Source organism: Myotis nattereri (assembly GCF_964212035.1).
Source record: "Myotis nattereri genome assembly, chromosome: 8".
In the NCBI taxonomy this organism is placed as follows: domain Eukaryota; kingdom Metazoa; phylum Chordata; class Mammalia; order Chiroptera; family Vespertilionidae; genus Myotis; species Myotis nattereri.
In genome coordinates, this window is record NC_138083.1 from 32595868 (window position 1) to 32718752 (window position 122885).

The following is a 122885-nucleotide window of genomic DNA, read 5'->3' on the forward strand; positions in this document are numbered from 1 at the left end:
TGGCTGCCTGTCACTGAACCTCTCCTATGGTTGGTAGTGGCCCACAAGCAAGCATGTTTTATGAGAGAAAGCTGAGGATATGAATGTGTGTGTGTGGGGGGGGGGGAAAGGGGGGTGTCCTTCCTCTTCTTGGTGGTGGGGCCTGTCTTTATTGGCACAGCACCAAAGTAGACAAGATTAGAAGGTGACATTAACTGTCCCACACATTCTAATTCTCCTTCTCTGAAGAGAGGCATGGATCAGTAACAGAATGTCACCACGACAGGAGAAAAGGAAGCCGTGAGAGAAGCTGAGTTCCAAAGAATGAGGTTGTGTGGAACTTGCTACCGTTTTTTAACTATGTATCCAGCAGGAATATAAAGTCTCCATTTTTAACATAATACATTGGAGTCAGGGTCTCCAGAGACTCATGACTTCATAATGGAGGTTGACACAAGCTCATGACTGAGTAGATGATGCAATGAGAAACACAGCCAGCTCAAAACTGGGAGGAGATAAGACGAGAAGGTGGGGATGTGGGGGCTGCCAGGGATGGTAGTACAGTGGTCTATGGCACTTCACCAAAAGACAGGATTTGGAATAAGACCTTTATTTCACTTGTAAGCCACCAGATAAACAAAGTTCAAACCAAGTGACAGTGAGGCCATGAGTGTCACTAGACCTGGAAAGGTCAGGGAACTTACCTGCGGACAGCACCTGTCCAATTCACATCCAGCCCAGAACCTTCCCCAAAATTCAAACCAATTCTTCTGTGGCTCACCAGCCATGGCCATCCCAAAGTGGTCATTACCAAAGCCATGGTCTGCTCCCCAAGGGGGACTGGCTCTGGTCTCTGCCTTATTTAGCCTAGGTCAAAATTCTTATTTAAAAAATTTTCATCCTCACCAAAGGATCCTTTTTCCATTGATTTTTTTTCTTTTTTTTTAAGAAGGTGTAGAGGGGAGGGAGAAGGGGGGTGGGGAGAGAGAAACAACAATGTCAGAGAGACACATCAATTGGTTGCTTCCCATTTGTACCCCGACTGGGGGCAGGGATTGAGTCTGCAACTGAGGTACATGTGCCCTTGACTGGGAATTGAACCCATGACCTTTGGTCCGCAGGCTGACACTCTAACCACTGAGAAAACCGACCAGGGCAAATTTTTTTTTTTTTTAAATAGAGGACAAAACCACAATGAGATACCACTTCACACCAACTACGAGGGCTATACACAAGAAGACTAACAAGTATTGGCAAGGATGTAGGGAAACTGGAATCCTCATATCCTGCTGTTGGGAATGTAAAATGGCATAGCCACGTTGGAAAACAGTCTGGCAGTTCCTCAAAAAGTTAAGTATCAAGTTATATGATACAGCAATTCCATTCCTAGGTTTATATCCAAGAACATTAAGAACATATCTCCACACAAAAACTTGTACACAAATGTTCACAGCAACAGTATTCATAACTGCCAAAAAGTAAAAACAATCCAAATGTCCATCAACTGATAATGGATAAAGAAAATGTGGTATATTAATACAACAGAATATTATTCAGCCATAAAAAGGAATGATGCACTGATACATGCTACAACATGGATGAACCTTAAAAACATTAACTGAAAGAAGCCAGGTGCAAAAGGCCACATATTATATGATTCCACTGATGAGAACTATTCAGAATAGTCAAATCTTTAGAGACAGAAAATAGACTAGTGGTTGCCTGGGGCTGGAAAGGAGTGAATGGAGAGTGGCTGTTAGTGGGTATGGGGTAGTTTTTTTTTGGAGTGGTGAAAATGTTCAGGAATTAGGTGTAGTGATGGGTGTACATGATGCGGACACACTAAAAACCACTTAAATGCACACTTTCAGAAGGGTGAACTTCGTTAAGTATGTGAATTATATACAAAGTTATTTAAAAAAGAGAACTAGGTTATTAAGTGCTGATATTTATTAAGGCTCCAACCTTCAGGTTCCAAAAAACAAACCCGAACCATTCCCATTTGCTGCTTGGCAATTACTTATGGCTGGAAGCAAGGATGTGGCCCGACTACAAGCACAGACAGCTTGACCTAGAAGTTCCTAAAAGCCCCTATGGAACTAAGACATCATCTGTGTTACTCAATGTCCTTGATGCAAGGAGACCCACACACAAAAATGGCTGATTCTTCAGATGAATCACTAAGTTTCTGTTTTCAGAAAACAGAGTTATGTATTGGACTATCCTTTCGACCTTTGCTACTAGTAAAACTAAGTGGCAAATTTACTGTTTTGATCTTGTCTTTTCTTTGAGTCAGGGTCCAAAAAGTGATCTACCCCCCTTCCCTGCTTGTCAGATGGTCTCTGCTCAGATGTTCCTTTAAGCCTCCTTTTAGAGTAAAGGATGCTTTTATGAGTAAATTGCCTATGTCGTTCTGGTAGCAGGTATGCGCCAATTGCAAAACAAAAACATTCCATCTTTGCTGGCCCCTGGGGAAGCAAACTAGGATTGATGACTACATTTGCAGCTCTGCCTGACCCTGGGCCCTTCTCCAGAGCACACGTGTTCTAAAGGACCAAGCTGGTCTTTTACTAGGTCAGTGCTAGAGATGGGGTCTGCCAGAAATGCCCAGAGAGCCCACTCATGCTAGCCTCTCCACCCTGGCCCAGCCTCCACATCTTAGGTTGACCTTGGGCCTATGGGCCAATTTATTTTACCCCTAACCCACTCTCCGGCAGGGCAAACAGGGAGTCCCAGGCTATAGCACATTAGCAGATACCTCAGAAAGGCTCTGGTAGCCCCTGCCCACAGAGAAATAATATGTCCTAATTTAGGGGAAGGAACCCAAGGAGCTGAGAAGTGAAAGGACCCAAACATGGCTGAAATGCTAGTTGTGGAGCCAAAGTGACTAGTGCTTTGATGTCTTGCGTCTGAGCCTGGTGCTCTATGGTGCATTCTCCACTCCAGCATAAGGTTCATCACTGACCACATCTGTCAGGCCTCGGGCTGAAAAGGATCCGGAGAACACCAAAGGTCAGGCGGGCCTGGACAGAGGGCACAGGCTCCCAGGGGTGGGGCTCCCTCGGGGTGACTGCCTTCCTGGGCTGTTTCTCGTGCTTGCCTAGTTCTTCCATTCACCCCGGCCAGTGGCTTTGAGGCTGGCCTCCTGCTCCTCCCGGAGTTCCACACTGTGCTTACATGGAGCCTGTGCTCGGCTGGGCCCCACGGAGGGTGAGAGGCACAGAGTCAGACTCTGTAAGTACCACATAAAGCCTTGAACCTTCATTCTTTTCCTTCTGCCCCAGTTCCCAGGGGTCGGCATACATAGCAGACATCAGAATGGGAAGGGCACCTCAGATTTCATAGGTGGCACAAAGCCATGGGAGGGGAAGGGACTTAGGGTCACTCAGTTAGTTAGTGGTAAAAAGAGATTAGCGCTCAGGTCTGTTGTTTGTAGGCTGCCACTGCCCAGGCACAGACTCAGGACTGGGTCAGGTAAGGCAGAATTGGAGGGTTCTGCCCTCCACAGAAGCACGCAGTCTCTCTGCAATGTCCCTGCCAGTGTGAAACCATCCTTGTGACCTATGAGGTTTCCAGTCACTCATTTTCATGCATGCAGCCATACTGGGACCCATCCTGGTGATGTCAGGAGCCAACAGCAATTTATGAAGGGAAGGTGCCTGAGAAGTAAGAATGGGCCCTGGGAAGGAAAAGTCATTTAGCCCCACAAAGATTCAAGCTCATAACTGGAAGGAACTGTGCAGTAAAGAAAAATGGAAGACGGCAACATGACTTCTGTATTGACATTTGGTTCTTAATAATAACATCCAAAATGCATTTTGTTCTTAAAGTGCTGCACTAGGTGGAGGGTGTATGTTGCCGGAGTCTCCCTTGGGAAGTGGGGAGGAGCTGGTGGTGAGAGAGACTGACTTCCCTTTGGGACCTATGTGCAGCCAAGTGGAGAGCTGCAGCAGGTGCTGTGGCTCTGACACGGAGCAGGGAGGCGATCCCAGCCAGCCTGCCAACACATGGGCAGAGTCCCTTGCCCCCAGCCCGTAAGAACACGGTTGCTGATGGGGCCAGAGGTGGTAGCTCCAGGAGAGTGGAGGGAAGGCTGGGATGTTACATTCTTGAGGCGCTCACAGGTACATGTCATCGTAGCCCGGCGGGGGGAGATGGTCTGGGTTAGGTCTGGAATGGAAAGAGGGGCTGGTGAGTTGGAGTGATGGAGGGCCAGGGGCACACAGGCGGACAGGGCCCTGAGCTGAGGGAGCCTGTACTCCAGAACGATGGGGTGGTTCGTGCAGTTTAAGAGCACACGTGTACTCCAGAGCCAGACAGCCTGAGACTGAATCCTGATTCTTCTGCCTTGGCTAAGTTACTTCATCCTTCAAGGCCTCGATTTTCTCTATCTACTAAATGTGGACAGTAATATCTATCCATGAGTGTTGATGAGGATCCAGTGGGTTCCTGACACAGCTCAACACAGCAAGGGAGTCGCTCCTCCTCCCCTGGGTCCTCTCTGAGGGGAACTGAGAGGAGAGAGGCACTGAGGAACGGGGTGTTCCTGGAAGCTTCGGGGAGAAGGGGGGAAGGCATCTGGCAGGGCCTGGAGGAGGCTCCACTCTCTTGCCAGTGGGGGATGGAGCTGCTGGCATCTGGGCCTGGTGTGACGCCTTTGTTCCTGCAGCACTGAGATGAGCTGTCATCAGGTCCTACTTCTCAGCATACCTGAGTGAATACCTACCCAGCTGGGCTGGTCCCAATGGGTCCAAAGGGGTCAAAGCGCGCTCCTGGGGGCACAGCGCCTGGAGGAAGCCGGTTTGGGAGGCCCGAGGATGGGTCAATAGGTACTCTTGGGTAGCCAGATCTCAGAGGATCCACAATCATGCCACCTCTCCGATACCTGAGGCAAGAAGGAAAAATGGGTCTGCAGGTATGGCAGGAAGCTATTGGAGAAGAGGTGAGAACAGACTAAGAATGCCTGGACTTCTGCATGGTGGCTCAAGCAGACACGCGGGGATGGCTGCCTGAGCACCAGCAGGAAGTGGGCAAAGAACATAAATAGCACAGTCTGGACCTTTGGCTCTCCAGGGTCCCTGAGCGTACAAAACTGAGACTCCTGCCATGACCTGTACCCAACGGGAGCAATTTGATCAAGAACAGGTGCCAGAACTCGCCAAGGTCAATGCAGAACCATCACGAGGCCCTGCAGGGCACTACTTAGGTCTAAGGACTAAGGATAACATTGAGACAATCCATGCTGCTAGCTTCTCTGCTGTTCATTTAAAGAACCTCAGGGCCATCTATGGACGGCCTGTGGGGTCTTCCATCTGGCTTCTGACAGCATCTCTCTCATGGAGTTCCATGGACCCAACCTCATGTGCTCAAACTAGGACACATGTGCTGACGTTCCCTAAACTTTGAGGTCACTGTTCAAGCTTAACTGTGCACTTCTGTGACTTCATCACTGTCTAAAAATCAGAAGGTCAGGCTGGGACACTTTGCAGCACAGGTTAAAATCTAGTGTGACTCATTCAGAGAAGAGAGTGCATAGCTGAGGCTGTAATGACTTCAGTGGGTGTGTGACAAGAACCACCCAGAGCTTATTGGGGATTAAAGACTCCCCTTATCAAGCAAGGTGACCTCTGAGTAGCCCTGAGATGTCCTAAGGCCTGTAGCCCACACCCGATAAACCCACCTGGTATCCTGCCCTCCTAGGAGGGGGCTGCTGTCCTGCACAGCACAATAGGGGCCAGAAAGGACAGAGGAGCTGCCCGCAGTGCTGGCTTAGCCCCTCCCCCACACTCAGAGCTCTCCTGCACGCTCCAGGCAAGGCAGAGCAGAACAATGGCAATGACTTTTCAGCTCCTCAGCAACAGACTGGCTCCTTCACCCCAAAGGAAGACTGATGAAAAGCTCTAGAGCAGTGGTTCTCAACCTTCCTAATGCTGCGACCCTTTAATACAGTTCCTCATGTTGTGGTGACCCCCAATTTCACTGTTATAAATTAAACATAATTAAAGCATAGTGATTAATCACAAAAACAATATGTAATTATATATGTGTTTTCCAATGGACTTAGGCGACCCCTGTGAAAGGGTCGTTCAACCCCCAAAGGGGTTGTGACCCACAGGTTGAGAACCGCTGCTCTAGAATTAGAAGATGAGCTGGGCTGAAAAGCCAGGAGAGCAAGCTGTATTGCTGCCACTTCCCCAGCAGTACTCACCCAAAGGGGTCTAGGTCCTCTCCCCCGACAGCAAATGGGCCCAGGGGATCACACCTGAAACAAACAAGGGACAATTACTATAAGTCCCAGAGCAGCCAGGCACCTGGGCTCCTAGGAGCCTGAACCTGACTCCCAGGCTTGGGGACAAGGGAAACCCCTGCATGAACCATAACACAAGGGATATTTCAAAGTGGCCCTTGGCAAAGACTAACACTGCTAATGTTACAATGGCTGAATACAAAGCCACAAAAGATGGAGAATCCCAATCTATAGAAAGAAAAATATTAGCAGTGGTAACCACCACATAAATTTTATTTTATTCACACCCTTCTCAAACTCTTAAACTTTGGATAAAGAACTTAGACCAGAAGGTTATTCTAAAATGCAAAACCAAAAGCTAAGATTTAAACGCTTCCAAGGGTAGAGTGAGATGTGTACTCACATACAGCGAATACAGTGCTTCTCAACCTTTTTTTTCCTGTTTATGCACTGTAGCCCACTGGAGGGCCACAAACCATTGTAACTGCTAAGATTTTTTTTCACCCCTCTCCCATTACCCTCATTGACAATGCATGAGCTAGGAGAATAAATGGAGATTCTGTATTATATAATATATATGCCCACAAAATAGATCTCGCTCTCAAAAGCTTTTTGTATCTTTACTATATTCTTTGATTCAACAATTTTATGTCTAGGTAGCAATCTTAAAGAAAGAACACTTAATTCAAATTAAAATATCTCCATACAAACTAATCAAGGGAAATGGGTCAGCCTAATTGGGGACCAGTTAGGAACATTAGGGCATATCCCTAAATGTGGCCAAGGAAACAATGCTCTTAGAATGTTTTAAAATGATGTGTAAAAATGTTTATGTTCAAATGTTAACTGTGGGAGAAAAAGGGATTATCAATAGCCTAAGAAATCAACTGTGAAAAGCATGGGTGGGTGTGGATAAATAAAACTGGAAAGAAGCATACTGAAAATATAAACAGTGGTGAGTTTCTTCTATTTCTTCTATAAAGAATATGGATATGAATGTAATAAAATAAAAAAGATTTAGTATTTGAACAAGTGGTCTTTGGAATTCTGTTCTTTGTTACTAATGTTGTGGCTCCACCCCATAACAAAGAAACAGAATTTCCGGAGGATGAGGCCCAGAAATCAGGATTTTAAAAAGATTCCCAGGTGATTCTAATGTGCAGCCAAGGTTGAGAACCACTGATTTAGATGGACTATGTTTCCAAGGGAAGTTCTTGTTCCCAAGCTGTGGCTCATGGAGCTGGCAGTCTAAGTCTCCGGTGCCTCCCACCAGCCTGCCTCACTGGTCAGACCAGCGGGTGCCAGAGGGCAGCAAGCATTTCACCTATCCCCACAAACTGCTCCCTTCAGAGCAGCAGGCAGAGGGGCTTCTAGTGGCTATAAAAATGCCTGGGAGAACAGTCTGATGGCTCCTGAAACATGCAGCCATCTCCATTTCTCTCTCCTGGGCCACAGAGGAGGAAGGGGAGAGAAAATGGAGAACAATGGGGTCTAGAATGGCAGCCGCAAGGCCAACCCCAATAATTTGTGTACTTGAAACTGTTACAACATATCCTTTAGGCCAGTGGTTCTCAACCTTCTGGCCCTTTAAATACAGTTCCTCATGTTGTGACCCAACCATAAAATTATTTTCGTTGCTACTTCGTAACTGTAATGTTGCTACTGTTATGAATCGTAATGTAAATATCTGATATGCAGGGTGGTCTTAGGCGACCCCTGTGAAAGGGTTGTTTCACTGCCAAAGGGGTCGCAACACAAAGGTTGAGAACCGCTGCTTTAGGCTCACACTCAACACATGCACCCTTCAGTGAGCTCATTATGGCACATGCGCAGAATCCATTTTAAAGTAGTCTCTGTCCTGGAGGTGCTGACTGAGGCTCTAGGGCAGGGGTGGGCAACCCCTGGCACGTGTGCCAAACATGGCACGCCAGTAACTTTTGCTGGCACGTGAAACCCTCTCTTATAATCTTCCATTTACAATTTTTTTCTTAATATCGACTTTTTTATTTTTCAGATAAATTCAGTGTAGGTGCATCTTAGATAAATAAATAATTTTACATAACAAGTTATCTTAAAGACCATAGACATGGATTGACGAGAGAGGGGAAGAGCAATTCCAAAGGTGTCGAAAATGAACTATGAGGACTTGGGATGCCATTCCAGAAAATATTTTCTGTTTAAAAAACTTTGCAACAGCGTTACTCTCCATGTTTTCATCCACATACGCTTGTGAATCTTTGATCTCAGTGATGAATTTTGTTAAGTCTCGTAATAGGAGTAGCCTGACGGATGAAAGTAGTAGCTTGTGCATATCTCTGAAGGTCACGAAATATAAACCTGATGTAAAATCTCTGTCATCAGTGATGCAGCAGCAAAAGTCCCACTGATATCAAACAGAGTCATAAAGTTTTCTGTTGGACTATCAGTGTACATGTATACATTAAAAAATAAATGTATTTTTCATCATCATCATCATATACTGTGTTTTTGTCACTTGAATGAATTTTATTATTTCTTCAAGGTCCTTCACAAACGTACACCTTAAGAGATATCAAGTAAGTGTAACATGTTCTCAAAAAATTAGGGTTGGCATGCAGAAGAATTTTGAGTCAGAGATTTTGCTGGTTTTGGCACGCACTCACAAAAAGGTTGCCCACCCCTGCTCTAGGGCTTAACATAAGAAAGTAACTTTTGCACATGGTCCCTGAAATCCAGCCCCCGCTACTTCATCTGGTAATCAACGGAAGGAAAGAGTGTTGTATAATTAACCCGTAGGCACTTCTTGGCTGGCCCACAGGACAGTATGTCCCAGCTCCAAAAGGGGCCCCTTTAAAGGATTTGAGGTGAGTCTAGCCCAGCCGTGGGCAAACTACGGCCTGCGGGCTGGATCTGGCCCGTTTGAAATGAATAAAACTATTGAAAAAAATAAAACTATTGAAAAAAAAGACCGTACCCTTTTATGTAATGATGTTTACTTTGAATTTATATTAGTTCACACAAACACTCCATCCATGCTTTTGTTCCGGCCCTCGGGCCCAGTTTAAGAACCCATTGTGGCCCTCGAGTCAAAAAGTTTGCCCACCCCTGGTCTAGCCACAGTTTCCTTCTTATATGCTCCCCCTCCTCTCAGACACACAACACTCCTCTCCTGGATACACAACTCCGGTGGGTGCCATGCCAATGGCTGAGGTGCTCTGGGGAACTGGAGCGGCCTCAGGGCTGGGATTAAGAGATGGGCTCTGGGCTCTGGGTGGGGAACTATCTAGCTGGTTGGCAGGGGTCTATCACCAAACCTCTGCATCCCCATCTTCTATGATGTAAGTCTAAGTAGTGACATTCACAGGGGCTGCTATTATGGTGAAACAGTGTGGCCATGAACAGATTTGCTGGCAGTTCGAAAGGCCTAGAGGGACGATTAACAGCAGCCACCATTTACCGTGAGCTTGCTTTGTGCTAAATTTAGTTTTTAGAAGATTAAAAATTTTAATTTTCGCTCTGGCTGGTTTGGCTCAGTGGATAGAGCATCAGCCTGCGGACTGAAGGGCTGCAGCTTTGATTCCGCTCAAGGGCATGTACCTTGGTTGTGGGCACATCCCCAGTAGGGAGTGTGCAGGAGGCAGCTGATCGATGTTTCTCTCTCATCGATGTTTCAAACTATCCCTCTCCCTTCCTCTCTGTAAAAATAATCAATAAAAATATATAATTTTTTTTTTAAATTTTCTGAATAGGTAATGCATTCACCAGTTTCAAAATTCAAGAGTAAAAAAGGATACACACATCCATAATCTTAGGCTAGCTGTGTTTTGGAATTCAGAACTTTTCGTATTTTAGAAAGGCCAGGTAAGTACTGTATATTGTGCAATGCTCCCAGGCAGCACCCTGTCCCCAATACCCTAATATTTCTGCAAAATAAATGAATAGTCACAAATGGGATAAATGAAAATATAAGGAGTTTCATGACACTTTAGGTCAGGTTTTCCTATCAAATAAGGTTCAGGACCAACCTGATTTTGGGGGAAAACAAACAAAACAACATACCATGGTTTTCAGATTTCTTTTGATTTCAGAATTATTGTTAGGAGATTATGGACTCTGTAAAAGTAAAAACCTCCTTCTCACTCTCCGCCCTCCCCAACCTACCAAGTCTTTAGTTTCTTGTATGTCCTTCCAAGACACTCTTTGCAGCAGCCCTCTGACTATGTGAACTTGTTAGTTCAGAAAAACAACTGACAATATATGTTGCCAATGATAAAATTCAAGCTTTTAAGTGAAAATTAGCAGTTTGGAAATATGTATTTATCACTAATTTGATGGCTTCCCAATAATGATGCTGATGAGATTGGTAATATTAATGAATGTGATTTTTTTATATTGTGTAATAAAATGTATCAACATTGAGCAGATCTGCACATCTCAGTGAACCAATATTTTCAAACAATTGATACATGATCTAATATCATGCATGGGTAAAAGATCCACTCAAAAGCATGAAAGAGCAGTGGGATTTAAATGTAATCTATATATATAAAAGCCTAAGCAACCGTTCGACCATTCGACTGACCACCAGGGAGCAATCAACTTGGACAGATGAAAAGAGAAACAGGCGATTGAGTCTATGAAAGATTGCAAGCAGGTGGGGCTGAGCTGCAGTTCGCATTGGGCGGCCAGGCCATCAGCCCAAATTCTGCTGCTCCCCAGGCACCACTCGGGAGGTGCAGCGCCCCCGACCCCATCAACACCTCTGGTCGCATCCTCCCCGGGCAGCAGGAACCAAGGGATGGAGGGAGGGAAAAAAGAGACCACAAACTCCATCCCTAGTGCCCACCTCCTCCTATCAGACCGGAGCTACCCCAGGACTTGCAGGATGTGCGCGAAGTGGGTGTCCTCGCTGCACAGCTACTGCGACTCCCTGGTCTGCCCTGGGTGACCCTTGGGTACTCACCCCACTTCTCTGAGCCTCAGTCAGCTCCCCTAGCGAGGCCATGGGAGCTCCACCCTAGGGACCCACTTCTCCACAGCTGGGTGCAGCAGACCAGGAGATGCAAGGGGTGGCGGTAGAAGACTTGAGGGGGTGGGGATGGGAGGGGCAGATGCTCAACTGACCAGGGTGAGCGGGGCCGGGATGAGCTGGAGAGGCTCCTTCCCAGCGCTTCGCGCACTACTACATCCCTTGGGGGATGTTGGATGCTGGTTTCAGCACTATCCACGCCGAGGGACCCCACCAGTGCACAAATCTGTGCACTGGGCCTCTAGTAATGTATAAAGCGTTCACTGACATGGATTTGGATTCTAAATTACAACTAACCCTTAAAAAAACTATCACATGTCAAGTTCTGGTGAAATGCAAAGAACACCCATGATTATTTGAAAAGCTTATTAAATGATTTCTCTCTTCTCCAACAACCTTTAACAAAAACATTATCACTTACTAACTACAGAAGCAGAAATGAGAATCTGTCTTGTCTTCTATGTTAGATATTAAAGAGATTTGCAACAATGTAAAACAATGTCATTCTTCTCACTAATATTTTCTGTTTTGGAAAATGTAGTTATTTTAATAAAACCTCTTACTTATTTTAACATATAATGGGTTTATTACTGTCATTTTTAAATTAAATGGCAAAATGTGTATTTTGAAATGTTGGGCTGTAATTTCTAACATGATAAACACTGACAGACATACCTCAGACAAGAGCTCTTTGGGGTCCTCAGTAATCTCTGAGAGTGCAAGAGGGTTCCTAAGACCAGAATGTTTGGGATCTGCCAGCATGGGAAATATACCTCAAGGAAGTTAAAATATATACACACACACTATATATATAATAAAACCCTAAGATGCAAATTGACCAAACAACCAGTCACTATGACGTGCACTCAATGCAGGAGCTGCCCCCTGGTGGTCAGTGCACTCCCACAGGGGGAGTGCTGCTCAGCCAGAAGCTGGGCTCACGGCTGGCAAGTGCAGCAACAGAGGCAGGAGCCTCTCCCGCCTCCGCGGCAGTGCTAAGAACCCCTCTGAGGGGTCCCGAACTGTGAGAGGGCGTAGGCCGGGCTGAGGGGAACCCCCCTCCCCCAGTGCACGCATGTTGTGCACCAGGGCTCTAGTACACACACAAACACACACACACACAAATTTTCATAGTGTGCAATTTAAAATGAAATACTGGAATGCTAAAAATACCCCACCCCCCCGAGGTTAGGCAAATGATAACATAGCTGTATTATATAATATCAGATGCTAAAAACCATACTTAATACTTTAGTCAATGAATTATGAAATTAAAAAAATATAGAACACAAAATATTGGGAACATAAAAAATATGTAAAGATACAGACTGGGATTAAAAATGAATTTTGAATGACATAAGAGCTTTATAGCTAAGGATTTATTTTTAGCAAAGCTGGTTAAGCATGGGAAAAATTGTTTTTTCAAAATGGGGAACAGGATTTGGGACAGAGTCTCCTGACTGATGGAGGACAGATGGAGCAAAGGGAAATGGATTAGAATTGTAAATATTAACAACAAAAAAGTTAGGCTTATATGAAAACAAACAAAAAAAATCAACAACCTCCCTTACAGATGGGCTGTTTTCAGTAATTCTCCCTAGAGATCTCAGGAGTAGATCTACTTTTCACCCTCAATTCTCCATCACAATGGAATGTCCTCTCCATCTATACCAACATCAAACCTAGCATCAGTCCAGCAGACACAGTAGCCTTTGATGAGCTCTGACATACCTCAACACACGGTTGGAGAAGCAACTCTCTTTATGCACTAGGGCAGATATCCCAACTTCGGTTTGCATTTGGAGGTTTATGGGATAGGCAAGATGAGGGTGTGGAAGGTGAGGGGTGAGACACAGAACTATGTCCTATGGGAAGAGGCAGAGGCTGCTATATCCCACTGGAAGCATATGCTAAGCTTTTCAGGGATGGGGTAATTATCACCCTGCAGTACCAGATGGGTCTGCTGCTGTGTTGCTCTTTCTCTACTCCCCAATCTAAAGCCCCACCCCCAAATTAGGCATTTGAGGGAAAAACAAAAAGGTGAAAGTGTGAGTGCTGGGCTGCCCAGCAACGTGGTGGTAGTGGTGGCTATAATAAAGGAATGGATGTCATTACAGACATCTGGGCTATAAAGAAAGGGGGTTGGTAAAGAGTGGGGGTGGAGGGAAAAGGGGGCTACAGAGAGAAGACCTGACAGGTTCAACTCACTAGTGGCTGACCAAAAACCTCCTACACATCCCGCCTCCTCTTCCAACGATCTGTTCTAGTTCAGTGTCCTAGTCCCGGAAACAGGCTCGCTTGAGAAAAACCTAATGGGGCGGGGGGAAGGAGATGGGTTTCTCCATGTGCTCCGCATTGAACTTGTACACAAACTGATTACATGAACTAAAACTGAAGGGTGCAATGAGGAAAGCATAAGCTGAGCCGGACCCACAGAGGAGCAAACCTCATTCTTCAACCTCCCAGTTAGATACTTCAGGGAGGTTATGCTACTGCCCTACCACTGTCTCCTCCCCTTGTAAAGTAGGATTGCACTGATCTTCTTGTAGGGCTGTCTGGAAGATGAGTAACCACAAATGAAAGCCAAGATCTGGCCTTTACTCCTGTCCTCGATAAATGGCTGCCAGTGCTGATGTAAGGAAACAATGTCCATAAGAGCCTGGGTCTAAACACAGTCACTAAACACATCCTCTGGGTCAATTCCCTCACACCAATGTGGCTCCACTGCCTCAAATCCTTTTATGGGGGGAGGATACTAGGTATTTAAAAACATAAAACAAGGTTCTCTCTGGGGAGACCCTCTACTCATTACACCTTCAGTCTTGTTCTCATCTCTACTGTTGTCTGAATGGGACCTGCTAAGTATTTATTCAACATTTACTATATTCTGAGCAATGAGCTCAACATGTGACATTCATCAAATTCAATCCTAAGAAACCTCTGAGACAGGAATAATGACCCCAAAGTGCAGATGAGAAAACCAAGGCTCCGAGAGGCTACATGTGCTGGCAGGTAAAGCTACAAGGTTAGGATTTGAACCCAGCCGATCAGCCTCCAAAGCTTGTTCCTAACTGCCATGTAATACTCTCCCCTTGACACGGGGGTTGGATGGGAGGCAGAAAGAAGGGGAGTAAGTCCTGCCTGCCAAGGGTGGTGTGCAGGTGTGGTGAGGCTCGGCCTTCTGCCGTACCCCCTCCAACCCACCAGGCTCTTTAGCCAAAAGCACTACTGCCAACAGGATCCTTCAGTGGTTTCCACCTGCCCCTGGGGAGAGTCATGTACTCCACACCAGGGGCCTTCCAAAACCCACCCCATCCTCCACAGCTGTTGTATCCTAGGACTCCAGGCACAAACTCTTCCTCTAGTTTCAGGGACAGTCCCATGCATCTGGCCTAGTGTTCCCTCAGTATGAAACAACCCCTCAAAGAAATGCTATGAAATAGTTCAGACACATAAAAGAAAAGAAAAGCAGCTTTAAAAATACTGCTCTTCCCCAGAGAGACACAGCAGAGGTAGCACCTCCTCCAAAGCCTTTCCCAGGGTACCCATGAAGGATCTCTGCACTGACCTCTGTTAATGGCGGCTATCACTTTAATTTACTCCCTTGTTTTCAAAGCCAGAGGAAGAGTGTGTGCCTCCAGGGTCGGGGTCCAGCCCTAGGGATCTCTAACCCACAGGAAACATTTGCAGAATAGAGAACTCATCAAGTATGTGCAAGGCATAGTAAGTCCAGATGATGGAGCTACAACGAGTTGAAAAAGTCCATACTTGAAAAAAAAAAGCCAATAATCTTGGGATTAGACAAAAATAACTGAGTGGGTCAACCCCAGGCTAGGGGCCCGGGGTTCTGGCTAACAAAACACACAAAGGGCAGGAGAGTGCAGAGCTGGCTGTGCCTGCAGCAGGCTGATTGGCTGACACCATTCCCAGGCTCTCTTCTCCATCTTGTGGGCCTAGAACAGTGGTCGGCAAACTGCGGCTCGCGAGCCACATGCGGCTTTTTGGCTCCTTGAGTGTGGCTCTTCCACAAAATACCACATGCGGTGCGCATGTACAGTGCGATTGAAACTTCGTGGCCCATGCGCAGAAGTCGGTATTTTGTGGAAGAGCCACACTCAAGGGGCCAAAGAGTCCTATGTGGCTTGCGAGCCGCAGTTTGCCGGCCACTGGCCTAGAACAATGCCCACATCTTCCCTAAAGCCTTTCTCAGCCCAAAGACCAAGAGCCTTCACAGAGGCCCATGCCACTCGCTTGGTAATTATCCACCTTGATAAAGAGTATTGTATCTTGTCCCTTCCCTGGGTGGGGAAGCCTGCTGTAGGCTCTCAACCACTCACCACCACCACACCCCTACTCCATCTGCACCAGCTCTAGCTACCCTACCTGTCCTTCTAGGGCTCTGCAAAGGACAACCCTTCAGGCTGGAGCACCCTTTCTCTCCTGTTTAGAGGTCAGTTCCTTCTTGGGGAAGCCTTGCCTGAGCACAAGTATGGTTCAGGTTCTGCTTCTTATGTGTTCCCAAGTACCCTGCTGTTCCCCTAGGAGATGAAATGAGAGCAGAGCCCAGGTGCTGTCACTGGCCTTAGTGACTCACCCAGGGCTAGATCTAGTGAGCTCAATGAATAGCACAGACTTAAGAACCTAAGTGGCTCCTCAGCCTCTACATTTTAAAATAATTATCCATGAATGTCTGGATTATTTCTGGACTCTCAATTTTATTCCCTTGCTTTATATGTCAGTCCCACAGTGTCTTAATTACTGTAGTTTTGTAGTAAGTTGAGAAGTATAAGTCCTCCAAATTTATTTTCCCACAAGACTATTTTCACTATTTTGGTTCCCTTGCATTTCCATATGAATTTTAGAATCAGTTTGCCAATTTCTAAAACAACAACACTAACAAACAAAACCTTCCAACAAAAACACTCTGGGATTTTGATTTGGATTATATTGAATATGCAGATCAATTTGGGGAGTATTGACAATATTAAGACATTTTACCCATGAACACGGATGTCCATTATTTATATCTTCCTTAATTTCTTTCAACAATCTTTTGTAGTCCTCAATGTATAAATCCTATACTTCTTTTGTTAAATTTATTTCTAAGTATTTTATTCTTTGGGGTATTACTGTAAATGTGATCATTTCCTTAATTTCATTTCCAGGTTGTTCCCTGCTAATGTATAGAAATACAAACAATTTTTGTGTATTGATCTCGTATCCTGTCATATTGCTGAATTTGTATATTAGTTCTAAAAAGTTTTTTTTTTTTAAATTTCCTTATTCTACATATAAGACCCCATGTCATTCGCAAATAGAGATTGTTTTACTCCTTACTTTCTAATCTGGATTCTTTGATTTCTTGAGTGATTGCCCTGGTACTTGTTACACAACAAGTACTATGTTGTGTAAAGGTAGCAAAAGCAGATACCCTTGCTTGTTCCTGATCTTAGGGCAGCCATGGCCAACGTATCCGGCCCGTTTGAAATTGAAAAAAAAAGACCGTACCCTTTTATGTAATGATGTTTACTTTGAATTTATATTAGTTCACACAAACACTCCATCCATGCTTTTGTTCTGGCCCTCCGGTCCAGTTTAAGAACCCATTGTGGCCCTCGAGTCAAAAAGTTTGCCCATCCCTGTCTTAGGGGAAAGCACTGAATCTTTCTCCATTACATTGGAGGTTAGCTGTGGGCTTTTTACAGGTGTTCTTTATTGGGTTGAGAAAGTTTCCTTCTACTGCTGATGGCTTTTACCATGAAAGGGTGCTGAAATTTGCAAATGCTTTTTCTCTATTTGAGATGAACATGTGGGTTTTGTCCTTTGTTCTATTAACATGGTATATTATATTGATTTATTTCCAGATGTTAAGCTAACCAATTCTGGAATAAATTTCACTTGATCATGATGTATACTCCTTTTTATATATTGCTGGATTTGTTCTGCTAGTATTTTGCTGACGATTTTTGCATGTATATTCAGAAGGGATACTGGTTTGTAGTGTTCTTGTGATATCATTGGTTTGGTATCAGGATAATACTGGCCTCACAGAATGAGTTGGGAAGTGTCCCTTCTTCTTTTATTTTTTGAAGGAGTTTGTGAAAGATTGGTATTAATAAAAAAATAATTATTAAGGAAATTTTCAAATGGCCCCAAATAGTACAAATGGTAAATTTATGAATCCCCATGCATCCTTACACTCGTTTCAATAATTATCAATATTCTACCACTCTTGTTTCACTCTACTTACTTCCTAATGCCTGATTCTTTAGAGGGTGAAATTACTTTAAAGAAAAAGACTTCATTATAAATATTTGTAAAATATATATCTTTAACAGATAAAGACTTCTTTTCTTTTAATATAACCAAAATTTAATTGTTTCACTTAACAAAATTAGCAATAATTCCTAATGTTTTCTAATACCTGGTCTATGTTCAAATTTCTCCAAATGTTTCAAAATAATTTTTAGAATTACTATGAATCAAGACCCAAAGAAAGTCCAACACTGTATTTGGTTGATATGACTTTTATTAACTGTCCTCTCTCTCCCTTTCTCCCCCATGCCATTCATTTATTTGATGAAAAAAACAACAACACAAAACAAGGTCAATTTACTGTGTAAAAATTTTTCATGTTCCATGTTTGGCTCTATCCTCATGTGTCTGTTTAACTCATTCTTCTATCCCTTATGCTTCTCTGAAACTGAAGGTTCGATCTAGATTCAGGTTGCTAGGAACTTACTTATAGAAGACACAATGTCTGGCTGTCCTACTTTCAGTGTTAAGATTGATCTATGGTTTCAGGTGCTATCAGTCTGATCCATCTATACTAATAAAAGAGTAACATGCTAATTAGACCAGACGTATTCCGGACGACCGACCATCTGGAAGTCCTTCCTGACAAAGCCTGCAGGGTGAAGCGGCCCTCCAGCAGTCCCCAGCGCCAGCGCCAGCACCTGCGGCTGGCTGCAGCCCAGGAAATGGAGAAGCCGCCCACTCTGCGGTCCCGGGCCGCAGCCAGCCAGAGAAGCCACCCACCCACCCTTGGTCCTGGGGGAGACGGAGAAGCCTCCCGCCTGCAGTCGAGGCGCCAGTGCCTGAGGCTGGCTGTGGCCCAGGAAATGTAGAAGCCGCCCACCCTGAGGTCCCAGGCCGCAGCCAGCTGGAGAAGCTGCCCACCCCACAGGCCGGGCGCCAGTGCCTGCTGCTGTGGCCAGGGCGAAGCCACCTGCCCACCATCCTCTGAAGCTGCAGCCGGCCTGGGTGAAGCCGGCCTGGGTACCTTTGGCTGGCCGGAAGGAGGGAAGCCTGGTCCTGGGTGCCTGTGGCCGGCTGGAGGAGGGAATTCTGGGTCCCGGGTGCAGGGCTGAGGCAGAGGTGGTTAGGGGCGATCAAGCCAGCAGGGGAGCAGTTAGGGGCGACCAGGCTGGCAGGTGAGCAGTTAGGAGCCAGAGGGGTCCCAGATTGGAGAGGGTGCAGGCCGGGCTGAGGGACACCCACCATACCCCACCCCGCCTCCCCGTGCATGAATTTCATACACGGGGCCACTAGTCTATTATAAAATTCCCCATCAACCTTTTATCTAATGGTTTTAGCAACTACCGACAATGTGTATGACAAAGTTTGCCACATGGTAATTTTCTAATTCTTCCACTTCCTCTAAGGATAGGATTTTTTTACTTTTATAATTCTAGACTCTAGGTCTATGATTCCAAAATTAGGATGGCACAGCCTTCAGGTGCCAATTGTGGAAGCTCTGGGGTGTTTTTGCTTGTCATAGTGTCTGCAGAGTCCTCGTGGCATTAACAGACAGAGGCCAGATGCTGCCTGCTCTACAATTCACAGAATCCTACATAACAAAGAATGCAATGCATCCCACACAACTTTTGAAAGTTGTTAGACATTAAAGGAGATGTAAAGCCTACATAAATTATCTGAGTCCAAGACTATTTTACATATGAACACAAAATATTTTTCATACTGGTCTAATACAAAATTTTCCAGGAATATAACTGATGTAATTAAGAAACACTGTCCATCCATTATTTTGTTTGCCATTCTCCTATGGGCTGTTCACCATTTCAGAAAAGTCATGTTAGCAATAGCAACACAGTTTATATACTCAGTTGCTGACACGACTCATCTGTATGCGCCAGCTTTTGTTGCTGTCAAATTCAAGATAATTCCACATACAACAGCAAATATCTGACTATGTTTTCCAGTGAAATCTTGCTCAGGCATCTAAACAATGAAATACACATTATCTTATTATTAACCAGAGGCCCGGTGCAGGGGAGTAGGAGAGGGGTGGGGAGGGGTCCCTCAGCCCAGCCTGCACCCTCTTGCAATCCAGGACCGCTGGCTCCTAACTGCTCACCTGCCTGCCTGCCTGATCGCCCCTAACCACTCTGCCTGCCTGCCTCATCACCCCTAACCACTCTGCCAGCCTGCTTGATCGCCCCTAACCACTCTGCCTGCCTACCTGATCACCCCTAACTGCTCGCCTGCCTGCCTGCCTGATTGCCCCTAACCACTCTGCCTGATTGCCCCTAACCACTCTGCCTGATTGCCCCTAACTGCTTGCCTGCCTGCCTGATCGCCCCTAACCGCCTCTGCCTTGGCCCCTGGTGCCGTGGCTTCATCCAGAAGGACATTCGGAATGTTGTTCGGCTATCCGGTCTAATTAGCATATTACATTTTTATTATTATAGATTATTCTCTTTTTATTTCTCATTTATATTATAGTTAGAATTTTATACCAATTCTATTTGAAACTGAACATTTGGTAAGTAACAATATCTATGAATTCCACTTTGAGAGAGTAAAGGAGATTTCACAGAATATTTATTTTGAAATGGGCAGTGCGTCCAAAATAACTAAATTATTATCTACTTAAGGTCTAAAAATCTCCTCCAATTTGACTGCTGCCCAGGCCTTATTCTGAAATCTTGCCACCATATTCTGGTTACATCACAGCCAGAGTATTGTGCTGGGTATGAGGATACCTGGACCCCAGCCCTGGCTCTGCCTCTTTACTAGTGGCTCATGACCTTACAAAGGTCATCTTACCTCTGTTCCTGTCTGTAAAATAAGAATGTTAGACCAGATAAGCTGTTACAGCCTCTCAACCATTTTTTATTGTTCTTTACTCTCCCACAGGACCCAGTATTTCTGAAGATTGCCAAAGAGACTGCCAATTATTACTTACTACAATAATTAAATCAATTTCCCATAAAAATCTAATCAAAAGTATATTAATTGCCAAAGAGAATAAAATAACAATGATAGTTAGCACTTAATGAGTGTGTATTATGGCCTCAAAGTGAACCTTCCTCCACCCTGCCAATCCTACTATTACTACTACATTGTGGATTCCAAATTGGAAAGTGCGTCTCAGCCAGAGACTAGTCTCCCTGGTCCTCCTCTCTGCCCTTGGAGCAGAAGTCTCCCAGCCCTGAAGGCTGCTATGCTCATCTGCAAAGGTCTTGGGCATGATTCGTTCACACACCATGCTGTTTTGGAAAAGTTCTGAAGTTGTCAAAGGGGTCAGGGGACTCCAATAAACTGAAATAGGCAAGATACTGGGACTACATCCTCTATGGGACAGTACTTCTGCATCTTTGCACTTTCCCAAAAAGCCTGTCCAGGGCCCTGCACACACCAAGAGCTCTGGCATCAATAACTGAAGCACCTTGGCAGCGACGTAGGAGTATGCACACAAGCCCCATGGGCACTGACCCTTGGGCTGACTCAGAGGCTCTTTGTGGACTCCATAAAGGGGCAGGCAGCCTTAAGATGCTGGGTAGTTAGGTGACTAGTGGCAGCGCAAGAACTCACTGCTCTACTTATGTCTTCTATCTCCATACACTAGGACTCTGACAAATCTGTTGAAGACACATAGGGGCCAGTGAGGAGGTCATGGCTGGAATCCTTCTACAGAAGCATGGCTGCCCACTGGGGGCTCTATACTCACCAGGAAGGAGGCCGGCTAATGTGTGGGTGCTGTGGGTGAATCCGGAGTGGGTCCACCTCCCTGGCAGTGGCAGGCGGAAACTCCCGATGGGGACTGCTTACACTAGCCTTGTCCCAAGGCTCGTGGAGAGGTGTGATGATTTCAGATGCAATACGAGACCGAAGTTCCTCACTGTTCCTGTAGGTCCTATAGGAGGTAGATGAGGTGTTAACTGCTCGTTGCTGCTTGGCAACCCTTAATACAGTATTTTGGTGGCTGCGACGGCCTTGACAGCTCTTGAAAGTACGCTTAGACTGTTTGCAAGGGTGGGAATGGGCCGCCCAGCGGGCCTGGGCGAGGGGGGCAACAGCCCGAGGTTGTCTACGAGATTTGCGCCTAAGCCTCTTAGGCATCTGAGTTGTCCCTCCTCATTTACCACCCCATTAGAAAGAGGTGAGAGTGTAGGGGCACAGGTCCTGGACTGGCTACTCCTCTGTACCCACCCCATCCCATCCCACCCTCAATTATGTGTTCATCATGTGTCATGGGAAGGATCATGGAAGGCAAAGGCTCTGAGGGGAGGATAAACTTGGTTCCTGGTCCAAGTAGGCAGGGCTCTGGGGGCTCAAGGTCTAGTTCTGTCACTAACTCAGAGGCCCTTGGAAGGTTCCTCTGGGCCTCCCTTCTCTGCCAGTGAGAGAGAAGCAATGTGAGCTATAGATGAGGTATTGAGGCAGAGTTGGGTAACAGGTGTTTTAAAATGAGCCATATCCTAGGTCAAAAAGCAAACCTCACAAATGTTAAAAACTGAAATAATATGTTTTCTGACCATATGGAATAATATTAAACATCAACACAGAAAGGAAGTCTCTAGATACATGGAAATTAAGCAACATTAGTCTAGATAATCCATGGATCAAAGATGAAGTCTTGAAAAAATACAAAGTATTGAATAAAAATAAAACATATTAAAATATGTGTGATATAGCTAAAGCAGTATTGAGAGGAAATGTCATAGCATTAAATGCTTACATTGGAAAAAGTGGGGGAAAACATCATAATAAATCTCAGAGGGAAGGTGGGGGTGGGGGGTTAGGAGGAGAGATTAAGGAAAATTCTGACTTAAGAACCTAGAAAAAGAAGATCAAATTAAACCCAAAGCAAGCAGTACGAAATAATAAAGAACAGAAATCAATAAAACAGGAAAGTAGTAGAGAAATTTAATTAAAAAGCTAGTTCTTAAAAAAAATGAATACAATTGATAAACCTATTGCAAGATCAGCAAACATAAAAAGAGAAGACACAAATCACCCGTATCAAGAAAGAAATGATATTTTACAACAGCTCTGTTGCTAATGAAAGAATAATAAGAGACTACTAAGAATAACTTAATTCAACAACTTAGACCAATTCTTTAAAACCACAAACTGTAACAACTCAGACAAAATGAAATAGATAATTTGAATATAGTAACTAAATCCATACTTAAGCACCCCCAAAAAGAAATCTCCAGGTCCAGATTATTTCAATGGATAATTCTACCAAACATTTAAAGAATTAATATTTTTTAAAAAGAACATCAATTTATAGTCACTCCCAGAAAAATACAAGAGGAGGAAACATTTCCCAACTCATTTTATGAGGCCAGTAATACCCTGACATCAAAACCAGACAATGAGTACAAAAAAAGAAAACTACTGACCAGTATTTCCTATGAACTTGGATGCAAAAAATGCTCAAAATATTAACAAATTGAATTAAAAATATATAAAAAGAAATATACACCACAGGATTTAGTGTAGGTATGCAAGACTGGTTCAATATTACCATATCGATAAGTTAAGAAAAATCAAATAATTATGTCAATTGATACAAAAAAAAAATATGACAAAAGACAGTATAGTAAATCTATTCATGAGAAAAACTCTCAACAAACTAGGAACAGAGGAGAACTTCCTCAATTTGATAAAGAGCATCTACAAAAAAAGCCCATAGCTAGCAATATATTTAGTAATGAAAGTCTGAATACTTTAGGAGCAAGGCAAGCATATCCTCTCCCACCACTCTTATTTAGCATAATACTGGAAGTTCTAGCTTCTTCAATTTTGCAACTTAGAAATTCACACATGAAACCTACATGTGCATGTTGACCAATGTCACCCCAGTAAAATTTAATTAAAAAAGCACATTCAAACCTGAAAAAAAAATTAAGCAAGAAAAAGCACACAGATTAGAAAACAAGAAATAAAACTGCCCCTATTTGCAGATGACATGATAGTCTACCTTGAAATTCTAAAGGAATCTATAAACTCCAACACTGTGAGCTCACCAAATATTTAATATACAAGACAGCATATAAGAGCAATACACAAAAATAAACAGTATTTCTCTATACAAACAATGAACATTTGAAAATCAAAATTAAGAAAGAGCTCCATTTATGATCACCTCTATTCCTGCCCCCCAATAACAAAAACATGTTCAGATTCTATGTTTAAAATTACAAAATGATCATGAAAGTAACCTAATTAAGACCTAAGTAATTGGAGCCATACTATGTTCATAGTAAAAGTGTCAAGTTTCCCCATCATAGGTTTAACGATCAATAGGTTTAATGCAACTTCTATCAAAATTCCAGCAGGTTTTTTTTATAGACACAAACTTATTCTAAAGTTTATACAGAAAGGCACAGACCCTAGAATAGCTAAAACTATCTTGACAAAGAAGTGAATGGAGGAATCATTCTACTCAATATTGAAGTTTACTATCTATCTACAATAATCAGTATTGCGTGATAGGGGCAGAGGGATAGACACAAAGATCAATGAAAAAACAAAACAAAACAGAGAACCCAGAAATAGACCCACACAAGTACAGACTACTGATTTTCGACAAAGTTGCAAAAGCAATCCTATCTAATAAAAGAGAAACATGGTAATTAGCGTACAACCACTACCCTTCGCATTGGCTAATCAGGGCGATATGCAAATTAACTGCCAGCCAAGATGGCGGCCGGCAGCCAGGCAGCTTGAAACTAACATGAGGCTTCCTTGCTTCAGTGACGGAGGAAACCAACGTTCCCTGCCTGCCTTGCCGGCCTCTGAGTCTGCAGTTTGAAACATTGTAACAAATACAGAAGCTAAACAAAACCCCAGAAACCTGCTTTCAGTGAGCCGGGATCTCAGAGCTGGAGTTATATATTGTTTCAATTATAGAACCCAAACAAACCAGATACCTGCTTTCAGCAGCAGAGGCCTCAGAGCTGGAGCCAGAGCTAAAGCTGGCCCAGAATAAAAAAAAAGAAAAAAAGGAGCAGTTGGGAGCTTCAGCCCTCAGCCCCTCACCCAGACTGGCCAGGCACCCCAGTGGGGACCCCCACCCTGAAGGGTGTGTGACCAGCTGCAAAAAGCCATCATCCCCTCACCCAGGCTGGCCAGGCACCCCAGTGGGGACCCCCACCCTGATCCAGGACACCCTTCAGGGCAAACCAGCCGGCCCCACCCATGCACCAGGCCTCTATCCTATATAGTAAAAGGGTAATATGCCTCCCAGCACCGGGATCAGCGTGACAGGGGGCAGCGCCCAAACCCCCTGATCGCCCTGCGGCTCTGTGTGTGACAGGGGGCGGGGCCACAACCTCCCTATCCGCCCTGCTCTGTTCGTGACAGGGGAAGGCACCCCAACCTCCTGATCAGCCCTGCTCTGTGCCTGATACGGGGGAGCTCCCCAAACCCCTGATCGCCCTGCGGCTCTGTGTGTAACAGGGTAGAGCCATAACCTCCCCATCGGCCCTGCCCTGAGTGTGAGAGTGGCGGCGCCCCAACCCTCTGATCGGCCCTGCTCTGTGGGTGATAGAGGGCGGCGCCCCAACCCCCGCCCCCCCCCATGGGCCCTGCTCTGTGTGTGATGGGGTAGAACCATAACCACCCCATTGGCCCTGCCCTGAGTGTGACAGTGGCGGCACCCCAACCCCCTGATCCGCCCTGCTCTGTGTGTGACCGGGGGCGGTGCCCCAACTCCCCTATCGGCCCTACTCTGTGAGTGACGGGGGAGCTCCTCAACCCCCTGATGGGCCCTGCTCTGTGCGTGACGGGGGGAGCTCCCCAACCCCCTGATGGGCCCTGCCCTGTGCGTGACAGGGGGGAGCTCCCCAACCCCCCTGATGGGCCCTGCTCTGTGTGTGACAGGGGGGAGCTCCCCAACACCCTGATTGGCCCTGCTCTGTGCGTGACAGGGTAAGGAGCCCCAACCCCCCTGATGAGCCATGCTCTGTGTGTGACGGGGGCAGAGCCCCAACCCCCGGATTGGCCCTGCTCTGTGCGTGACAGGGGGTGGCGCCGCAACCTCCCCATCGACCGTGCCTTGAGTGTGACAGGGGGCGGTGCCCCAACCCCCCAATGGGCCCTACCCTGAGCGTGACTGAGGGTGGCATCGCAACCTCCCGATCCGCCCTGCTCTGTGCATGACAGAGGGCGGCGCCCCTACTCCCCAATCGGCCCTGCTCTGAGCCCGACCAGGGGCTGCACCTAGGGATTGGGCCTGCCCTCTGCCACCAGAGAGCAGGCCTAAGCCAGCAGGTCGTTATCTCCCGAGGGGTCCCAGACTGCGAGAGGGCACAGGCCAGGCTGAGGGATCCCCTTCCCCCTAAGTGCACAAATTTTTGTGCACCGGGCCTCTAGTCCTATATAATAAAACCCTAATATGCAAATTGACTGAACGTGGGAATGACTGCTCGCTATGATGTGCACTGACCACCAGGGGGCAGATGCTCAATGCAGGAGGTGCCCCTTGGTAGTCAGTGCACTCCCACAGGGGGAGCACCACTCAGCCAGAAGCCGGGCTCACGGCTGGTGAGAGCAGCGGTGGTGGCGGGAACCTCTCCTGCCTCTGCTGCAGGTGGGCAGTAAGGAACGAGAGGTCCTGGACTGCGAGAGCCCCAGACTGCGAGGGGGATGTTTGACTGCCAGCTTAGGCCAGATCCCCGGGGGAATCAGGCGTAAGCCAGCAGGCGGACATCCCCTGAGGGGTCCCGGACTGCCATAGGGTGCAGGCTGGGCTGAGAGACACCCCCCGCCCCCCATGACTGAGTCTCGTGTACTGGGCCTGTAGTTCAATATAAGAGCAAATGGTATTGAAGCAATGATATCCACAGGCAAGAAACCTCACATCTTACACAAAAGTTAACTTAAGCCTTGGCTGGATGCTCAATTGGTTGGAGTGTCATCCCGTACACCTAAAGGTTGTATGTTTGAATCCCAGTCAGGGCACATACCCAGGTTGCAAGTTCGATCCCCAGTCAGGGCGCATCCAGGAAACAACTGATATTTCTCTCTCTCTCTCTCTCTCTCTCTCTCTCTCTCTCTCTCTTTCTCCCTCCCTCCCTCCCTCCCTCCCTCCCTCACTCTTTCCTCCCCTCCCTCTCTCCCTCCCTTTCCCCTCTAAAATTCAATAAAAACTTATCCTCAGGTGAGAATTAAATTTTTTAAAAATTAATCTATAATAATAAAAGCATAATATGCTAATTAGACCAAACAGCTGAACGACCTTCCAGATGTCCTTCCGTAGTGGCGGGGGCTGAGGCAGAGGTGGTTAGGGGCAATCAGGCAGGCAAAGTGATTAGGAGCCAGTGGTCCTGGATTGCGAAAGGGTGCAGGCCGGGCTGAGGGACAACCCCCTCCCATGCACGAATCTTGTGCACCGGGCCTCTAGTTTAAAATAAATCACAAACTTAAATGTAAGACAAAACTAAAATGTTTAGAGAAAATATTTGGGAATCTAGGGCTAGACAAAGAATTATTACACTTAACACACTAAAAGCAAAAATGATAAAATAGATATTTTCAAAATTCAAAACTTATGTTTTTTGCAAAAGTCCCTGTAAAGAGAAGGAAAAAACATACTACAGAATAAAGTAATTATAAACCCCTATCTAACAAAGACCTTGCATCTGAAATATATACTTGTATAAGGAACTCTCAAAATTACAACAGTAAAAAAAAAAAATTAGAAAACGGGCAAAAGACATTTTGCCATAGAAGATGTACAGATGGTAAATACACACATGAAAAGATGCTCAACATCATTAGTCATTAGGAAAATGCAAGTTAAAACCATAATGAGATATCACTACATATCTACCAGAATAACTAAAATGAAAAATAGTGATAACAACAAATGTTGGTGAAGATACAGAGACCACTCATAGACTGATGATGGAAGTGCAAAATGTTATATGTACTCTGGAAAATTGTTTGGCAATTTCTTAAAAAACTAAACATGCAATTACCATTGTACTCTTGGGCATTTACTGCAGAGAAATAAAAAATCTGTCCACACAAAAGCCTGTACATGAGTGTTCATAGCACCTTTATTTGTAATAGCAAAAAGCTGGAAATAAAACTCAGATATCCTTCAATGAATGATTAAACAAACTGGGTATATCCATACCACAAACACTACTCAACAACACAAAGAAACAAACTATTGGTGCATGCAACAACTCGGATGGATGAGAAGTCAACCCCAAAAGCTTACATATTGTATGATTCCACTTATATATTTTTGAAATGAGATAATTTTACAAATGAAGAATAAGTAATGGTTGCCAGAAGGAAGAGTAACTGTGGCTATAAAAGACATCAGGAGCCCTAGCTGGTTTGGCTCACTGGATGGAGCATTGGCCTGGGGACTGAAAGGTCCCAGTTTGATTCTGGTCAAGGGCATGTACCTTGGTTGCAGGCACATCCCCAGTAGGGGGTGTGTAGGAGGCAGCTCATCGATGTTTCTCTCTGATCGATGTTTCTCTCTGATCGATGTTTCTAACTCTCTATCCCTCTCACTTCCTCTCTGTAAAAAGTCAATAAAATATATATTTTTTAAAAAAGGCATCAGGAGGGATCCTGTGGTGGCTTTGTATCACTGTATCCAAGTCAAATTCTGGTCATAATGTCTAGTATAGTTTGTACAATGTTATCATTAAGGTAAAAAGTATAAAGGACACAAATGGTCTCTCTGTATTAAAAGTTTAATTAAAAACACATTTGTTGTATAACCATAAAATAAATGGAGGTTAGACTAGATCAGTGGTTTCAGGTCTTTAGCAAAGCATAGAAGGGGGAGCCCAGGGAGGGCAAGAGAAAAGCAAGTGGATGGGGCACTTGGCATAGGGGACCTCCATTTCCTGCTCTGCTCCCCTTTCCACTAGAGCACCTCTGCTTTAACCAGTTTAATATCAATCCTGAAGAACACTGTGCTTGAAGGAGTTCATGGTTAGAAAGTGGTAATACCTGCAATGGCCTGAAAGTGCTAAGGGCCTGTGCGGTCCATACATCCCTACAAAGAATAGGTTTCTACTTAGAACACAGAACTCTGGGGACTTTACTGCTTCGCTGACCAAGTTGGTTGGGAGGGATAAAGGAATCTAACTCCTCTTTCCAATCAGATGAACGATGTGTGGTGCACGTAAGAAGACCTCTGATATCCCCATGTAAAATGTTCACATGTAGAACTCAGGTCTGATTCAGAAACTACCAAGAGAAGTTCTCACAATTTCCAAGTCTCAGTAAAACTGCCACTTTGGTAGTAGCAAAAGAGCTTGTCATCCTGTCTAACATAGAAAGGGCATGGCAAAAAACACATAGCAGGTTTATACTCCTTGGCAAACCGCAATTTGCTCACAAAGGGGCACAAATAACTAACTAAAACAGACAAGACATGCCATAGTGACCTCACAGGGCCACATGGGGATAAGGGACTAGAAGCAGGCAGCTCAGTGCTACGCCCAGTAAGGCAGAGGGAGGGTGGGCCTTATGATTAGGAGGCAGATCCCATTTCCTAGCTCTCAAAGCCTCTGTTTCCATGGAGATGATTCCTAGTGATCAGATTTCCCCCCTTCGCTATTTACTAAGAGCTTGGGCCCAGCACTAAGCACTCTGCGCTGACATCTCATTCAATTCATTCTCAGAACAACAACTGAAATAGTACTATTGTATCCCTCATTTCACAGTAATCAAAAAAACAAAACACCCACACACATAAGACCTAGCAACAAATGTACTTTAAAAAATAAATAAACATTATTACTATTTCTTTCTCAGTATTGCTGAGGCAAGGAAACGTCCTAATGTGCATGAACAGTTTAATACAGGCCTGGATTCTTACCACAAGTTTTGTCAATTTCTCTCCCAGAGGAATGCCAGAATGAAGAAGTCTAGTGAGACCACACTCCAAATGTCCTTCCCTTATATCTTGTTAAGCGGTTTAGTGGGGTCATGGTGTGGGCAGCTCTCCAAAGGCCAGGCCTGGCCTCACTTCACTCCTTGATTCCTTTGTCTACTATAGTGATGTTCAACCTTTTTCATCTCATGGCACACAAATTACTAAAATTCTGCAGCACACCAAAAAATATTATTTTTTTTTGCTGAACTGACAAAAAAAAAGGTATAGTTTTGATTCATTTACAAATGGTTATTGTGTTGACGGCTGTCATTTTTTTTTAACCCTCACCCGAGGATATGCTTTTATGATTTGAGAGGGGGAGAGGGAGGGAGAGAGAAAGAAACACCGAATGGTTGCCTCCCATGTGTGCCCCAACTGGGTATTGAAATCACAACCTAGGCATGTGCCCTGACCAGGAATCGAACCCGCGACCCTTTGGAGCAGGGAATGATGCTCCAACTAACTGAGCCACACCAGGATGTTGCTCATTTTTTTATTTGACAATCTAAGGGAAAAGAGGTCAGTGTGCCTGACTAAACAGTCAATTACTGCATGTTTTAAAAATTCTTGTGGCACACTGGTTGAAAATTGCTGGTCTACATGCAAAATAGACCCAGGACTTGCTCTCAAGGAGATCACATGCTAACAGTGGAAACCAACTCTAAAAAGTTAATCGTAAAATACCAACTTATTACATTTTTAAAAGGTTGTTTCAAAACACCAAATGTGGGGTGGGGCAGGGAAGGCTTCTCCGAGGAGCAGACATTTAAATGGAAACTGAAAGAACAGGAGTTGGCTATGGAGGTTGCTGGGGGCGAGCATGCTAGGCAGAGGGAAGAACTCTGAAGAGGGAGGAGAAGCATGGCACCATGGCTAAGACAGGGGCAACACAGGATGAGGTTGGAAGGCGTAGGCACGAGGCTTTAGGCCTCAGCAAGGATTTTGTTCTTTATCCTCAGAGAAATGAAAATTCACTGAAGGGTTTTAGTCTTTTTCCCCCAATTAAAAAATACTTAAAACTGTATCAATACAACATTTTAAGTGTACAGTTCAGTAGTGTTTAAGTACATTCACATTACTGTGTAACCCACCAACAACAACCATGTTCAGTACTCTTTTCATCTTGCAACACTGAAACTCTACCCATTAAACAGTAGCTCCCTGTTCTGTCCTCTCCCAGCCCCTGGCAATGATTATATCACTTCCTGTGTCTATGAATCTGACTGCTCTAGGTACCTGATATAAGTGGAATCATACAATATTGCTTGCTTATGATTGGCTTATTCCCTTAGCCTAATGTCCTCAAGGTTCATGCTGAAACCCTCCTTCCTTTTTAAAAATGAATAATATTCCAGTGTATGTATATACCACATTGTGTTTACCCATTCACCTGTCCTAGGTACTGATAGGTACTTATGTTGCTTCCACCTTTTGACTACTGTGAATAATGCTTCTCTGAACATGGGTGTACAAATATATCTGTAAGATGCTGCTTTCAACTCTACCAAGTGTAGGCCCAGAAGTGGAACTACTGGATCATGCAGTAGTTTAATCATTTGAGGAACCACTTTCTATAGTGACTGCATCATTTTACATTTTCACCAATAGTGTACAAAGGTTCCAATTTCTCCCCATTATCACTAATACTTATTTCCTGATTTAAGAAAAATAGTAGCCATTCTAATGCGTGGAGGATTTCACTGAAGGATTTCAAGCAAGGGTTTTTAACCATGATTTAATCTATGTTTTAAAAATGCTGGTCTGACTGCTGTGTGGTAAATCGACGGGAAGGTGGTAAGCAGGAATGGAAGTTGGGCTCTCCTCACATAGTGGTTGTATGGAAGAGGGGAGCATACAAAGAGGGGTAGCCAGAATGATGGAGGTGGGTGGTGTGGAAGTCTGAGCGGTGTACTGAAGATTTAAACTGGTTATTGCTGATAAGATACAACTAAATGCAACAGGGTTTCTAGGCAGTTCTGATGACTGCCGATTTATAGTGATGCCAGGCTTCCTCCAAAACCCCAAGAGGTCAATGAAAATGGGGAAAAAGTCCCTAAATGGAATAAAGTGGAAGTAAATGGGACAAACTGTATAGTAAACAGATCATTTCATTATACTGGAAAGACAAGCATTAACTTAAGTACCTTTTGAACACAATACTCTTGACTTTATACATCCTCAGTGGATACCCACAAAGGACAAAAGACCTGGGAAGAAATCATATTTGAAACTTTACTTAGTAGATTTGTTCTTGGTGGGTTCTGATGTAGCCGTTCAGAAACCATTTGTGTATATTTTAGGATCAAACAAATACAAACAAGTAAATATATTGGTGGTGCTGGGCACCAGAGTTCTCACCACAGAAGGAGATAGATACAAGGATGGAATAAGAGAATAAGAATCCCATGGACTTAGATAAAAAGTAGAGGTATTAGCTTGAAATTTAAGACAAACAAACTTTAAGGAAAAAGCTGCCTACCTCTCTTCTCTGAGAAGACCTGGAAGCAATGACATCCTTAGTCTTAATGAACATACTCAGGGTGAAGATTTTGCTTTTCAAATAATATTCCCTATGAACAGAAATCATGGTTCCTCAGAAAAATGGCTAATTTCAAGGCAGGGGCAAGGAACGTGCAAGATGAGACTAGAACTCTTATCGTGCCAGAAAGTGTGAAAACACTCAAAGAAGGATGAGGACATGTCAAAAGGACAAAGGAAGCAGCTTGAAGAGGTTCCTGCTGTCATCTCTGGAACAACTTGAGCAAAGAATGACAGAAATGGACTATAACTCTGGAAAAAAAAAAAAAAAAGAACCCGTAAGTCTGCACTGATATTTTAAAAGTTAAAAATAAAGGGGACAAGAAGAATAGAAATTTTTTTTAAAAAATTGCTAACTAATAAATGTAGAAAGAATAATAAAAAATAACTATTTTATAATTATCACAATAATAATAGATTCAGGCAAGAATCTTTGATAGATGCTAAAACCACTGGGTGAAAGACCAGTGGGAAGCAGATTATTTAGTCTGCTAGCATAATCCCACAGATCACTTATTAAACACAAGCAAAAACAAATGCCTCTATTGCAAAGAAAACTGGAAAATAGTATCCTAACCAAGCGATCAACTGAACAAAATCAACTGAGACAGACGTCATGACATGCCTGATGGGAAACACTGAGAACACAGCCTCACCCACGTACAGCAGGTCCTCGGGTTACATCGCAGATCCGTTCCTACGGCGCGACATAGCGCGATTTTCGCCACAAGTCGGAACCCACCTACATAAGCACCCACGTCACTCACATGGAGCACATACACACCAGTAATGAAGTCAAACAGTAAAAAAATTTAAAAGATAACAATTCCTGACCTCTACCTGTGGTAAATAAATAATAAAAAACATAAAGCACCTATGTACATACGTCAAAATGACGAACTTTTTTTTTAATAAATAAGTGGGAGATGGCGACGTAACCACGAAACGACGTACGTTGAGTCCAACATAACCCGAGGACTGTCTGTAGTGTCCTTGTGGAAAATGTTCAACCTACATCACATGATGAGGAAACAATCTGATCAATCCAATCCTGAGGAAGAAATCTGAACATTCTACACAACAACTGACCTCAAGTCTTCAAAAATACCAATGCCACACACAAAAAGTCTAAGAAACTGCCTAGGTTAAAGGTAATTAAAGAGACATGAAAATAAATGCAATGTGTGATCTTGTTTGGACAAGAAAAAACCCTCAAACCCAAAACCAAAAGACTAGCTAGCTTAAAGGGACACTGCTGCGCTGAATGCAGAAATGTGACCGTGAGCTGTGCAGTAAATGACACTAATGTATCAATGTTACAGCTCCTGAGTGTGATGACCTGTATTAAGGTTACAGGAGCATGCCCTTTTAAGGAGATAAATGCTAAAATATTTAGGAGTTAAGATCCATAAAGTCTGGAAATAATTCTCAGATGGTTCAAGAACAAAAAAGCATCTAAAAATTAAGCAAATAGGGCAAAATGTTAAAAACATTTGGTGAATCTAGCTGATGGGTATATGAGTGTTCACTGTAATATTTCTGCAACCATCTTTTCTGTAGGGTTGTAAATTTAAAAATAAGAAATTAAGAGAATGAGAAGACAAGACTAGGAAAAAATATTTGCAAAACACATACTATATGATAAAGGACTGTTATCCAAAATATATAAAGAATTAAAACCCAACAATAAGAAAACAATTAAAAATGGGCTGAAGACCAGAAGAGCCTCACCAAAGAATATATACATATGGTAAATAAGCATATGAAAAGATAGTTAACATCATATGTTATTAGGTAACTGCACATTAAGACAAATAATGAGATACCATTACACATCTATTAAAATGGCCAAAATCTGAACTGCTAACACCAACAAATGCTGACGAGGATGTGAGACAATAGGAATTCTCATTTATTGCTGCTGGGAATGCAAAATGGTACAGTCACTTTGGAAGAGAGATGGCAGTTTCTTATAAACCTAAACATACTCCAAAGAAAGCCCACTACGTGGGAAAACATATTTGCCAATGTCATATCTGATAAGGGCCTAATCTCCAAAATTTATAGGGAACTCATACAACTTAACAAAAGGAAGATAAACAATCCAATCAAAAAATGGGCAAAGGATCTAAACAGACATCTTTCAAAAGAGGACATTCAGAAAGCCAAGAGACATATGAAAACATGCTCAAAGTCACTAATCATCCGAGAGATGCAAATCAAAACAACAATGAGGTACCATCTCACACCTGTCAGACTGGCTATCATCAACAAATCAACAAACGATAAGTGCTGGAGAGGATGTGGAGAAAAAGGAACACTTATGCACTGCTGGTGGGAATGCAGACTGGTGCAGCCACTATGGAAGACAGTATGGAGTTTCCTCAAAAAACTGAAAATGGAACTCCCATTTGACTCTGTGATCCCACTTCTAGGAATATATCCCAAGAAACCAGAAACACCAATCAGAAAGGATATATGCACCCCTATGTTCATAGCAGCACAATTCACCATAGCTAAGATCTGGAAACAGCCTAAGTGCCCATCAGTAGATGAATGGATTAGAAAACTGTGGTACATCTACACAATGGAATACTATGCTGCTGTAAAAAAGAAGGAACTCTTACCATTTGCAATGGCATGGATGGAACTGGAGAGCATTATGCTAAGTGAAATAAGCCAGTCAATGAAGGAAAAATACCACATGATCTCACTCATTCATGGATAATAAAGACCATTATAAACTTATGAACAATAATAGATACAGAGGCAGAGCTGCCTCAAACAGACTGTCAAACTGCAGCGGGAAGGCCAGGGAGGGTTGGGGGGCAGGAGGGAGGGGGGTAAGAGATCAACCGAAGAACTTGTATGCATGCATATAAGCATAACCAATGGACATAAGACACTGGGGGGTAGGGGAGGCCAGGGGATTGTCAAGGGCGGAGGGAAAAAAAAGGACACATATGTAATACCCTTTGTAATACTTTAAGTAATAAAATAATAAAAAAAATAAAAAGAAAAAAAAATAAACCTAAACATACTCCAACACCACCAAGGGTGAACTCTGGAAGTAAACTATGGAACTTGGGTGATAATGTGGATCAGTACAGGTTCATCCATTTAAAAAAATGCACCATCTAGTGAGGAATGCAGATAGTGAAGGAGGCTGTGCGTGTTGCGGGGTGGGGGGGGTGAGGGGTGTGGGTGAGGGGGGAGGAGGGGACAGGAAGTACATGGGAAGTCTGAACTGCTCTAAAAATAGTCTATTAAATAAATAAGTTGGGCCCTGGACGGTGTCCTCAGTAGTTAGAGTGTCTTCCCATGCACTGAACGGTCATAGGTTCTATTCCCTACCTGGTTAGGCAAATATCCAGGTTGTGGGTTCGATCCCCGGATGGGGCACATGCATGAGGCAAACAATTGGTGCTTCTCTCTCACATCAATGTTTCTCTTTCTCTCTCTCTCTCCCCCCCTCCCCCCCCTAGAATCAATGAAAAAGCATATCCTTCAGTGAGGATTAAAAAAAAAATGTTGGGGGTGGAATGGAGACCTGATTAGGGACACTTTTTCTCAGGAGCCTACTCTAAATGACTCCCTTGGCCCAGCCCCATCTCTACTCCACAGCCACTATAGCACTTGTGGATTCTTGATTGCATAATTTTATTTCACGTAACATTTCCCATGAGTCTTCTTTTCAAATAAATTAAAAATAGGAAAAGAGAACTGAGAAGTGACTGTGCCCAGGAGTGAAAGATCCTTCTGTTAACCTTCCTTAATTTTCTGGATCTCTCCACGCCATTCCTTATATCTGGCCACTGGCTCTCTCTCTCTCTCTCTCTCTCTCTCTCTCTCTCTTCCTCCCCTCCTCCACCCCCCAGGAAAAGCTATCACTTAGAAGTACCTGTGGAAGTCAAGCAGGTTTTCTGAATCGATATAATCATCCAAGTTGAGGGTCAAATCTGACACTTGCTGTGAGCCATATTCCTAGGGAAAAAAAAGAGAGACGGACTATTTCTGGGCGAAAGAAACATGTATGTGCACAAAGAGACATAGATAAGGACTGTTTATAATACAAGAAATACCCTTCTAATGATTGGGGACTTCTCTGATTTAGGAATATCATTTTTTTGAGGCAGAGCCCAGAAAACCTACTTCCTAGGCTCTTTTGCAGCCTGGGCACAGGCATATAACTGAGGAGCCAAAAAGATGCACAACTTCGACATGGAGGTGGGCAACATGGGGAAGCAGGCTGAGCAAGAGACAGACATCTTACTAAGGAGGGGCTCCAGCATCAGTGGCTCAGGAGAAGCAGCACCAGGCCAGGCAGTACTGGCCAGTCCCTACCACCCTTGTGGTGGCCACAGCAGGGGTTTCAGTGGCATGGTTTGGGTCACTACCCTGGAGCCCAGATGTGAACCTGTTTTCTAGCCCTTCCAATAATTCAAGGAAACTATCCCAATTCTTCCACAAACCCAATCTGTAAACTAACCTGAAGGGATTTTGTTGTTTGAAACTAAGAACCTTGTCTGATACAAGATCTAAGTGTTCATCAAAAGGATAAATAAATTATGGTATTATGGAATATGGCATAATAAATTAATGAATAATTATAGCTACTAGTATATGCATTCCTATGTAAAGACCTCCAAAATATACTTTTCCATGAACACACACAATCAGAACAAAAAGAAAATCACTGCCTTCATGGTGCTCACTGTCCAGTGATAGAATACAAACATTAACCCAAAGCATGAATAAGTACATAAAGTACACATTGTGGTACCAGGCAGGAAAATGAAAGGATCAAGTAGAGAAGTACACTTTAGATTTTTCTGGCAGGTGAGAGTAGGTAGTCAGGACTGAGCTTTCTGAGGAAGTGAACTAAGAGAGAGCGTAGGCCTGGCTAAAGAAAGGGTGAAGAGTGTGTATGCCTGTGAGGCCCTCACAGGGGGAAGAGCTTCCCAGCACAGGAAACAAGAGAGGTAAAGGCTTCAAGGCAGCAAGAAGAGAAGCTTAGCTAAAGAACTAAAATATCCCCCAGGGCAGGGATCCTCAAACTACGGCTGGCGGGCCACATGCAAATACAAATATTGTATTTCTTCCCGTTTTGTTTTTTTACTTCAAAATAAGATATGTGCAGTGTGCATAGGAATTTGTTCATAGTTTTTTTTTAAACTATAGTCCAGCCCTCCAATTGTCTGAGGGACAGTGAACTGGCCCCTATTTAAAAAGTTTGAGGACCCCTGCCCCAGGGGCTATGGTTTTTCCTCCCAGATTGTCACCGAATGGACTTATCTTAATTTACTTAACCATTCCCCTGTGATGGAAAGCCCTCCTCACCACCACCCCCACCCTCGCCAATACCAGTGGTGAAAATCTTTGAGCACAAAGCTTTCTATCTTTAGGGTTCTTGCCTCAGGATAAAGATCCAGAAGTAGGATCAATGGGTAAAGGCTTCACAAATATTTAGGGTTCTTCATCCATACAGTTAAATGGGTTTCACATCTACTCTCATCACCAGATCCCTCCTTGTCTCAGACACTCACCAGCACATTGATGATCATGCTCTTCTCCACAGTGACAGCCTTCATAAGGAGCTTTCTGGACCCCTCCTTCGACTCATACCGGAGGACGTACAGGTCTTTATTGTTGTTCCATCCGACAGGCAGCAGTTCTGATTTCTTATCACTGGGAACTGGCTGAGAAGACACCAGGGTTGAGAGGAGGAAGGTTACAACCTCAGAACACAGCTATGAAGGATTTATAATCTAATCACATTGCTTGCTTCACAGATGAGGGCATAGGGTCAGGAGCTCTGGGACTCAGGTCTCTGGACTCACGCTCCTGCTCCTCTCTCGTCTCTGACTGCCTTTGTCACACAGCACTGGAACCTGTCAAGAATCTGCCTTGCTTCAATAATCTCCTCGCCATCCCTCTGCCAAGAATAAGGCCAATCATTTCAAGGAAATCTGTGAAATTCTAAGGTAGTGTTTTTAAAAGTCTGGAACGTGGGCCATCTACAATAGGATCACTAAAGTGTTGACTAAAATACAGATTCTAATGTACCCCCCTCCAGATTACTGTAGTGGCTTAACAAAAATTATGAACAATTTCATACACATACGAAATATAGCATATGTACAAGATAAAAAAGAACTATAAAATGGACACCTATGTATCTGCCACCAGATTAAGAGATAGAATATCACCAATACTGCTAATGCCTTGAGTAGTGTACCCCCAATGAAGCTCTCCTCCTCCCCCTCATGGGTTATTACTACTCCGTATTTCTAAAAACTTCTTTGCTTTTCCTTATAGTTGTATTACTATGCACACAACCCTAAAAATAAAATTTTCAAATGTTTTTGAATTTTATATAGATTGTATCAATTTATCACTTGCCTTTTTCATTCAATGGTTTTTTGAGATTCATCCATGTCAATGCATTTCATTATAGTTGATTCACTATACAGCATTCCATTGCTCTCAGTTCACAGCTATATAGCATACCATTGTATGAATATCATACAAGTTACACTTTCACTTGTTGGTAGGTATTTGGAGTGTGTACAGTTTATCTGTTTAGCTATTATAAAGACTGCTATAAACATTCCTGTACACATCTCCTACTACACATGTGGATAAATTTCCATACAGTATGTCTGGGGGAAGGACTTTTAATTTATAAGATAAAGTGTAATTGTACCCCAAAGAGATACTGATTTATAATCCCATCAGCATAAGAGTTCCTGTTGTTCCGTGTGGTCAGCAACGTCGCTATTGTCCAATTTAAATATTTTTGCCAACCTGGTGGGTGAAAAATGCATCACTGAGAGTTGTGATGTCTTCCTTCCTTTTTTTTTTTTTTTTTTTTTTATCAACCCTAGGACTTTCCTTTTATACACTAGAGTTTGAAAAACAGTTCTCAAACTATTTCTGTAGTAAGAACTAATATAGTGACTTCCAGGTGGGGAAAGATTTCTTAAACAAAACTGACAAAAGAAAAAAAGTGCTGCCTTTGAGACTATTCATAATTTAAAGCTTCTCTTCAACAACAGACACTACAAATAGGCAGCCACAGGTTAGGATGAGGTATCTGCCATGGCTACAAATGAAAAGAATTAATAATTAGCACATAAAGGGAATGCTTGGAAATGAATAAAAGTTGTGAACCCACTTGAAAAACTAGCAAAAGATATGAATAAGCAAAAGATAAGAGCAGCTAACAGTGTATAAATGATTGTTTAATAGCACTTAGAGAAGCACTGGTTAAAATAATGAGATACCAGGTTACACTTCAGATTGGTTATTATCCATATTTCTACTTTTTGTCAGGTGTTTGTGTGGGTGTGGGGAGAATAGGACCCCCCAGACACTGCTTTCTGGTAGCCACTTTTACAACCACTTTGGAGGGCAATCTGGTAGTATTCAGTGCAATGAGGCGAGCTGACACGCCATGACCTCCACTCCTGGAAGAAAACCTGTGCACAGAGGCACAGAGGACATGACAAATAATTTTCATCACCAAAGTGGAGGGGAAATAAGACATCTCCACATAGAGGAGCATGATATAGCAGTGAGAAGGAACAAACTAGATCTAAAAATCTATACTAATAATCTATACTCGTGGTCGGCAAACTGCGGCTCGTGAGCCACATGCGGCTCTTTGGCCCCTTGAGTGTGGCTTTTCCTAAGCCTTAGGAGTGCCCTAATTAGGTTAATAACAATGTACCTACCTATATACTTTAAGTTTAAAAAATTTGGCTCCCAAAAGAAATTTCAATCGTCGTACTGTTGATATTTGGCTCTGTTGACTAAGGAGTTTGCTGACCACTGATCTATACTAATAAAAGGGTAATATGCAAATTGTTAGGATGCCCTCATGCAACAACCGAACAGCAGGCTGTGTGGGGCGACTAGGCCAGCATGGGGGGCAGTGAGGGGTGACCAAATGACCGAACAGCAGGCTGTGTGGGGCAATCAGGCCGGCAGAGGTGGGCAGTGAGGGGCGACCAGGCTGGTAGCGGGGGTCAGTTAGGGCAATCAGGCCAGCGGGGGGTGGGGCAGTTTAGGGGCGACCAGGCTGGAAGGGAGACAGAGAGGGGCGACCAGGCTGGCAGTGGGGGCAGTTAGGGGCAATCAGGACAGCAGGCAGAGGTGGTTAGGGGTGATCAGGCCAGCAAGGGGGGCAGTTTGTGGCGATTAGGCAGGCAGGCAGGCAGAGGCCGTTAGGGGCAAACAGGCAGGCAGGGAGGTGAGTGGTTAGGAGCCAGCGGTCCCGAATTGTGAGAGGGATGTCTGACTGCCAGTTTAGGCCTGATCCCTGGGATTGGGCCTAAACTGGCAGTCGGACATCCCCTGAGGGGGTCCCAGATTGGAGAGGCCCCCCACCCCATGCACTAATTTCATGCACCAGGCCTCCAGTGTGTGTGTGTGTGTGTGTGTGTGTGTGTGTGTGTGTGTGTATGACAAAAAAGGTTAAGAAAAAATGAGATTTATAGCTGGGTGACATTTATGCACACATTTTAAAAATGCACATAAAATATTTTTTTTCATGGATGCATATTTATACAGCTGAATATGGAGAAAGTGGACTGGGAAGATCTGTATTCATGAGAACATAGTCTGAGAGAGTGGGACCAAAGATGAAGAACAGGGCAAAAGACAAAGGTCCAGCAACCCCAAGGGCAGCGGGAAGCCAAGAGTGGAGAATTGGGGGCCTCTCTGATCACCCCTGAAATTCAGGAATCCAATGGGGGGAGAAGTTCCAAATAAAAGTCAAGATGTTGCAACTGGCATGGTTTAAAACCTGGATGGCTGACAAGGAAACTCACAGGCTTGAAGCAGAGAAATGAGGGTAAAAGAAACCAAAAGTGAAACTAATCAAATCACTCTGCTAAGTGAGTAAGAGAAACTCTCCCTTCATCCCAACTGCTAAGTTTCCTGTAACATGGTTAGCATTGTGGATTTACGGTTTATTTTGGAAGCCAAGAATTTGATAAAAATCTGTCTTTGTTCTGTTAAGGGCCTCTGAATATATGTCCTCCATCTATAGCAGTGATGGTGAACCTATGACACGCGTGTCAGAGGTGACATGCGAACTCATTTTTTTGGTTGATTTTTCTTTGTTAAATGGCATTTAAATATATAAAATAAATATCAAAAATATAAGTCTTTGTTTTACTATGGTTGCAAATATTAAAAAATTTCTATATGTGACATGGCACCAGAGTTAAGTTAGGGTTTTTCAAAATGCTGACACGCCGAGCTCAAAAGGTTCCCATCACTGATCTATAGCAACCCATCAGAATTTTTTCTTAGAATATAGGTAACTCAGTCTGTTCACTGTCCCATAACCTCTGGCTTCCAGAATAAGAGAATCCTGGGGCCAAGTGAGGTGATGCCTCTCACTGCAGTGGAACCGATGTTCCTCAGCCCACGGGCTGCCTCGATATGGGGAAAACAGGTGGGACAGAGAGGGACTGGCCCCAGTGATATCAGTCCAAATACAGAGGGCATTCACTGCCCTCTAGGCCCTGACAGCAAATATCAGGTCTCCCAGAAAGCTACAACTGGAAAGTAGCCAAAGTGCAATTGTGTAGTTTACTTCCCTTGGAGGAAAATCTAAGAAAGGGCTGACAGGGCCTGAGAATTGCCCAAAGTCACGGTAAGTCAGGGACAGAGCTGGATTTGGTAGTCAGAGCTTCTGGTTGCCCTGGCTATGGCTGGAGAAGATTTTTCCCCCGCCAGAACCACCAGGGTGACTTCAAGAAAGGAAATGCAGTTGTCCCCTTAGGCAAACTGCTGGGGCTGGATGCCTTCTTTAATGGTCTTGAGTTCATCCCAGTGCCTCTGGGCTAAAATGTGCCCAAAGAAACTCAAATTGATCATTCTGGGCATTTTCTCTCTTTCACCATACTACAACACAAAACAATATTTCTAACTAAATCTATGACCATCTCTATCCCTTGCCACCTAAGCCACTTGACAACAGCTGTAAAGCTCTTATGAGGCATGGCACTGACTTCAAGAAAGAAATACAAATTCAAATATTGGCTTTTTATTGAAGCCAGTGAATGCATTGTTCTCCTAATCAAGTATTATGTACACAATTCCCCAGTACCAAAGGAGACAAAACCAAATAGAGGAGACAATTTAGCTTCTCATTTAATTGCCAATATATTATATAATCAAGCACATACACACTTTTGGGACCTTCCTCTCTCTTTTATCACCCAAGAAGGGTGGGGAGCAGGAGGTGGCTAGATAGGCAACACACACACACATCCTCTGAGTTTGGCAGACACTACTGGTCTCTGCTGAGTCTCCGGTCCCAGGCCAGAAAATTAAACTCCTCTTAAATAAATTACTAGGAAAGATGCCTCAACTCTGAAGAAGTAGACTCAGCAGAAGTGAGAGGAGGACACATGCAACCTGAGCTCCAATGACAGTTAAAAAAGAGGGGCCAAGAACAGCAGAAATATACTCAAACGTGCAATACACACACCCACCCCCTCCCAGAGCACGCACACTTTAGCACTGGGCAGTCATGTGAACAGTGGGCAGTGCCTTCCGAAACCCTCATTCCCACTCTCCCCGGCCTCCCCGATGATGTGTGGAGCTGAAACATTTTCTGTATGAACTCAGCACATAGCACTATGAATAGAGTGGAACTAGATGGACCTTCGGGAATTAAGGATCTTTTATTTACTTTCTAAAACCAGTATTAAAATGAGATCATATTCTTTCTGATCATTTCACCTGAAAATTTTGGGGTCCAGAGTATATGGCAAAGGGGATGGTGCTGGCTGGAAGGAGGCAATGACCTAAGCTGTCGAAGTGAATCAGAGTTGCTGACAGGATGCGAGAGGTAGAAGTGGTAGAAGCAGATCTGCAGTGTTGACATGTCTTTTTAGCGCGGGGAGAAGAAAAGGGAGTCCCACAGGCCCTCTGTAACAAAAACCTGCTCCTGGGGAGAGAGGTTCTGACAGTGCATTAGAGAAGCAGTAGCTAGCTGGCAGGAGATAAGGAGAGTAGGGCAGGCATGTTAGATCTGAAAGACAAGCAAAGAGGTGGGGGGAGCTCCAAGGTCATGACCAAGTCTAACTCCCCTCTCCCATCCCACTGTTCCTTGTGCTATCCCACACATCAGCTTTCTGGGAGAAGTTTCCAGGAAAGACTGAAATGAAATGATTAGGGCAAGTGAAAGTGTTAAAGATGAGAAAGCTGGAGTGGGGCAGGTGAGGAGATGCTGGGGAGACTATACACTGAACGGGGAAACGGGACTCTTGCGAGTGGGGACTGTCTCCACCTTGTCCCAAGGTCTGAAGTGCAGGGTAAACAGGCCACAAAGGCGTTTGGGAGGGAGAAATGGCTCGTGTGTGTGTGTGTGTGTGTGTGTGTGTGTGTGTGTGTGAGAGAGAGAGAGAGAGAGAGAGAGAGAGAGAGAGAGAGAGAGAGATTGGCCCTTCTTTTCCGTTGTATCACCAGTCCTAGAGTCCACACGAGGGATGAAGTATGTGTGAACCTAGAGGTGGGAATAAAGGAAGCTAAGTGTGTATTGGGGGGCCGTGAGAAACTTGAGATCTGGTGGTAGAGTGGGGGCGGAGGGGGGGGGAGGCCCAGAAACCCATGACAGTTCTTGTGCTTCTGCTCCCTGTCCTGGGAGTAAAGTGTGAGAGGAGGGTGGTGGTCCTGGCCACTAGTTCTAAGAGACAGCAGATGGGGCGGCCAGGGATGTGAGGAAGGATCTGGCCCCACGTGCTCAGGGCGGATAAACCATCTTCGAGGAAGGATTCCCGAAGCTCTGGGCAGAGAGGAAAGGTTCAAGACTCTGGATGTACATCTGGGAAATAAAAAGGATTAGCGAGCTCGAGAACTGAAGCAGTGAGAAGTGAGCGCAGGGCCAAACATCGCACTGTTGGATGCAAGAGGGGAGGGGCCCTGCTCCCAGAGCTGGCGTAGGTTCTGCTGGGAGAGGAGCGGAACCGGAACCAGGGAGCGGTCTTGGAGTTCTGAGTGTGTGTACCTGGGAAGCCCGGCAGCGAAGGTGTTCTCTCTGGTAGAGCAGAAGGAAAATAAAGGGGCAAGGAGGGGGCCAGGCCCAGGTCTCACAGGAAGCTGATGTGCCGGAGGAGAGTCACAGGGGAGGGGCAGGCGACGCGAGTTAACCACCAGGGGCTCTGTGGGGATCACGGCCCGGAGGCAGAGGGGAGGGTGGGAGAGCAGGAGGGGCTGGTCCTGTAGGGACAGCTGTGGGGAGGAACCCTTCCCTGGCCCGCGCGCGCGTGTGTACGTGTGTGCGGTGCTGGTTTTCCAGAGCCTGAGCTGGGGACGACAGCAGCGAGTGGTCTGCAAAGGATGGAGGGTGTGAGCTCTCTGGGCCCTGGCTGAGGCGTGAAGAAAGGGCCCTTGACAAGGGCTGAGTAGGTCCACGCTCACCCCGACACCTGTGCTTGGATCCCGCCATCCGGTGGGGACCCCGGTACAGTATGAGGGCAGCCTCCCCGCCCCGACTGTGTGGGAAGGAACTTAGCGGACACTCCAGGTGGGTGAGGCGTGCGCCGGGGAGCTACCCCCGTCTCGGTGCCAGGCCCACACAGTCTTGGCCTCGGAGACTGGCAGGCTGTGCTGAAAGCAAGTTTCTGACCGTGGGTTTTCCACACACTGTGTTGTGAGGTGCTCTGAGCTGAGCTGGGGCAGCAGAGCCCCTCCCCAGCCGCAGTCAGTACCAATGGTGCCGTGAAACCGAGACCTGGGAGAGGGGAAGGTCAGAGCCCTGCACCAGGCCTTCGGTCCTATGGGTTTGGGCCGAGAGCACCTCCGCCCCTCCGCCCTAGCTCCAAGCCGCTCCGAGGCGTACCTGCTCGCCGGCACCCACGCTGTAGTAGCCGCGCGTCACCAACTCCCAGTGCAGGAAGCAGACCAGCGCGTCCTGCGCACAGGTGATCGCCGGCGCCGCCGACGCGAACAGAACCTCCAAGCCCGCCATGCGTGCCCCCGGCTTCTGCGGGCAGAGGAAGGGAGTGAGGAAGTGCGGTGAGCCGATCGGCCCTCCGGGAACTGATGACTCCGCACCGACAATTCACTCGCACCGGCTGCTTCCACCCACAGCCAAAATGGAGACGCCCTCGGGTAAGGGGGCGCGGCTGCCGGAAGTAGCTCTAAAGCGCGGCGCAGCCGCGCGAGCGCGTCCGGGCTGGAAACATGAGCGCAACACATAAAGGTTCCGCCAGGCAGTGCGCGGGCGGGGCGGGTGGGGTCCCCAGCTGGAATCCCGACCTTCCCAGGTTGCTAGCAGGACCGCTGCAGGTAGGGTGTTGCGTCCTGGAGGAGAGGCCCCCTTACTCTAAGCCACAGACTTCCCATCCTCAGAATGGGGTAGGCGCATACTAATGGGGGGAGATGTTATGAAATATGGCAAAAATAGACTATTAATAGTAATGGCCTCTTAGTCATTTCTTGCTACGTGCCACATTATTCGAAATGCTTCACTACTTGTATTTATTTATTTAATCCTCATGACCCATATAAGGTTGGTATTATAGCCCATTTTACAGATGGGTAAACAAAAATGCAAAGGATTAAATTTGACCAAGATAACACAGCCATACAGTGAGTATGGCAGAGATGGAATTAGGACTTAGCTGACTGGCTCCTAGAATAGCATTTTTATTATTTTTAATCCTCACCTGAGGATATTTTTTCCCATTGATTTTTAAAGAGAATGGAGGGTAGGGAAGAGGGAGAGAGGGAAAAACATCAACGTGAGAGAGACACATGTTTTGGTTGCCTACCCTATGTGCCCGGACCAGAGCAGGGGATCAAACTTGCAACTGAGGTATGTGCCCTTGACCGGGAATCGAGCCCACAACCCTTCCATCAATGGGCTGAGGCAACCACTGAGCAATCGCCTGGGCTAGGATAGCATTTATTAAATGTTTATTGTGTACTAGATGCTGTGCCAAAACCTTTACATCACCCTAACAACAATTCTGAGGTATGTTCCATTATCACCTCCATTTTTCAGCTGATAAAACCAGCTCAGAGAATCAAGGCCACTTCCCCCAAGAAAACAGCTGCCTGCCACAGAGCTGAAGTTCCTGATCTACTACTAAATTTCTATAGTTTATTTGCCTGTCTCCTTCATGATTTTTACCACCTATTATTTCTTCAACAGGTTTCTTGAAATCTAGTTTCCCATCCCAGTCAGCAATTGGCTGCAAGCCATTGTCATCTCTCATGTTGATGCCTATGCTACCCTCTGAACTGCCCTCTCCTGAACGTCTCTCCTACGTTCTGCAACTATAGATTATGTTAGAACATACGCTAGCTCACATCCCACCTCTGCTCAAAACTCCCAGGGCTCCCATCACACTCAAAGGAAAAGTAAAGTCCTCCCTATGGTCTGCAGGAACCTGCATGTGGTCTGCACCCCCATCCCTCCCTCAACACTTAACTCTCTCTGACATTAGCTACTCTAACTCTCCCCTCATCACCTGCATTCTTGGTTGCAATAATCTTTTTTTTTTTAAACCAAAAAATATTTATTTACAAAAACGGGCAGTGGAGCAGATTTGGCCAACCTGCGATTTAGATGGAAGTATTTATCCAATAATAACAAAGGGACTACTAATACGTTAAAGGCCAATTTACCTTTTACCAAGGAACCAATATCTAATATAGTGTTCTTGGGGTCAATTATACATTTTAAAGATAAAGATATGTAATATTGATCTTATGAACATAGAATAACCTCTACTAAGGATTTAAAAATTTATTACAAAAATCCAGGGCACAAAATTTCATTTTGAAATGTTGCATTGGTTGCAATAATCTTGACTCCCATCTTCTCTCACACCCACATTTGCTTCAACAGCAAAGCTAGTCGATTTCCTGACTGCCTCCACCTTGATCTGATTCTCTAGCCTGTCATACTTGGACTATTGCAGTAGCCTCCTGCCCAGTCTCTCTCTTTCATATGTTCTATTCTCCGGGCCTTTCTCTGCATGTACTGCTGTCACTGCCTGGAGTGCTTTCTCTCCAAACATCTGCATAGTTCATTCCTTCCTTTAAGGTGACTCCTTCCCTCATCTCCTACTAGCCTCAGCAGAGGGCTTCCCTGACACCCATCCAAAACCTCCTCCTTCATGCAACCACTTTTTTTTCTTTCCTGAAAAGTATTAATCATAACCTGATATTATATTAGGTATTTGTTTGCTTGTTTATTTAATGACTGTGTTCCCACTAGACTGTGAAAAGGAGCAGAGACCATGTTTGTCTTGGATACAGGTATGCCTGAGTACCTTCCCAGTTCAATATATACTTATTGAAGGAATGTATGGATGAATGCATGCATGCATGTGTGAATGAATGAATGATGAGTGAATGAATGAATGGATGAATGAATGATTGGGCTAGTCTCACTCACCCTTTTTGCAGTCCACCACTCACTTTGTTAGCTGGCCTTGTATCTCTCAAAATTTTGTGTTCTTGAGGTAACCTTTGGATGCCCAGATTCTTACACCTCATCTGTGGAGATTCTAGATGAGCAGGTCTAAGATGGAATGCGGGTATGTTGACCACACTCTGGGTGATGCTACAGCTGGGGACTGTGGAACTCCTGAGATGTATTGTGGGTGGCATAGGCTATTTGCTCTTTCCACCAAGATTCTCTGCATTTTCAGGCATCCCTGATTTTACTTGCTGTGTCTCTTCTGCTCCCAATCTCTTTCACCAGTTATGGAAAATTCCACCAATTCATTCATTTAATCATTAACTAAACCTCCATAGGCTGGGTTGCCCTGGATGGTGATGCAGGCTATGTACTGCACAAAGGTGCCCACCCCAGTGGCAGCCCTATCCCTAAGTGCCTACTGTGATCCAGGCCCAGACGAACAAGCCATAGTTCCTGCCACTATGGAGCTCACTGTCTAGTGGTAAAGAAAAGGAACCCCAGTGTGAAAACCATTATGGCAGAGGGACACTTGGTGGTCTGTGCAAGCCCAGAAGAGACAGCTAATTCAGGGTAGGGGTCATGGAGGGCTTCTTAAAGAAAGAGATGCCCAACTGCACTGAACTGTAGTGGAAGATAGGGAGGTGAAGGTGTACCAGAAATAGGGAGCAGCATATGCAAAGGCTTGGACGTGTGAAATGCAGCCAGTACTCTGTGATTAGAGGGTCAATGCTGTCTCCTGAATGAGGCCTCCCTTCATCTCCTCTGCCCAAAATTAATTACGCTCTCCTTAGTGCCATTGGCCAGTGGGGGTGCCAAAGGGCGGGCACGGGACAGAGAGAGCTAGCAGACTCAGTGGGGAGGAGAATTTTATCATTCCAGATGATTAAAATGCCTGGTTCATGGTGATAATAAAAAGTAGACTGGCTGTTGATCAGTTTTATTATTGCTTTAAGGTTTTTTGTTTGTTTTTTTTAAATAGACAGTGTGCCCCCACCCTTGCCTGCACTTGGGCAGACAGCGCCCCATCCCCCTTGGTTTGTCCACTGCTTTGGGTACAATTGGTTATAACGTGAATCCCACAGAATTTTGGTTCCCTGTTATACATCATCACCCCTGTTAGCTTGTGTTCCCTCAGAAGCCAATGTGAGGCAAGGATTTGAATGGTTTATTTGGGACCTGATTCCAGGAAATAGCAATAAGGGAGGAGGGGAGTGAGACAGGGAAGGGAAGGAAGCCTTAGGTGTTATGTGATCAAGCCAAGGTTTCACGTCTTTGCATCTGGACATGAGTTGTCCCAATTGAGAGCAAAGGAAAGGGGGGTGTTTCTTGTTCAAGATGCAGCCTGCAGCAGGTTGAGTGAGGGCTGCTTCTGAGGGCGTGAAAAGCCCTCAGGCAGAGAATTGCAGAGTTTAGAGAAAGCAGCCTTTGGTGCTTAGTGGTGAGTGCTGAGGAGTGAGTGGGGCACTGTGGCATTTGCTTCCCCCTTCTCTCCTGCCCCCCACCCCCAGCCCATTAAGGGTGAGCCATGTCTTTGAAAATTTCTGGCCCAGCAGCCACCATGGAGTAGGCACTAACATTTGTATACTGAAAGAATAAGGTAAGCTCTGACTATTGCACTAGGCTGTGAGTCCCCTGAGGGCCAGGACTGTGTTCTGTCCACCCTGGACCTCAGGGTCTCCATGGTTCTCCCTGGATGGGAACAAATAGGAGGGTCCCGTGGGGCTGGAGCTTGTCCATGTCTGCCCCTGGTCCATCCATCCAGCACTTTCTGTGGACTTACCTTTATTACCAAGAGTCTGTTGTTCCTGTGAGGCCTGTGTGCAGCTGAGAAGGTAAACAGGTGGAAGGTGCCTTGTTAGCTGGGCACCCGCTGCCTGGGCGGTGCAGAGCCCATGGGCCCAGGATGATGGAAGAACATGGCAGGTGGCTGCAGCCACCAGTTCCTGGTTGCCAAGTAACAGCAATGTGAGTATTCCAAGTTATCTGGAAACCGTCTCCCTGGAAACTGTAGAGGTGAGCTAAGGGGCAGGTCCCATGTGGACCCGGAGGTAGAATCATTCACCGCTGGAATCCTTCTTCTGTTCCTTTTGCCTAGCATAAGCCCAACCACCTCACCTCCTCAAGGAAGCTCTCCATGATTAGTACTGCTCAGTACTAACTGAAACCCAAGACCTCCCATTCCCCTTTTCAGTGGGGTGCCCAGCATATTTGACATCTGGAAGAGAGAACTCTATTTTTAAATAATATAACTAATATCACTCAGGTTTTTTTTGAGAGTTTTTTTTTGTGGTAAAATACACATAATACAAAATTTAACTGTCTTAACTATTACTTAACTATTCAGTAGTATTAAGTACATTCACATTGTTGTGCACTCACTTCCACCATTATTTTCAGAACTCTTTTCATCTTGCAAAACTGAATCTCTGTGCCCATTAAACAACAACTCTCCATTCCTCCCTCCTCCCAGTCCCTGGCAACTACCATTCTACTTCTGTCTCTAGGATTAGACTATTCTAGGTACCTCATATAAGTGGAATCACACTGGATTCCTCTTTTTGTGACTGGCTTATATCACTTAAAACAATGCCTTCAAGGTTCATCTATGTTGTAGCATGTGCCAGGATTTCTTTCTTTCTAAGCCTTAACAATATTTCATAGCCGATGTCTATATCTATCCACATTAATATATGCACAGTGGGATACTTATATTTATACTAGAGGCCTGGTGCACAAAAATTTGTGCACTCGGGGGGGAGGGGGGTCCCTCAGCCCGGGCTGTGCCCTCTTGCAGTCTGGGACCCCTCGGGAGATAACGACCTGCTGGCTTAGGCCTGCTCCCAGGTGGCAGAGGGCAGGCCCAATCCCTAGGTGCAGCCCCTGGTTGGGCTCAGAGCAGGGCCTATTGGGGAGTTGGGGCGCTGCCCCCTGTCATGCACAGAGCAGGGTCGATGGGGAGGTTGTGGCGCCTACCCTGTCACGCACAGAACAGGGCCAATCAGGGGGTTGGGGCACTGCCCCCTGTCACTCACAGAGCAGGGCCCATCAGGGGGGTTGGGGCTCTGTACCCTGTCACGCACAGAGCAGGGCCCATCAGGGGGTTGGGGCACCACCCTCTATCACCCACAGAGCAGGGCCGATCAGGGGTTGGGGCACCGCCACTCTCACACTAAGGGCAGGGCCGATGGGGAGGTTATGGCTCTACCCCATCACACACAGAGCAGGGCCGGTGGGGGGGGGGGGCGGTTGGGGCGCCGCACCCTGTCACACACAGAGCAGGGCCGATCAGGGGGTTGGGGCGCCGCACCCTGTCACACACAGAGCCACAGGATGATCAGGGGCTTGGGGAGCTCCCCCCTATCAGGCACAGAGCAGGGCTGATCAGGGGATTGGGGCACCTTCCCCTGTCACGAACAGAGCAGGGTAGATAGGGAGGTTGTGGCCCTGCCCCCTGTCACACACAGAGCCGCAGGGCGATCAGGGGGTTTGGGTGCTGCCCCCTGTCACGCTGATCCCAGTGCCGGGAGGCCTCGCGGCTCCGCTGATCCCGGTGCTGGGAGGCATATTACTCTTTTACTATATAGGGTAGAGGCCTGGTGCACGGGTGGGTGCTGGCTGGTTTGCCCTGAAGGGTGTCCTGGATCAGGGTGGAGGTCCCCACTGGGGTGCCTGGCCAGCCTGGGTGAGGGGATGATGGCTGTTTGCAGCTGGTCACACACCCTTCAGGGTGGGGGTCCCCACTGGGGTGCCTGGCCAGTCTGGGTGAGGGGCTAAGGACTGTTTTCAGGCGGGGGGTGACTGAAGCTCCCAACCGCTCCTTTTTTTCTTATTCTGGGCCAGCTTTAGCTTTGAGGCTTGGCTCCAGCTCTTAGGCCTCTGCTGCTGAAAGTAGGTTTCTGGCCTTTGCTTACAATGTTGCGATCCTGCTGGCTGAAGCCCGGCGGACTAAAACAGGTTTCTGGGGTTTTGTTTAGCTTCTATATTTGTTACATAGTTGCTTAGAGTTGCAGCTCAGAGGCCTGCAGCGGCAGGCGGGGAACGTTGGAGTCCTCCGTTACTAAAGCAAGCAAGCCTCATGTTAGTTTCAAGCTGCCTGGCTGCCGGCCGCCATCTTGGCTGGCAGTTAATTTGCATATCGCCCTGATTCGCCAATGGGAAGGGTAGCGGTTGTATGCCAATTACCATGTTTCTCTTTTATTAGATAGGATCTGTCACATTTTGCTTATCCACTCGTCTGTTGATGGACACTTGGGTTGCTTCCACCTTTTGGTTGTTGTGAATAATGCTATGAACATGTGAGTATAAACATCTGTTTAAGACCCTGATTTCAATTATTTTGGGTATATACCTAGACATAGAATAACTGATCAATCGTAATTCCATTTTTAATTTTTGGAGGAACCTCCATACTGTTTTCTTTGATGGCTGTACCATTTACATTCCCACCAACAGTGCACAAGTGTTCCCTTTTCTCCACATCCTTGCTAACACTTGCTATTTCCTGTTTTGTTGTTGTTGTTGATTTGTTTTGTTTTTATAGTGACCACCTAATGGGTATGAGGTGGTATCTCACTGTGGTTTTGCATTTCCCCAATGATTAGTGATTTTGAGCATCTACTCATGTGCTCTTTGGCTATTTCTACATCTTCTCTGAAGAAATTCCTATTCAAGTCCTTTGCCCATTTTTGAATTAGATTGTGTTTTAAATAGCCCTTATTTTTTTTTAGGGCAGTTTCAGATTCACAGTAAAATTGAGTGGAAGATACAGAGATTTCCCTTACGCCTCCTGTCTCCACACATGAATGGCTTCTCCCTTTTACCAATGTTCCCCCACAGAGTGGTGCGTTTGTTGTCACTGGTGAATCTACATTGGCACGTCACTATCACCATGGTTCATAGTTTGCATTAGGGTTCACTCTTGGTGTTGTACATTCTGTGGATTTGGACAAGTGTGTGATGACATATTTCCACCATTACTGTTTTATACAGCGTGCCCCGTCCTCTGCGCTCTGCCTATTTGGCCCTCCCTACTCCTAACCTCGGACAGCCACTGGTCTTTTCATCTTGCAAACTATGTCTCCATAGTTTTGTCTTTTCAAAATTGTCATATGGTTGGAATCATACAGTATGCAGTCTTTTCAGACTGTCTTCTTTCACTAGTAATATGCATGTAGGATTCTTTCTTGTGTTTTCATGGCAGCATTTTTTTGGGGTGTTTTTTTTTTGTTTTGTTTTGTTTTGTTTTTTAGTGTTGAATAACATTCCATTATCTGGATATGCCAGTTTACTTATCCTTTCACCTACTGAAGAGGATCTTGGTTGCTTCCAAGTTTTGACAATTATGAATAAAGCTGCTATAAACATACATGTGCAGTTGTTTTTTTTTAATGTGGACATAAATTTTCAACTCCTTTGGGTAACTACCAAGAATGTAATTGCTGGGTTGTATGCAAAGAGTATGTTTAGTTTTGTAAGAAACTGCCAAACTGCCTTCCAAAGTGTCTGTACCATTTTGCATTTCCACCAGCAACGAATGAGAGTTTCTGTTGCTCGACATCCTCACCAGCGTTTCATGTTGTCAATGTTCTGGATTTTGGCCATTCTAATAGGTGTGTGGTAGTATCTCATTGTTTTAATTTGCATTTCCCTGATGATGTATGATGTGGGGCATCTTTTATCTGATTTGCCCTCTGTATATTTTCTTTGGTCTTTGGCCCAAGTTTTAATTGGGTTATTTGTTTTCTTATTGCTGAACAACTCTTATTATTGTTGAGAATTTTTATATATATTTTGGATTAATGTCCTTTATCAGATGTCCTTTGAAAATATTTTCTCTCAGACTGTGGTCTGTCATTTTATTCTCTTGGCAATGTCTTTTGCAGAGTAGAATTTAAAAATTTTAATGAAGTCTAGCTTACTGATTCTTTCTTTCATGAAACGTGCCTTTGATGTTGTATCTAAAAAATCATTGCCAACCCTCAGGTCATCTACATTTTCTCTTATGCTATCTTTTAGGAGGTCTATGATTCATTTTGAGTTAATTTTTGTGAAGGATGTAAAGTCTGTGTCTAGATCAGGGGTGGGCAAACTTTTTGACTCGAGGGCCACAATGGGTTCTTAAACTGGACCGGAGGGCCGGAACAAAAGCATGGATGGAGTGTTTGTGTGAACTAATATAAATTCAAAGTAAACATCATTACATAAAAGGGCACGGTCTTTTTTTTTTTTTTAGTTTTATTCATTTCAAACGGGCCGGATCCGGCCCGCGGGCCGTAGTTTGCCCACGGCTGGTCTAGATTCTTTTTTCTTTGTGGGTTTTTTTTTTTTTTTTTCATGCAGAGGCCCATCTATTTCAGCACCATTTGTTGAAAAGATTACCATTTTTCCATTATATGCCTTTGTGAAATAAATTGACTATATTTATTTGGGTCTATTTCTGAGGTCTCTATTCTGTTCCACTGATCTATTTGCCCATCCCATCACCAATATTATACTGTCTTTTTTAAAAATACATTTTTATTGATTTCAGAGAGGAAGGGAGAGGGGGAGAGAGAAATATCGGCTGCCTCCTGCATGCCCTTTGCTGGGGACTGAGCCCGCAACCCAGGCATATGCCCTTGACTGGAATTGAACCTGGGACCCTTCAGTCTTCAGGCTGATGCCCTATCTACTAAGCCAAACTGACTAGGGCTACACTGTCTTTTAAAAAATATTTTAACTATGTTTTATTGATTTTTAGAGAGAAGGGAGGAAGAGGGATAGAGAGATAGAAACATCGATGAGAGAGAAACATAATTGATCAGTTGCCTTGTGTAGGCCCCCCACTGGGGATTGAGCCCACAATGTGCCCTGACTGGGAATGGAACCAGTGATCTCTTGGTTCATGGTCAGCACTCAACCACTGAGCCACACTGGTTGGGCTAAATGCTGTCTTTTTTTAAAAAATATATATTTTATTGATTTTTTACAGAGAGGAAGGGAAAGAGATAGAGAGTTAGAAACATCGATGGGAGAGAAACATCGATCAGCCGCCTCCTGCACATCTCCCACTGGGGATGTGCCCGCAGCCCAGGTACATGCCCTTGACCGGAATCGAACCCGGGACCCCTCAGTCCGCAGGCCGACGCTCTATCCACTGAGCCAAACCGGGTTCGGCAATACTGTCTTGAATACTATAGCTCTATAGTAGGTTTTAAAGTTGGATAATGTCAATCCTTCAAATTCTTCTTCAATGTAGTGTTTGATCTTCTGGGTCTTTTGCCTCTCCACATAAATATTAGAATAAATTCATCAATTTCCATAAAATAATTGATTGAGATTCTGATCTATAGATTACATTGAATCTATAGATCAAGTTTGGAAATCCTGACATCTTAAACAATATTGAGTCTTACTACTCATGAACATGGAATTTCTCTCCTTTTAGTTAATTCTTCTTTGGTTTCTTTCACCAAAGTTTTGTAGTGTTCCACATATAGATCTTGAAATTTTTGGGTGGGTGGAATTTTAAGAGTTCTCTATATATCCTGGATATTACTCCCTTATCAGATATATGACTTGCAAATATATTTTCTCATTCTGTGGGTTGCCTTTTTACTCTGTTTATAGTGTCTTTGAATGTATAAAAGCTTTTCATTTTCATGAAGCTAAATTTGTTTATTTTTTCACTTGTTGCCTGTGCTTTTGATGTTGGATTCAGGAAATCATTGTCAAATCCAATGTCAGGAAGATTTTACCTTATGTTTTTTTAAATACTTTTATAGTTTTAGGTCTTATATTTAGAACTTTGACTCATTTTGAGTTAATTTTTGTGTATAGTGTGAGGTAGGGGTTCATCTTTATTCTTTTGCATGTGGATATTCAGTTTTCCTAGAACCACTTGTTATAATCACTGTCATTTCCCCAAGGGCGAATGGTCTTGGCACTCTTGTCAAGAATCACTTGACCATATATGAAAGAGTTTATTTCTGGGCTCTATATTCTGTTTCTTTGGTCTACATACCCACCTTATTCTAGTACCACATTCTTTTGATTACTATAACTTTACAATAAAGTTTGAAACAGGAAGTGTGAGTCCTTCAATGGATCCCCCATCTATATGACAAAATTCTTTAAAATAATAATCACATAGTAATAAATAGAAATTATTTTCCTGATTCATTCTTTTTTTCATGAAGCTATAACTTATATATAGTACAAATTCCCCTTGTTCATGTACAATTCTATTTTGACAAATGTACACAGTCCTGTAACTATCAGGCACTCCAGATATTTCAGGAAGGCAGAGATTTTTAAAATATCATCTTTATTGAAATATAATTTGCATACAATAAAACCACAAGTTTAATTCTACACTTCAATAAGTTTTGGCAAATGTATACACCAGTGTCACTGTAGCAATCAAGATGCAGAACATTGACATCGCTCCAAAAGTTTCCTCAGACGTCTCTGCAGCCAATGTCTCTGACCTCTGGTGCAGGCTACTGCTGGTCTGCTTTGTCTCTATTGGTTAATTTAGCCTCTTGAAATTTCACAAAAATGAAATGTATCTGTTGGCTTGGGACCCTGGGAAGCGATGTCAGAATAGAGTTAGTGTGCTAGAGAATTGTAACAGATAAGGCTTCTTTAAAAAGGGGGGGGCACCCCAATAAATTTAACAAAAAAGGGAAAAATTAAAACAGAAAAAGGGGTGCAGAACAGGAGTAGGTGGGGAGGACTTTCACACGATGATGCAGGTCTGTCGCCTGGGAAAAAAAGGGGAACGATGAGAATTGGAAAGGAGGAGCCTCAGGCTTCAGTGCAGCCCAACACGGAGTCCCAGAACAGAGCCCCACAGACTCCCACGCCGGGCAGAAGTGGCGCGGAGTCCCTCTGTACCCCCTCTGTGCCCATCCGGGGTGGGCTGCTGTGAAGAGCATGGCCCCAGCATTGTTCTACAGGTGCTGCAGCTGGAGGTTGCTGGCGACCTTTACTCCGATAGCTGACTGGCAGTTTCTTTCTTGAAGAGAGATCGCTATCCCTCCACGGCTAACACTGACAATACTCTTCGTGCCTGCATTTTTCCACTCCTCACTATGTCCGAGGTTCATCTATGTTGTTGTATCAGTGCCTTCCTTTTCATTCATGAGTAATTTTCCATTGTACAGATGTATCAGTTTATCCATTCCCTTCTTGATGGACACTTGTGTTATTTCCAGTTTGGGGTGATTATGAATGATGCTATTATAAATAGTCATACGCAGGTCTTGGTGTGGACATATGTTTTCATTAGTCTTGGGTAAATTCTTACAAGTGGATTTCCAAAGTGGCTGTACCATTTCATGCTCCTATAAGCAATGAGTGAGAGCCCTGGCCGCTCCACATCCAGCAGAAAGGCTTTAGTATGAAAAATGTGGCGCTTACAAAGCCATTGGGTGGGTTGGGATGTAAAGATTAGGCTGGAGGCAGCTTTCAGAGAGTCTGGAAGTTGCAAGGACTGCAGGAAAGCACCAGCAATGACCACAGCTGCCCTCCTGTCCCAAGGCAGAGTCCAAAACCTGCAGAGGTGACTGCAAAACGGAACCCCGAAACTCAGGATTCAGCCATTGCTCCTGGAGAAGCAATAATGTGCCTCTGCTGCCTCCTGTTGGCTGAATTTAACCCAGAACCCTGTGGGCAAGTCATTCTGGGAAATGTCAGACTCCAGACCCCTGCAATACAGAAGGTGTGTGTGTGTGAGCCGGTGGGAGACAGGACTGTTTTGTGGTTTTAACAGACAAATTGGACAGTGAGTATTATCTCATTTAATCCCACAACTCTTTAAGGTAGAAGCTATTTTGAAGTTTCATAGAATCATTTAACTCTTTAAAGTAGGTGGGTGTATAACACTGATAACATAAAAGCTAATTAAAAAAAACTTTTGTGTACTATTTTCACCAAGTTTCTTCAAAGTTAAAAATATTTAATATCTATATTAGATTCTGTGTTTAAAACAGACTTTGAGAATGAATTATGATGGGGGCTTTAAGGTAGGACAGAAGAAAGGGCAATGCAAACTGCAAAGAACTTAGGAAATGGATCTATAACCCACTTGCACAGAACCCCTGCTCTTTCATCTTGGCAGTATGTTTCATTAAATATTTGAAATAAGAAGAAATTAGGACTCTCGTTATTAAAATATAAAAAGAAAGGCACAGCCAGGTTGCACAATTGCTCCTAAGTGGTGCAGTCAAAATGTGAACCAGATGTCCCGCTTATATGCTACAGCACCACACGGCTGTGCCCGCGGAGGCATCACAGGGGCTTGCGGGCACCCAGGCTTTGTGTCCTGAGGTCTACACAGGAAAGGGGGGGGAGAACTGCTGTCCGGGCCTGGGCTGGAGGCAAGAAAGGCTGGGTTAGGGAAAAGGGTCCAGGCTGGGGACAGAGAAATGATCCAAGCATGGGAAGCCCCCCCAGCCACAGGACACATGGAGGGCCCACGCAGACAAGGGAAGCCACAAGAGGGCGCCCGGGCCCACCCAAATGCCCACCAAGGGCAGCCGTGCAGGGTGAGGTGCATATCCCCTTCATCCTAACTACCAGTACGTTCAGGGGAGCCCCAGACTGGGGGACCTGTGCCGACTCTGTCCTCAGTGTAGTCACAGTCTTCATGCAGGGAAATACCTGCTTTGAGCTCTGGACATTGTTGAGCCTCAAGGAGAGACAGTCCTCAGAGAACCCAAGTCTCCGGGGGCACAGATGGTCAGCTCTACTTGATTCTGAGACCATTCTCCTCCCCACATCCTCCATGCCCCTCAGCAGACATCTTGTATCCATCCTTTCATAGACTTGGTTCTGATCCTTGCCCATGCCTCCAACACCAGCCATGTCCAGCTCCGGCCCTAAAGCTCCCTTGGGCATCAACCTTAAAGGCCAGAAGCTTTGTCTGATTGATGCTCCCCTAACTAGAATATGAGCTTCATGAGCACAGACATTTGTGTCTGTTTGATTCACTACTGTACCTCTAGCTCCTAGAACAGTGCCTGGCATACATGGTAGGCGCCCAATAAAAATTTGTTGAGTTAATGAATAAATTAGTGGATGTACAGAGTGGAAAAGTGTCTAGGTCTTGGAGTCAGCAACCTGGGTTTACATCTCGGCCTCATTGCTTGCCCTTTGTGCAACTTTGGTCACATCATTTAAATTGTCAAATAGGGATTATAGCGCTATTTTCCCAGGGGTTGGGATGATTCCTAAAGGTGATGCCACTAAAGTGCCTCCCATAGTGCCTGGCACATGACAGGGGCTCCTAAGTGGTGGCTCATTATTTGAGATAATGAGACCTTGGAAAGCAGCTGCTGTTTATTGAGGATTTACCATGCGTCTGACACTTGGCTTTTATTATCTAACTAGAGGCCCAGTGCACAGATTTGTGCACTGGTAGGGTCCCTTGGTGTGGCCTGCAGTGATCGGGCCTAAACCAGCAGTCCAACACCGCCTGCTGCTCCTGCCTGCCACTCCCACTCATCCCAGCCCTGCTACGCCTGCCGCAGGCTCGCGCCCAGTCAGTCCCGATTGGGAGAGGCTTGTGCCATTGCAGCTTGCAGCCGCACTCCAGCCGTGAGCCCTGTGTCTGGCGCCTGTGGGTTAGCTGAGCGGCGCTCCCGCTGTGGGAGTGCACTGATCACCAAGGGGCAGCTCCTGTGTTGAGCATCTGCCCCCTGGTGGTCAGTACGCATCATAGCAACTGGTTGACTGGTCGTTTGGTCTCTTAGGCTTTTATATATATAGATTCAATTTTTGTAACTACTTCATGAGAGAGTAAGCAGCTCAGAGAGGTTAAGTAACTTGGCCAGGATCACACAGTGGAGAAGAACAAACTTGGGTGTAAGTCCAGGTCTTGAAGATTGATGCAAAGTCAGACTCCCTGGGTTTAAGTCCTGCCTCCATCACTTACAAATACTAAGACCCTGGGCAAGTTTCTCAGTGGAGAGATCTAGGAAGGAACAGAAGTGAGCCACCACATAGGCCTGGACTGTTCTTCAGGATTTGGAGGAATTAAGGACACCACCGACTGTGATGCTGCAGCCTCACTCCCTTGAGATTGAGCAACCTGCCAACGCCCCTGGAACCTGCTCTTAACCACAGCATCACCTGGCTCCCATCACACACAAGCAATTCCCAAATGAATTCTTTGGATTCTACCTGGAGCTGGATTCACAATCTATTCAAGGAGGCAGAACACACACACACACACACACACACACACACACACACACACACACCCCTCCCGAAAGAGAAGGTGTTGGCTTAGCTGTGTGACTGTGGCTATGTTGCCTTGCCTCTGTAGTTTCTAATTTCCTACCTGCATGAGGATTATCTAGAAAATACACATGGGAGGGCTGAGTCCTGAGCCTTAGAGGTGAGCAGGGGGCAATGGAAGGATTGATTTCCAGGGCTATTGCCATAAGAATCAGACATGATGTCTAAAGCCCATTAAAAGAAACTTTCATTAAATGGTAAATTCATGACTCTCTTACCAATATAGAAATGACCACGTGTTAAAGATTTTATTTTACTTGTTAAACAGCGAGAGAACCAGATAGATGTTATAATTGGTTCAAAGGAAAAGTAAGAAAAGTTCAAATGTGTACAGAGTAAGGGAATTGAATTCTAAATGGAGGCGGTTGGTTTTTCCACAAGGGAAGGAAAGTCAATTGTATCAGACTAGATAGAGTTTGGATCAGTTACCTACAGTTTCCAAAGAGGCACAATAGAGCTCAAAGACAATGAGCAGGGCCAGAATCAGACCGCAGAAGGGTGTCCTATAATTTTGTCTGTAGCCCATTTTGGGGAAGTGCTGTACTTCTCAACTTTTCTGGGTTTTAGTTTCCTCATCTGCAAAATGGGGTTACTAGTTCTATTGCCTGCCAGGCTGTTTGAAGGTGAAGTGAGCTGGTAGAGTGCTTAGAATGCGGCCTCGCACAGAGCAAGCGGTTGTTTCTTTTTAGGGTTCAGACTGTTCTTGTGGGGAGAAGCCATCCCAGGCTGAAGGACCGTGTTTTTGTGTGTGTTGCCTCATTTCATCCTCACAACCCGATACAGAGGAGATGGTGGTAAACTTTGATTAGGAAACCGAGACTCACAAAGGTGGCACTTGCCCAAAGCTGCTCTGAAAGTAAGTGCAAACTGGGGGCAGACCCGGGTCAGCTGGTCTTGGAAGCCCTGTGCTTTGGTTGGGTGCCTGTGCTACCTTGGGCTCACATGCTTTCATTTCATCCTCATAATAAGCTCATCAGGTCGGCACCATTCTCACCCTCATCTTTCACCTGTGGAAACTGAGCTAGAGAGAGTGCTGTGCTTGCTCGAGGTCAGAGCTTGACTGCAGAACGTTGCTCTTCTGTGAAGCTGCCCTTTGTGTAAAGCACCGAGTTAGCACTCCTCGGCTAGATCTTATTGTTATTGTCTTCTCAGTCCTTCCTCTCAAGTGCATTGTAGAGGATGCTACACTTAGAAACCAGGGGATTTTTGAGTTCTAGAAAGGCCTAATTCTGTCACTAATAACCTAGAAGCCTTGAGTGACAGTGACAATAGCCTTGCTGGTCACCAGGGTCTTCTGTCCACCATCTGATCTGCTATTTGCAGGGCGTCCTGGAAGGAGATGGGGTGGGAGGGCTGTTAGCACCATCCTGCCCTGTAGGTAAGGACACGGGGGGACTCAAGCTGCTTGCCACCGGTTACTGAGCAGGTCAGTTAAGAACATCTGTGATCTCCTCCCTGCTCCTCCCTGGGCTTCAGTGTTCTCATCTGCTGAACCGGCAGAAGGGCACGTGGGCTGGACAGTTTCAAAACTCAGACCTGGTGTGAAGTTTCTGGAGTGAAAAAGAAAAGAGAGAGAAAGAGAGAAGGGAGAAAGAAAGGGAGAGGAAGAGATACAGAGTGTTAAAGGGGTGGCTTCAATTTCAGCTTTTCTTTTCTTTTTTTTTTTTTTTTTTTAGATCATAACGAGAAAAGATTCAAAGCAGATGTTGTCCTGGTGACTTGCAGTAGCAGAGAGTGGAACTGTGGTGTGATAATGCCACACTAGCTGCGAGCAATGTCTCTATCGACAGCCCCAGTCACCAGAGCAAAGCAGCTGGCATTCGCAGGGACTGAGTCCCCCACGCCTGCGTTCCGTGTTCGAAAGGGCCTCAGACTCCAGCTGGGTTTACAGGTTCTTCTGGGAAAGGCCCATTCTTCAGAGGTCATCCAGCCCCCAGCTCCCACTCATACCTCTGGGGAGAGCCTCACTCACAGGGCAAGGCCGGGACCCCAGCCACTCACTTGGCGACACACTTGAGGCAGGATGGGGAGGCAGCCGTCAGAAGAGCCAGGCTCAGTGGGGGCAGATGGAGCGTGGCCCAAACAGCCCTCAGGATCACAGGCTGCATTGTTATTACTTTTTAATTAAAAGGGCGTCTTTTTCCCTTATTACAAAAGCCATGTCTGTTTATTTTAGCAAAATTAGACAGGCCAGACCAGGAAAAAGAAAAAATTAAAAACGACCACGATCCAGAGAGAGCCATTGTTAATGCCTGGCACATTCAGGAATCATCAACCAAATGCTCAGGGGCCAGGCAGTTAATGTAAATGTGAATTGGATGGTATTAAAATGAATGTAAATGTGTGAGTAGGGTAAACTAATTTACATAAGAATTAATATAAATATGTGAATTGTGATCTTAAAAATATCAGAAATGTTTGAATCTGTGGAGTAATAGATAGCCAGTGTAGACATTTAAAAGTCAAAGAGATTTTAAATAATGACTTGGGCTCCAAGGGTCACCAGTTTGAAATAACTGCTGCCTATCTTACTAGATCTATCTATCTATCATCTATCTAAAGTACACATGTATCAATATATATATGTATAAAGATATACACAAGCATACATATACATACACACATACATCAAGTGGAATTTTATGGGACACTCAATATGATATTCAGATAAATGTGTAAGTGCTTGGGTTGAAGAAAGATTGGGGGCTAGTACCTCCATCCCTTCTTGCCACTTTCTCACCCAACAGCAGCCTCTACATAACTCTGGGCAACACAGGAATCTGATTTGAAAACCAGTCATCTTATTCCACTGGTCCCTAGTCTTTACCGTTCATGGGCTAGTACATGCTACCTTCCAAAAACCTAGAGTTACCAACTATTTTTTCATCAAGTGTGGCAGGCATGGCTCGCTCCCCTCTCAATAGTTGTTTCCTACCTCCCTACCCCTTTTTTCTTGGTGTTATTTGAGGGGCCATGCACTCACTCCCAGACAATTAATCATCATTAGTAAGCCCAACTTGGTAATCTCATTTCCTTTTGCCAGATTATTGATTTCCTAGACTTTCTTGCAGCTAAGAGTGGCCTTGTGACCTAATTTAGCTAATGACACATTGAGGAAGTCTGCTGGAGACTTCTGAGAATGCTTTTGCTTTCCTGTAAAAAACAAAAAGTCATTGGTACCATCTCATCCCCCTTCTTCCTACCTTGACCCATGGATATAATGCCAAGAACAGAGGCAACTTTCTTGGGACCTGAGGGGAAGAATCACAGAGACTCCTATCTGCCTAACATTGGTGAGCACTGAAACGTCCCCAGCGATCACTATCTCCAGACTTCTTTTAACATGGAAAAATAAGCTCCTATTTGTTTATGCCACCACCCTATATAATAAAAGCCTAATATGCTAAGTGTCCGGCCATCCAGTCTGCTGTTCAACCAATCAAAGCGTAATATGCTAATGATATGCTAAGGCTGCTCAACTGCTCACTATGACATGCACTGACCACCAGGGGGCAGATACTCCAACTGGTAGGTTAGCTTGCTGCTGGAGTCAGGCCAATTGAGACTGAGCGAGATGGACCAGACACTCCCTGGAGTCCTCCCATGGTCCCTCCCTGGCTGGCCAATCTCCCGTATTCCTCTGTGGCCCTGATCGTGCACCTGTGAGGTCCCTTGGCCTGGCCTGCTCCCTCTTGCAATCCGGGACCCCTCGGGGGGATGTCAGAGAGCTGGTTTTGGCCCGATCCTGCAGGCCAGGCCTAGGGACCCCCCCCCCCCCCGGTGCACGAATTCGTGCACTGGGCCTCTAGTTAATAATATTTTGTTATGTGCAGTTTGGAAAGAAGTAAAAACTTATCCATTATCATCATCAGGCCAAAGAAGTAAAATGGAGATAATGTTACAGGAAAAAAAAGTTTTATGAACATCTTTTTGCTATTCTTATTTTTCTGAGTTTGCCATAGACTAGCAAAAACTTTTTACTGAGCAGCTTTGGCCCATAGACAAACATCTGGGAACTGTCAATCTTCACCACAGCAGCAGATCAAATGCATAAAGAATAGTCCATCATCAGATCTCCAAACCAGACTCTTAGTGTTGGACAGCCAGATGGTTTCCAGCTATTTCCTATATGGTGTTGCAATGAACATCCTGGAGGCGAAATCTTTGCCCTCATCCTTACTAATTTTCTTAGGATAAATTCTTAGAAGTACAATTTGAAATTTGAAGAATATGTATGTTTTAGGCTTTAGCTCATATTGCTCAACTGTCTTCCAGAAGGAAAGTACCAAGTTACACAGTCATCTCCCCACAGACTTTTCACACAACTTGGATGGATAACACAAGTCATCCCAGGATCCTTACCAAACTGTGCTTTGGGCCAAAGTGGTCTGAGTTGGCCAACTTCTGCCCCCTACAACCAGCAGTCCTGATTTACATACCTGTGCCACTTCCAACCCTCCCAAGATCAAAGCCACTTGTTTATTTATGAGCGGTGACTGCCCATCTTACAATCCACCCTTCCCTGTTCCCCCAGAGCTAGGGGAATAAAGTTAGGGCCCTGGCCAGCTTCAAGACACAGTTTGTGCCATCAGCACCTGCTTACATCCCCAGCCTCATTGCCCACTTTTCTCTGGCACATCTAGCGATAGGGAACTATTTACTGTTTTGCAACCACATCATGAGCTTTTGTGTTTCTATGGCTTTGTACATGATGTTCCCATCACTGGGAAGGCCTTTCCTCTCTTCCTCGCTAACTGGTGCTCATCTTTCAAAATTCAGCATAAACATCACTGCCACCAGGAAGCCTCCTTGATCTCCCCAAGCTGGGCGAGGGCCCTATACCCTCTCTAAATGCTTGTCCCATAATAACTCGGTCACATTCTGTGGCAACTGTCTGTCTACCTGTCTTATTCTGCCACCAGACTGTTAGGTTCTCAAAGGAGAGAGAGCCGGGAGCGAGAACTCCCTTTGAGGAAACCCCTGTCCTCCTCCCTGCTCTCCACACATACAAACTCAGCCCATACTTCAAGCCCTTGTGCAAGACCTCACAGCCCCCGCCCTGGACATCTTAACTGGTGGCCTCAGGCCCATTGGCTCCCTGGGGGCCTGGCTCTTTTGGCCTTGCCCCTGAGGAGACCGTTGCCAGAGAGCAGGGCCTAGAATCTTGCCCAGGCTTTGTCAGGTGGCAGTAAGAGAGAGAGGGCACTGGTCTCTTCCTCTTCTTTCCAGGACACTAATCCCACTGTGGGGCTCTGCCCCCATGACCTCATCTAAACCTAATCACCTCCCAAAGGCTTCATTCACCTCCTAATACCATCCTGTTAGAGGTTAGAGCTTTAACTACCAGTTTTAGAGGCTCACAGACATTCAGTCCATAGCACCACTGACAAGCTGTCTGACAATAGGCACATCCCTCCCCTCTCTGAGCCTGATCTCTCCTTTTGTACAAGGAAGGGATCGGAAAGGAAATCCTTGACCAGCCAGTGCATTCTAAAGGGGGCATTCATGGTTTGTGATTCCACCCTCCCAGCATCCATTCCCTTTTCTCCTGGAAAATGCCCTGGACTGGGCATGGAGCACTGGACTTAGGTATTGCTTAGTCACAGTGATTGCTTGGGCATGTGGGCACTGAGAGCCAATTAGAGTGAACCCCCAAACTGCTGCTGGGATTTCTGGAAGACTGTCACTATTCTGTGCAGCCCTGGGACCAAAGGCTGGAGCTACCTAGGTTGCTATAGAATGGGATCCACAGGGATGGGCCAGGAGAGAAGCCAGATTCTGAAATGTTGTTTACACGCTGTATCTAGCCTATTTGATTCTATCTTCCCTCCCCTTTCCTCCTTTTTTCTCCTTCTTTCCTGAATTTTCCATCCTCTGCCTCTCCATCCCGCCCCCACACTCCCCAGCTCCCGAGCATCTTGCTCCCTCTGCTGCCCTATCCCCACATGTACAGATGTTTCAGGCTCAGGTCTATCGCAGGCTGTGCACTGGCCCAGCTGCAACCTTGATCCTAGCACGGGTGGGAACTGGGTCCTCAGAGGAGCTGTGAGGAACAGGCTGCAGAGGACACACAGAAGGGGCAGAGACTGGGTGACAGGCAGTGTTCCCAGGACCCTCCTTGGGGTGTTTCTTTATTCTAGGCTCATGGCTCAGTTGATGTTGGCAGTCTCATTAAGAGCTTAAGAGCGTGCCCCATGCCAGCTTTGCTCAGCACTGTCCCATTTGCTCATTATTCGGACAGCTTAAAGTCAGCACTAGACAGTGCAGGGAGAATTCAAGGGAAAGGTTTCCATTACGGCTTTAATATCATTCTTGTGCCGTTAATTGGCAGGAAGCACAAAAGACATGTATGCCATCACCTGAGTCCATACAGCTCCCACTCAAGCCTGGCTCATCATCTCTTCCTGGGACCATTGCCTTTTTATGCTTGCCCTGCCAGGAGCTTCTAATCTGGTGTCCAAATCACTGACAGTGTGCTTTGTCTGAAATGTGAGGTGTTCATTCAGGTCACTCCACAAATCCAGGGAGTGGGTTAGTTCTATATCGTGGCATTAAAGAAATCACAAAATGAAGTGGCTTTGCAAACCATTGTCCTCAGAGGTCTGCTAACTGTAGTCCTCAGGCTAACCCTGGCCCACCGTTTGGTTTTGTAAATAAAGTTTTATTGGAACACGGCCATGCCTATTTGTTTACGTATAACCTATGGCTACTTGTACAGAGCTAAATAGTTTGAACAGAGACTATGTGGTCCACAAAGGCTAAAATATTTTTACTCTCTTTATATAAAAGTTTGCTAAACCCTGGATTAACACAATACTAATCATTTGTTATCTCTCATGGTTTCTATGGATCGGGAATTTGAAAGCAGCGCAGCCAGGTGGTTCTGGTTCAGGGTCTTTCATGAGGTTCCAGTTAGGGGCTTGCTGGGGCTGCACTCATCTGAAGGCTTGACTTGGGGCTGAAGGATTCTCATTCAAGGAGGCTCACTCAGGAGGCTGGCCAGTCAGTGCTGGCTGTAGGCTGGGGGCTTCCGTTCCTCTGTACATGGGCCTCAACGCAGGAGAGCTTGAGTGACCTCATGCCATGGTGGCTGCTCTCCCCCGAGTGATTTAAAAGAACAAGGTAGAATCTCACTGCCTTTGTGAGCTAGATTCAGAATCCGTACACTGTCACCTCTGCCGCATTCTACTGCTCACATGGGCCAACCCTGATTCAATGCAGGAAAGGCTGGAGCCATTGTGGGCTGGACTTGGCCGCGGCTGTCCTGTGAAGTGGGGTTTGGGCTCCTGCCACCCAGTACCGGACCGCGGCTTCTGCCTGTGGTCAGCCCTGGCGGTGGTGGTGGCAGGTGTGTGTGTGTGTGGGGGGGGGGGGACGGGAGGGGGGGAGTAGGGATCTCCAGCCACAGATACACCACGTCTCCATGGGAGAAGGCCATCCAGCGCCTTTTCAGTGACGATGGCCAACTCCTTGAAATAGACCTTAAAAATGGGTACTGCTTCGTGGAGTTGGAGGACTCCCTACGCCCCGTACAGATGAACCGCAAGAACCTCTGCTGTGCGTGATCACCGAGCACGGGGCGCTGTCTCCATGGCTACAGCTACCGACGCCGGACCGAGGGGTGGAGCAGGATACAGCAGGCAGAGAGCGGCGGGAAGAGACAAATACGGCCCACCTGTTGGAACGGAATTCAGGCTTAGGGTAGAAATCTTTCTAGTCGTTACAGTTGGCAAGATTTAAAGCGTTTCATGAGATAAACCGGCGAAGTAACCGATGCAGATGCTCACAAAGAACTCACAAACGAAGGGGTCAAACTGAGTCCCGCTCCTACTCTCACATGAAGCTTGCTTTGGATAAACTGGGTGGCACAGAAACAAATGGCAAAAATACTAGGCTCATTAAAGATAAAGCACGAACTAAACTTAGGTGGTTTACACTGGAAGCAGACCAAGGTCACGAGTCGAGCAGCCGCAGCAGATGGCACAGTATCTCAAAAAGTCGTTCCTGATCCAGGTCGCTGAGCAAAGGTCGTTCACGGTCTCTGGCAAAAGGCTGGAAGTCTAGATCAAAGAGCAAAGCGAAGCCCAAGGCCGATGAGGCCTCCCACTGCGCTCTCGAAACAGGTCTAGGGATGAGTATGGGGAGTCTCCACGCAGGTCTCGTTCTCAATCATTCCCCCGAAGAAGATGGAAAAGGTGATATAAAGTAAAAATCTAGATCGAGGAGCCAGTCTAGTGCCAAACCTCCCCCTACCTGTTCCACCCTCGAAGGCTCCTTGTGTGTCCCGCCACCCAGAAGAGCTTCAAGTTCCCGTTCTAGATCCCATTCAAAGTCATAGTCATGGTTCAGATGGAGTTCCAGAGATTAACCCAGAACTCCATGTTATTTGCATGCTAGTTCGGAACACTTTCCTGCTTGCCTAGGCAGTTACTCTTCCATGTTTGTAATTGGCCTTTTCCGCAAGAGGCATCTGAAAACAAGGGCGCAAAGAAATTTGTGGCCAAATTTGATGAAAAAGAGGAGGTTCTAAAGAGATGGTGCCATAAAGACCTCCCTTCTTTGTAGATTTAAGATGACTGATTTTATAGCTTTTAAGCGAAAATAACTTTTGAAAAGATTAAGCTCGTTTAGATTATTTATTTATTTGTTTAAATTAATTTCAGAGAGGAAGGGAGAGGGAGATAGAAACATCAATGATGAGAGAGAATCATTGATCGGCTACCTCCTGCACGTCCCCTACTGGGGATTGAGCCCGCAACCCCGGCCTGTGCCTTGATTGGGAAATGAACTGTGACCTCCTGGTTCATAGGTCAATGCTCAACCACTGAGCCACACCAGGTGAGCTCATTTAGATTTTTAAAAGTATTTCAGCAGGGTCTGCTGCAGGGGCTTTGTTGTTTCGTTTGCTTACTTTTAAATTAACTGTTTCAAGCTTTGGTTACTTAAGCCTTGACAGGGAGAACCTATTTTTCAATTACGTTGGCTTTTTAATAAAGCTTGAGTTATGTAAGGTTTCAACAAAAGTTTGCTACCAAGATGATTGCCTATTTGAACAGGTCATTATAAATTCCTTTAAATATTGATATCTGCTGTTTGTGAAAACAATGTAAATTCTACTAAGTGTAAAACAAGGCAAGCCTCAGACCAGCAATGAATTATTCAATTTGCATAACATCATTTTGTGCTGTTAATCAAATTTTCCCCTTTAACAAGTTAAATTAAAAATAAAATATATCTTGTAGTATAAATATATGAAGGGATGATGCAAGAGAGTAGGTATCAGGAGATGGGATCATTGAGGCCATCTGAGAGACTGGCTGCCATGCGGAGGATGCATACTCACGCTCCCCTGAGCATTTGATCCATAGGTGTATTTTGCGCCATGCTTTAAGTCAATATTTTTAAATTGGGACATTTCACAAAATCTCTAAAATATCTAAATGATCCAACATTTCTACATGTTACAATAGGATAGTGGTGAACATGATTCTTTCTGGTTACCACATTCCCTACCATTTTTACAAGGAAACGATTTTTAGTGATCCTTAATAATTATCCGTGGTCTGCTTCCTTACTGAAGAGAAATATATCTCTGTGATCTCATCTGTATTAAAAGAGGGCAAAGAAGAGATACACTAAGAGGGCCTCCCATTTTAAGAAGAACCAAGGGGAGAAGACCATTTCTGTATATTTAATATGCAGATAAAATATACATATTTTCAACAACTACAACCACCACAGCTTGTAAATGTGGCTGCCTGGCCTGATAAACTCCTTAGTTTGTCATTAAAGATCTTTTGTAAACTGGCCCTTCCCCACCTTATAGACAATATGGCCTAGAAATGAAGAATGTAGACACTGAGATCAGACCACATGGGTTCAACTTTCTCATCTCAAAAATGGAGATAATAATAGTATCTATCATACAGGGTTTGTGACTATCTTTTCAGCTCTATTTCCTGCTAGCACTCTACCTACCCGAACACTTCAGACTGTTTTAGTCCTTTGTGTCCTTGCACATTCTCCTTCTGTCCACAATTCGCATGTCCTGTTTCTCTGCTTCAGGGCTTAGTCCAGTTACTCACTAACGCCGGCCTTTACACTGTTCACCAAACACATCTGGTTCTCCTGGGCATGAAACCTGGGATGGTACTTCCCTGTGGTTGGGTTGAGGCTATGTGACAAGATCTGGTCAGTAATTTGTGGGTACAAATAACACATGTCTCTTTCAGGCTTGGAACGTTTAACAGCAGGTTCAGGCTCCCCAGAACTCTCTCTTTCCTTCTGCCGTAGTCACTGAGTCCTGGAGTGAGAATGGTGGTGTGGTCAGCGCCACAGCCAAGCCATGTTAGATGTGTGGGCCAAAATTCCCCCTTCGGTTTGAGACAGAGTTGTTACAACAGCAAATGTAGCCTGTATTGACTCCTTTAAGAAAAAAAAAAAGCTTCCTTAAGCTTTCCACAAACAGAACTGATAATGGTCTATGGGTTGCCATGGCAACCAGTGCAAACCTGTATCAATGAGTTACCCTCTATGATCTTGTATTAAACGACTGGCTTGTATATATCATGATGTCCACTGGCACTGTTCTCTTCTCAGAGTGAGTGATCTTCCCTAACTAGCCATTGTAAAGACATTCCCTGCTCTCTTCTTTGAATGAACACCAGTTTAATTAATTGTTGGTACTTTATTCCCAACAGCAATTATTTTTATTTATTGTTTATTGTTTGCCTCTTTCACTAAACAAGTTTACAGCCCTGGGGCCTAGCTCAGTGTCTGGCACGGAGATGAATTAATGATTGAATGAATGATCAATGAAAACTGTATATCCAGTGCTTAGAATTGGTGCTTGGTGTACAGTGTGTGAGCCTAAATGAATGAATATCCTCCCCTCACCCCCCCCCCCATACAACTCAACAATTCATCCACCCTTGAACATATGCACAAGTGTTCTCTCTTAGGCCGGATTTGAGAGGCAGCAGAAAGCCAGTAAGGAACTCCTGATGCTGCCTTTATGTTTTCCCCTGCCGCAAAATCTCCTGTGACCGTTTAAAGCCAGGAAGCAAAATCAAAGAGCGCTGGATTCAAAGGACACTAATTACCTTTCAAAGCGTTCGCCTTGGCTTTAGCCCCACGATTCCCGTCAGAGGCCGTGGGAGTCTGTGGTTCCTGTGTCGGGCTTTGAAACTGGGAGGGATTAATGGGACTTGATTAAACCACAAATGTCAGGAAGTGTGGAGGGCAGCTCAGAATGCTGCCACCTCCATCCATCCTGGGAGGAGGGACAGTCACTGACCACCCCTCCTCCACTCGGCTTGAGCTTCTGATAAAGTAGCTAAGAGGGAAGGCACCCTCGCCTCCACTCAAGGGTACCATGTTCATGCTTATGATGAGGCTGACTGACGTGCCAATGAGAATTTAATTTTGCATATTGTTAATGCAGGTGTAATAAGAAACCTGCCCATTAGTTTTTCATGTCCTGACATCTGAACAGCAACTTCCTCAACTCTACGACACTAGTTGTGTGCTAAAATAATTGATGATAATGACCTTAATAGGTACCAGTTCACGGAGCACCTATCTTATATACCGCACAGAGCTCATTGCTTCATATGGTTGATCTCATTTCACCCTCATAACCTCTCGGGGGGAGATAAGGACTCGCATTAGCTCCATTTCACAGATGAAGAAACTGAGGCTCAGAAAGGTAGAGCCACTTGTCCAAGTTCACGCAGCATGAAAGTGACAGACCACTTCTGAACCCGAACTGCTCTATCCTGTTCACTTCTTATGGTAAATTCTGAGTGCCCATCCTTCTGATATTCCAGGAAGTATGATTCTGTGAAAAACATACCGTTAAGGTAAGTGGACAGACATCTTGGAGAAATCTGTACCAGCTGCGGTGGAGCCTCATTTTATTTGCGTACCAAACCTGAGCCTGACTCCCGAACCATTTTATTAATCCCCCAACTACCGAGGAAGAAGCAGGTAACACTTCCTGTCAGGAACTTTTCAGCTGGAACTCAACTCAGCGAGAAGACGCTGTGGATTTGCCCATCCGACATCATCCCCAGCCTTCTTTGCCTGCCTCCACTATAAAGGTTGGAAAAACCGAATTTCTCAGCCTCCCTTGCTGCCAGAGGTGCCTGTGTGCCAATTCTGGCCAATGAGACATACGTGGAAGCCTCCGCTTTCCCCATTAAGAGGGACAGAGAGTGCTTGCTTCCTCCTGACTGGGACATGATGTGACACCTGATCTGTGGCAACCGTCCTGGGCTCGGAGGGAAAGACCAAGAAAGCCACAGGCATTGCTGAGCCATCGAAGCAATGCTAGGCACTGCCTTCTTTTAGAAGTTTAGAAAGTGAGGAAAATAAAACCCCTACTTATTTAAGCTCCTAGTAACCGGATTTTCTTTCGCTTGAAACCAAAAGCATCTTAATGGGTACAACCTTTCATCCTACGTCTCTTATTACGAATGTACACATTTCCCAGATGCTCCCTCCCTACAGATTCCCCTCACATCTCTGTCCAGAATTTTGTCCGATGTCTCTCTGAGCTAATAGCTGGTCGGAGGAAAGGGACCAACGTGGGCTGCGTGGACCAGTGGTTCTAAAACTTGAAGTGCATCATAACTAACCCCTAAACCTGTGCGTCAGGGCTGCTTTCAGTACAAGTAACAAAGTAAGTCCAAGTGGCTCTCACAATTGAGAGGCAAGGCTTGGCTGAATCTGGGGCCTCTCATTGGTGTCATTAGGGCAGTCTCCCTCCATCTACCTCTCTGCCCAGCTGTTCTCTCTGTTGGCTTCATCCTCACGCAGGAATCCCCATATGGCAGTAAAGATGGTTGCCAGAGGCCCCAGGTTTACATGATTCTCATCGTTGGTATCCCTACAGAAAACACGGGGACTGTCTCTCCCCTCGCATCCATGAGAAGGATTCTGATTGGTCAGCCTGGCCTTGTGCCCACCCCCTATAGGAACACACGACTGACAGCCCCACTAAAATCACTGGAGTCAGAGATGGAAGGGAGAGTTCCCAAAGGGAGAAGATGGGACAGGGGAGTGTTGCTAGGTGGCCATATGGCAGAAGTCCGGCACCAGGCAGTCTCCACTGCCTCGTGCTGACTGGGGTGGGGAGACAGGAGGCCTTGGCATATTGTAATTTCTGGGACTCTTACTTTGCTTATCTCGAAAATGGGGAGCCTAATCACATTGGGTGGAAATCAGATGAGGAAATGCATGGAAAAGAAGATCTGCAAAATAAGACACTCTGTAAGGAATTGCTTGCATCATCACTGGCCTTAATTAGTAGTCACCCTTCAGCTCAAGAATAGTGAATGGCTTCCTATTGCCTGACTCATCAAGTTGAGGATTCTCTATAGGTCTTAAAGTCTCTTCATAGTCTGGGCCCCATTGGGCGACCACATTTCTCCCTCACCCACCTCCTCCACTCTAAGCAGGCTGACCTCTTGCCCCACACACAAGTGTTGTTCAGAGCCAATCCCATGGTTCCGTCTGGTATGAACCCACCCATTTGCTTGAGTGACCCTGGGCAAGATATGTACTTTCTGTGAAACTCAATTTGCTCATCTCTTAAATGGAAACCATTGCTTCCCAAAGGTCATTGTGATGCATGAAAGAATGGATATATAAAGAGTCCGAGAGTACAATTCTCATGGTCTGTGTTCCCTCTTCCCTTGCACACCCTTTTCTATGCAGTCCCCCTGGGATTGCCTTTGGGAAGGTAATTGATCAGTCAGGAAGGAATTTCCCTCTTGGGAGCACTTGGGCACCAGAGGCACGTATGTCAGGTTTCAGAGAAGGAGTGGGATCAGCCTTCTACGCCCCAGGACTTAAGATTCTCCTAGGAAGGTAGGAGAGAAAATGGCTGGGGGTCTGGGTCCATGAGGAAGTGAATGCCTCAGCCATGCTGAGGATGTGCTCTGGGTCAGGCTGTGGCTTGGGATGGACCTGAGCCTGTGCACAGGGAAAGGATGGCGGTGAGCAGGCATTGTGATGGTGTGTGGATTGGGGTCTGGACCAGGTCTGACTTGGCTAAGGGAAGTCCTTAGCCAAGTTCTAAGGGAAGTCCTCCCTGGCAGACAGCCATCTGCTCTTGGCTCCACACCCATATCTCTGCCCTGGGGATGTTAGTGCTAGTCTGCACTCCACCGTGTAAGCGAGGTCTTCCTTCACTTCTGCCCTTGAGAGGTGCTGCCAGCAACATTCTGGCCAAATCCAGCCTGCAGACCCATTTGGCACGGCCACACGGTGCATATAAGTGGATGTAAATTCTCTGACACTCCTCCCTTCAAGAAGTCTGTGTAGCCCTGGCTTGTTTGGCTCAGCGGATAGAGCATCGGCCTGTGGACTAAAGGGTCCCAGGTTTGATTCTGGTCAAGGGCACATGCCTGGGTTGTGGGCTTGATCCTCAGTAGGGGTGTGTAGGATGCAGCCAATCAGTGATTCTCTCTCATCATTGATGTTTCTGTCTCTCTCTCCCTCTCTGAAATCAAAAGATATACTAAAAAAAAAAAAAAAAAAAAAAAAAGAAAGTCTGTGTATTCTTTCCCTTAAATCTGCGTGGGTCTGTGGCTACTTTGACCAGCAGAGTAAGTGGAAGTGACACTATGAGACTGAAAGGCCATCATAAAAGGCCATCCTTGAGTGCTCCCTCTCTGGATGTTCAATGCTCCCTGTCTGCCTATGCATTGCTGGCTCTCTGGGCACTCTGCCCCGGAACCCAGGGCATGGTGTGAAAAGCCCAGGCCACATGGAGAAGCCACATGTAGGCGCTCCAGTGGACAGTCCAGCTGAGCCCAGCCTTTGAGTCATCCCAGCCTGGGGACCAGCTATGTGAGCAGAGAAGCTCCCAGATGATTCTAGCCCCAGCCATTTGAACCTTCCCAGCTGAAGCCCCAGTCTGTGGAACAGAGTCAAGCCGTCCCCACTGTGCCCCATCCAGACTTCTGACACAGACAATCCATGGGCCTAATAAAGGTCTGCTTTACGTCACTACAATTGGAGTGGTTTGTTACATGGAAATATTAATGAGAAAATAGTGCTTTAAAATTTTTTGATTCTGTTGCCAACATTTAAAATTGGGAAATTTCACATACAAATTTGGATTTCTGGCTTTTAATGAGAAATCAAAAAATCTGGCCACATTGGCATCCTTGTTTGGCAAAAATTGGTCAGAGCTGCCCACTTAAGAAAGGATATGGATGTCCTGTCTGCCTTGGCTTCTATCTGTCCATCTTTGCTTATTTACGTCATCTGCCTGGCCCCCATGGGCACATGGGTGTGCGGGCCCAGGGCCAGAACCATCGTATAGCCTCATGGGCACCCAATGGCTCACGATGGCCTGGACATCCCTGACCTCCCTGTGTGCCCCCTTTTTGTCTCTGGAGCTATGTAAGTCCACCGAACTAAGCAGGGTTATACCCTTTCCTCTGCTCAGAAAATCCCTTACATGAAATAAAAACCAGGCGAGGCTGGGGGTGGTGATGGCTGTGTCTGGAGCTTGCCCATCCTGTAAACAATTTCCTGGTGATAATCTTTCCAATTATCCCTCCGAGCTGGAACTGCTGTGTGAATCAAGCTGGGTGCCCTTGGCTTATCCTGTACATCTTGGAGTCATTAAAATCCAGCTTTCTATTTCAGGGTGAGCTGTCCAGAGCCACCAAGGTTGGGATGTCTATGATCCTTGACACAGACACAGAGAATCACAGTATTATAGACAGTATTATAGAAACTTTGAAACCAATGCAGGGCAGATTATAGAATTTTACACTTAGCAAGACTCTTAGAAATCAGCCTAAGCACTAAGCATAGATGATCCAGGTCCAAATTGCAGGAAATATAACTTTCTTTTTCCTTATATAAATTTATTTATTAACTTCCATTTATATAGGTTGCTGAGATTTGATTAATTAGTTAAGTCATTCAACAATTGTGTCTCAAGAGCACCTGGGTACCAGGTATTTTCTTTTCTTAAGGGGTAGGAATATAACCTTGACATGTTAGATAAAAATCTCTGCCACTATGGAAGCTAATTTGCATTCCAGTAGAAGAGACAGGTGAAAAGCAAATAAATACATGAGAGAATGTCATAAGTGGTGAGAAGTGTTCTGAAGGAAAAGCAGGCAGTAGGGAAGAAATATGTAGTGATGGAGAATGAGTGTTATTTTATCCAGGGTGTTCAGAGGACATGCCCCAGGAGGCAGCCTTTATGGAGAGACTCGGAAGATGTGCAGGAATGAAGCTCATGAAGACCCAAGGAAGAAGGATCCATCTGAGTGAAGGAACAGGAAGTGCAAAGGCCCTGAGGCTGGGCTAGGGTGTGTGTGGCCTACTGTGGGAGAAACAGGGGCAAGACCTGAATGGCTGGGCAGAGGTGGGAGAGAAGAGGAGGAGGAGAGACTGAGGTTGAAATCTCAGTCTGTTTAATATTCTTCTTTTCTGCTGGGTTATGTCTAAATCCCAAGGGGCTCACATAAGATGGGAGGGAGCATCTAGTCCTTCATGTTATGCATCTAGTCCTGCGGCCACGCTGGCTGATCCTCATATGCCCACCTGATTCTGATTTCCAATTGGGACTGTTGGCTTTTGGTGCTCCACCCATGGCTCTTTCAGGTGCTTGGCTCACCTTGATTCTCTGACCTGTGAGAATCTGTGGGAGGCTACCTGCTTGTCTAGGCACCTCCTACAGATTTTTCAGCTATATATGTACTATGCCAAGAAGGAGGGATCTGGCTGGGACTCAGCCAATACCTGGTATCTCCTTGAAGGCATGGAAGGCTAGGGCTTCATCTAATTTGTGTGAGGTCAAAGCTTACACCATTTTGAGTGACCCTCTTTTAAAAGAAGAAAAAAAAAAGAAAATATATTTAAGCATGAATGTAAATATTTATTTTGAATGAAAGAAAATGAAAATAAATCACAAATTTTAAAAAGCTAACAAATACTACAAACAATACAAAATCCAGAAAAAAACCCCACTATTTTTATTAACTGTATTTTTATTAAGACATTCCTCTATAATACTTTGCCATTTTTGGCTGCAGATTTTGCATCAGAAGCCATGGATATGAGAAGGAAATAAAACAACATGTGTAAGGTGCTGGAAGAAAAGAACTGTCAACTCAGAATTCTATACCTAGAAGAAATAACCTTCAGGAATGAAGGTAAATAAAGACATTGCCAGGTAAGATAATTCATAACCATTAAATCTGCTTTCAGAGAATTGCCAAAGGAAGTTCTTTAAACAGAGGGAATGGTAGGGAACTTGGAAGGTTGGGAATGAAAGAAGAGCAACATAAATATTAATAATAGGCAATAAAATGGTAAATATATTAGTAAAAATAATGGGCTATTTTTTTTCTCTTGGGTTTTTAAAAATATTTTGACAACTAAAAGTGAAACTTTGAACATTGTCAATTGGAAATGTTAATGTATGTAAATGTAATATATAAGACAACTATAACATAAATGAGGAGGGTAAACACATATATGATGGCAAGGTTTCTAAATTTCTCTTGAAGTGATAAAATATTGACTCTATATAGACTGTAACAAATTAAGCATATACTATAATCAATAGAGCAGCTACTAAGCATAACTATATAAATACATACAGTAAAAATACACAAAAAATTAAAATAGAATACTAAAACATGTCCAAATAACCAAAAATAAAAGAAAGTCCAGGAAAGGAAGAACAGTAGAATAAAAAAATAAAGGGGCCAAAACCGGTTTAGCTCGGTGGATAGAGCGTTGGCCTGCGGACTGAAGGGTCCCAGGTTCGATTCCGGTTGAGGGCATGTACCTTGGTTGCGGGCACATCCCCAGTGGGAGGTGTGCAGGAGGCAGCTGGTTGATGTTTCTCTCTCATCGATGTTTCTAACTCTCTATCCCTCTCCCTTCCTCTCTGTAAAAAATCAATAAAAATATATTTTTTTAAAAAAGGGAAGAAATAGAAATAAAATGGTAGACTTAACTCCAAACATATCAATATATACATTAAATGTAAATGGTCTAAACATACCAATCAAAAGTCAGAAATAGCCAAAATGAGATTTTTTAAAATGACCCAACTGAATGCTGTCCACAAGAAATTTACTTGAAATATGATGAAATAGGCAGGTTAAAATTGAGAGGATGAAAAATTATATACCGTGCAAGCATTAATCATAAGAAAGCCACATGTATCAGTGACTATATTAATATCAAAGTGAATTTCAGAGCCAAGAAAATTACTATGGGTAAAGAGAAACATTACATAATAATAATTGGGTCTATTCACTAAGAAGACAAAACAATTCTAAAGTGTATATAACAAAATAGCTTTAATATACAGGAATAAAACTGGCAAACTGAAAAGTGAATAGATAAATCCACGATTATTTTTGAAGTCTTCAATACTGCTCTCTCAGTAACCAATAGAATTAGCAGACATAAAATCAGCAAGGATATAGAACTGAACAACACCATCAAACAACTGTATTTAATTGACATACATAGAATACTCAACCCAACAACAGCATAAAGCACATCCTTTTCAAGGACACATGGAACTTTCACTAAAATAGACTTTATTCTGCATGAGGAAATAGGATAAAAGTTATAAAAAGTAAAGGGAAAATTCCTTCAGTTAATATTCCAAGTCTTTGGACCTTGGAAACAAATCCAGAGAATCATCTATAATAATAAAAGCATAATATGCTAATTAGACCGGACAGCCAAATGACCTTTCGGATGTCATTCCGGACGTCCTTCCGGACGAAGTCACAGCAGTGGGGGCCAAGGCAGAGGCATTTAGGGGCAATCAGGCAGGCAGGCGAGCAGTTAGGGGTGATCAGGCAGGCAGGCAGAGTGGTTAGGAGCCAGTGGTTCTGAATTGTGAGAGGGATATCTAACTTCCAGTTTAGGCCCAATCCCGCAGGAATTCCTGCCTAAACCTGCAGTTGGACATTCCCCGAGGGGTCCTGGATTGCGAGAGGGTGCAGGCCAGGCTGAGGGCCCCTCCCCCCCCAATGCATGAATTTTGTGCACCGGGCCTCTAGTAGAAATATAAACACAGATTCTTTGGAAAGGTAGTTATATTGACTAGTTGTTGAGTCCTAGAAATATATAACAAAAAAATATGAGAATCTTGAATATTTTAAAAGCATATAATGTCTTATGCAAAGCCCCACCCAGCACACACTCACATGATCAAATCCAGCTAAGATCAACAGAGTTCCAGCTGATCCAAAGTTGCATGAGCTACAATAATAAATGTTGTTTTAAGCCAATGAGCTCTGGGGTGGTTTTTACACATCAACTTCTGATTGATATAAGGAAGTGACTTAGCGACACTAATGCATTTCCCTCCAGTTCTCTTTCCATTGCTTCAGTGTCTCCTCAAGTGAGGATGGAGTACCTTAGGGAGGACCTATGCAGGACTCAGCAGAGTTCTGAAAAGCACTGAATCACACGGGGGAGTGATAGTCCATCTCCAGCTCTTCATTAGTTCAGGTGATAACTTGAAGAAGGTGCTAATATGTTTTTAACATCTCTCCATCACTTGCTAATCATTTTTTTTTTAACAAAAAGATTGTCTCCGGTTCAAATTTTTCAGGTAGGCAAGAGCATCTAGCAAGAATTTTATGACATTATTTAGTTTTTAGAGTATTAACTTTTAAGGACACCTTCGAGTCATAACAAGGGTACTGCGTTTTTATTTATAGTTGTGATATGATTTCTAAATTTTAAAATATATCTATTTAAATATAGCAGGTCCTTGAATAATGTTATTTCATTCAATGTTGTTTCATTATAACATTGATGAGATGCCATAGGAACTTAACTCTTGTTTGTAACAACTAACATGGTAAAACTGGTTTTGTTATATATCATTTCACTTAAAGTCACAGAACATAACACATTTTAAGATATTTATTTACAGAAAGAAAAAATAGTCAAAAAGAAAAATATGGAGTCAATAAAAGACCAGATGTTGGTGGATCTGGCCAAACCATACCATAGTGATACAATACTTCAGGATTGTGGCAGAGGGCACAGCTAGGCAGTTCAGCTGGGTGCTGAATTCAGGGGAGTGAGGATTGTTTCAAATAAACATCACCAAGGTTATGGGTCTGCCTTGAATGAACCTGCCAAAAAGTTCTCTTCTAGAATTCATACTTTGAGGCTGATTCATATGATGTGATGACTCTGGACTATGATTTGGAACCAGGAGGGTCCAGCTCCCCATCTCTCTATGTAGCTTGGCTGGATCTCTTGCCGTTTCTGGGTTTGACTCAATGGACCATTCTCTGATCTAAGAAAAGTAAGTGAAGTAAGATTAATTTGCAGTATGCGCTGGTGTGGGCTCCAGCTCTATTAGGAAAGCATGCTGCTCACGTCTGCCTGCTCGCCCTCCCTTACTAGTTTCATCTGGGGATTTCTCCCTATCTGGTTTAGCAAAAGGCTGATCAGGGACCCTCAACACTGCCTGGAGAAACACAGATAACATGTTACCACTCTCAGTGGGCATATGTTTCCCCTCCAAATGATTGGAGAGATGTAGGCGTGGATTTGAGTTTTCTGGAGTCTCAAAGGACATTGGGCCTATGGATTCTCTCCCAAAGAGAAACTGGGGAAATGCAGTGTTGTAGGTTAAATTGCACCCCGCCCTCCCCGCCCTCCCCGCCCCCCCCCCTCCCCCCCCCCCCCCCCCCCCGGCTGGGTTGAAGTCCTAACCCTAAGTACTTCAGAATGTGACCTTATTTGGAAATAGGGGTCACTGCAGATGTAGTTAGCTAAGATGAGGTCATATTGGAGTAGGGTGGGCCTCTAATCTAGGTAACTGTTGTCTTTATAAAAGGGGGGGCAATTTGGATACAGATATGCTCACAGGCAGACCACGTGAAGGCTGGAGCTTTGCTGCCACAAGCCAGGGAACTGTCAGAACCTAGGACAGGCCTGGGACAGACCCTTCCCTAGTGCCTTTGAAGGGAGTAAGGTCCCATTGACACCTTGCTTTCAGACTTCTGGTCTCCAGAACTGTGAGACAGTAAATTTCTCTTGTTTCAAGCCACCTAGTTTGTGGGACTTTGTTATACCAGTTGTAGGAAATTAACATACCCCGAGTCCCCATAGTTCAGGGGTGCCAAATTCAAAAGCCTATGGGGTCAAGCAGATACATAACTAAGTGAAGCCAGTTGGAATGGGGCTGTGGTGACTGGAGTGAACACATACCCTTGGGATGGGGTCACCACTGTGCAGACCAGCCCACTGTTGCCATGTAAGCCCAGTGTACACAGAACTCCCAGTTTTTCCAGAGGAGTCAGAAAGCTGAACTTCTATTTGCAATCTTGCTATTATTAAAGGTTGACAACTATTTGAAAATATTTAATATTCTCTTTTAAAATACAATAGCAACAGCAGCATCAGTCACTACCACGACCACAACCACCGCCTATTTCTGATGTTCACCTTATCGTCTTAAGTGAAAGACTCAGGTTTGAATTTGGTCCAACCTAAATTTAAAAAATTCTTAGGAAAATTCTGGGAAGATAGCAGCAAGGATAGAAGCACGGTTTTTGGATTTTCCTAATCCCCCACATAAAAATACTCATAGCAGATAGATAGCAAACCAAAACCCATGGACAACAATTACAGCAAAACTCAGCAACAAAGTGTTCCCTTTAACTCTAAGCATAAGCACACTGTGGGGAAACCATCAATAGTCTCAAAATCTGTGGGCTGTTAAGTCTGTGCCAGAAGAAGCCAACGTAAGCAATATGCGTCTGACAGACAATGAAGATAAAGTAAACGCTAACAGGAATAAAACTGAGCAGGACAGAGATGAGCAGATAAAATGAAAAAAAGGTCCCCACTAAAGCTGGGGAGGGAACCAGACTCAGGAAGCAAGCCATCATATTTGTTGGACATTATACAAAAGCAACAAAAAAGGGAGCTCTAAGAATTTCAAAAAGTTCACCTGAATTGTGGGGTTATTCTAAATGGTCTCTTCCTAAAACATCCAGGTAAATGAATTTAACATAAAAATTAGCCTCAGAAAAGTATCAAAGTCAAATACCATACAAAAGTATTTTTAAAAAAAATCTAGATCATAAGGTCTCTACAGATAACAAAAGCACTCCAGAGAAACATATTCATAAAGTAGACTAGAACTGCAATGTACACCTTCCAATCGAGCTAAAATACATCAGTGAAAACTCAGAAATTACATTTAGAAATAAAAGGAACACCATTAAAAAGTGAAGTCTAACCTATCAGGAACAGAGTGAATCAACACAATAAATAAAGAAGGTGAGAATGAGGAAGTTCTTAAATTATTAAAAAAAAATGAAGAAGAGCATAAAAATTTTCAAGAAAAAGTGACATTGGTAGGCAAAGAAGACATATCATATGGATAATAAGAGTGCCTAAGAGGGAAAAGCAAAGGAAAACGCCAAACAGAATAAATACTAAAAACTACAATTCAAAAAAACTTTCTTGAATCAAAAAACAAAATTGAAATTATATATTGAAAGAGGACACTACACACCTGATAATATTGACCTGGACTGACCAAGACATATTCCAGTAAAATTACTATACTTTAAAGAAAAATAAACAAAAGATGAGTAACTAGGCCGAAAAAGTCCTTTCATAAAGAAAGACTTTAGATTGCCATCAGATTTTTTTGAAAGCAACATTTTATGGTAGAGGAAAATGGAGCCACATATTTAAGATACTCAAGGAAAGAAATCGATAACCAAGGATTTTGTATCCATCAAAACTGACGTTCAAATACAAAGGGCATAAACTGTTAACAACATACAAGAATTTGAAGAATACTGCTTTCCTGATCCTTTCCTGAAGAATCTATTAGAAATGAGCTTCAGATAACAAAAATAAATAGAAAGATGTAAAAATAAAGGCGGGTAGGTGAGCATTCATATACACTTCTTCATAGACCCATGACTAGGTGATGTTTGAAAGGAAGAGCATGTAGCATTAAAGGTTTTATATCTGATTGTGTAAACTTAAAAATGGGGACTTAAAAACATATGCAAAAATTTTCAATCTGAACTCAGATGAGCAGATAAAATGAGCAGATAATGGTGATAGTATTAGTATTATTAATTTAAGACAGTTGTATGTGTAGCATGGATCAAGCAAATGACTAATTATGGACTATTGCTATCATCCCCTGTGCCATTAAGAACTAGAATTGTCAGTGTGTAAGAAAAAAGATACAAAAATATTGAAAAGAAGTTTAATAAACAACCTGAGTTCTTAGCTAAAATTGAAAATACTGGCATGAACAGAGAACAGGATAGCTCTCTGTCCACTGACAAGGACTAGAAATAATGACCCGACTAGTATCAATGAGCATCTCTAGCATTCAGATAGTGGTCTTGAAATAACATTTAAAAGGAACCAGGACTCAGAGAAATGGCTGTTCTGGGTCTGAGGCAGGAAATGAGGGCCTGGAAGAAAAGCCTGGAATATTTTGTCGTACCACATAGCAGTTTCACTCGATACAAACTCTAATGGAGACATGGTAAAATGACTCAGGACCCAACTTGGACCCTGGTCCAAGATGAGACAACTTAAGTATAAACCATAAGTGCAAAGGCCCTGTGGCAGGAGTATCGTTAGCGTGTTTTAAACCATCCTCACAAGTTTCTTAGAACCACCCAGCCGGCCTCCCTGGATATTATATCTGGAGCCCCAGTGACTCATTTGGTTGCAATTTTGGTGATTTGTAGCACTTGGTGCTGGGGCAGGACTGCCTCTGGAGTTGTTAACACCTTGTAAATCTGTCCCTTGTAAGCAGCACCATGTGCACATGCTTTGATACAGCTATAATTGTGGTTTTGGGTTTAATTAGAGGAAGCCCCTGGGGGATTAACTATGTGCTAGTGAAGGCAGTGAGATCCTCCTGCAGAGGGCTCACACGGGGGGTATGCTCCCGCTGCTGGGATAGGCTGGTCCACCGGGACCACCTGGGAAATTTGGGGCTGAGCGATGGTGAGGGCAGCTGAGCAATCCCCATTAGGTGGAGGTGGCCACCAGCCCTTCCTCCAGCGTGGGCTCCTTGGGGTGGCAGCAGCTCTGTGGCAGGGATATCAGAACCACTTGCCGCTTTTAATGGGGACACTGAGACCAGACAATCAGAGTTCCTTCAGGTAAATGCCATTCAAAGCATCCGTGAAACATATTGAACACCTGCCCAGGGCCAGGTCTGTATACTCACCAGAGTTAAAAGAGTAAACAAGCCATGGTTGCTGCTCTCAAAGAACTTAAGGCATTTTCACATATTCCTGTCTTAGCGGAAGCAGTTCTGAGCTACCAAGCTGGAGACCTGAGATCTAACCTCCGATTTGAACATTTCTTGGGTAGAAGCACGGAAGGTGTGGTGGGTAGTTTATGAACTCGGAGTATTGCCAGACCTTCCTCCCATTTTTCTCTCTTCCCCCCACCCCTCTTCTTTCCCCCCTGTATCTTTCCTTCTGCCTCTTTCACTCTTCCAGGCACAGAGACTCCAGCTGTAAATAAGACACCTGTCTGCCCTCGGGGAATCTAGTGGGAAAACCAAAGAAGAAGTCAATTTACAAATCAAAGAACTGCAGGCTTGTAGGTGCTGAGAAGGAGAAAGATTGTGATGTTAAAGAATAACAGGTTTTTTGCCTGGACAACTACAGGGATATACGGCAGGTCTCTGATAACATACTTTTTAGAGAGATAACACAAAAACAGCCCTAAAGGATGAGATGGTGCTGGGCAAGCAGAGACCCAGGGAAATAGAAGAGCAGGTGGATGGAACAACAAATGCAAGAAACAGCCAAATGTGTTTAAGCCGGGACAGAAGGAGTGTTATGGTTGGAGCCCATAAGCCGGGAGAGAGTGGAATAGACCAGGCTGGGAAGGGGGCAGGGGCTGAGACCTTATGCCAAGGGAGAGGAGAAGTGTTGTAGGAGTGAGCCATGGTTTGGTTTATGATGTTCAGGGGTCATTCTGGCCGCTGTCTGGAGAGTACATTGGTGAGGGAGTAGGTGAGGTGAAGATGCTGCCGACACCACCCAGGGGAGAGTTGGGTGTCCTGTCCCAGTGTTAGCAGTGCAGGTGGAGAGAAGAACAGAACTGGGGGACATGTTCTGGAGGTGGAACTGACAGGGTATATCCAAGGATTGCACGTGGGGCTCGAAGGGGAGAGAAAAATCAAGGATAACGCTAAGGATTTTTTGCCTGGACAACTAGAGGGATATACAGCAGGTCTCTGATAACATCATTTTATTCAAAGTCACTTTGTTATGATGTTGATGAGATGTCATAGGAACCTAATTCTTGTTTCTATCAATTAGCCAATGGTAATTTGGTTTTGTTATAGGTCCTTTTGCTTCAAGTCACAAAACCTATCCATGATGTTAAGTGAGACTTACTGTGGTTGCAGTCTGCTCAGATGGGGCAGATAAAGATGTAGCATGTTCCCCTTCAGATGTGTTAACACTGAGGTGCTTGCAAATCATCCAAGTGAGTGAGTAAGTGGATACCCCGGGCAGTAACTCGGAAGACGAGTCTGGAATATACATCTAGGAGGAATGAGCATTTAGGAGTTAGGAGAGCCAAACCAGTGGCTCTCAACTTTGGGTAAGAGTGGAATCACCTAAGGAGGTTTATAAAACTCTAGATACCCAAGATATAATGCAAATAATTAAAACTGGAATCCCTTGGGGATAGGGCCTAGGCATCTGTATTTTAAGGCTCTCCCAGAGGTTCCAATGCGCAGTCAAGGCCAAGAACCAAAGCTCTGAATGCTGGTTGCAACAGTGACTGGCTCTCCAGGTGTGGTCCCAGGACCAGCATCATCACCATCACCTTGTTAGAAGTACGAATGTTCAGGTGTCATCCCAGATGTATGGAATCAGACACTATGGGGTGAGACCCCCAGCCATGTGTGTATTAACAGGTCCTCTGGGCAATGTGGCTACATGTCAAGATTGAGAAGCGCTGGGATACATGGCGGAGTGGGGAGGAGACCAGGGCTTGGCTGTGAGTCCCCAGTCAGTCAGTCAGTCTGCATTTGGCGGAGAAGCCAGGGCTGCAGAACTTCAGGAGTCAGAACAGGATCATGTAGCAAGATGGGAGGGGTCGACTGGTCAACTAAAATAACATGAATGCTAACGGGGATTCAAATAAATACAAGACCAGGACAATGAACACAGGATGTGTAGCATGAAGATCCTGAGTGGCCCGGCAGAGTCTGCTCAGCCCGACTGACATGGTCACCAGAGGAGAAGGGCTGGCAGGTAGGCGTCGGTGGTCTGGGGGCCTGGGTTGTGCTCAGTTAGTATTTCCTGTTCTCTCCGCCTTTGAAAAGTCTGTTGTTAAACAAATGTAAAGTATTATTGCCCCTTCCAATATTTTTTTTTCTGTTAATAGGTCGTGAGTGACAATAAAGATTATTGCATAAAATGCTTGGGGCCTTCGGCGTGCTATTAGCAAACCCAAGTTTTTGTTTGCTTGTTTGAAATATATTTTTATTGATTTCAGAGAGGAAGGGAGACGGAGAGATAGAAACATCAATGATGAGAGAGAATCATTGATCAGCTATCTCCTGCACGCCCCACACTGGGGATTGAGCCCACAACCCGGGCATGTGCCCTTGACCGGAATTGAACCCAGGACCCTTCAGTCCGCAGGCCCATGCTCTATCCACTAAACCAAACCAGCTAGGGCGCAAACCCAAGTTTTTGCCAAAATTCTATGCGGTAGAAAGGCAGCCCTGGGCTGATCACCCAGGAGCCCAATCTTACCCCCGTCTCCTTTGCTGACTCTCACCAGGGAGGCTGGAGATGAACGTGTAATTAATACTGATGTCCCCACTTTCCTTACCTAGGGGAGTGGCCCTGTGGCCATGGCTGCCCAGGGAGATGGAAGGGGAAGCTGTAGGGAGGGCTCTGGGGAGGATATTCTGTGTCCTCATAAAAGAGACAGGCCTGTGAGAGGAGTTCCTAGATGCCACCCTTCCTTTCAAAGCTTTCTTCTGGCTAATAAATCCACACTTTGTCTTATGTGTTTGTCCTTGTGTCTGAGTTGAGCATCTGCCATTTGTCACTAAGGGATGGCTGGCTTATGCAATAAGTAGAAACTTTTGTTCAGTTCTCTTGCATCACCACTGGTCCAGAGGTTTTTTGTGGGGAGTTAGAGGTAACCGAACCCTCCAACCCCAGGGGAACAGGCGGGGAAGGCATGGAGGATGCCCGCTGTGGCAGACTACTCAGGAGTCAGAAGCAACGGTTGCACACACATGGAAGCTAAATCTTAAAACGTAGTGTTGAGTGAAAAGGGCAATGAACAATAATATTAATAGCACACTACCCACAAAAAGCAACATTGCACCTTCTCAAGGACATGTGCATATTTAAAGACATAGACCACACGTGTCTGAGGGGGTCCTGGGATGGAGAAGAATTAGAGTAAGGATGGGGCATGAAAGGGACAAAGAATAAAACAAAGGAGAGGCTTCATTCTGACCAGTAACGAGTGTGGCTGGAGCTAAGGCTCCCTGCACCTGACTTCCACTTAGAAGGGAAAAGGAGTGAATGTGTCTTTGGGGAACCGAGGGGCAGCTCTGTGTGGCTGCGCAGAGGGTGGGAGGAAGGTCGAGGAAGGTGAAACTTGACATTTGAAGTCATTGTGGCTTCTCCCCTGGAGGCCTCTGAAGCTGGCTGTTGAGCTATGTTTTGTAGACAATGGGGCGCTTTGGCAAGTGTTGGAGCTGGAGAATCATGAGATCTGAGTTAGGCTTTCGAAGATCCCCCTCAGCCCTGAACAGTTGGATCGGGGTAGAAGGCGGTGGAGGGATGTTCTTCAAGTTGTACCTGTTAAAAATAATGACAGCAGACAGCGTGTTTTAAAATGGCTCTTGGTTGGGAAATGTCAACTGGAGGACTTTGGGTCCCTGGACACTCTCTCCAGATGATGATCTCAAACTGCAAAGCAGCACGCATGGCTAGTGACTCCGGACGGTGATGGCCACGTAGATGCTCTGTACGCGGTGCGTGGCCTGCATGTCTCATCGGGTCCTCACGGCACCGGGAGGTGGCTGTTTGGACCCCCATCTCTGAGATGTGGGAGAGGAGGCTCAGAGCCCACCCTCTTCACGCAAGAGCAGGCTGGACTCTCCACCCACCCCCTTCCTATTTATTTTCTGCTTCCCAGTTTAATTTTGGGCCATGTTTTTTCTATTTAAAGTTATTTGCTGACAATAGAACTCAGTCCTCAAAGAGACAAAAATACACAGGGTCTCCTTAATGAGAAACAGGGGAAACTCCCTTAGGGAGAGAAGGACGAAACAGCTCCAGGCGGACAGAGCAAGATGGGGAGAAGGGCTGGGGCAAGGGATGAGGAAGACCCGTTGGGGTGAAGGAAACAACTGGCTGCTCATACCACTCAAGCAGGAGGGTCCTAATGACCGCCACCCCGCCCCGTGGACTCAGATTTCTGATCTGTAAGATGAGACAGAAAGTAAGAAGGAGTTTGATTTCAGCACAGGTGCAAGGATCTGCCCTGTCAGCTTAACAGATAGATCCCCAAGCCGCAGCACAGAGATGGGACGGCCCAGGTATTGTATTTATTTTCAAGTAAACCAGGCCAGTCAGGTGTGTGCAGGCAAAATTAAGCTGACTTTCCAGGGTTCCAAAAAGTTATAAAATTTTCAATGTATCCCTTTTCCTTTTGAAAATTAATTTTATCATCCTCTCCCCCTGCGGACCGCCACCTTGATTACAAATGCATTTCCTTGATGCTAAGACACCTTCCCCTTAGACTTGAACTTTGCTGAAATCTGGAGAAATCTTACAATTTCATGTGGTAGGATTTCCTTCTCTCCTCTGAAACAATGCTGTCCAGGTGACAAGGCATCTCAACGTTCAGAGCATCATAGAATTGGAGAAGCGTGGCATAATACTCTTCCAAGCTGAGAGTTTGGGGGAGGGGGTGGGGAGGAGGGAGAAGGGAGAAACCACAAAGAAGACAACAAAGTCATCCATAATCTCATTCCCAGAGAGACTATTGCCAGCATTTGGTGGCATTTCTTTCTAGTCTCTTGTTTGTGTTGTTCCAAGTCTTTCCCCACAAACCGGGACTTCCTGAGCACCCCGTGGGGACCTAGAAGTACGGTAAGAATTCCAGCCACTCGTGTGCAAGGGAGGCTGTTCCCTGACATGAGCACTGTCTGTCCCGCAAGCTGGCCCCGGGCCAGAACGGAGATTGCTTTCTGCGAAGCCCCCTTGGAGACTGGCCTTAACTGATGACCATCCTGACGTCAGTCAGCACCCCTCCCCCTGCCTCCTGCTGTGTGCTGGTTCCTGGAACAGGTGGTTGTCCTGACCTGGTCAAGCATGTGAAGTCATTTCCATACCTGGTAGCATTCATGTACTCGTCCCGGTGAGTATTCCTTGCCCTCCCCCCGCCTGCCCCCGGCCCTTTCTGCAGGAATCCATTTTGTCTTGCTGCTGCCTAAGACATGTCTCGTGTGTAAGTTTCCCTTAACAGACTATGTCAGTTGCCAGGCTGGAGTGGCCTGATTCTTGCTTGGGTCTCCGCTTATGGAGGTAGAATGTCAGTCTCGGGCTTTTCCCTCAGTCGTTCTGTGCTGGCTCTTTAGGTACATGACTGCTTCATTCCATGGAACAGCCCTAAGAGGTGGGGGAGAGAATTTCTATCGAACGTGGGAGGACACAGAAGCTGAGGAGGTGAAGGACTTGTCCGAGGGTCATGGTTAGTGAAGGGCTGAGTTGGGATTTGAACCAGGCAGCTGTCAGTGCGGACGTCAGTCCGGCCTAAGGAGAGAGAGTTCCTGGATTCTGGGTCAGGACTGTGGGGCAGGGTCTCCTGGAGAATCACGCAGCGGCGATGTTAGCAAAACACGGCTCTGCAGTCCTGGTCCTTACAGATCATTTAAACACTCCGAGCCTCAATTTCCTCATCTGTAAAATGGAGATAAATGGTCTTCCCTCAAAGGGGTATAGAAAGGATGAAAAATTATATATGCAAAGTGCCTGGCTCAGAAATATTACTTAATATAGAGAAACTAGAACTGCCAGGATTTGGATCAAAGCTGTAGAGGAAATATTGGAAGTCTTTCTGACATGTCAATATCAATATAAATAGTCTAAGAAGGGGTGCCTATTTTAGGCAAGTTCTATCTGGGATATTTTGATTAAATTATAGGTGATATATTGGGGGCTTCTATTATTAAGTGATATATATTTTGGGGGAAATCAGCTTGGTTTACAATGAAGGAAAAACAAAATTAGCCTCCAAGTTTTAGGTCTGTAAAAATAGTTTATGTCCTCTGGCTTGAGACTTCACATGTTCAGCTCAAGTTAAACTCAGGACTTCTATCTTTTCAATACCAGGGATGGGTCACAGGTGTCTACACTTTTAAGGGCTTCCAGGCAATTCTGATGAATAGTCAGAGTGGAGCTGGGCCCATCTGAGTCACCCTTGCATGGACCATTGGCCCTTATCTACCCTCCTGATGCCCACAGCCTAGCTGTGGGGATGGGTAGATGGGTGGGTGAGTGGGGCAGGACACAGTAGAGCTGCCAATCCCTGGTGCCCAGGTTCAAGGCCAAGACAGAGGAAAAGACCGAGGTGAAGCTCGGGAGGGGGTTGAGCATGAATAGAGCACCTGCAGTGGGCCAGCACCAGGATGGGCCCTGAAGATGAAAGGGCTGGGATCAGGATGTCGGGTTAGAATCCCAGCTGCCCCACCTCCCTGCTGTTTGTTCTGAGGGGAGTTCCCAATCTCTCAGCCTCTCCATTCCCTGTCTGTTAAGCAGGTTGTTGTGTATATTAAATGAGAATATGCAGGTAGGGGCCTGGCTCAGTACCTGGCATATAGCAAGGTTCAACTGATGTTAACTGTTGTTATCATGATCTTCTTGACTCTTTTTAAAAATATATTTTTATTGATTTCAGAGAGGAAGGGAGAGGAAGAGAGAGATAGGAACCTCAATGATGAGAGGTAATCATTGATGTGCTGCCTCCTGCATACCTCTCCTGGGGATCGAGCCTGCAACCTGGACATGTGCCCTTGACCAGAATCGAACCTGGGACCCTTCAATCCGCAGGCTGACGCTCTATCCACTGAGCCAAACCAGCTAGGGTGTCTTCTTGACTCTTTATCACAACACTGACCATTCGGTGCTATTGTCTCTGCCATTATACAGATGAGGAAACTGAGGTTCAGAGATGTTGAGTTGCTTGCCCAAGGTTACACAGATGGTAAATGGCAGGGCTGGAGTTCGGACTCAGATCTGTCTGCTTCAAAATCCGTGCCCTTTCCTTTTCTGGGCTGGACAAAGTGAAAAGGGAGACATTTTTGTGAGTGATAATGCCAGGAATTGATCAGCCCCTCCCTGATGTCTGTGCTTATTGGGAACATAAGAGAACCTCCATCCTTTGTGTATGACTCAGGCCACACCAGCCAGACAGGACCCCCAGGAGACAGGGCTGTAGAGGTTCCAAGACTGGAGGTTTTTGACAACTGGGCCTTGTTTGGGGTTGGTTATGTTGGAAAAGTGGAGGGGGACATAGGAGAAATGGTCTCACTCCCAGGCATATGGGAGCCGGCTGTCAGCTAATATGGAAAATGATTAAGACAGCTTAATTTTCTTATTTTTTATGTATACTAATAATGAAGCAGGAGGAATTTGGAGGAGGAGGTCTACAAGGAGAGGGGAAAGTATTACAGATGTTGGAATCACGCACGGGGATGGCTCTGGTCCCGGTGGGACTGCAGCCCTTGTAGCCAGGAGGGGAGGAGGAAGGAGGAGCTAGTGGCATCTGACTGTGTGGCCCTCAGCAATGTGGGAAAGCTCCATGGTCTGTCCAGAGGCAAGCGTATGTCTGGTCTGGGGCTGGGAGTGGACAGGGAAGCAGAGGTTCCTCTCTGGGTTGATTCTAGTCCCCAAATCCTATAATGACACACATTCCAGGCAGGAGGGCTGGGGGAGCAAGGTGAGTGTTTTCTCAACAGGAAGCATGAAGGGTGTGGGAGGTGGGCTGAGGAGGTCAGTGGAGAACTTGGCCTTGGATGGCTAAGAACCTATGGTTACAAGGCCATCAGTGGATGTGGTGAGGCCCAGAAGGGCTTCTAGAGCAGGTGGAAATGGGGCTGGCAGGATGAAGAAGCTGGTAGGGGTGAGAAGGACCAACGTTGATTGAGCACTTGCTGTGTGCATGAAACTAAAAATTAGAATAGAAATGCATTCGTTCAACAAATATTTCTTGAGTACCTACTTGTGGGGAAGCATGGGACTTGGTTGGAAAGTCTGTAAGGAGGATTCTCTGAAAGGTCGGGGGCTTCTAAGGGGTAGGCGGCAGCCTCTGCCTTGACTTTTCCAAACGAGTCCAAACCCCTGGATGTTTTACTGGAATCTCTAGGTTTAGTCTTTAGACATGACCTTGTAGAAGCATGTGCTTTCTCAAGGATACTTACCCTGCTGATTGTATCTAGAGATTAATTTTAGTTCAAGCTGTTATTATAATAAAAGCCTAAAGAGGCAGATGAACAGGGTGGTTTGGTGCCTCTTGCCAGGCAGCCCCTTAGCCCTCTCTTACACAGAACCGTGTGTCAGAGTAATCCATTCATCTGTTGCTCAGGGTCTGCTGCTCAGTCCCAGCACCTATCTGGAGATAAACCAGAGAATAAAACAGACATAATCGCTGCCCTCATGATGCTCACGTTCTGGTGGAGGACAGGGACAATATCACATAAGCAGATAAATATCCTGCTGGGTGAGTGGTGACACATGTAAGAAAAAGAAAGAAGGTTCCCTACCATTTAGTGAGTATGTATTGGTCTAGGACTCTGTAGCTATTGCTTCTACTCTAATACTAGCTTAGGTTTACTCATCACTTATGTGCTTGGCACTGTTCTAAGTGCTTAAGTGAATGAAGTCACATGATCTTGACAAACAAGGAAGGAGGTATTATTATTGTCATCCTTGTTTTACAGATGAAGAAACCAGGGTGAAAGAACTCAGTGAGGGTCATGTGTTTGAACCCAGGCAGGCGCTAAGACCTGCACATTTAACCCCAGTTAGGTTGTTGGCCGGAACATTTACACCTGGCTTCTCCATGGCGCCTGGGCTTCCTCACAACGTGGCAACTAGTTTCCCAAGACAAAGAGCCAAGGAGATGCTGTATTATTTTTTCTAACCCAGCTTTGGAAGTCATACACTGTCACCTCTGCTGCATTCTATTCACTGTCAGTCACAAGTCCTGGCCAGGTTCCTGGGGAGGTGAAATAGACTCCCTTCTTGGTGGAGGAGAGTAGCAATGTTCTTGAAATGCAGGTGGGAATAGAAATATTGTTATGGCCATTTTTGGAAAATACCATCTGCCACACTCAGCCACTTGACAGATGGGGGAAATGGAGCTCTCGTCCCCTTCCCCAGGGAATGTCTTGTCTAGGTTTACACATGGACAGAACCCAGTGGTCATGCTTCCTAGCCTGGGGCCCAGAAGTTGGCTCGCCTCTCCCATCCTTTGCCCTGGGAGACCCACTGCTGCCCTGCCAGGCTAGGTCTCTGCAAAAGCGAGCCGCTCCATGCTCAGCTGGTGGTGTTACAGCTGAGGAGGGGGGTTGACTCCATTTGCGGCTACATGCTTCTTCTCCGTTGGGATGGGCGGGTGGATAGCCCTGGGAGAACTCATTCTTTCTTGGCTTCTAGGGGAGATAGCCCTAGGTCAGTGATGGCGAACCTATGACACGCGTGTCAGAGGTGACACGCGAACTCTTTTTTTTGGTTGATTTTTCTTTGTTAAATGGTATTTAAATATATAAAATAAATGTCAAAAATATAAGTCTTTGTTTTACTATGGTTGCAAATATCAAAAAATTTCTATATGTGACACGGCACCAGAGTTAAGTTAGGGTTTTTCAAAATGCTGACACGCCGAGCTCAAAAGGTTCGCCATCACTGCCCTAGGTCCTGTTCCCATTCCCATCTCAGCCACATCTCTGACAGCCAGGATGATCTGATTGGCTGAGCTCCAATCAGGAGCCCATCTCTGATCCAATCAGCCACAGGGAAGGGACCAGGTAATGAGCTAAACTGAGTTAACCGTGGGTGGGAGGTTCTCGGGGAAGGGAGGAGGTGACCTAAAAAGACTCCCCCAAAGTATCCACTAATATCAATAGGCTCCTGCATTAGATTTTGTTCAATGGTTTATGGATTATTTAGTTTCCCTTGCCCTCCATAACCAGCCCATCAGCAAGCCCTTCAGAATATACCCTGAATGAATTTACTTCACTTCCTTCTTATTGCTCCCAGCCTCATCCAGGCCACAATGCTCAACTGCCAGGATGACTACACCACCTCTCTCTGGTCCCGTGTCCACTCTTGCCTCTCTCCAGCTCATCTCTGCACAGCAGCCAGAGGGGTCATTTCAAAATGTGAACTAGATGGGGTTTCTCCCTGCTATGGTCCCACTCACAGTGGCTTCCCCTAAAGTCTGGACTCATGACTGAGGTCACTGCCTGCATGTCTCACCTCTTGTGCCATTCATTATGGTCACACTGGCATCCTTTTGGCTCCTCTTGTATGCCAAGCACAGTCCTACCTTGAGACTTTTGCACCTGCCTGCAATGCATTAACCCAGTTTGTCATGTGTCACTCAGGTCCCAGTTCAAACATTACGGTGTACCTTATGTTAGGCTAAAGTGCTGTAACAAAAAGACCCTGGAATATGTGATGGCTCTAGCACACTAGTTTATTTCTCAATTAGGTAATGGGTGTGCCAGTGCGATGGGTAGCTGCCTGCCATGTGGTGATTTAGGGATGCAGGCTCTTCCATCCTGGGGCCTTGCTGTCATTTGAATTCAGCCAGGGGAAAAGGAAAGAACCTTGAGGAAGCTCACTCACTTCTGAAAGCCTAGGTTCAGAAGCGACACTCATCACTTCCATTCCCATCCCATTGGCAAGAGCTGGTCACATGGCCACACCTGGATGCAGAGAGGGCTGGGATATGTTTTCCCTGCTTGGGCAGCCACTTCCAGCTCCCCACACCTGTGAATCATGGATTTGGTTGACAAGTAAATACCTTGGCCATGACCACCTTCTCAGAGAGGCCCTCCCTAACCATCTCACCCATGGAATGTTCCTTCTATCCCTGTCCATCTAGTATCCCAATTTTATTTTCTTCATAGTGCATTTTATGTATTCACTTGTTTATCGCCTCTTTCCCCATCTAGAAGGTAAGTCTGTGGGGATGGAAACCTTGGTTAACCAGTTAGTGCCATATTCCTAGCACCTATATCAGAGTTTGGCCAATAGAAGATATTTAATGAATACATGTGGAATGAAGGAAAGGACAAATAATTTCAATTTTAACTGTGGGGACACAGAGAAGACAAGTGACTTCACGAACAGGCATGCTTGGTTAATGGCTTGGCATAGGGTAGGAGCCATCTTCATGCTAATTCTTTTCCTGCTCCAGGCTCGATCTTGAAGTTGCCGATGTCAGGGAAAGGCTAGGCTGCGGTCTGTGAGTTGGGAAGCCTGGGTTTGAGTCTGGCTCTGTCCTGACTTCTGTGTGTGCCCCTTTTCTCTCCTGTATGGGCCTCGGTTTCCCAGTGTGCAAGATGCGGGTGGAGCGGGTTGGGCCAGACAAACTTCCACATTCTTCGTGGCCGGAATAGACCACCCCTGAGTACGTCTGTACCTTCTTTTTCCAACTGCTGACCTTTGGGAGAAAGTCCCCCTCCCTTCCTTTCTCCCGCTCTGTGGGTTTAATAAGGCTTAATGAGGGGCCTGGGCGGGCCCACCTCCTCAGTGGCCACCAGCTCATACTTCCACCCAAGGGCGGGGTGGGGGAGCATGGCTAATAACAGGGTCCTGGTGGGGGGTGAGCTGACAGCCTCAGCTGGCCTTTCTGGGCCTCTATTAACAGACCACACAGGGAAATGTCTTCCCAGGGCCCGTGATTTTCAATTTTCCACTGGAAAAGGCAGCTGGGAGGAGGTAGCCAGGAGGCCAGAGACACTCGCCTGTGCTTCTGTCAACAGCTTCCTGTCTGTCCTCCCATCTACTCTTCCACGTATCCATTCACTTAACCACCCCAGTATTCAAGCATCTAAGCATCTGCCCACCTATCCATACACCCATTTTTCTACCTAACCTTCCACCAATGTACCCTTTCACCCAGCCAATAATCCGTCATCCACCCGTCAACCTTCCATCTATCCATCCATCTAGTCACCCTCCATTCACTCCCCTGCCCATTCACCCCTTTATTCATCCTTTCATTCAACACACACACACACACACACACACACACACACACACACACACACTATCTGTCCTTCCTATACACGGTTATCCAAGATCTATCTGGCACCAATCTTGAACCTTAGGCTAAAATAAAGAGGAATAAATCATTCATTTCATTCCCTTCAGCCTTTGTTTTGTCATATGATGAAAAGTAACAATGAAAAGTATTACTTTGCTGACTGTGAGATTTGGGGTTGATCTGAGCTCTGCCCTCATTAACTTTGTGACCTTGTGTTTAAGTACAGAATGCCCCCTTTCCGAACTCTGGCCTTTGTTTCTTTGAGGGGAGTCAGGGAAGAAGAGACGAAAGAGAACAGAATGTGCTGGTTTCATGATGTGCTAGAAATTGAGTCTTTGAGGGATGGTAAGAGCTGTGAATGGGGAAATTGAGTCCTGGAGAGACCCACAGAATCCAAGGCTTTAAGATCCTCTGATGGTAATGATGATAAACAGCAGGATGTACTCAGAGCACTTCCTCTGAGCTCAGGCCACATGGTGCCCCAGTTTGCACAACCCAACAATGGGGATTAATAACAGCTCAAACCTCACAGCGTTGCTGAAAAGATTAAAGAAGTTAAGACACGCAAAGGACCTATCACGATGCCCGCCATGAAGAAAGTGCTCACTACATGCTACCATTATTCAGAATAAGCCCACGAAGCCCTGTGAGCGTGGAGCCTCTTCTTTCTCCAGGCTAGTCTGAGGTCAGACAAGCAGGCCATGGCTGCTGCCTCCCAGCTCTTGTGTCTCTCCAGATAGTCCCAGTCGAGTTTGCTCCGAGTGTGGTTTTACTTAAAGCCAGTGCTGCCAAGTGTCGCTGGCAGGCTGTCTGAGAGGGTGCCCAGGAAGGCCTCCTGGGAATGCCATCCTCGTCCTAATTACGCAGCAGCGAGCCCGAGTTCTAGCAGATGTTGCCTGGAAAGCGGGATGCCGGAGCATAGTCAGAGTTTGGGCTCTGCTGCCAGACAGAGATGGGTTCGAAGCCTGCCTTTGCCCCTTCAAAACTGTGAGCATGACCTTGCCCCGCTGAGGCCACTTCCTCGTCTGTAAATCAGCAACGTGAACAACAGCCGCCTAGTGCACAGTAGGCTCTTACAGTAAAAGTTGGATGCTTACCTCTCTGGAGTCCATTCCCCCTTCTTCCAAAATTTCCCCTTGTCTCCATTTCCGTCCTGCTCTTTGGTCAGTGTTATCACGCCTCCGCCAATCAAGGTGTGGCACTCCTCGGCCACAGTGACAGGTCCAGACAGATGCTGCTGCTGCCGCTGCCATGCTGCTTCCACAGAGATCCCAGAGGCGAAGCCAACTCGGCGGGATGCTGAGTGGAAAAACGGAGAGAAACCCACTCCCATGACTACATTTGAGCCCTGGACCATGCCACACCTGAAGCTCCCTCCTGAGCTTTTCAGCCCAGTAAATCCCCTTTGCTCATGAGCTGTTTTCCTGAAACCAAGAGTCAACTGATGCAGACACAGTGAATGTGGAGTAGAGGCAGGGGGCTCTGCCTGGAAACCCCACCAGCGACCCATTCCAGGTGATGGGAGTACCAGCTGCTGACGGTTCCCAGTGGGGAATTGCCCTTGGAAGCAGGGAATTGCCCTGCCCAGGGATCATCCTTTCCTGGGCCCAGCCCCGACCTGATGTGCAGTACAAACACTCAACTCCGCCTCCCAGTTGGGGACATTTTGAAGGGCCATCTCAGTTCCAGAGCTCCTCGTGGGATCAGCTGAGAGCTGTGCTGCAGCTCCACGGTGTGTCAGCTTTTCTGTCATCCCAGGCCTGTCTTCCGCACTCGCTCACAGGTGTCACCCTGAGAGCCCTCCCTGGCAAACCCCTGAGCACTGATCTCCCCATGAGGAACCAATGGCAGATAACGGGCGTGGCAGGAATTCTAGTACTCCTATAGGGAAAGGGGCGCAGGAATCTGGGAGGGTGGGAGATGGAAAGAAAGCCCAGAGCAGGAAGGGTTAGACACTGGCCTGGGCAAAGCTGGGCAGCCCAGTCCTGGGTCTCTGGAATATTCCAGCCTTCTTCCTGCCCTGGTTTTCATGACTACCCTCATTCCATAGTGATGGGTGTTGGCTGTGGGGCCTGCCCTTGAGTTTGAATCCCAACCCTGTTTCTGACCCACTGTGGGGCTTTGGGCAAGTCCCTTCACCTCTGGGGGCCTCAGTGGTGCCAACTGTATAATGGGGCTGGGAAAAATCAACAAGGGTGCCGCAGAGCTCCTACCGTAGAGCCCGAGGTCTCTGGGGTGCTAATAAATGCTTCCTCTTATGCAACCCCTCCTCAGGGATGAGGAAGGCAGTTTATAAATCATCCAGAGGATGAGGCCCAGAAATCAGGATTTTAAAAAGATTCCCAGGTGATTCTAACGTGCAGCCAAGGTTGAGAACCACTGGCCTAGAGGTTTGTAATCAAGCCCCCAACTCATCCAAGTTGCAGCTGATTTCTTTGGCCAGACCCATCTCTCTCTTCTCCCGCTTGATTAATGCTGATGGGTAGTGGGGCGAACACTTAACGCTTAATACATCCTCACATACCATCCCCCTTTGGTTACTGACATTGCCAGCACTCTGTGTTGCCTTGGGCTTCCTGATGAGTGCCTGAGCATCAGTGCACAGCAGGTTTAATCATTTATTCACTTACCTATTCAGTCATTCATAATGAATTTGTCTCTTTGCTGAACAAACATTTCTCCAGGGCCTCCTCCATGCCAGGTGCTATGTCAGCATCAAGACAGTCAGGCTCCCTGCGCTGGAGGAGCTCATGGTCTCCTGGGGAGCAAGGATGAGAACTATCTCAGCCAAAAAAAAAATAAAGATAAAATAGCTGGTGATGAAGTCTGTGAAGGAAGCAAGCAAGAGGTTGAGAGATGGTGTCAGAGATATCCTGCTGTCTATAGGGTGGTCAGGGAAGGCCCCAGAAGAGATAACAATCAAGCAGAGGAAGGTAAAGGAACAGCCATGAGAAGAGTGAAGAGAAGGCCATTCCAGGCCACAGGAACATCGTGTGTGACAGCCCTGGTGTAGGAAAGGATGTGGCCTGTGGAGGACCTGGAACGAGGTCAGTGTGGTAAGACTGAAGCAAGGCAGAGGCTGTGAGTAAGAGGCGGGGCCAGGCCTTCAGGGCCTTGTAAGCCATGGAGAAGAGCTGGGTTTTGGTCAGTGTGGTAGGAAGCCATTGGGAGGTTTCAAGTGGGAAAATGAGTAGATCTCTCAGTTGAAAAGATGGGGTAACAGGAGGTCCGAGGGGTAGATGCTGTAGGCATGTGGGCAAGAGATGCTGGATGTTTGTCCCCTTTCCCTGTTCATGATTTTTTTTTTCATCCCTCTGTTTGCACACCTTGGATTCTGTACCTTGGATTCTGTACCTTGGAATATGATTCTTCAATAGTTGGGTAGTTAGAGCTGAAGGAACTTGATCCCTTTGGTCAGTGATTCCTAAACATTTTAGTCTCAGGACCCCTTTACACCCTTAAAAATTATTGAGGAGCCCAAAGAGTTTTTGTTCATGTGGATTATATCCAGAGCCAGGACTGGGGTGAGTTAAAAGAGCATAAAATTTAAGGGGTGCCCCAAATCTCAGTAATCAAGATAAACATTTTAATGATATTTTGAAAATGCATATTGGAGACTGAGGCAAAAATCAATAATATAGATCTTGTCTTTATTTAACATTTTTTATATTTTGTTCAACATAAAATTTTAAAAAATATTTTTAATTGGTTTTAGAGAGAGAGAGGAAGGGAGAGGGACAGAGAGATAGTAACATTGATGAGAGAGGACCATTGATCGGCTGCCTCCTGTACATCACCAACTGGGTTTCGAACCCAAAACCAAGCACGTACCCTGACTGGGAACCTAACAAGTAACCTCTTGGATTCTGGGTTGATGCTCAACCACTGAGCCACATTGGCTGGACATTAATTTTTTTTACATGACTTTTTTTCATTGATTTCAGAGTGATGGTGCTACCATATATATCAACTATGGACAATTCCACTGAGAGTGAAAGGGGCAAATGATGTCTTAGTGTTATTATGAAAGTAGTTTTGACCTTGTGGACCCACATTCCCAGGGATTTCAGATTGTACCTTAAGAACCATTGCTTTTATTCATTTAAAAAATTTTAATGTTAACATCATTGCAGGAGTCCCCCTTCCCCACCCCCTTTGCCCACCTCCACCCTCCCCATCTACCCCTTCTTTGGCATTTACCAAATTATTGCCCATGTCCATGGGGTATGCATATATGTCCGTTAGTTATTTCCTTCTCCTTCTTTAGAATCTCAAGACACAAATCAGAAAGAATATATGCACCCCTATGTTCACAGCAGCATTATTTACCATAGCTAAGGCCTGCAAACAGTCCAAGTGCCCATCAGCAGATGAGTGGATAAAAAAACCTGTAGTACACGGGGGAAGGTCAATGGGGGAAAAAGGGAGACATATGTACTACTATTTGTAATACTTTAAATAATACAATACAATACAATACAATACAATACAATACAATACAATGCAATGCAATACAATACAATACAAAACCCTGGGGTATAGCTACACAGTGGAATACTACACAGCTATAAAAAAGAAGGGAGTCTTACCCTATGGGACAGCATGGATGGACCTGAAGAATATGCCAAGTGAAATAAGTCAGTCAGAGAAAGACAAATGCCATATGATCTCGTTAATATGTGAAATCCTATGAACAAGAACCATGGCTTTTAATGCAATCATTTTAAATTACTTAATTTTCATTGAATTTACTGAGGTGACATTGGTTAATAAAAGTATATAAGATTCAGGTGTATTATTCTGTAATACATCATCTGCATATTGTACTGTGTGTTCACCACCCCAGGTCAAGCCTCTTTCCATCACCATTTATCCCCACTATACCTTCTTCTACCTCCCCCAGCCCTTCCCCTCTGGTCCTCATCACCACGCTGTTGTCTGTGTCTATGACAGAACCATTGCTTTTAATGGAACCAAAACCTTTTCCAGGGAGTTTCCACCCTTTGGTCTTAGATCTGGCCCCAAGGACTCCCCCTGTCTTTCCACTGCCTTCAAGACGCTCAGCGCCTGCGAGGCTAAGCTTCAGAATTCATGCTGCTTTCCCATCTGCTCCAGGCTCAGTCCTCACAGCGCTCAGGGTTCCCATCCACCTCTCCCCTGTCTCTCCTCTGGACAAGCCCCACTTGGTTGATGTCTCTGAAAGGCTGAGAGCCCCCAAATAGGACCTGCAAGTCCAGGTGGCCTGAGTGGCATGGAGCCCCTGAGCTTATCATCTCGCCCTTTAGACACCCATCTTTGTTCCTGCCCCTGGGTCCGTCCATCCCCCCACCACATGTCCCACGGGTTCCTGTCCTCCTCCCTCCTAGGCTGGTGATTGGAGAGTTCAGAACCTCTCTGGGCTTCCTCTGGGATCCTGGGGAGCAGGCACTGAAAACCTCCACTGTATTAAGCTGGCTGTTACGAGGCCAACTCCTGAAAATTCAATTTGTCAGTAATATAAACAGGATATCAAGCCTGGCGAGGGCAGGCGCGGAGGACAGCAACTGAGGGGGAAGAAAGGAGGCAGCCACCTGCAGGGGTACCGGTAACGTGGCCACATTCCTAAGCGGCATTAAACCCCACCACTAATCACAAGCAGATCCCGGCACGCCCAGGGTCTGCCTTTCTTTGTTCAGTAGAATCTCTCTCTCCAATCCCGCCGCCAAGTCCGCCAGGCTCTGCCTGTCTGTGGGCCTCGGTTTCCTGGTCTGCCGTGTGAGAGCTGCACTTGGGTCTAATATCCCAGAGCCCAAACTTCTCTTGTTTGAAGGCCCCCAAGAGTGTGGAATTCCAGGATTGTAAAATGCCTGGGTTTTATGATGCAGAATTTGACAGGTCAGTGACGGTGTGGGTGCTAACGTGCTTGATTTTAAGATTCAGTGGTTCTCAGGGTCTGAAACTTTCTATGACTCTGACATTCTGAGTCTCAGTGATTTTTAAGTGTCTGAGGCAGTGCAGTGTGCCCTAAAGCCAGACAGCCTCGGTTTGCCTACTGCCAGCCCCACCCCCACTAATTGGGTGACCTTAGGCAAATTACACATGACCTTTGGGTGCCTCGATTTCCACTTCTGTAAATTAAGGGCATAGCAGTAACTGTCTCATGAATGGTTGTGAGGACCATCTGAGTTGATGTTTGTAAACAGTGTCTAGAGCAGTGGTAGGCAAACTGCGGCTCGCGAGCCACATGTGGCTCTTTGGTCCCTTGAGTGTGGCTCTTTCACAAAATACCACATGCGGGCGTGCACGTACAGTGCAATTGAAATTTCATGGCCCATGTGCAGAAGTCGGTATCTTGACCTTACCCCCACTCCATACCCACCCCGTTAACATCATTGATGTTTCTATCTCTCTCTCCCTCTTCCTTCCTCTCTGAAAGCAAATAAAACTATATTAATTTATGTCCACTTCAAAAGTTGAGGTTATCTGCAATGGGGAAGGGGGAATTGGGATAGTTCCTTTGGAAGTTACTTCTAGGTCCATGTACCTTTGTTTAACCATTTCTTTACTCCACAGATACTTGTTAAACATCTCCTATATGCTAAGCTCTGTCCTAGGCTCTAGGGACACAGGAGTGAATGAGGCACCCACACACTCATTTCAGGTCTCACTCACTGTCGAGCATGTGCTCAGAGGATGAGAGCACAGGCCGTCTCCTGACCGTGGAACTTTGGCCCCGTGCTCTGAGCCTCATTTGTAAAATGGGCCAATAACACCACCTACTGCACGGGGTTGCTGTGAAGATTAGAAGAGAGAGTGAGGGTGAGCACCTCAGCACGGCGTCTGACACGCACGTCTGCAATCCGTGGAAGCTGCTACTGGTGGTGGTGCTGCTGTTGGAACTTGATTTCTACCCCAGCTCCCTCCAAAGCACTTAGTGTGCGGGTTAAAAGCCAGACAGACCTGAGCTCAAGTCCTGGGATGTAAAATGGATATAATCATAGTGCCTGCTTCCCAGGGCTAGCTGCCTGGCATGTTGGGCACACCCAGCTGGAGCTCAGGATGTAACAAAACATAGTCTCACTTCCCACTAGCTCTGTCTGAGAACTCATCCCAACCAACCCCACTGCCCACATCAGTTCTCACACAGCTCACAACCTGACACCTTCCTTTCCCCTCTGGGTCCCAGTGACCACCACACAGGGCCGGGGGGAAATCAGCTCTAAGACATAGGCTGAGACCTTTAGGCATGATACAGAAGGCAGTAGGGAGCCAAGGCTGGCTCTGGAGAGAGGGGCTCTCCAGATGAAGAGCATCCTCTGTCTTCCAGTGGCTCCTCTGTACCCTCTGCATCTTGTCCTCATAGCTGCCAGGGCCTCCCGCCAACTGTTGGCCATGAGTCCCTGCTGTGTCTTGGGGTTAGGTTATTTTTTCATTAAGTTTGCAATTATTTTAAAAAATGTGACGTGCTGAGCTGAGAAGACTGGAGGGTAAAGCTTTTTCCCTGCCCGCGGCCCGCTGGATCCCCACCCTATTCTGAGTGAAGGGGAACATTTTCGGGGAAATGAGCAAGGAGGCCTTGATCGTTTGGGGACTTTATGAACTTGACCTTACCCCCACTCCATACCCCACCCCGTTAACAGGCTTGGTCGCTCTCCCTGTTAATTAAAGGGGAGACTGGTTTCCAGGACATTTTCAGCCCCAGCCTGGCCTGTGCCCACATCCTTTAGAGGGAGGCCATGGTGATTGGGTGGCTGGTGGCCTCAAAGGTAACAATTTGTCCTGAGATGGAATCCACTCCCCCAAATAAAGGGACTTTGTATTCTTTTCCTTTCTCATAGCCCCCTGGCCTCCAGGGAGGTAGTTATTAGAGGGGAAGCAGCTGTGGTTCCTCGAGAGAAGGGGCTGCCATAGGAGGCAGTGCAAGACCCACTACCTGCACCAGCCGGACTCTCGGACTGCCCTGGGCCTCTGTCTGCGTCCTCAGAGCTCCTGCCTTCTCACGAAACCTGTGCGTCCATGCCGTCCCTCACTCCTGCACGCATTCACTTGACACCTCTTTATTGAGCATCTAATATACTAGGCACCGTGCTAGGCACGGGGCATAGAGCAGCGAAACAGAAAGACTCCCTCCATCACATTCCAGTGGGCAGACAGACACTAAAGATGAGTAAGTCAATATGGGATCCATTGCCAGGCAGTCAGGTGAGAGCAGAGGTAGGAGGGAGGACGTGGTGGGAGGGCAGGAGTCCTCTCTGAGGAGGTGATATCTGAGCACTGGCTATGGCAGCCGTGGGCAAACTACGGCCCGCGGGCCGGATCCGGCCCGCTTGAAATGAATAAAACTAAAAAAAAAAAAGACCGTACCCTTTTATGTAATAATGTTTACTTTGAATTTATATTAGTTCACACAAACACTCCATCCATGCTTTTGTTCCGGCCCTCCGGTCCAGTTTAAGAACCCATTGTGGCCCTCGAGTCAAAAAGTTTGCCCACCCCTGGGCTATGGGGACAGTGGCTTCTGCTGTAGCAAAGTCAGACAGGCCACCCCCCCCTCTTACCTCCTCTGTGCTTCTGCCACGGCTTCCAGGGGGGCCTTCCCTCTGCTCTGCCTGGCAAGCAATGACTTGTCTGGATTTTCTGTAATATGTAATTTGCTATGTTATCGACAGTGTCCAATGCATTTGTAAAAGCAGAACACAAGGCTGTCTGGGTTACATAATACGTGCTGTCCAGTGAGTTTCACGAAGCCCACATGGCTGATACACTTCTCCCACTATAACGGTGCTTTTACCATGGGAAACGCTAACAGAACGGTAATTCTAAGATGGCAGACTACAGGCATTTCCACCCCCTTCTTTATTAAAAATTCTCCACAAAACAAGAAGCCGAAACACAAACTCTGTCTTTGAGAAAGCTTGGGAGACATTGTAACCCTGAATCATAATATACAAGGAAGAGAAGTGAGTCAAAAATAGCCAGTGACTTAACAGAGAGGAATACAGTCACACCTAAATGCCTGGAGTGGGTGGTCCCCGAGTGAGTGGACTGCTGCAAAGAGAAATAAACTGATGTGCCTGAAAGGCACAAAAAATGGAGATGAGCTCCTCAGCTCCATTCATTTGTCTAGGTGCAGAGTGTCGTTGGGTGGACCTATGCCCTCCCCTCACCCCCAGGCAGAAAATTATCTAGAGAACCACTTCTAAGACAAAGACCTACAGTTATGACAATTTGGGGGAGAATTTGGATGGTGAAGCAGGTGAGCAGGGGTGCCAGACCAAGGTGGGGCACCGGTTGCTGTCATCAGGGTGAGCCTCTGATGGTTACTGAAAATTCTTTGCTCCCACACACTGCAGTCTCACCCGGTGCTCACACCCACTGCCAGCATTGGCCCCACTCGCACCTGCAGCTGTCGCCAGAGCCACCTCTTGCACCCGTTGCCAGTGCCTGGCTCCAGTCCTGATCACAGCGGTGACTGCTGGCCCTGATTGCCCCTGAGGGCTTCTCCACCTCCCCTTGTTCCTGAGGAGCCATTGGGGCAGCAGCTGCTGCTCACACCCACTGATGGCGCTGGCCCCAATCACTGCATGCGGCCAGTGGGTGCGAGAGGGGCCGACGCCATTAGCACATGGGAGCAGAAGTGGCGGGAGTGGGGCTGCTAGCAGACAGGGGACGGGGGCTGTGATGGGAGGGGCCAGGTGGGGGCGTGGAGGATGGGCCAAGACCCGCCCCTGTGCCTACCACAGCCTAGAGGCCCACAGTTCCTTTCAAGGTGCATGAATTTGTGCACTGGGCCCCTAGCAGATAATAAGAAAGTAGAATTGGAGATATATGTGGTAGATTGCACAAATGGCCGAAGTTCCTTCCATCCCAGAGTGCCTGCCCCTTTGCCCCTCAGGTGGAGTCTGGTTGTCTACTGCTGTGTAAGGAACTATCCCCAGAGTTAGTAGGTTAATTTCGTGGGTTAGAAACGCAGGGAGGGTTAGGCTGGGTGATCATTCTGATTGATGGAGATCACTCAGCGGTTTTCAGCTGGTGGATGGGCTGGGCTGGGGGTGTCCAAGATGGTGGCACTGTGGTCTGGTGCCTTTGGCAGGGAGGGCTGGAGGGCTGAGCTCAGCTGGCACTGCGGTCTGGTTACAGGTGGCCTTTCCAGCATGGCCGTCTGAGGTGGTCAGACCGCCTGTGGTGGCTGCTTCCCCCACAGTGAGCATCCCAGGAGAGCCGGGTGGAGGCCACGTGCCCTGTTCTGACCTTGCTCCAGAGGTTATAGAGCATCACTTGGGTGGCATTAGTAAGGCTGGTCCAGACTCAAGGTGGGGAGGGGTATATCCCAAGCCCCACATCCTGATGGGACACATATCAAAGAATTTGTGGGCATGTTTTAAAACTGCCAGGCTCCCAGAGAAGATACTCCATCACAAAAAGGGACTAAACCAAGGAAGAGAAAAACATGTATCACTTAGCTCTCCCTGTGTAACAAACTCTCTAAAAACTTAGTGGCTTAGCCCGGCTGGCGTGGCTCAGTAGTTGAGTGTCTACCTATGAACCAGGAGGTCACAGTTCGATTCCTGGTTGGGATATATGCCTGGGTTTCGGGCTCGATCCCCAGTGTGGGGCATGCAGGAGAGCCGATCAATGATTCTCCCTCATCATTGATGTTTCTATCTCTCCCTTCCCCTCTGAAATCAATAAAAATATATTTTAAAATAAACAAACAAACAAACAAAAACAACACCAAAAAAAAAAACCCTTTAGTGGCTTAAAACAACCACTGTTGACTTGCTCATGAATGTATGGTTCCTCTCATGTGTCTGGTGGTCACTGGTGTCCCGTGGTGGATATCAGCTGACATCCGCTGGGTAATGAAGATGATTTGTCCGCAGGTCTCTTACCTCCAGCAAACCAGCCTGGGTTCACCGCCAGCTGGTGCTGCTTGCAGGGTTCCCCAGAGCTGCAGAGGGGAAAGCCCCCAAGTGCACAAGCACTTTTCAGTCCTCTGCTTGTGTCATGTTTGCTAGTATCCTATTGGTTAACGCAAGTCATGTGATTGTGCCCAGCATCTGAGGGCTTTGAAAAGGACTCAGAACAGGAGGAAACGGGGGCTTTGGTATTTAGTAAATCTCCTACACCAGTGGTTCTCAGCCTTCCTAATGCCGGACCCTTTAATGCAGTTCCTCATGTTGTGGTGACCCCCAACCATAAAATTATTTTCATTGCTACTTCATAACTGTAATTTTGCTACTGTTATGAATCATAATGGAAATATCTGATATGCAGGATGTATTTTCATTGTTACAAATTGAACATAATTGAAGCATAGTGATGAATCACAAAAACAATATGTAATTATATATGTGTTTTCCAATGGTCTTAGGCGACCCCTGGGAAAGGGTCGTTTGACCCCCAAAGGGATCGCGACCCACAGGTTGAGAACCGCTGTCCTACACAGTATGAGATCCAGGAGCTGGTGGAGGGAGGCAAAAGAATTCCTCATGGGTAGCTGCACCCTACGCCCAGAACAATACAAGTCCAGGTGGACAATGAAGGCCAGAGAGCCCAGAGAAAAAGATGGCAGCCTCACGTTAATTAAGAGATTTGTCTGCAGAAATCACAGGAGAGGTGTTTTACAGAGCTGTGTTCTGGGCGTGGGAAGCTTGAGTCAAATGTTCAAAGAAAACCAAGCAGTTAAAAATAGCCAATTACTAATTCAAGGAGAAAGTGCTGGGCGTCTAAGAGAAAGCAAATGTCATTACAGTGCAGTACTTATTCAGCAAGATGCAATACTTGCATAGGCGCAATCATGAAAACACTGAAAAGAATTGCACAAAAAAATGGATATGATATTGGAAAGAGGAGAGAGGAGAAAAGGGTTTAATTGAGCTAAAATCCCTTCTCTTTCATAACAAGCAGTTATAATCCAGTGCAGTGGGAAGGACGCAGCATGGCTTCCAAGGCGAATATTCCCGCCAAAAAGGCATCACCAGGGTCTAATCGTGGGGGGACATCACACACACCCGAACTGAAGGGCGTGACATTTTATAAAACAACATAGTTACATTCTTCAAAAATAACAATGTCCTGAAAGACAAAGGAAGGGCAGGAACTGCTCCAGATTAAAGGGCACTGAAGAGACGCAACGCCTAAAGCAATGCGATCCTGGGCTGCATCCTGCCCTGGAAGGAATTCTATGAAGGACATTATTGGAGCAGTTGAAAAATTGGGTTACAGACTGCGTTAGATGAGAAGCAGTGAGCGGCTGGCCCATGGGGGACAGGCCTCCTGCTGCGCTGCTGGGAGAGCCAGGCCATTGGCGACATCCCCGGTTACAAACACATCCCCTTTGCCTGCTGGTCCCACTCCCAGGAGTCTGTTCTGCACATACGCATATTTGCAAAATGGCATCTGCATAAGGACAGGCATTGCAGCCTCGCGGTGATAGCACAAGGCAGGGGACAACCTAAACATCCATCAATGGGGCACCATTAGACAGGTGGTGGCACAGCTACACCATGGGGCTCTGCAGCTGCGAAAGAGAAGGGGCAGCTCTCCAAACACTGGTGAAGACCCATGTCCACGTTGCGTTGCAGAAGTGAAGTGCGGAAGCTGTGCTGAGCTGTCATTTGGTAAAGAAGACAGGAAAGAGAGGCTGTGTGTGCAAAGGCTTATAAATGCATAAGCCACTTCTGAGTGAAAACACGGGCAAGAAACCAAACACAGTGGCTGCTTCCAGGAGGGGCATTCGGTGGCTGGGGGACAGTGGGAGGGAGAATTGCTGTCCCTTGTACACACGGCTGTACTGTTTGTGTTTGCACAACATGTGTCTATTACCTATTCCAAAAAAGAAGAAAGAAAGAATGAGAAAGAGGAGGAGGAAGAAGTAAGACGGAGGAAGAGGAGAAGGAGAAGGAAGGAGAGAAAGGAGAAGGAAAAGAAGGAGGAAGAGAGAAGATGGGGGAGAAAATGGAAAAGGAAGGGAGGGAGGGAAAGAAAGAGGGTGGATGGAAGGAAGGAAGGAAGGTAGGAAGCAAGGAAGGAAGGAAGGAAGGAAGGAAGGAAGGAAGGGAGGGAGGAAGAAAGGGATTTCTATAAAAAAAAATTTAAAATTATTATCAGCTTATACCTGTGGTCCTGGCACACTGTTGGAAATGTGTAAAAAGAATCATAGACAGTAGATAAAAGGGGCCGTTTAATCTGTCTTCCCAGGACCAGAGGCAGAGACGGAGCCCCTTCACCCCCAGAGGACTTTGGAAGTTGTGAGAGGAGCACCCAGGCCTCCTGACGCCCCACTGCCCACCGAGCCACCACCACCTCGCTGTCCTATTCCCTCCCACACCATTCCTGTGCAGACTCATGTGTCTTGGTTAGCACGTTTTCATCATTTTCTTGGCTGCCCATTTCACCACCAAACTGTAAAAGACGAGTCCAGATTCCGAAGCCAGACAGACCTGAGTGCAACCCCCGCTGCACCAAACCACCAAGAGGAGCCGATGCCTGCACAGGCCAGGGACTCACACCATGGCAGCTGCATTATCATGGAAAACGGGCCCCATCTGCCAAACCCTCAACTCCCATAAAAGGCTCAGCCAAGGAGAGCAAAACCCCATCAAGCAGGTCCCAGGCCTCCAGCCGCCTGCTCGGGCTGAGGGGGTGAAACAGCAGCCCGCGACCTGCTCAGCGATCCTCCTTCTCTCCTCTGACCTTGTGGAGCTCCCTGGTGTCCTAGGTGAAGGCAAGTTGCTGATCCACACACACTGTCTGTGAGCATTTAGCAAATGGTAAGCATCCAGGTCACATATGTAGAACACAAGCAATACGTTCTCTTTGAAAATAATTGAAATGTGCAGAAATCTATCGATTAAAAAGTAAAAATAACGAAACATAAACAACAGAACGATGCACAAAAACGGCCAAGCACAAAATTTGTATCCATCTTAGGATCCATTTATGTAAAGTTTGAAAATTGGGAAGAGAGTCTTGGGCGATGAAGGTGACAGAGAATCGTGACAAGTGCCCTCGGGAGCATGATAAGCAGGGCTCTGGGGAGCCGGTATCCTCTTTCTCTTCATCTAAGCCCCAGGTTCAGAGGTGCATACAGTTTGTAAAAAAGAACCAATTTTTATACCTATCTGTGTGTATGTTAAACGTGCATTGCTGTTCTGTGACTGGCTATTTTCTTTTATAATGTGTTTTGGAGACCAAACACATCCGTGTCATAGATCTGTTCTTGTTCTTTTTCCAGAAGTGTACGTAGCATCCCACAGTGAGGCGAGCCCACCACTTCCTCAGTGCAGAGCTGTTGGGCTTTTAGGTGATTTCCCACCGTTGCCATCGACACAATGCAGCCAGGAGCAGTCTTCCACCCCTTTCCCTGAGAGTTTGTTTCCATTGAGCAGATGGCTAAAGGAGGACTCTCTGAATCAGTGAATGTGCATTTAAACCGCTAATGGATGCTGCCAAATCGCCTACCAAAAAAATGTTACACCAATTTGCATGCTGTCCATCCATTCATTCCCTCACTCACGCACTTGGTAGATATTTATCCAGCACCTTATCTGTGCTGAGCATACTGTTCTAGGTGCTGGGGACTCAGCAGTGAGCAGGAGATAGTCCTTATCGTCATGGAACTCAGCCTGGTCATGAGAACAGCCCCAAGCAAATAAGCACATGAATATATCCTGTCGGGTGATGAGAGGTGCTAGAGGAGATTGAGGTGTCTGAGTGGGCCTAGTTGTCTGTACGCTCACCAACATTGGCATTACCCATCCTTTTTATTTATTTATTTTTACTGATATGACAGCTATTTCTCCTGAATGTGAATTGTGTCTTTATTCCCCGTTGCCCATTTTCTCATGACGTGGTTTTTTTCTTCTCATTGACTTGTATGAGCTCTCGATTTATTGTGGATTTTAATCCTCTGATGTACATATGCTGCAACTATTTTCCGCAGCCTATTGTCTATTGTCTGCTCATGGTGTTCCATGGTGTCCTCTGATGGGGAACCACAGGAAAATTATTTCAGACTTTTATTCAAGAAGAAGTTGGGCTTCTTCTCAGAAACTGGTTTGGGGGTTCTCCCCACTATGAACCCATGTAATTGATTCTCTTTTCTGGTTTTGGCCACAAGGAAGCTCAGAACAAACTTTTCTATTCACCGCTAGCAATGGTCCAGAGCCCCCAGCAGGCATCCAGGAACTCGAGCCTTATCCTGGAGTTCACATTCTTTTCCTCTTGTACAATTTCATTGTCCATTTCTTTTTCTATTCTCTGGTTTTATAACATCTGTAAGTTGCCTACAACCTTTTTGCAACAATGTGGGCATACATAAGTGACTTTATTTCCTGCTCATAACCGCCCATTTCACAGAGGGTGAAACCGAGGCCCACAGAGGGGCAGTACCTTGGGCCAGGGCTGCAGTGAGTGAGTCAACAGAGAAGAGCAGACTCAGCCTGTTCATGTCTGCTGTGCTCCTTCCCTGCCCTGTTTCCAAAGACGGAAGCCTGTCTGGTTTGCCGGCTGGATTAATCATAATTCTTTCAGTTGACTGTGACAAAATCCCGTTAAACAAGCAAAGGGAGGTTTTTTTTTTACTCACATAAAGGGCACATCCAATGGGCTACAGGTATGGCTGGATCCAGGTACAGAGGCAATATTGGCAGGCCTACCTCCATATTCAGCTTTATTTGTTTTTGTCTCTCTACTTGGTAGCATCATTTTTTCCTGCTTTTAGACAACTTCTCTCCCCCTGGCCTAAATATGGCACCAGTGCCCAAGACTGCATCCAGATAGCCTGAGAGGGAACCCCTCCTCTACAGCCCCAACAGGAAAAAAAGAGGGACCCCACCTGATAAGCCTTCCTCTTGTAGCCAGGGTGACAGGCATCTTGATTGACAGCTCCATCCAGGCTCCTGGAATCAGGGTGGAGCTCCCCAGTGACAGAGGGAAGGGGAAAAGATAGTGTGGTGGGCAAACAAACTCTGTGCGGACCAATGGTAATTGCCCAGGAAAACCAGTGGGGGAGGACCAAGGACAAATCAGCCAATGGATTGCTTTGGTTTTTCCTTAATGGAAACTCATCTTCTCCCTTCCTGCTCTTGAGCTCTTGGGGCTCTGGGGGCTGCTCTGCCATCATCCCCTCCTATCACAGCATCTTTCAGGCCAGTCCTGACTGCACACACTTGCTCTTGCTGTTCCTCCTGAATGCCCCCTCCTTATCACCTAACCAGTTCTTAGCCCTTCTTCTTTGAAGACCCTCACCCGGGGGATGTCTCCCTCCTCTGAACTCCCCAGCCCATCCAAAGACATTGTTTTTTACAGCAATGACTATGTACTTAGCTCAATGGGGAGAGAAAAAGGTGCCAGGGTAAGAAGGTGTCTCAGATCTGACCTAAAATACCATTTCAGGAGGTGGTTGAATGGCTCGCACACACTCTTTCCATGGTTGCTTAGGAGACTAAGTTAGAAGAGAAATGGGGGGAGAAGGCAGTGAATGTGTGCTGTAGCTGGTATGTACATGATCTAGTTGAGGTCCCCCACATATCTGCCAGGTCCATGTGAATTTACAGACAAGGAAACTGGAGCTCAGAGGTCAAGTGCCTCACCCAAGATCACGCAGCCAGTAAATGACTGTGGAACTCAGATCTGAATTGTCCAACTGTCCTGCCCCATTCTCTCTACCAGTTCCCTAATAAACACCCCTCCCCCGTTATTAAATGATGATTCACACCACAAAAAAATGTCTCCTAATTAAATGTGAAAATAAGAAATGTATTTGGAATGAACTCTGAGGAGGCTAGCCTTAGGAGAATTACTTCCATACCAAGAATTTGTCCCCAGCTATGTAGCAGCTGGGTATTTTTTTTTTTTCATTTCTTGATGTTCTCAATGAGTGGAATGTAAGAAGCGAAGATGACCGGCTTTCACCCCTCACTTCCTTCAGAAGCTGCCTCAGACCCTTCGTACAATACAGATATAGAACTCAATCGATCAATCAAGGAAGAAAACTATTCATGAATTAATACATTCCCACTTTTACCAGATATGTTTATTTGGGGCAGTTATTGACCCAAAATGGACCCAGTGGAGTCCTAGGCACCATCCCGCAAAACACAATGACAATCAGTGGAAAAGGTTGGTTTGTTTTATAGCCAACGGTCTGAGAACACATCTGTTGTCAAGCTTCATATCAAGCCACTGAAACTGTGACGTGAAATATGGGCTGTTTCCCTTCCCTACCAGGCAGAGTTGGCGTAAAATAAGCTGGGTTTGAATGTGCCAGCTCGCTACCCTCTAAGCAGTGTGACCTGGAGACTAACCTTCTCAGAGCCTCTGTGTACCCACCAGTAGAATGGTGGGTCGTGTCAGGTGGTTTCGAAGGTCACCTCCAGAACTGGCCATGAGTCTACAAGTGTCTCTCATTCTGAGTCCAGCACCCAACAGGAGGAACTCAAACAATTTTTTGAAAGATTTGAGTAGAGTGACAAAATAGAATATAGGCAAAATTGATGCCACCTCCTGACCTCTCTGAGCTCCACTTCATCCTTTGTAAAATGGAGCTAACGATGCCAGCGCTAGGAAGTGGTGAAGATGGAAGGCGCTAAGTAAAGCGTGTGAATAATGCTGGGCAGTGGCTGCGCCCTCCCATGCTTTACCCAACAAATGACAGACGTGTCTCTCATGGAAGCCAGTGCGCAGATCTCAGCCTCCTAAGCCCCATCCCCGGTACCAGCTTCCATTGCGGTTGTGAAAGCCACTGGCTGGGAGGCTGGAAAAGGATAGATCAGGCAGTTCTGATGCTCAGAGCTTGGTGGCTCCTTCCCTGACAAATGAGAAATCACTCTACTTTTGGGAGAATGTTGACCAACTCACTTGAAGTAAAATTCCATTTAGCCCTAAATCAGTGGTTCTCAACCTTCTGGCCTTTTAAATATAGTTCCTCATGTTGTGACCCAACCATAACATTATTTTCGTTGCTACTTCATGACTGTCACGTTGCTACTGTTATGAATCGTAATGTAAATATCTGATATGCAGGATGGTCTTAGGCGACCCCTGTGAAAGGGTCGTTCGACCGCCAAAGAGGTCGCGACCCACAGGTTGAGAACCGCTGCCCTAAATGGCCTCTTCATCTTCTGTTGCTCCTTCTCTCCTTCTGCTTCAGCCACACCAGCCTCCTTGCTGCTCCTCGGGGCTTTTGCACAGCTGTTCCCTCTGCCTGGAAGGCTCTTCCCCCACATTGTCCCAGGACGGGCTCCATTCCTTCAGGGTTCTGCTCAATGGCACCTTGCCAGAGAGGACTTCCCTATCACCTTGCCTCAGCTGCTCCTGGCATTGCTCCTCTGTTTTATTTTTCTTGTAGCTTTTACGCCTCATGTAAATGTGTGTTTATTTGTTTGTTGTCTGCCTCCCACAGCCAGAATGTGAGCTGTATGAGGCAGGACTGTGTCCAGCTTAAAGTCACATCTCAGCCTCCTAGAATAGTAATTGGTAGATGGTAGGCTCTCAACTACTGAATATATGGGTAGGTGAGTGCTTGGGTGGACAGATGGGTGGGAGGATAGGAGCATAGATGGATCAGAATGGATGAACCGGAGTGTGGGAGGTTGGGTGATTATAGTCGGTGGATGGAATGATGGGTCATTGGGTCTACAGGTTGATGGGTGGATGGTGGATAGAAGGATGACGGATGGGAAGATGATGGGTGGGTTGATGGGACAATAGATGGATGGGAGGATGGGTCCATGGGCTGGTGAGCCAATGGGTTGAGAGGTCAATGGGTAGAGTAGAAAGAGCACTGGATTTGGAATCAGACAGACCTAGGCTTTTGCCGGATGGACCTGAAGTCGAGCCCTAGTTCTGTCCCTGACTTGGGCAAGTTGCTTCCTTCTCTCTGAGATCTGGTTTCCTCAGTTGAGAAATGTAGATAATCATTTCTGTCCCTTAAGGGTGTTGTAAGGATTGCACAAAGCTTTATATAAAGGGACTATCATGGTGCTCTCACGGAGGTGCCATGTTGTGAGGAGACTCAAGCAGCCCAGTGGAGAGGCACGTGTGGAAAGGAACTGAGATCCCCAGCCAACAGCCAGCTCGAGCCTGCTGGCCGTGTGAGTGGAGGCATATCTTCCAGTCCCAGACAAATCTTCGGATGTGCACAGACCCGGACAGCTGACATCTGCATTGCCATGTTCAGAGAGACCCCAAGCCAGAAACACCCAGCTTCCTGGCCCTTAGAAACTGTGTGAACTAATAAATAATTAGTGGTGTTTTTAGTCTGAGGCCAGTGAACTTTTTCTGTAAAAGTTCAGAGTGAACACTGCTCTCTTTGCAAGTCATGTGGTCACAACTGCTCTGCCATTGTTGTGCAAACCAAAGACAGTACATAAGTAAAGGTGGCTGTGTTTCAGTAAAACTTTTTTTTAAAAAAACAAATGGCAGGCCTGACTTGGTCTCTGGTCCGAAGTTTGCCAACCCAGTTTTAAGCCACTAGAATAAACAGTTCATGCATGTCTCCCAGTGTATAAAAATGGCCCCTTTCTCCATGGGCTCGATGGTCTTGCCTGGAATGCTAACTCCATCTCCTGTGCATCTCCCCCATTGAACTGCTCGGACCTCAGGGCAGGGTCTGTGTTGAGGCACCTCCATGTTTTAGCTCTCCCAGCTCTCAGAGCCACGCACAGAGAGAACGCTCACCTGACTACGTGCTCGAGGAACAAACCAAGGAAAGCTCAAGATATTATTTGTGCCCCAAGTGGGGAGCAGATCCTTAGGGCTGTGGGGAAAACCGCCAAGGGTTAATATGACCTGGAAGGCTTCCTGTAGGCAATGAACTTGAGCTGAGTCTTGAAAGGTAAGTGCACTCAGGTGAGCATTAAGCAAAGGGGCAATCATTCCAGACCAGAGGCAGCAACATGAGCAAAACGTGGAAGGGCAGATGCCTGGTGATGGAGTCAGCGTGCTGAGAGCCTCAATGTCAGCCGAGGGGCTTGGACAGCTGGGCTTCTCAAACAGTGGCCAAGGGGCTTCCCAGGTGAGCTCTTGGGAGAGCGGCTGTGACCGAGAGACAGTGAAGGCACTGGGGTAAGCAGGGCCGAATATCGAAGTCCATGGGCCTTCCAATGCCGCTCTCTGATGCTTCTAGTGACTGATGTTTGCTTTAGCCTCCGGCAGTGAGCCACTGATGCCACTCAACTTTGTGCTTTATTTTAAACAGAAGAAGAAAGTGTCTTGGTTCAGGTTCGCCACAAAGTAGACACTGAGATGAGGAATCAAGCAAATGGTTAATGTAGGAGGTGATTCCAGGAAAGAGGGGGAAGTGGGGCGTGGGAGGAAAGGCTGTCAGATGATGTGTAATCAAGCTCTGGCCGTATTGCTCAGCAGTTAGAGCGTGGGCTGAACACTGAAGGGTCGCAAGTTCCATGTCCAATCAAGGACATGCACCTGAGTTTGATCCCAGGCCCCGGTTGGGGTGGGGGTGGTGGTGCAGGAAGCAACCAATTGAGATGTGTCTCTCTCACATTGATGTCTCTCTCTCTCTTTTCTCCCTCCTCTCTCCCTCCCTCTGATCTCTCTAAGGATTAATGAAAAAAATATCCTCAGGTGAGGACTGAAAATAAAGGTGTGTAGTCAAGCAAACTGCTGACGGAGAGAAGAGCTCCGTCCCAACTGGATCTCAACGGGCGACTTCTAGGCGACACTGGAGACCACACCACAGAGGCCTCCCAGCTGCGGACAAGGAGCTGGGACTCATCCACCAACTCCCATCAGTCATTGCAAAGGGCTGTTTACTTTGTAGTTCTCCAGCACCTCTGGCCTCAGGCAGAGAGTTGCAGGTGTTTGGGGGGAAGATGAGTGCCGAGGGGACACTGACCATGGACAGTGACCATGTGTGCTACAGGTGGGGTGACACGTATAAGAGAGTACGTTAGGAAGAGTAATTGATCAGCTGTGGGGCAGGATGGGCGTGGGCAGGAAGGTGAGAAGTCAGAGTCTAAGACCCAGGGAAGTGGCTGCTGCAGATCCTGTGGCCAGACCGGCCGGGGCCAGGGCATAAAGAAGGGGTCCTGAGGGACAGCCTGGCTCCACAGACCCAGGGAGGAGTCGAGGGCTGGGTCCTTTCCAAGGTCAGAAGCCAGGAGGAGAAAAGTTTTAGTGAAGTTCTAGAAAAGTTCAGTTCTAGTCACCCTGGGTTTGAGATGCCCGGCGGACGTCAAGCAGAGCTGTGCAGCCCCGTAGATAGAGGATGAGTCAGGGCAGAGCTGGGAAATGGTCCGGAGAGCTGCGGAGATGGGGAGAGGAGAGCTGGGCTGAAACTGGCTCAGGAACGCAGCCAGGACTGAGACGGAGGAGCGAGAGGCGTTGGCGAAGGAGGAAAGAGGGCAGTGGAAGGGGCAGCATTTCTGAGCTGATGCGTGTGAAGAGCTTAGCACACTTGGTGGCAGTATTATTGGCTTGGTTATCAGCCTTTCAAACACATTTATAAGGGTGTATTGAAATGTTGGATATATCGTGACTGCAAATAAAAATTTGTTTAATGAGTTCATGGATGCTCTTAAACCCATTTTATAGATGAGGCCACTGAGGCTCAGAGAGGTGAAGCAACCTTGCTCCTGGTCTGCCTGACTGCAAAGCCCATGCTCTTTGTTTCCAGGGGGTGGGGAAGGGTCACAGCGGGCATCAGGAAGGGTGTCCAGCAGGACAGAGGGCCACCGGGAGGCGGCAGAGGAAAAGTAGATCTCATGACAAGGCCTGTGCGCCCCATCCACACAACCCTGTTACTGCTCTGCTCCCCTTCTCACAACCCTCCCCGCTTCCTCCACTCTAGCCCCTCGACCTTGCCACAACCCCAAGTTCATTACTGCCTTCAGGCCTTTGCATTTGCTGTGCCCTCTGCCTGACATGCTTGCACCCGATCTCCACTCCACTTGCTCCCTCGGGTCTCTGTTCAGCGTCACCTTCCATAGAAGCCTTCCCTGACCACCCTCTTCATTCTCTGTCCCCTCACCCAACTCTCGTTCTCCTCATAGAACTCCCCATCACCATTGTCATCGTCTACGGGCACGTGTTTCTCTGTTGTTCCTTGTCTCCCCTGCGGGACCATACACCCCAGGAGGACCAGACCGGAACCTGCTGTGTTGCTGGTTGAGTCCTCAGTGTGTAAACCAGAGCTTCATAAATATTTGTTGAATGAATGAACGAATGAATGTTTAGCTCCCATGAGCCCTTCAGGACTCAGCTCAGACATCAGCTCCTGTGGGCCTCTCTCCAGCACCTCCCCTCAGCTCCTACAAACCTCCCTAAAAGCCTGGATTTCATCATTTATCCGATTACGTTGTGATCTCCTGCTTTTCTTCTGTCTCCTCCAGGTCGTTAACTCTCACCACTCCCTGCCACACAGCTGGTGATTGGTAATGAATGAATCAATGGACCAAGCAGTTAGTCAACTGCTAGTAGCCAGAATTGGGGAGGGCAGGCGGGGGGCAAGAAAATTTGGGGGCCTAGGGATCCTTACTGCACCTCAGGTGAAGTACTTTTCCTCTCCTGCCACCTGCACATAGTAGAGATGCATGAAATATTTTTTTGAACAAATAAGAATAGCTAACACTTATTAGGGCCTACTATGAGCCAGGCACAGTTCTAAGTGCTTTGCATGTATTAACTCATTCGATCTTCACAATAACCTGATTCCCATTCCCATTTTACAGATGAGGAAATTGAGGCTCAGAGGGGTTCAGCAACTTGCCTGAGGTCACATAGTTAGTAAGTGGAAAAACCAGGGTAGTAGGTGGTAGAACCGGGGCTTGTACCCAGGCAGTCTGGCTCTGGCCTCCATGTACCAGCAAACTCTGCTGCCTCTCCGATGACAAACATGGATACAAAGAACAACAATGGCAGCAACTACTAGTACTTGCACCTGCTCAGTGTCAGGCCTTTGCTGGGTGCTTTGCAGCCCCTTTGTCTTTTGATCGCCAGAATCCTCCTTAGGCAGGTGCTGTTGTCTCCATTTGACAGATGAGAAAAGTGAGGCTCCGAGTTAAAGGCACACAGCAAATAAGAGGCTCCAGGTCTCAGCTCCTTCCTGAGCAGAAACCTTTAGAGATCTTAACCTTGGCTTTTCTCCTCCACCTTCCGGCACTCAATTCTCCTCCATCTCCCCAATTCCATTGCCACCCAGAGCCCAGGCTGGTCCCCACCCCCACACCCCCAGACACCTGGCATCCTCTCACTATGGTAACCTCTTTTGGTCCTTCCCTTCTTTCCCCCGGCCAATTACCGAGAGATCAACGTGATGGTGAACATATTTTGGAAATATTTTTACTGCTGTTTTTAAAATTTTTCCTTTGTTTCAAAGAATGTTACAAGTTCAGTCACATAGGGGGAAAAACCCTACACCAGTCAGTGGGGGCTGCGAATGTAAAACCAGAAACGACTCTATTACATTATCAAGGTCACGTTTCAGTGTGATGAAGGAGCAGGGCTCCATCTATGATGAGTTAGGGTTCAGTGTGTTACCACGCTCAGGACTCATTCTGGATCTTCACAGGACTAAAAGGGAGTCTACCATTTCCTGAGAGAGACCCGTTCACCTTCAAGGCCTCAGTTTCTCTTCTGGGAGCTGGGGATGATCATAGTCCTTGTCCTGAGTCCTTCCATGGTTAAATGTCAGGCCAGAGAAATAACGATGTCAGCAAGCTTTGCAAACTGTAAAGCGTTAGACAGATGTTTATATAAACACTCCACGGAAACCCCAAAGAAGGCTCACTGTGGAGAAGTCCAAATGTCACGAAGCTCCTACTCCATCTTCTACCCTAGTTTCTCCTCCACTGTAAAGCTAGTAACAGCTGACAGTTACACAGCATGGCCTTGTGCCAGGCACTGTCTAAGAGCTTCATGTAAATTTAATTTAATCCCCAAACAACCTCATGAAGTAAGTGCTAATATTATCCCTGTTTTCAGAGGGGGAAACTGAGGCACAGGTTGGTTAGTAATTTGTTTACAGTCACACTCGATGAGTAGGAAATCTCTGATTCAAATCCAGGCAGTTTGGCTCCCAAGTCTATGCTGAGTGTAGGACCTGGGCTGGGGGGTTCTTCATGGCGCAGACAAATGGGGTGAGAGGAGCACGCCAGCGATGGGCCCAGCAGCCTGCCTTGCCCAGGAGGCTGAGTCCCTCAGTGGACCCCACTCCCACCCGGGGATGGGCATAAAAGGCTGCGGGAGGAGTTGGCGGGTGGCATTAAGGCATCTCTTTAAACTTGTTTGTTTATGGAAAGAAATCTCAGGCCAGCTGCTGAAAACCTGTATTTTATGGGTAATTTTTCAATTTATTTCACACTGGTATTAAAAACAATAACCCAACCCACCATGGAGGCTGTGATTCCACTGTGGTTGGCAAGGGAGGGGTGGCTGGCTTGAAGCAGCTTCTTTGTTTGCCTGAGCACCCCAGGGACAAGGCTGCTGGCCTTCCCTTGGGAAAAACCAGACCAAGCGAAGAGCAGCGAGGGTGGCAGAGGCTGTGATTTAAGAGGAGAGTAAGATGAAGCCCAGTGGAGAACGGTGGGGAGTTCAATTCCTCCCTTTTATAGATGCTGAAAATGTAGCACAGATGATGAAAACTACTCGTGAGAACTCACTCTGGCTTAAGCATTGTTTTTACCTGCCCAACCTCATAAGGGGGTTATGAGAACTAACAAAATACTCCCTTTGTTTGAGGCTGCCAAGAAGCAGACTCTGAGACAAAGATTTAATTTCAAGAAGGTTATTTGAGAATTGATCCTGGGGAACATGGGGCTGAGAATATGGAGTGAAACGGGATGCGAAGGCAGCCATCGAGGGTGGGTCTTTGGGACAGTTACCAATGGGGACACTGAAGCTCACCCCTGCCGGGGAGTCCTGGGAGACAGAGTAGAACCTGCCTCCAACTCGCCCACTGGTTGAAGGAGCGAGTCGGGGTATTTGTCCATCACTGAATATCTTCACTCTACTACTGAGTCCATCAGTAAGCTGTTTTCTTAATGATTGTATTATTCAGTTTTATAATTCTATTTGGGATTTTATAACTTGTATTTCTTTGCTGAGATGTTCTGTTTTCATTTGTTTTAAGAGAATTTATAATTTCTTGTCAAAGCATTTTTATGATGGCTGCTTTAAAAGCCTTGTCAGATCATTTCAACATCTGAATCACCTTGCTATTAACAGCAGCATTGGTTGAGTGTCTCTACTCATCAAAATTATGGTTTTATGGTTCTTGGTATGACAGGTGATTTTCTATATATTCTCTACATTGGGGCCATTTTATTAGGAAACTCCAGATCCTATTTAAAGCTTTGTTTTAGCAGGTAGTATCACTGTTTAGGTGTAGCATGTAGGTTCTCATCTACTTTTGGTGGCTATTGTTGCAATGACAGTTTAGTTTTCAGAGCCCTTGCAATGCTAATTTGGTCTCCTTTGTTCTTCTAGTGCTATTAGGGGTCTTTTTATCATTAAACCAGACAAAGGCAGTACAAAAAACATAGGGAGCCCAATATATTTCACGAATTTAGATGCAAAACACTTAACAGAATATTAGCAAGTAAAATTCAAAATATACAAAAAGCATTATACACCATGGCAAAATGGCACTTATTCCATGGAGGGAACTCTAGCTCAATATTTGAAAATCAATCAATGGAAAGCATTATATAAATAGGCTAAAGAAGAAAAATTGGCATGATTATATCAATAGATGTAGGTTGGGGCGGGGGGGGGGGAGAGATATGACAAAACTCAACACTTGTTCATGATTTTAAAAAACCAACTCAGAAAAATCCAATAGAGAGGAACTTCTTCCACTTGATCAAGGGCAAAACACCTTCAGTTAACATTCTTCTTAATGACAAAGAATGGATGCTTTCTCACTAAAACTGAGAACAAGGCAAGGGTATCTGCTTTCATCATTCTTATCCAGCAAAGTGCTGGAAGTTCTAACCAATGTAAAAGGGCAGGAAAAGGAAACAAAACACATACAAATCAGGAGAAAGAAATAAAACTGTCCCTATCTTCAGACATATAATTGGCTATGTTGAAAAACCCTAGAAATCTATAAAAATACTCCTTGAACAAATAAGTTGATTCAGCAAGGTGGCAGGATATAAGATCAATACATAAAGTTAGTTATATCCCTACATATTAGGAATAAACACATGGACAGCAAAATTAAAAATACAATACAATTTACAATTGCTTAAGAAAAAAAATACTAGGTGTAAATATAGTAAGACATATACAGAACTTATATGCTGAAAATAACAAAACACTGCTTTTTAAAAAAATCAAACAAGATCTAAATAAATAGAGAGGCATACCGTGTTTATGGATTGGAAGCTCTCAATATAGAGGGTACCCCCAAAAAAGTATACACACTTTAACAGCTGATAGCTCAATTTTGAAAATGAAATGTATTTTAATATGCTCTGACTTTATAATTATTCAAAGTATGTGTATACATTTCTTAGGACATCCTATAGTTAATTTGTAATTTTTCCCCAAATTGATATACACATTTAATGTAATTCTGATCAAATTCCCAGCACGATTTGTTTAGATATAGACAAAATTATTATAAAATTTATATTAAAAGGCAAAGAAACTAGAATAGCTAAAACAATTTTGAAAAGAATAAATGAGTAGGATCACTCTACGCAATTTCAAGATTGATTATAAAGCTACAGTAATTAAGACCATGTGGTATTAGCAGACAGAACAACACATAGTCTATGGAGCAGAATAGATAACCCAGAAATAGATGCACACAAATATGACCAATTAATATTTGACAAAAGAGCAAAATCTATTTCACAGAGGTAGGACAGCTTTTTCAACAAATCAT

At 45.8% G+C, this 122885-nt stretch overlaps 1 protein-coding gene across 2 annotated transcripts; it reads right to left on the minus strand.

The window, feature by feature from the left end:
- Nucleotides 1-582: 582 nt before the first annotated feature.
- On the minus strand, nt 583-45080 carry PSMF1 (proteasome inhibitor subunit 1). 2 transcript variants are annotated; one of them, XM_081096849.1, is made up of 7 exons: nt 44804-45080; nt 37488-37640; nt 35843-35925; nt 21208-21393; nt 6188-6241; nt 4706-4864; nt 583-2964 (listed from the first exon to the last, which is right to left on the minus strand). In XM_081096849.1, exons 1-7 carry the CDS (start codon nt 44930-44932, stop codon nt 2937-2939), a joined length of 792 nt encoding a protein of 263 aa, XP_080952975.1. In that variant the 5' UTR covers nt 44933-45080; the 3' UTR covers nt 583-2936. The 2 variants fall into 2 exon arrangements, with proteins under 2 accessions (XP_080952975.1, XP_080952974.1); XM_081096848.1 differs by having other exon boundaries at nt 1917-4149.
- Between the last annotated feature and the right edge of the window lie 77805 nt (nt 45081-122885).

Coding starts and splice junctions, on each gene's coding strand:
- PSMF1 (XM_081096848.1), bottom strand. CDS start 44,932: ATGGCGGGCTTGGAGGTTCTGTTCGCGTCGGCGGCGCCGGCGATCACC. Junction 21,394..35,842: donor AACCTGCTTGACTTCCACAG/GTACTTCTAAGT, acceptor TACCTCCTATAG/GACCTACAGGAACAGTGAGG. Junction 4,865..6,187: donor GAGGACCTAGACCCCTTTGG/GTGAGTACTGCT, acceptor TTCTTGCCTCAG/GTATCGGAGAGGTGGCATGA.